Source organism: Cyprinodon tularosa, unplaced genomic scaffold (genome assembly GCF_016077235.1).
Source record: "Cyprinodon tularosa strain WSP-4 unplaced genomic scaffold, ASM1607723v1 ctg139, whole genome shotgun sequence".
Taxonomy (NCBI): Eukaryota; Metazoa; Chordata; class Actinopteri; order Cyprinodontiformes; family Cyprinodontidae; genus Cyprinodon; species Cyprinodon tularosa.
The window spans coordinates 220,550-364,728 of record NW_024038210.1 but is presented as its reverse complement, the minus strand read 5'-3'; the positions used below and the strand labels follow the sequence as shown (position 1 = coordinate 364,728).

Here is a 144,179-nt window from a genome sequence, read left to right as displayed (position 1 = left end):
AAAATCCAGGTTCTGATATGATCAAGGTACATTTATTAACTAAAATAATATAAAAATTGTAATATTAATAAATGGTTTTTCTATACATTTCTATAAAGATGAACTCACTAATATATAGAATCCCTTAAAAGACATTAGTTTTAAGAACAAAAGAAGACAAAGCAGCACACAAGGCATTTTAATGAGTGCCATATGAAACTGGATAAAGTTAGATATAAAACTCAAATTATATAACATTTTTATATGCTCAAAAAGATTTTTTTTTTGAAGGCAACAAGATATTGATGTGAATATTTTAATGTAATAAAGTATTGTGTTTATAATGTCTGAATGTGATCAGCATAATAAAATAACACAAAACCTGTTTTTTATAAGAATTATGCAATTTGTTATTATAATTTTTTTTTCTCTGTCTTTATCCAAACTTAACATAGACTTCTCCGGTTCTGGAAAGGGGCAGACCAACTATTTTTAGGGGCTTGGGAGCCACGATTTTAATTGTTCATCTGATGTTTTTGTTTTGTAGAAAAATTTAGCTCAGGTTTACATCCATTTGGTCGATGCAAGCATCAAAATCCATTATCAGTGCTGCTATATAGACTAGAGACTGACATTTTTTCGGGAATCCCCGATTCCTGTGGGATGGGAGTCAGTATTAGTAACGATCACGTCATTGGGACGGTACAGGATTAAACATTAACGGGAGCAGACGGGAGCGGGAGCAAACCAATAGTAACAAAAAAAAACAAGGATCGATGCCAAAAAATAAAATAAAAATAGAAAGAAAAAAATCCAGTACTGACGCCGCCATTTTGTTGTTTTTTTCCTTGAAGCTTACACTATAATGCGAATCAAAAAAACTACACGACCCAAAAACCAACAGTGCTTCCGCTCTGAGTTTTTCACCCGCGCTCAAAACCAACAATGGAGGGACCAACAGTTACTACAGTTAGAAACAGGAACTTAACTGACCCTTCATAGAAATTCAGATTCAATGTATTGGCAGAAATCTTATTGAAGACAACAAGAATGGGAGTGGTGCAGGAGGGGGAGTAATTCTGAATGGGAGCGGGATGGGAGTGGGAGTAATTTCACCAGGAGTGGGACGGGACAGGATTTAGATTTCTACTCTGGCCCGTGATCGGGACGGGACACAATTTGTTTCTGTGGGAGTGGGACGGGACAGGAGTGAAAATCCACTTCCGTGTCAGTCTCTAATATAGACCTGATTTTCTTTTAGTTTCTCTGAGCATTTCCCCAAGTTTCACACTACAAAATCTCACATAAGTGAAGCAATATTTTCTGTAGTTTTTCAATAGTCTCTCTTCCTTATTCTGTGACCATTTTATTTACATTTATGTAATAGATAAGGGTGGATAAATTGTTGGCGCTATCCTTGACAAAGGAAGTGTATTTTCATATTCTCATTGGTATGAGTTCCTATGCTGATCTTAGCGCCATCTACTGGTTTGACATGGTGATTTGCTCCTTAGGTCATTAGTAATTTTTATCGTCTGACAAAGGAAAGGAACACCATGGCTATACAGGACGTGTGGGAGAGATCTTTTTTCAAACTGAGAAATGCTTTATTTTCTATCACGGATAGAAATATCGATTTATCATCTAAAATGATGTACCATATTCTCAATGAGATACTAAGCAGAACAGCTTAACAGTATTGCTTTTTACGCCAAAAGTACTAGAAATACTGTAAATCTCATCAGTGTTCTGATATGAAGTCATAACCAGACTGAGCTCTACATTACAGCCTTAGAAGATTCACAGTGGAGAAAACTGTACTTTTCATAAAGATGAAGTCAAACAGTATTTTAGACTGTTGACAATTCTGGGCGTTAACATCAATTAAAAGCTGATCTGTAGGTGCTAGCTTCTGGTTTTTAGTTTTTATTCATGTTTTTCCAATACGTTCCAACAGGTTGGAGTTTGCCATATTCATGTTGATTCCTATGCTTTCTATTGCCCGGTGTTTAGAGGTTATTTTTAATGTACATCTTTAATATTACCTTTTAGTCATGCCATTGTTTTTCTCATTTATTTAATTCTGCATTAAATTGATTTGTAACCATAACCAAACTAGGCTGAAACACATAGTTTCTTTCCTCTCTTTCTTCCCATACCGTTTACCTCACCATTGAAGTTCTCTTTTGATTTTTTGTCTGAAACTGGTTTCTTTGTTTCCTTCCTGTCTTCATGTCCAAGTCCCACATTCAATATTATTCTATTAAACCCTTCAATGTCCAATGCTGTTGGTTTAAAACAGGAGTTTTAACTTCACTTGTATCCTGCAACTTGTAGGTCTCTCCCCTGCCCTACACACCTGAATCTAATGGCTAACCTGGCCCTCTAGCAGTAGTCAGGCTCTGCTAATGAGCTCATATCGGGCGTGTTGAAGCAGAGACACATCTAAAAGTTGCAGGATGCCGGCCCTCAAGGATTTGAGTTTGAGACCACAGGTCTATAACATCAAGTTATAAAAGAAGCTACATCATTAATATGACAACCGCAGTAATACCAGATTTTAATGTTGGCTATGAAAAAAGCCTTCTGTGAGCTTTGCTTTAAAGTCTGATGAGAATCAATGTAATAATCATTTGGTCATAACACGATCGATTAAATGGATCAAACTTGCTACTGATGTATCATTCCTTTGCATTTCTTTCAAGTCAAGCAGAAATCCTCAAATGCATTTTTTGGGGCTACTCAGAGAAGCCCATCTGCCCGGCAGCTAGCCAGACCTCTGACAGGTGGACTTATGTTAGGAGCGATTCATATAGCCCATGGCCGTCTTTAGCGACCATCAGGGGAATCCACTGCGTCATTTCTCCATTCCTCCCAGTTCATGCATCACCACCTGGCGCTCTGACAGCGGCTGCTGCCCATCGTGGCTTTCTTGTCAAACTCTGTTGCCACAGCCCTTGACACCTTCCTCCCATTTCTGTGCTCAAAGTGCCAAAAATCTTAGCGGTTGAATGTTTGATTTATATTTATGCCTGTGCTCCCTCCCTCCGGCTCTTGAATGGCTTTCAAAATATACTGTATATCTAAAGCACATAGCAGACTGGCTGTGTACCGGAGCTGTCAGGAGGCTGTCATGTTAGTCCGCTGTGCCTGGCATAGATGCTGTCTTATGAATTCATGAGCTTGAAGTTGAAAAAGCTCAGTTAAAGTGTGTGTGTAACTGTCTGAATGTACATGTTTGCCTTTGATTATGACTTTACATGTGGGTGGAGCAACTTCAACGACCGTTTAATGACATGTTGCTCTAAGAGATGAATATGGATGAAGCTAGAAAAGGATTTCAGGACATTGTTAGTTTTTTTTTTTTGTTAATGTTCAGACATGATATATTAGTCATAACAAAATGTGTATGACATGAATCATCTGTTAAAAAGGAAGTTGGGGTTATTCCAGGTAAATAGATTCCCTGATGTCTGCGACAGAATATTTTTCAGCTCCTCAAGTTTTTCATGTAAAAAAATCTGGTCTAATCAGGTCTCAGTCTGGACTGATTTACCACTGGAGCCGATCTCTCCCTTTCCCTTAATCAAGCCCTCATCGTGTTTCCTGCGCTCCATGAATGATTCACTGTCAGCCAGAGGGGAACACGTGAACAGCCTCTCAAGGACATGTTTCCGTCTAGAACTTCTTTTGCTTTTTTCCCAGCCCTTTAAGATGAGACAAAATTATTCAGTTAGCTTGAAGGGGGATAATTTTAATGTCACAGAAAACTTATTTCTGATAAACTCTTAGAGCAGAAATGTCCTGTAGCTCAGAGATGTGAGGTTAACTGCTCTGCAAGTTCAAGTATACATTTCAGTTCTACTGCCTCGGAAGACTGGTTGGAATTTGTTAAAGATAGTTAAAGAGAGACTTTGTTCAGAGAGTTTATTCTAGACAGGGAGGGTTTTATCTTAAGACTTGCTTTGCAGTAACTATAGATCACCTGATGGTTATATTGTGAATATGGTTAACTATTGGTAAGCAGTCACTGCAGTTGCTTAAGGGCCCCCAACCTCTTAGGGGCACCGTCACTTACTCCTGGTAGGCCTCCTACGCAATTGTGGACTAGGACGTCTCTTTGCAGATGTAATGGTGTGAAAAATTCCTCCTAAACCCACATGATACTAGGTCAAATGACCACACCTTATTTATACCCCAACACATGGCAGATTTAAACCTGATGGTGAGCCGTTTAAACACACCAATAGCAAAGCAGACAGTGGTAGTTTTAATTTCTATGTTAATAACTCTGTATAGTTCATTAGACGGTTGGTAAAAAAAATACAGTCATATAATATGTTTCAAACCGAAAAAAAGATCTTAAAAGAACAATGCATTTGAGTATTTTATTTTTTACAATACGACTTGGAATTATGGGTAATCCAGAGCGTAGATTAAAAGCATTACCGTTACGTACAATGTGTTAGCGACCAAAAAGAGCTAGTTAAGCGTATTCCAGAAAAGGAAAAGCAAAGAAGAGCTGCTGGAAGAACAGAATAAACTTCCTAAAATAAACACGTTCTTTCAAAGAACGGGAGGGGTGTTGTACTTTCAATGGGACCACCCAGATGATGTTGCTTACGGGCCTATTGTTGGGTCGTTATTCCACTGATTGTGAATGTAGGAAAGTCTTATTCGAGTGTGAAGCAGGTGTGGTCCTACTGTGTCTCACTTGTTGGCAGCTAGGCATTACCCTGCAGCTTTCTTCAGAGTCCATCCACTATTATATCAAAACGATTATCCAGGTTTGCTAATTCTCTCTCTTCCACTTGAGCTGGATGACTTCTTTCTCATAATAATTAAAATGCCAAAGAAGCGTTATCAAAGATCCTTCCTCCTACTATCTATGTAGACTTTATAACCATTCCCATTTGTGAACCTTTTCTCAGTTTTCCTCTTTGGATGGTCTTTTGTTGTTTTCCTCAGGTATTGTCAAAAATGTACATTTTCTGAGTTTTGTGTGAACCTGTTTTGCTTCCGTAGTGACCATATCATTTGGAACTAATTATCTAATCATTAAGTGCAACAGATATTAAGGTAACAAAGAAGCAACATGCGCTGAGCTCCTGTTGTAATTCAGAGATGAACACTATAATGAAGCCGATCCAAAGACCAACGATCCAAAGAGCTTTATCTATGAGGATTGTATTCTCGATTCAGCCTAGTGGAAAACCGGTCGTGTACAGGATGCAATTCAAAAGTGCTATAATGACAGAGGAAGACCAGACAGCTTGTGAACATTTTACAGAATACAGCACTGGTCTTAAATCCATATTTCAAACAGCTTTTGCAGCTTGAACAACTAGCAGCTTCACTTGCTCGCATTGACTGATCTGTTCGTATAATATAGAGATGTGCAGACAGGTTTTGACTTGGTTGAATCCTGAGGAGCTATGGAGCGGACTGTCACTTGGAAATCCAGGAGGGCTTGAACGGAACTTGTGGAGGTTTATCCCCTGCTCAGTGTGAGACTCAAAACAATCCTTCCAGGGGAAGAAGGCGAAAAAATCCAGCTGCAGGATGGCTTCCTGCCGAAAGGCAAAGACAAAAACAAAGTAAGGCTCAGTGAAACAAAGACTCGATTAGACTCAGCTAATCTCAGCTTGGCTAGAGTACCCAAAACTGGCAAACACTGAAAGTAGACCTCAGTGATGAGCCAACCAGCCGCAGGTGTGCGAGAGGACCAACGAGAACAGGGCGCCACCTGGTGGTGGAGGAAGAGGAAGACACAAAAAACACAACCCACACAAACTGGATTCCTTACAGAGATGAGAAGGCAGAGATGAGTTTAGCTGATTTAATTAACATCCAAACAGGGACAAAAATCCAACATACTGAATACCAAAAACAATAAAAGGAAAACTTCAAGGAAAACACAAGTGGGAAGCAAGGAGACGACAGAGCAACTAAACAACATCCAGAAACCAGCACTGAATGACGGCTCTGCTGCGCTTTAAAGCCCAGCACTCTGATGAGACTGATGAGTTCCACCTGTGAAGACTACCCAGGTTCTCCACAAAGATCCTCTGTGTAAGAGATGCATAACTCGTTCTCAAACACACACACAGAACCCTGACAAGAATGTAACCTACTGTGGGCATGATGGTATCATAGCTTCAAGATGAAAAAAGCCAACACACTCATCCCTCATTGAAATTCTGTAGTGAAGGCATTAGCTGTCACTTGTTACCAGGCGGTCCCCAGAACCCAGTCATGGTATTGACCAGGATAGAGGACGACAGGACGTCACCATGGAGGTTTCCTGCATGTTCTGAGCAGTTGAATTTCTCTCACACTTTATACTGGGTAACAGGGATCACACAGCACTAATGGTCCTGAAGACCATGTTAGATGTTAACAAGTATGAACCATGTTCAGAACAAAGGCAAAGAAATAAAAGATACACATCTAAACAAAAAATATCTTTATATTTATTTGAATCTTTTTAGAAGGATACAGTTATACATTTTTGCCTGATTCTTTTTCAAATTTCAGCTTTTGTATCCAACAACAAAATGGAATTAAAGTCTTTCTAATAACAAAAGAAGTTCTGTTTTTTTTTGGTCCCATTTGATTTCCTGAAATTGTCTTTCGTCCTTCCTCTCACCTCCTTTTTCTGATCTCCAAATTCAACATTTGCTCAGCTAATAAGCAAAGCGTCTCAACTGAAAACATCTTTTTCTTAGATTTACGGCGCCGTGGCGGCTTTCCAAATTAGAATGTTTATTTATGGCCATCAATATTTAATTGAGTTTTCTCTAATCTTGCATTAGCGGGTTCAGAAGTCTCTGCATGGCTGTTTAAATATTAAAATTAATTGGAGCGGAGATACTGTAAAGAGGCTTGACTTAATTGTTCTGGGAGAACAGGTAGTTTCTAAAGCCTGTCCATGCTGGAGACACCACACAGACACGCATTCAGACACATTGTGTGCCTTTGGTGGGTAATTGTCTTTGGGGATCCTGTTGAATGCACAAACAATTTTCCTAGTTCACAGTTCAGCTGTGTTAAAGGTTTTTAGAGAACCTGCCTTTGCTGTAGCACAAGCTAAAGGAGGTAACGAGGAAAAAACTTTAATTATCAAAGATTATTCCAATTAACGCATAATTTTAAAAACACGATCACATAGTTAATTTATTTGACATTTCAAATTAAGTTTTCTAAATACATTGGAGTTGTTTTAGATCCATATTTAAACTGTTTATTAAAAACAAAAAAATTAGAATGATAGTTCCTCTGCATAGGATCAGCTTATTATTAGTTTCAGTTCTTTATCGTTACTTTTTTCAAAGCCCATATAATGAAGTTTAAAAATGGCATTCTACAAAAAATTCCTGAAATATTAAAGAATGTAAATCACGTAAAAATCCACATTTTTAGCTAAACACAGTGTTATAATGCAATTCCTTCATTGAAATTATGCAGAAAGATGAATTTTGCTTGATTTGTGCATCTCTGAGTAATTTTCAATAGTTCTGCTGTTTGAGCAACAGCCCCTCACCTACCTGTGAAAATGAGCAGTTGGAGAATAACTATGTGAGATTTCTCCCTGCAGGAAGTACCTGCCTTAATCGCACAGTAACCGCACTGTAAATAAATACTCTCTTTCTCCAATCCAGGTGATGTGAGGCAGAGCACGAAGAGGCTGCAATTTTTGCATTGGGTAGCAACTTTTCTTTTTTAGCTAATGTCTAAGTTTAAAAAAAAATGTTTTGGCTGTGAGAGGTCTCACACTTGTTCTTTAGCCTTTAGAAGAAGGAGACATCACATCATGGGTGGCACCCAGACAGGAGAGCTGCTTCGCTTTGAAGGAAAGCATTTTTCTTTGGTGTATGAAGAAAACCTGTGGCCGACTTTTAAAGGCTTGATATAGGACCTTTAAATAGACAAGTGTAGTGATAGAATGTTGTACAAAAAAAAAAAAAGGCTCAACCTGTTCTGAACCTACTCAAGAATCAGTGGAGGGAGCTAAAGTTGCAGGTGATGGCATGGAGGCCTTACGTTGGAAAAAAGCTGATAATAAGCTGATCACAAATATGAGCAAAGATATGAATGTGTTAATGATAATAACAAATTTTCCAAAAGAAAAGTTATTTTTAGCATAATGAAAATAAATTATATAGAGTGATACCTTCCGTTTTTTTATGCTCTGAAGTGTTCATCCCTTTACATTTTTATTTTAGGAAATACCAGCATCACTTTCTAAATAAACTTCTTGCTTGAAATGAATTTTGCTTAAAGCTAAGCTACAGGAGGTTTAAAATGAGCTATAGTAGTCTTTTTAAAACAATAAAAGGAGCCAAAACTGGTGCCATTTCTGTTGCTGGTCGGGAAAATGCTTACAATTTAAAAGTAGATTATATCTTAAATAATCTAAAAAAAACTTTTTCTGAGGCTTTCTGGTGCAAACAACTGCTAACTACCTCATAGCACCGGTACTTCACCAAATATATCCTTTAAACCCATTTAAAAATGTTCCAAAAGAAAAACCTGCCTAACTGAGTAACAGGATATAAATGATGCTTTTAGTGGATTTTCTTTTTTTCTTTCTAGTTTTGGTTTTAAGAGCACAGGTGCACAGGTGTGAGGAGAATTATTTCTGATTCTATTCAATATGTTGATGAGATTCAGTGTGGGGAAGTTTCCCAGTGTGTATCAATTCAAACTTATTTTATATACGATTAGACTGTTTGTCTGGCTGAGGTAAAGAAACAGATCTTAAAAGCGGCAGAGTGCCTGTGTTAGGCCTCGGGTTATGCTGCCGAGGTGATTTAAATTACACTGTCTCTCATTTCATTAATAAACCCACCCCCCTTCCACTGAGCCTAGGGGCGTACAGCTACAGGAGCAACTGAATGAAATTTGGTTTTTCAAAATGAGCTGCACACTCGAAAGCGATGGTAATCTCAGATGTAGAAATTGGAAAAGTCAGCCCTGCAAATGCATCTGCTGCTTTCCTCCAGACAAACATGCAATATTGATTCTCTTTCGGAACAGGTCATATTTTATGTATTTATTTTTAAGGTTTGAATGGGAACCCTAGTGTTTGCCTGGGTTTCAGCTTTTAAATGAACAGCTATAATGATGAAGAAAATAGTCTGTCTTCTGACCTCAGAAACCTTAATTAGCAAATTTTAATTTCTTTAGAAGTCGGAGGACTTCTAATGGTAATGTTCTTAGACACGATTGTAATAATGTTTTCTTCCACCAGCATTAAGATCTTCTAATTAAGATCCTATTATGCATGACTGATAAATGCAATAACTATGATACTCATTCAAGTATGGAGCATCTGACAGGTTTTAAAGACTTATGCAATCTGGCCAGGGTTGATATATAAGGACTAAATTATCAAATATTTGGATGCCTTGAAGCAAGAAGGTTGTGGATTGAAATCCCCAAATGGTATAGCTTCATTTGCATGCTATCGGGTCTCCATGGGTACTCATACTTCTTTCAACAGTCCGAAAACATGAAAAATAATTTTATGGAAAACTTTAGATTTGCCTTTAGGTTGTTTGTTTGGGATGGACTCATAATGTACAGAACAGACCCTGCAAAGATTAAGCAGGTATAAAGAAAGAGTGGATGGATGGTCCATATAGGGAGACAGCAGACTGACAGTTCAGCTGCTCTTTGAGGTGATTGTGGAGGATGGGATTCTAGCAGAAGTAAATAAAATAAAGGCAAATGGGAAAGTGGCATAAAAAAGGAAGAATTGTAATGTTTACTGGAAAGCAGTATGACTAACAGTCAATCTTTCACCAAGTGCGGCTGACAATGAGCTGTCAAAGAGTGAGGACATTAAAATGACAGACACTTCAATAAAATAACCTACACTGCCAGATAAACGGCAGGGTGGAAATTAACAGGTAGTTTGAAAATGAACGAGTAAAAACAAAACAGAAAGATGGATGGATGGATGGATGGATGCATGGATGGATGCATGGATGGATGGATGGAAGACCGGACAGACAGATGGACAGACGGACAGGTGGATGGATGGATGGATGGATGGATGGATGGATGGATGGATGGATGGATGGATGGACGGCTGGACGGATGGATGGATGGACGGCTGGATGGATGGATGGATGGACGGACGGACGGCTGGACGGATGGATGGATGGATGGATGGATGGATGGATGGATGGATGGATGGACGGACGGCTGGACGGATGGACGGATGGATGGATGGATGGATGGATGGACGGACGGCTGGATGGATGGATGGATGGATGGATGGACGGACGGCTGGACGGATGGATGGACGGACGGCTGGACGGATGGATGGACGGATGGATGGATGGATGGATGGACGGACGGCTGGACGGATGGATGGATGGATGGATGGACGGACGGCTGGACGGATGGATGGATGGACGGATGGATGGATGGATGGATGGATGGACGGATGGATGGATGGATGGATGGATGGATGGATGGATGGATGGACGGACGGCTGGACGGACGGATGGATGGACGGATGGATGGATGGATGGATGGATGGATGGATGGATGGACGGATGGACGGATGGATGGATGGATGGATGGATGGATGGACGGACGGCTGGACGGATGGATGGCTGGACGGATGGATGGATGGATGGATGGATGGATGGATGGACGGATGGACGGATGGATGGATGGATGGATGGATGGATGGACGGATGGACGGATGGATGGATGGATGGATGGATGGATGGACGGACGGCTGGACGGATGGATGGCTGGACGGATGGATGGACGGACGGACGGACGGACGGATGGATGGATGGATGGATGGATGGATGGATGGAGGGGTTTGTTTTTGTTCATTTGCTCTAAGAATCGTTGTAGATCATCAGCTACATTTAATAACTGAAAACTTGTGTGAAAGAAAATTAAAGAGCCAAAGAGATTTGGCTGTTTGCTTTATCAGATGTTGAATGCTTTCTCTTCTGGTGATGAAGCTCAGATGCTGAAAAATGTGATTAAAAACAAGAATAATTATAAAAAATATTGTTTCTAGGTTGGAAACAAAGTCCAATGGATTTGTTTTCTTTTTTTTTTTGGAATGACTATGACCTGAATGACTGAGAATCATCACCAGCATACTGAAAAATGTGATTTCTTTTGGTACTTACGTTTTCATTTGAATTCCACTTGCAATCAGCACACAGCTTCTCTGCATTTCCTCCTGAACAGCAATGAAATGAGAGACAAATTAAAAAAAATATGGGGTTATAAGTTTCTTCTTTTATTTTTCTTTTGCTTTTCAACGTTTCCTGGTATAACCTGTTATTCATGCTGAACTGTTAGATCAAAATGTTCTTTTGCACAAGATTTTATTAAGGGTGCAAAAGCTTCAAGCTGCTGGAGGATTAAAGCAAAACTTCAACATTTGTTTGTGTTGGTCTTTGCGCTGCTCCAAAAGGTGGAGCTGCAGTTTTGCTGAAGGAGATAATCTTCAGAAACTCCAAATGATTATAAATGTGGCTACAAAACACATTTCAATGCAGGCTTTAGCAACAAATGATGAGAAAACAGGGATTATCTGAGAGGGAGTGAAATAGGGATGAGAGGAAGGTAAGTTAAGATTTAGAAGAAAGGATGTGAGGCGTGTGTGTTTAGAGGTCCGACTGCTTTTAAATGAGATTGCACACTGCTGCAAAGGCTGGAGAATTTTATTAAGAGTCTTTATGTCTTCTGCCTTAAGATGCAGCGATCAGCATAATCCTTGTTTAAACAAGAGATAATGAATCTCCTTCCGATGGAGGAAAGCATGATGCCAGTGCAGAAATTATTGAATTTGGATTAGGAGAGGCCCATTTTAAAGGTTTTAAAGTAATGCCACAGCATTAATGAAAAGTTGCCCCAGGTCTGCAAGACTGTACAGGGTTGCATGGGTTTCAGTTGCAAATTAAGGACATTTTCTGGTATATTTATTTACCAACCCTCTGAAGACCGCTGTATGGGACATATAAACTTTTTAGGGTTAGGCTTAATATGAATTAAGGTTTGGATAGGGTCATAAAAAAAACACCCTAATAGGGGTGGACATTTAAACTTGGGTGTATGTGGGGGGGAGGGGTCCCTGAGCCTCTTTTTAGCCAATGAAATCACCCGTACTCAAGTCCGGATGTTATTGCCTATTGTTCTTATCATGCTGTTCGGTTCATGTTGTCTTACATTTGTCGGATGGGCCGACCCCACCTTCAGACAAACGTTCTGTATTGTTTAAACCTGCTTATCTAAATAAGTGGTTTAATATAGATTTCCTTCCCTAGTTTGTTTTTCAGCTAAATATCATCATGTGCTGTTCTTTCAAAGCAAATGCAGTTTTTTAAATACATAATTTACTTCCATGCAGTTGGTGGCTTTCGCTTCTTAAATGCTTCTGTTCCTGCATTCTTGTCATTGCTTTGCAGCTTTCCTGCAATGTCAGATAATACTAGACAGTATTCCTGAGGGCTTCTGTTTATTTATTTATTCATATATAAAGAAGGAGAGGCTGAAATTATGGAGAAATATTAAAACACACCTTGTTTTTTTTGTATGTAGCCTATAGTGGGTATTTTTGCACCAAATGTAGGAGTATGTAGTAGGAGCTTTCAGAGGCAGGAGCACTTAACACAGATTAGGCATAACATTATGACCACTGACAGGTGACGTGAATCAAACAGATGATGTGAGAGATGAAGTTTTGGGCAGCAGGTGAACATTTCTACTTCAAAATGGATGAATTAGAAGGAGGAAAGATGGACCTGAGTGAGTTTGACACAAGTCAAATTATGAAGCGACTTTCGGGTACTTGAAATGACTAATGTCCATAACTCAGCCGGTGTTGCTGGTTATCATAATCCAATAAACTTCATCACTCTTCCTTTAAGTTAACTTTTACTAAATTATTAATTACAGTATACCTTCCCACAGGCTTTAGAAATCTGATCCATAAACAAAAATAGTACAGTTTTTTTTTTAATGTTTACTATTATTGTCTATTAAAAAAGTTTAACTAAAACATGTATTTAATGTTTTTGCACTCTTACAGTTTACAAATGTTGTAGGTTAAAAGAAACAACAAAAAAAGAAATTGTACCGCTACTTGGGATTAGTGGCTTATAGTAAATACAACAAAGTGCTTGTGATCTGAAAAGGGCTGGATGAAGCTGGTTTGATTCCCTCAGTCACTCTAGCTCCCTGAGCAAGACCTCTGACCCCTAGATTGTTACTTGCCCACTCCCATTAATTCATTATCCTTCCTCAAAGATAATTTTTCATTGTATGATTATGATTACCGGTACTTGAAAATATTTCTAGTTTATCAAAATAAATGGGAAATTAAATAGGAAAATGAATCCAAATAAATTCATACTGATTGATTGATTGAGTTTATTGATCTCACAGACGAGAAATGTACAACAGCCCATATAGTCAAAGAAGAAGAATGTGCCAAAGGAAGAAACAGGTGCATGGATATATATACAGTATATACAGTGCATCCAGGTATGACAGCAGTTTTTTTGTTTCTTGTTTTTTATTTTGCTTTTTTTTTAAATAGTAGAATCATTATACACGGTTATTGCACAGGGTGTTTACATGGGTATTTATAGAGATTGATATTTATATTTATTTACATAGTTATTTCACAGGGTATCAAATGGTAAATAGCATATTATACATTGCACAAGTTATTGCTGTTGTATTGTAGCGTTGTAGAGTCTGGTGGCAGCAGGGATGAATAGCGCTCCTTTTTACAAACAGGGTGTAAAAGTCTTTCACTAAAGGAGCTGCTCAGCTCCTATACAGTCTGGTGCAGAGGGTGCAAGGTGTTGCCATGATGGATGTAAGCTTGGACAGCACCCTCCACTCAGCCACTTCCTCCATTGAGTCCAGAGTGCAGCCTGAGACAGAAGTAGCCCTACTCACTAGTTCAGTGTCCTCTGAGGACAGGATGGGTGCATACTGCAGGATCAGATCCTTAAAGTGACTTTGTGGATTTGCAGCCTCCTTCTTAAACTTAGAGACACATTTACAGTCTGTTGGTCCTCGGAGGTCACTTTCAAACAGAAATTAACTCAATTCTTAAAGCTAAAGTTGCTGATGTTAAACATGAATCGTTTACTTGAATAGAATATAATTAACCCATTCATAATAGACAAAGTAGCAAGGCTGCTGTAAGTTTGCAAATCTAACATTTTTCAGGGTCACAGCTCAGATGAGACTCTTTCCTCTCGACTGTCGCTGCATGGCTGCTCAGTTTGAAGGACTGCAAAGTCAGCAACTCAGTTCAATCAGCTGGGTTTTCTTAGATGGATTTCACCAGTCGGTCTGTATGATTTGACTGAACTGACTATAGGGTGCCCTCAGATTAGAAGTTTTCTTGAATTGGAGTCATATAAATAAACTGAATAGAGTTAAACTGGTCATGTAGAAACCACTTTGCACTATGTATTTTATGTATCTTATGCAACCAGGTTGTAAGTTTTATAAGGGAAACTCACCTGCAGCTAACTGTTGTTGCTGGTTGGGAGATGCTCACACAGTTTTGTAAATAAATGATAAAAACATCACAATCTCCTTTCAGTTACTTTAGGATACACACAGTACACAGGAGAGACAGTATCAGCTGAGCGGACCTTCCACCAGCAATCATCCAGGTTAATCTTAACCTCCATGGGCCAGGTTCAGGTGATCTAGCTGGGTTGGGTTTATGGCTTGAAGTAAAAAAAAAAGAGAGAATTTCTAAAGTTCAGAGCAAAAAAAAAAATCAGGAAACACCGTTCCACTGGTTAAATGGACCCATGTGGGGCCTCTTAGTCAGAAGATATCAAGGTCACATGACACTATTGTATCATCATACAGCAATAAGAAAAGCGGAGTCTAAAGTTGTCCAATCAGCAAAAGTAATTCCTGTGTGACATCAGAGAATTTCAAAGCGTGCAACTTTATTAAAAATATTTCCTCTAAAACACACAAATAACAGCTTCTTTTCTCAGTAAAAGTATGATTAAATTTGTGTTGGTTTGGGAGGCACCAAAAATACAGCTTTGGTTTAATATAATATAATAATATAGAACCACATGCATAATGTATACGTGCTGAACTAGAAGTACAGCCAGCTTCTGTAGCTCGGCTTCAAAAAGTGACACCAAAACCAAAAAGAGAAGATGCCCAGCTATTTATACACTTTGCTATTTGAGGGCATTAAGGTATCATTATTCCTTATTAAGAGTTAAATCATATGAATGAAGAAAAATTGATTAACCCTATATATCATTAGTCCAACTGCTCGAGAGAGTTTTCATCAGTAATGTACAACAATTGTCGAAGAAAGACATGCATGTTTGAAACAAGCTGTTTTCAAAATGGAGAAATGGGTCTTTTTGGCAAAGAGTTCATTTTATCGTACAAATAAAATTTAGCAGGATGAGAGCAGGAGAGCTAAGGCATTCACTGCAGTCGGCATATTTCCAGAACTAAAGTTTGTTGGTTGCTTCGTGTCTGCAGAGGTCAGTATATAAAACATTCCCTGGAAATTAACAACATCCATGGTTCCATGATTGACGAATATAATGAGGACTGGTCGCTTTTTCCCATACAATAGATGAGTAACAATATTTCATATTGCTGAAGAAGTTGATTTCTACTAGAAAAGTGACAGAAATGACGTCATCATAATTTAATGCTGGTCTTAGAGTGGAGCCCCGCCCCTAATGACAACCAATTAAACTCTGTTTGTTGCTATCTTAGCGTAGCCGTGTGTAGCCTAACCTTACTAAAGCATGGAGAATAAGTTAGTTTAAGGCAGAGGATTTTGAATTTTGAAGGATAATTTGAATGATATTTTTTAACACTAATTTCTAACAAGAAACATCACAGAGGAAAACCGAAGCGTTTGTATGAGCGAGTTGCTTTTAGACCCGATCGCAGGGCTCCGGGGATGAAAACCTGTATCTGTGATGCAGGCAGGTATCAGCATGTTCCATTTAAACCAACAATAGTCAGGTGCAAATACCATCTTGGCACCAATGAGGCAGTTTTAAGACAAATGTAGAGAAACTAAGTAATCTTACCTAAAATGTTTAAAAATGCACCACAATATTAATAAGAAAACACCCCATAGAATAAGTTTTATACAGTTTAAATGCTATAAAAGATGGATTTGGGATGAGTTCTATTTTAGAGAGCAGAGCGTGCTCACTGAAACAAAAAATAAGAGGTTTGGTGCAACCTGGAAACATCTGCATTTAAATACAAAAATAAAATCATTGAATTCTTTATTAGAATTACTTCTGTGTTAATCCTTCCTTGCCTTTTTTTCCAGTAGACAACTAGAAGGACCATTTAAGTTGACAAGCAGACTTTGATGGGCTTGTTATACTTTGACAGCTCACATTCATTCTGCCAACAATAGTTGCTACATTGTGGAAGTGCAAATATCTTTTATTGTGCCTGTTTTTGGGTCCTCCTTGTGACGTCCATCCATCTATAAAACAGGTTCTGAAAAGCAACAGAACATCTTGAAGTTGTTACTAAATTATGTTCTCACTTAAAGCAAATAAACACATTAGAGGACCAAACTGAAAATGAACCAGCTATCATAAAAAATATATTTATATTTACGAACGTAATTGTTGGTTACAGCCACATAATGAATGTTTGATCAGAACACGGTGTATCTGACAGCTGAGTGATTATGAATGAACTAAACATGCAGTAATTAGCAATCAGTGACAAATCTGTCCTGTTGTGAGACAATAAGATGGATGGACCAACTGGTGGAAAGAACAAATGGAAAAAAGAAAATGAACAGCTGTAGAAAATAAACTGCTATAGGATACAAGCACAGAGGAGCGATCAATTAAATTCTAAATTTCAATACTGAAAGATGATATTAACCTCTCAATTGGACCAGACAAAAGTAATAAAAAGCAGCCGGTGATTTCATGAATTAAAGGGAAATATCTAATGAAACCCACCTGAAGCTGTGTAAAAGCAATTAACCCCTTTGTCAAAGAATAAACTTCATGTGAAAACCACATTTCTCTGGTTAAATTTCCTTGCTACGTCTAAGTCCAGATGTTTTGAATCAAGACATCTATTCTGATTAGATGAACTAGGTTTGAAATTTGTATATGGTAACACATTTCCAAAACGAGAGAAACTGAGATCAGCTGAAAAACAGTCTTGATATCTCAAGGTTTGGAAAGTGAAAAAGTTTCAAAGCTTTGGGAATCCTGCAGATCACAGAGAGCCATTACTTGTATGGTGAAAACGCAGAACTTTCACAGGAACGGCCAACCTACCAACATATTTTTTAGAGCAAAAAGATGACGCCATCCAGGAGGTAACAAAAGAAAAGTCATAATTTAAGCTCCAAAGTCAAACGGTTTCTCTCTACTCCCTCACTGGTTCAATAAGTAAAGATGAGTTCACTACTCCATGACATGTTGAGTTCAGAGGTGTGCACAGCACCCTGAAAGTTCTACTCAACTAAGAGTAGACTCTCTGCTTTAACATCTTTAACAAAGCAGTAAAATGGCTACTATATTAATGTATAAATGTGGGCTCATATCATCTGGTTTAATGTGCAACATTATGTGTCAAAAGTATAAAACAAAATTAAAAATACAAATAAATGACACTATTACAAAAATAACTAAATCAGACAAAACAAAGTTCTCTAAATAAACCATTACAGCATAAACTTATACATATATTTCAGACAGACTACAGAACTCCCAGCGACATTATCTACTGTTGACTGTATATTAACCTGATCACACAGGGATCCAGTTATTGTAATGAGTAGAGAAAAATGTTACTTAACTGTATAGTGGAGGATTTTCGAGAATTTTTAAAAGATCCGCCCTTTCCAATTTAAAAAGAAAAAATGCACATGTACCTACTCCCAAACGGGAACGCCTATTAAACGCATGCAAGAGCGTGCAAAGGTCCATTTCTACTCTGCACGCTCTGTTTAAAAGTTGCTGTTTGCTTCGCTCACACAAGCTTACTTTTCAAAAGAAGATTTGCAATTTTTCCACTATGTCAGACTTGATAAGTAAAAATGGGGATGAACACCTGAAACGGCCTTACTTAAACATACCACCAGAATGACTGACAATTAGGAGGACCACTTATTTAGATGATCCACCTGGGAAAATAACATCCTCCACTGTACCTTTAAGTAGTAGTATAGAATAAGGGACGGTAAAGTAGAACTTACCCTAAAAGGAAACTTTGTCCAAAAAGTTACACAAGTAAATGTAACTAAAAAAAATTAACTAGTTTCTATACTACAGACTTCTAGTTGAGCAGCACAATAATTGACAGATTAAACTGGAACATATACATAACAAGCTTCAGCAATAAAGCCCAAAATTATTGGTACCGATATCAGATTCCGTTTTAACATCCTTTTTATTCAATTAAGAAATTTGTTTCTGATTGTTCATGGGGCCTGCATCTCTGAGATAGTAAGATATAGTTAGAAAAATACATCAAAATTAAAGTATGCCTTTTTCTACATTTAAAATTAAAAGGTTGTATATCAGCAACTAAGTATACTCTATTAAATAGTCATTATACATATTTGTTGTCTATACAGCCATCCACTGCTCTGAAGATCAGAGGACCTCCAAGCCATCACCCTAATTGTTAAGTCAGAACTCGCCGGCTGTTGCAAAACATGAATATCAGTAGATATATTCTGGTAATAGTAAAAAGATCACATAAAAACTAAATCTACCAGGGGTAAGAATAAAATAGAATAAAAGTTATATGCCTGTAGGTGAAGGGTTAAGTGTGTGGAGCTATAAGCACTCCTTATAATACAGCTGTGTTTTGTTTTTTTGTTTTTTTCAAATTAAATGAAGAGGAAATTTTCATCTGAGCTTTGAAAAAAAAAATTCAGCAGTGCTGCAGAGACAGAACCAATATTTTGAGTTTAGGAATCCAAACCTTTACACGTACCAGCCTTCAATCCTTAACCTCAGTTACTATCAGCCAAGTAGTTCCCTCTAAACGTTCAATCATTCACAGCTTTTTTCCTGACCTCCCCACTCCAGCCTTCGCCCTCTGGCCACTCAGCCCCTGTCCACCACTGACCTTCATCTCGAGCCCCAAATATTTCCTTGCTTTAACCCTTCTGAACCTTTTCCAGATGGGCCGCTCACCTCTGATCAAAGAGGGCTGTGTCTAATTGAAGCTGACAGCCACATTAATTTCCCAGACTGCTGTGATAAAACATCATACTGCTGTACTCACACACAGCTCTGAAGAGATAGACCCACAGTGAGATCAGAGAAAGCTAGGATCCAGTTGAATGAGGAGGCCTCAGTGCAGGAAGGAAACATCAACGGTTCTTTGAGGAACAAATCACAGACAAGGCATAGAGAGAAAAACAGGGTTTAATTGAAATAAACAGGGAAAGAAATAAAGGTTTTGTCGCAAGAAAAATTAGGAAATGGAGGTCAGAAGCATTATAGGAAACCAGTGGGGTCTATTTAGGTGCAGCCGGAGGATTGTCAGTTCAAAACCCTTTTACAGTTTCCAGTTTCGTTTTGTCCTCGGGGGAATGTTGTGTAAAGTGTTTGGTCAAGTCTCCTGACTCTAAAAAGCGGCATACAGTATAAGTACAGGCCATTTATCATTGTGAGATCACTTTTCCTAATTTCACTTCTGAAATAGTCCTCAAACTGTTTTCTCAACTCAACCCCCTATGTGACGTCTTATCTCTTTTTAAATTATCTATTGTTCCAAAGGGACCCTGAGGAGTAACTCAGAAATAAATTGTCACAAAATGAGTATGAGAAGCTCAAACTGATCTGAAGAGATGAGATTGAACAAAAGATGAGCAACAACACAGGAAGAGAATGGAGCAACAGGACTGAAGGAAAGGAGACTAATTAACAAAAAGAGGGATAAACTACATTAAAATGATGTACTCCAAAGGTGAACAGCCTAAAGTTAACATGAAGTATAAATCAAAATGCATAGAGTAGCAAGAAAGAAATGAACGACATATAGAATGCCTTTCTATAATAATATTAAACAACCTAAAATAGTAGAGTTACCCGTGTCCAGGCATCTGGGATTTGCAGATGTGTTTGAATAGGACCTAAAACACAGCCGAGGTCACAGTGTTTCTGCTCTGTTTACGTAAATTGCAGTTCAGACCGGTTCTTTAGCCTTTCCTCCGCCTGTGCTGTCAGTATTCAGAGATAAAAAAAAAGTATAAATCCTCTCCGTCTTCTGTCTCCGACTTTCTTTTTGTCAGTCTCTGATGATGCTGAATGTCACCTTAGAATGATTTTTCTTGACAGTAAATTCACAAACAGACACGTTTAGATCTGTAGGCTCCTCAGGGGAGTTTATTTTATTTTCTTCTCGACAAGAGCAGTTGGTAAAGGAAACTATATCTCTTCCAAAGTAGAAATCACATATTTAAGGATATCAAAAAGGTTTTTTGTCATATCATGCATTTGGTGCAAGATATCAACCAAAACATAAGTTGCTCTTAAAGCTGGTGCTGCTGATTTTTTCGGTATAAAGCTGCCTTGGGAAGCGGCATATGATTAAAACATATATACATCATCTGACATAATTTACATAAATCCTGTTTTTTTTGGTCGGTTTTGTAGAACAAAAACATCTTCTTTAGATCAACTCAAAGTTTTTTTAAGCATGACTAGTATATGGAAACTATTCAATGCAAATGATAACGTAACAATAATAATAACAAAAAAGATTGTTTTGTATACACCCTGTGTAAACAAAATAACAATAAAACTTGTCTAAAGTCTATGATCTTTTTTTTATTGTAACTGCCTTTGTGCAACATCAAGGGAGCATTTTGGGGTTAAGGGTTTTGTTCAAGGACACCAAGTGACTGAAAAATGCTGCTTCTTTGATATCCATCCATCCATCTATCCATCCATCCATCCATCCATCCATCCATCCATCCATCCATCCATCCATCCATCCATCCATCCATCCATCCATCCATCCATCCATCCATCCATCCATCCATCCATCCATCCATCCATCCATCCATCTTCTTCTGCTTATCAGGGTAGCAGCTTCAGTAGGGAGGCCCAGATGCCCCTCTCCCCAGCCACTTGGGTCAGCTCCTCTGGAGGAATCCCAAGGCCAGCCGAGTAACATAGTCCCTCCAGCGTGTCCTGGGTCCCCCCCTGGAGATAGGGTGAGGAGCTCAGTCATCCAGGGAGGTCTCAGAATAGAGCCGCTGCTCCTCCACATCGAGAGGAGCCAGTTGAGGTCGCTCAGGCATCTGATTAGGATGCCTCCTGGAAGTCTCCCTGGTGAGGTGCTCCAGGCACGTCCCACCGGGAGGAGGCCCAGGGGGAGACCCAGGGCATGCAGGAGGGCTTCTTTGATATAATTTTCCAAATAAAACATATTGTTAATGAAGAGGAAATCATGGCATGAAACAGGTTATATCTAAGTCTCAAAAAAATGGTGGCCAAAACATTTTAACGACCTCCGTGTTATTGTTCTCCCCTCTTGGACTTTGAGTTCTCAGTTATCTAAGTCATTCTGTTGTGCTGATCTTCGGTTTATTTTCCAATTTTTGTTATATGCTCTATATCAGCTGATTATCCCAGTCTTTGTTCTGTCTCCCATATATACTCTCCCTGTGCAGTTATTCAGTGCTGTTCCTTGTTGTTACATTGCTCTCCTTTTGTATTTTCTCCTGGATTTTGTTTCTGTTGTTTTTTTGATTTAATTAAACCAACCAGAACTAATCTCTGCCTCCCTCATCTATGCATTTTGGTCCTCAACCAACCTCCACCCCCCTTGACAATCCCGTCCTCCCACCAGACATTTGAACAACATCCAAAAAAAAAACATGTGTTTCTAATCTTCTAAATTAATGGACGGGTCTAAAGTTTACCAAATTAATCAAAACAATCCCCAATATAAAAATGATAGATTTTGGTTTCAAACTAACTTAAATATATTTTGTCTACAAAATAAAACTAAACAGAAATCTAAAAGGAACTTGAAACATCCCCTAATTCCTGTAAAACAAGAATTATATTTACTATCAGCATAAGTGGCCACCGCATTATCAATGTTAACATTAGCAGACTTTCAAATCTCCCTTTCTTAAATGCTTTATTTCAAAATCAACTTGTGCTGTAAAGTATATTAAAAAGACTGCTGTTGATTATGTTCTATGTAAATTGCTAAAAGCTCAGTTAAGAGATTAAATATTTGCTTATGTTTGATGCTTACAGTATAAAAACTATTTAATGTTAGATTTTCATAATTTAAGCAGCTTCTCTGATTTTAACGCTCATAAAGAAGTGCAAAGCTCTTAATTGTCTGAGTATTTAAAAACAGTCTAGATGCATTTTTAATAATACGAAAACCATTTAGACATACTGTGCTGCTCAACCATTTTTTTGTTCATACCTAAGTATTTTTTTCCTTAGAAAGATCATCCAAAGTGTGCACATTTAATATCTAAACAAGTTGAACTAGTTGAAATTCAATGAAAAGCAGAGTTAGAATGAAGCTTAGTCATAGTGAAGATTTCACCTGACATGTAAAGACCCAATTCTAATATAATATTAAAACATTAAAAAGAAAAATATCACCAGGAAGCTGAGAATAACAAAGAATATAGTTTTCTTTCAGATATTATGGTGAAAGCAGCTCTCTTTAAAGTCATATCCAGCTTTATTCAAAAGGAAGCAGGTTCCTTCATATACGTATGATGCAATATTTATACACAGAGGATGCAAGACCACCCAATGATGTTACAGAGGTTGAAGCTGTAGCTGAAGATTTCTGTTTTCCTAAATTTTTGTCAGTTTATTTTATCAACATAGAAAAAGATCTCTGTGGGATGTTTTTGTTTTCTTCTTTTTGATTTTTGGATTAACTAGGGAAAAAAACTAAACATCTAAGTATTCAAGAACCAGGTGTAATTAAAGAAGAGATGGAAATAAAACCAAGTGTTCTAATAGTACGGCTCATCTCTGATTTACTTCAATATTCTTACGTTATTATGACTCACAAATGTTGTTAAGACACCATGCAGACTAAGAAACGGTAAGTACATAGGGGAAACTCTCGTCTTTATTTTGTGAGTTAACCGCCTGCGTTCATGAACACCTGCTGGGCCACAGTGTTGAAATTTAGTGCTGATCCAGAACTAACGAGACAAATTAATCCCAGAGTAAGAAAAAAAAGGCCTTACTAATGTCTGCAGCTCCTGCAGGCCTGCATTAAATACACAAGCATGAAGGAAATTTAAATCTAGGGACAGAGCTGTAAATTCATCTAAATGAAAACACAGAAAAGAAGCAAACAGGTGCAAAACAACAATAAAACAGCCATAATGTGACCTCCCTTTGTAACTTCAGCGTCTTATTGCCATAGTTGATGTAAATGGCCAAGAAGAATCTGCATAATGTCTGACTTCTGCAGGGTGTAAGCTGCTTTTGATTCTTTTTAGGGGTCTCAGTGTGAAATCCAGTGTGCATATGCCTACAGCTCCATTGACAAAATCCAGTGTAAAACAATTTCAGCTGAAAGTCAGTTAGCTGTTCCCTGTTGCCTCAGAGGACAACGTTGGGGAAGAAGCAGCATCATAAAGACAGAGGAACACAGCTGACAGGCCAAAGGAATGTTGTTGGGAAGCGTAAAGCAGGGTTATAATATAAACAATATCTGCAGTTCAGAACGTCTAACAGAGCTCTGTTCAATCCATCACCTGAAAGTGGGAAAAAGTCTGGCATCAATGCAATCCTACTGAGACATGAAAGTCCAGCTAAACTGGGCAGAGCCCCACTCTAACACTGAAGGCACTGAAGAGATTAAATATACAGTCATATATATATATATAGTTATATATATAGTTGTGCACTCCACAACTTTGACCTTAATGCAGGAGAAACAAGAGGAAGGCCACAGATTAAAAACACATAAAGATTTGCAAACCATATGGTGCTCAAGATTCAAACGTCCAAGTAATTGTAAGGTTGCATTACCCAAAGTTCAGACTTCTAATTTACAAACTGTGGCAACACTTGAAAATGAATGTTTTTGTTAGATTATGATAGAATAATCCAATAAGGACATAAATTATACATATGTTTGTTTAGTTATTACTGTGCAGTTGAAGATGCCATCATGCACCTGCTTCAACAAATCCACTGTCCTTCAGACCAGGCAGAGAGCAATGTGAGGATTATGTTCTCTGATTTCTCCAGTGTATTTAATACAGTTCAGCCTGACTTACTTTGTTAGAAACCTCAGAAGACTCAGGTGGAGGCATCAACAAGCCTGGATCCAATACTATCTGACAAGACCACAGTTTATTAGACTGAAGAGTCAACTGTCTACTTAGGTAGTCAGGAGGACAGGATCAGCACAGGCGACAGTACTCACTCCATTCATTTTCACTCTTTAAACCTCTGACTTCCAGTTCCACCTGTCATCTAGAGAAAAACTCAGATGACTTTGCAGTCATTGGGTGCACCAAAGATGTACAAGAAGTTAAATCCAGAGAGCTGGTTTACAGAGCGTTCTGACCAGCTGTCTCACTGTGTGATGTGGAGGATGTAGCATCTCAGAGTGGAAGAATGTGAGAACAGGGGTGAGAACAGCAGAGAGGATCATCAGGGCTCCTCTTCCCTCCATGAACATTTCATCCCAGCGCTTTATGTCCCCAGCCTGCAACATCATCAATAACCCCTCACACCCCCACCATGGACTGTTCTCCCAGCTGCCCTGTGGGAAGAGGCTTCGCAGCAATTGATGCAGGTCCAGCAGATTCCCATTCCCAGATGCCATCAGACAAAAAAACTGTTGAGAAAACTCTAAAACATTTCACAAACTCTGCTATCACACCATAACACCAAACCAAAACACTATATAATTGCACCATTAATATTTAATGCTCTAAACTTCGATATCAATGTGTTTTTTTTGCTCCATGTTTTTTCTCCCAAACTGTTTACATTCAATCACTGCTGCACTTTAAGGAATCGAAATGTCATGAAAGCTCTACAAAAACAAAATCTACTTTTGTATACACTCTGTGTGTACAAAATGACAATAAAAGTTGTCTAAGTCTGGTGAACAGCTTTGTGGCATGATGTGGAAACAATCACCTGATCCTGAATGTCAAGAAAACAAGGGAGGTGATTCTAAATTTTAGAAGACATTAAGGTAGTGGAGATTTATAAATACCTAGGTGTTCAACTGGAGAACAAATTGGACTCGATACAACTGTGAAGCCGTCTACAAGAAGGGACCAGACATGGGCAATGTTGAGTCAACAAGTCATCTCCATGTCATGTATTTGTTCTACCCAGCCACTGAGCAGGTGAGTCCAATCTTCACCGTGAATTAACCTGTGCAGATTGGACTCACCTGGTTAATTGGCTGGGTAGATTAAATACATGATATGGAGATGACTTGTTGACTCCACATTGCCCATATCTGGAAGGGACAGAGCAGATTGTGCTTGCTAAGGAAGCTTAACGCCTTCAGTGTTTGCAACAAGATGCTACATATCTTCTATAAATCTCTTTTGGAGAGTGTGATCTCTTCTGCCATCTTCTACCGGGGTAACAGTATCAGGTGTTCTAGGTGTTAGGAATCCAGTCTGTGTGGGTTGTGTTTTTGTTTGTTTTTCCTGCAACACCAGGTGGCGCCTGGTTCTCGTTGGTCCTCTCACACACCTGCGAATGGTTGCCTCATTAGCTGAGGACTCTTAAGCTGCTGACTGCCACTACCTCGACACCAGAGCTGAGTTTGCTGAGTCAAACTAAGTTTTTGTCAACCTGAGTCTTCTGAGTCTGAATCCTGTCGTTTTTTCTCTTTGCCTCTCGGCAGGAAGTCATCCTGCAAACTGGAAGTTTTGGACCTTCTCCCCCTGGAAGGATTGTTTGAGCTTCACACTGAGCAGGGGATTCATCTTCACAAGATCTGTTTAAGTACCGAAGGAAATCTAAGTGGCAGTCAGCCCCTCTGTTCCTCAAGGAAACAACTTAACCTGGGTAATCCCTGTCCACCCTCCAACAAGCAAACCAATTTCTGGAACAACCTACACCGACTGGATTCAGAGAAATACACCTTTTCTGGAAACGGGAGTCCTGTTGCCTTTACTCCCTCTTGCAAATCGAAGCTTAAATTTCCCACTGAGACTGAATTAACCACATGAACTTCCCCTTCTTTTTTCAGTCCCGGTTCGCCGGTGTTCAGAGCAGCACTGGACCCATCCTACCAGTTCTCAATAAACCTGTTAAACCTTCCCCTGGTCTCTCTGATTGGTTTTCTGCATGTGGGTCAGATCTTTGAATAGAATCATGACACTAGGAACACTTCTAGAACATTTGGAGATGATTTCACATAGAAGGATTCTTCATAAAGTGGAACAAATTATGGAAAAAATTCAGCATCCTTTTCATCAGACTGTCAAACAACAACCATGCGTCTTCATTCAGAGGCTTCTGCAGATCCGGTGCAAGAAAGACCTCTACAAAAGATTGTTTTGTTTTTTAAAAGTATGAGTTACTCCAACATGTAATTTTACTTTGGGATTAATAAAGTATTTCTGAACTGAATTCAATTCAATTGCTTGGTTGTGCAGTGATAAGAAGTATAAAAAGCCAAAGGGGGGTATACATTTATGAAGCTCTGCAGAGTGAAAGGAGAGACTATTGCAGGAGGTTCATTACACCTCAGAGGAAGGCCAATCAGCAGTGATCCTCTCACCGGGATCTCAGCGGCTTGCTGGGAGCTCAACCTGAGCCGGAAAATACTCAGCATGGATCCATGAGCATTTACACACAAACAAACATCACAAAAATATCTGAAACAAACAATCCCACAAAATTTCTCTCCTTCATCTACCTGCTTTATTAAAGCTTTAACACAATTACTAAAGATCATCACGGCTTCAGCCTTCAGATGATTACATTCTCACAGCTTCTTTTACAAAATAATCAGGAGTGAAAATCTGATTCAGAGGCATGCAGCTTGACTCTGCATCAGCTCACACCTGTAATTATGCAGAGGAGAAGTAAAGAAACCTCTGCAGGAGTCAGGTTGAAGTTTTACTGTGTTTTTCCAGGTAGGGAATAAACGATTGTGTGTTTGAGTCACCATAGTTTAGCTGAGTCAGAGCAGCAGGATAATGTGGTTTCTGAGAGCTCTGCTCCACTGCAGCTGGGTTAAGGTGTGTGTGTTAGATTGAGTGCTAGGCCAGAGTGCAGCGAGACACAGGTGTATTAAATTGGGTCAGCATTTTCATTTCCCAGGGTGAACACACAACACACACACAGAGACACATTATCACCATTGTGGGGCTTCACTGTGAACCCTGACGTAAACCCACATCCACACCTACACACACTTATACAATCCATATGCACACGCGAGCTCAGTCGGATTTGGAGTTATTTTTGCATCCAGACACAGATTCTTCCTGAATCACAGAGGAGAAGAGGAAGGGAGGCTGCTCCTTAGCCCCATTTGTGTTTCTGTTTGTGTTTATGCTGGAGCGTGTGTGAGGAAGCAGTGTTTACACGGCTGCTGGGTCCAAAGTTCAAAACACCAGAGAGCCAAAGTCAGAGAAAGGTCTCCTCCCATCAAAGAGGCTCCGGCATCCGTTAAAAGCCAGCAACGTTTTTTAGCCCTGTGCACATTTTTATGGTGACCGCCCTTCCTGATGTTTACCCTCGCTTGACTGAACTCCAACATGAAAGCCGCCCCATGGAGGCAGCAGCAACAATGGAGGAAAGCAGCAGGGATGTACAGTACTGCAAAGCTGAACAAATAGCAAAGAAGCAGAAAAATATAATAGGTGAGAGAGACGCAAAGCAGCGCAAAGTTGGCTGCATGTTACCAGACAACTGAAAACCTGGTCTGTGCACGCGATGCTCCATCAGCCGACAGTTTGATCCTGCATGAGAAAAATAGCTTTGGAGTCTGTTTTCGAATAAGAGAACGTAGCAATGAAAAGCAGGATCTAAGAGGATATAGAGCTGCAGCTGCCGACATGAACACTATACAGGCATAATTAGACTATTACAGACCTATAAACTGGGGCTAATTAGCTGAATTCATAATCATAATCTGTTTTTTTGTGGAAGGTGGTTGCACAAGTTTGATTTATGTTTATTCATGTGAAGCATCTCTCATGCAAATGAAAAGATTAAAATTCAAATGACACATTTGTCAGTGAATTAAGAAAATGATGACATTTAAATTTTCATTGCTGTTATTTAGCTGCACTGAGTCACAGGTGTTCGGAATATATATTGTAAGAATGCAAGAAATCTAACATTTCAGGAAATCAAATGTCCAAATGATCTCATCAGCGACTGGATTGCAAACGGATCCAAACTGAAGATCGTACCCTGCGTGAAAATGGGCATTATTCACTGTAAGCAGACGGACGTGTTTATTTCAAATTTTTTTTTCTTATTTCAATTTTTAACGGAAAGTTAGAAATAAGAACATGATGTAAGAGTAGAAGAGGAACTGAAATTGGTGGGAACACAGAGAGGAAGGAAGTCTGAGCAGAGAGTGTACAGAGGTGGCAGTGATCACACAGCAAATACCGCAGCATTTTCAGCACGGTGCTATGAGAGATGAAGCTCTGAGACAAGAGGAACCCAAATCATAGACTAACAACAGGTCCTTGTATAAACCCTTTATCTCAGAGTAAGTTAAATGTGGGGACAGAGAGTTTAGGATGCCCAAAAAGTGGTTTAGATGTTCAGTTGGCTTTGAAGTCTCAATCATGCAGCTTAGGAGTGTCCAAAGAACGGCCCCTGAGGCCCTGCAGTGATTTAATGGGACCCTCAACCACATATCAAGAAGCATAGGCCACAGGACTGTTTTTAAATTCATTTTGGGTCCAGATTTCAACTAATAAATAAAGATCTTTTTCAAATGAATGCGAATATTTGATACAACCTGAAGCATTCGTCTTTTATGAACCACCCTTTACGCTTTCATTTTCATTTACTTGTTAAGAAATAAACCAAACAAAAAAAACTGTCATCTGACTTTAAAACTGCCAGGTGGAAATATGTGTATTTTTTAACTCAGCTAAATACAGCAGAAATGTCTAAATAAATCTGACTCATATCCTGTCAATGTTCCTACGAAGAACCAACATTCTTTAAACCAAGAATTAGGAAACAGTTGGACCAAAACCTTAGGGACATTATTATTGTCCCTTAATAAGCTAAATGTGAAAGGAACCTTTTAATGATTTTGATTCTGATTTGCCTCGTACTTTAGTTCATCAAATACCATATATTGTCAGGGCTCCTGTCTGTGTGTTTTGTTTTTGTTTGTCTCCCTTCCACCAACGGGAGGCGCCTGGTTCCGGTTCGCCACCTCACACACCTGCTGACGGTTACCTCGTTAACGGAGTGTTCTTAAGCTGCTGATTGCCACTACCTCGAGGCCAGAGTGTTTGCCAGTTTTTGGTACTCTAGTCAAGCTGAGTTTTCTCTGAGTAAGACTGAGTTCTTGTCTCCCTGAGTTTAACCTTTTTGTCTTTGCCTCTCGGCAGGAGGTCATCCTGCAAACTGGACCTTTTCAGTTGGGTGGAAGTGGACTTATGTACACAGTGCATAAAAAAAACGAAAGACAGTAAATGAGCAGCAGCTTAGCAGAGAAATTAACATTTCCATTTCATTAAGGGCAGCAGTGTGGTAGAACAAACATGGTCCAAAATGTATTGATATGGAAGTTCAGAGCATTGCAAAACAAATATATATGGTCTTTTTGTTCTTTTTTTTTGTTTTTGTTAAGTTGAGTACTTTTTGGTCTCTTGTTATCAGTGTGATGCATAGTCTGTGACTTGATTTAGAGTTTTCTTTCAACACTACAGCAGAAGCACAAGTCCACAAACAAAATACTGAAATAAAAAAAATCCATAAGACATCAATGAAAACTTGCATGAGGAACTAAGAAATAACAAGTAACCAGCAAAGAGTAACTGAAGAGGAGGTGTGTGTATATATATATATATATATATATATATATATATATATATATATATATATATTAGTGCTGTCAATCGATTACATTTTTTTAATCGCGATTAATCGCATCAATGCCTGAGTTAACTCGCGATTAATCGCATTTTAATCGCAAATTTTTTTTCTGATTGAAAATCATTTAAATACTCTCGATGTCATACAAAAAATACATACAGGCTAGGTTTGTGCCAATGTTCTTTTTTTTAAATGAAAACAGGTCACAGACACTGATTTATGCCATAGAAACATATGGCAAGAAGATGGGGAGGCATGTAGCAAAAAATAACAAATATGTAGCCAAAAAAAAGGCCCTGAAAACAGGCTGATGTAAAAGACAGTCTTTACAGTTAATACAGTCTTTTGAACAAAGACAAGCATTTTACCCTACTGCTATAAAATGTAGTACAGTTAACATTAGATGTTAATTAACCAAGATAATAATGAACAATTTTCAATCAATACATCAAAATCAATAGACCGACATCACTAGATGGAGGTAGTCTATGCTCTAGAAAGTTACTTTTCAGCCTCTTAACAAAAATGAGAACACACACACACCCACACACACACACGATACTGACCTGTGGCGTACACAGACAGCAAGAGTGCCGTAGCAGATTCCATTTTACCTCAGTAATCTGTTTTCTCAGCGTATTTCAGGTTGCTACTACTTACCAGACACTCAACTTGTTTGTTGGTGGTGGGGCTTAAAGAAAAGGCACTAGCGTCACCCAGTGTATGAGCTTCTTTCTTCCTTGAGGCGCTCCGCTCTCGAAGCCTATGAGAAATGCATAGACTGGGGGAAAATAGCCCCGCCTTCCCGCAGGCTGCAGCGGGATGTACTTGGAAAATTGTACCATAAAACCACATAGCGTTAATCTCACGTTAAAAAAATTATCGCCGTTAAAATGGCCTCGCGTTAACGCGATAATAACGCGATAATTTTGACAGCACTAATATATATATATATATATATATATATATATATATATATATATATTATATATATATATATATATATATATATATATATATATATATATATATATATATATATATATATATATATATACGAGACAGAAACAATGGGAGGACTAATTAGCAGATGAGGAGCACGTGTGAACAGAAGAATCTAGAAGGGAGCTAGGAGAAGGAGGCTGACACAATAGGAGTAACAGAGGGCAAACAAGAATTACATAAAAACTCAAATACAAAGAAAGACAACTAGAATAACACAGACTAAAAAAAACAAAAAAAACTATGCAAACTCAAAAAGAAACCTTAAACAATGACACACAATCCCACTTTTATCCACAACTGCATCAAGATGGCCGGGATGAGTCGGATCAAGGAGATATTCCTGGAAAAAGAGCTTTTGCTTAAAAATGATTAAACCCAAAGAAAGCAGCTAATATGAATTGACTTAACTCTAAAACTGCATAGAAAAGTGATCAAATATCCACCCAGAAGTCATTTAAGGTGTTTGATTTTTCTACAATTTGTCAGAGTATCTATTCAATGTACAATAATATGTACATGTTCAAGTAATATGTATTATGTTAAAGGCAGCTAGTGTTTTTTTACCCTGTAAGACAGAAAAATTATAAACCTAGAACTTCTTTTTTTTTTTTCTTTAAATAACCTATTTTCACATACAGCATTAAAAAAGTAAACAAACTGTTATGACCATAGTTTAACCAATAAAGATACATTTGTGGGAAGTTTAATGATAGTATTTGAAAAAAAATAATGTCTGAAGATTTTATGGCCCGGATTATAAAGAGTTAAGCCATCATAGAAAATAAGGAAAGGATTTAAGCAAGGATATAACTAGCATAGGACCAGACATGTGAGTGGTAAGGCAGGAGAAAAAGCAGCTGAAACAGTGAGAGAAGCTCTACAATGAGGACGTCAGGATGTTTCTGTCCAAAAACCCAGAAATTTTTTAACATAGATACTCTGTAGAGTATCTTCGTTAAACGTCTCTTTGGCATAAATTTTATCTAATAAACATTAACAGGACGGCAAAATTATAAAAGTAAGTTAAAAAGGTGTTTATACAGCATCTGCATGCCTCTCTTGCTGATTCCAAGGACATATACAGTCTGTGACAGACAGCTTCATGTCATTGATCAGCCTGCTGGTTTAAAATAACACTTTGGTAGAAAAAGGTGTGATTTTGTTGCCACTTTGCCTCTTCTTTCTCTGAGTCTGTTCTCACCTCTTCTGATCGTATCTCTTCCCTGAGGAGAAAACAGATCTGGAATTATGTAGAAGATTACAAGATATTTAAAAACCTGTCAAAGATGTGATGTTTCATCAGATTTATTTCTATTTGTGCAGCAAATGATACATTTCTTTGCTCATTTTGAGCAAAAAAGGAGATACAAAGCTTTTTACTGTTTGATTATAAGAATGATCTATGATACAAAGGGTCACTTTGGGAAAGGATGCGGTCAGTTCATCTGAAAATATGAATTTACAGTTGCTAATACCTTCCAGTTGCTGAATGGTTTATACATCATCAAAGTAGCTCCAGCTGATCAACTGAAGCCAGCTGACAGCTGGACCTGGGACATGACCTGGGACATGACCTGGGACATGACATAACATGATAAGGGCCCCATGACATTCATATATCGAACTCTACTTCTTTTACCCCTAAATGTCATAATTCTATTTACATCAGAAATGTATATTTTTTGGGGAGTGGCGGCCTAGTGGTTAGGGCATTGCACTTGGAGTGGACCGAGTGGTATTTCACTTGATTCATGCAATTTTGAGTAATCCTAAAGAGTTCGACTGTCCAAGCGAGAGCCCCTTTCCTGATTGGTGAAAATAAGCGGCCTACGTAAGGCTGATCTCTCCAGGAAGCACCTACCTTAACCAAGCAGACCCTGATGATTAAGCAACTAATCTGCGACTAATCTGCATGTGGCAGAAAAACATGACATTGCTGCAATCACGCAGCAAGAAATCCACTATATTTCAAAACAAATACTTACTCGAGTAGTGCTAAAGGTAATTATTCCATGGTATACCAAACCTTGAGGCATGTTCTTCACTTGACAGTCAAGGTAGGGTTTTTATATCTAAGGCTACGTTCACAGTGCAGCCGGAAGTGACCCAAATATCTTTTTTTTATTTTTTTTGGCCAGATGCGACCTGTTTCTGATCTTTTCATGACAGTCTGAACAACACGAATACGATTTTTTCAAAGGTGACACCGGCCACCTGGCTATGTGGTCCTGAATCCAATACGTATCTGATCTTTTCAAATGCGATCTGTGTCTAAACAGCCAGATCACATTCATTAATACTAAAAAAAGCTCCCTATTTGTTCATCTTGCAACTCAGAAGCATGAAGAAAAAATAAAAAGGCAGAAGATGCTGTGAAGAGCAGTCCTTTTTTTTTCTCTATTTGAAAAGGTTGCATTGTTAAGGCTCTGGCTCCTGCTGGCTCCACCAACACTACCTTCCACTTCTACTTCAATAAACACAGAGCGCACTTGTGACATCATTGAGTCCTCTACTGCAGGACAGTTAAGCTGTATGAATGCAGCTCACACGGGAGATAACAAAGGTCTATATATTTGGAAATGTGAACGACCATGCCAAAAATCGGACTTGAGCATTAAAACTAAAATTTTCAGCAACATCTAATGGTCATACTGCAGTGACATGAACCCTAGAGTACAGAGCTTTCTGTACTCGTGTAGAGAAATTTAAAACCTGAACACAGTAGATTCAGCTGACAAACTATTCCGTGGCAAAATGGGATTGGGGGATGCTACCCTTCTACTACAAGCAGAGGCGCACCTTGTCAACAGGCAAACCAAGCCACTGCTTGGAGCCCCGAGCCGCTGGGGGGCCCCCGAGAGCCAGCTACTGTACACCCGGTAGATAAACAGCAACAGGCGAGCATGAAGTGACAACGCTATAGTGACTGAGGAGATGCACAACTGCATATAAAAGTTCCAATTGGATGGAATGTTGATTAAAATTGGCTTTGCCCAGTCAAAATCCAGCCCAGCCCAGCCCAGCCCAGGTGGATAACTTCCCTTAATGAAAATGAATGTAGCCTAGTGAATGGGTGATGTTGTAGGCATATCGTTCAGTAAATTGGAAAGCAATTAAGTAACTAAGCTGAAGGAAAATGAAGAGGAGCTATCCATCTGGTAGCGAGAAGAAGAAGAAGAAAAAAGATGAAGAAGCAAAAGAAAGAAAGACAGTGGTAAGTGGAGCAGATAATGATTTAAGCATAACCTTAACAGTAAATGACTGCTGTCATTGAAATGATGCTACTTTGTCTTCTAACGGGGAGACAGCAGCTATAGCGTTAAGTGAATGCTATGATAGCAGATAGTTTCTGCCTCTCCAAGAGAGATGCTTGATTACATTTACAAGTATCTTTATGGAAATCTCAGCATTGCCCTCCGTCTGCTGTTAACTCTCCCGGGCACTGTTGCCTCTGGAGAGAGAAGTTTCTCCTCTTTAAAGCTGATAAAAACCTGAGGTCAACCATTTCTCAAGAGAGACTTTCAGGACTGGCGCTTATTTCCATAGAGTATAGTGTGCGAAGGTCTTTGGATCTGGAGGACTTATGTCTGCATTTGCACAAGCCAAGGCCCGTAAGCAGCAATTCTGAAAGCAGTATAGGACCCCAATAATTTAATTACTCTTACTATACTTTATATTTTGTACAAAGTTTATATTGGGTTTTTAAAGTAATTTACTATTTTTTTTATTTTTATACTGATTACTGTTTTTTTTTATTTTAGTATACATTTACTTTAATTTATTAATTTATTCTTTACTTTTATATTTTCCAAAATAACATGGTTGTTCATGTTTAGAACATTTGGAATAAAAAAAGGTTTTATTTAATAAATTTTGCGTTGGTGATGAACACTGGTTTCGTTGGTGATGAACACTGGTCGGTAGGGCCCCCTAGGATTTTTTGCTTAGGGCCCCCACAGACTCTAGAATCGCCTCTGACTACGAGGGGCAAGTTGGGAATGAAAAACATGTTCTCGGCCGTAAAAAAGGTTGGTTAGGCTGATTCTAGGCGCCCCCAATGGGCCCAGGAAAACTGACCCCAAATGTCCCCCCCGTCTGCAGGCCATGATCCATATAAAATTACCTTTTGCCTCCTTGCAGACAATTAATTGTTCTGGAAGAGGAAAGGCAGGACCAAAAAGTGTTTTGATATTTAACGTAACGACTTTTGTGTACATTTTCTTCAGTTTGTTATATTAGACAAATTTCTACATTAGCAGACAGTAAAGACGTGTTATTTCACTCTTAAAATAAACTATAAATAAATGACAATAACAAAGCTAATTACATGGCGAAAGAGTCCCGGCGTGGATGTAAGACCAAAACCTTTTTATTGGAAAGTCAACTCTTCCACTAAAAATACAGCAAAAATCTGAAACTCTTACTGAAAATCCGGTTTGTCCTCCATTTGTTCCTCTAAAACGTCACACTTAGGTTGCTCATCCATTTCTAGCTTCAGCAGGGTCGCCTCATCCTGATTGCTTTTCTGATTTGGCATCAAATCTTCTAATTAGAGCAAATTTAACTCGGCGTGGAAGCAAAATGCTGTGCTTGTTGAGGAGGAGGATGAAGTCAGCAGCAACAGAAGGGCAGGCCTGACACACACACACCTGTTAGACATTGTCTGTCAGCATTCGGTGACACAGCAGGCATGCAGTATTCACACCTGTCTGGATCACTCAACACAGAAACAGAGTAGAAGCAGCAGCAGCGAGGAAGATTCATCATTTTGACCAAACAGAAGTGGCGTGACGAACAGTTCAGCAGTTTGGCCTCAGTCTGTCTATATGGGAACTGTCAGCTGAGCTGTCTGGGTTTATTTCTCCTTCACATGAAGACACTTGAGCCCAGAGATTTTATGACACACTTGCCTCCAACTCACATGTTTTCTGAGAGCTTTTCCTGGAACTACGGATTCTCTTCAAAGTAAACAGTCACCTGTGCTCTTTGGTTTTTGGTGATGCATTTTTAAAAGTGTCAGAAATGACTCCCACTCATTCCACAAGCAGACTCACATCTGACTCTTAATAAGGAAAAAAATGCTGCTTTTTTTTTTTTTTTTTTTTTGCAGTTTTCTCGCTGCATCTTCTAAAGACACAAAATCCAACATCCTTACTGTCAGTTTCCACAGGTGTCCGAAAATATAAAGAGATCCGTTCATCGATGTGAGCCTGAAACCTGCAACAACTGTGTCCTCTGAAAGACTTGAACTCACACACAGAGAGAAACAGCTGCATGCTTATGAATGCCCTGTATTCTTTCCACAGGAAGCAGGTTCATCTGTCACTACTGATGCAACCCTTCCAGTCTCGCCATTCAAAACACAAACAGGCGCTAACTCTGTTTCTCTTTCTGCCATTATACTCCCAGCTGGTCTCTGCAACAAATGCTCCTTTGATGCATCTTCCCGGGGGCCAAAGTCAGCATCAGCACCCTCCTCCTCCTCCACTGCTGCTCCTCCATTTCTCTGCTTTTTTCACCACTGACTTCCTGCATGACATTAAAGTCACTTCCAGCATCCCCTTCCGCCCCTTCATAAACTGTTGTTCCCCACTGACCTATTCAGAGGCAGCTCCATCCTCCAGCAATAAGAGGGGAAGATATCCGTCTTTCCTGCAGAGGAGCCAGTGTGAGCCAGAATGAGACATCTATTTCCAGCTCTTTTGTATTGATGTCTCCACTAAATGCAGATAAAGTGCAAAAGCAAATATCTGCATCTTAAAGGAGATGATTTCAGCGGTGGTGGTTTGATGTGCATTTCATGGTTTTCTACCAGGGTGATAACGCTATGGGGCGCTGCAAGGGAGAACAAAAAATATATTTATATTTTTAAAGAAAGTTATACTCCTGCACCCATTTGCTTAGTTGCAATAAGTATTGATTTATAAAGCAAGGTCATGTGAAAAATAGCACACTCTTTCATAGCCTGTGTATTTCTTTAACATATTAGAATGCATGATGATAAATATAAATGTTTTGATTGCTTTTTTAATCTACTGTTCTTCTACTGTTTTCTACCTTAAAAAACAGTAGAAAACGAAATATATTTTGTAAAAAATAATACAAAGTTTCTTATTGATACTGAGTAAATTAGGAGAGTCATGCATTCTCGTCAAAAAAGGTTACAATCCAAAAGGAGCAGTTCATATCAGGTGCTACTGCCTGTGGAGGATATACAGCATGGTAAGATCTAAAGAGCTGTCTGACGCCTTCAGGAAGAAGATTTTAATAGCTACAAAGTCTGGAGCTTGTTTTAAATGTGCCCAAAAATATAAAATCAGTTATTTGAATATTTTACAAGAGGAAAATATTCAAAACAACCTCCATTGTGCCTAGGTCTGGCTAATCAAGTAATTCCCCCTGATAGGATCTGAGAAATAGTAAGAAAAAGTAAGGCTTATTTTAGAAAGATGATAGAGTTTAACTTTCATCTGTCCAATAAGGAAATTTTATTTTCTAAAGAAATATAACGGTTGGATTAAAGTTTGGTGTAAGGGTGGAATAGCCATAACCTGGACTTCTGGGAGAAGAAAGGAAATGAACAGTGAGGCACGGAGGTGAAAGCATGATGGTTTGGGTAAGCTTCACTGCAGCATGACCAGCTCATCCTTGCAGAACTCAATTGCATATCAGAAGAAGCTTTAAAAAAAATGTGAGACAATCTGAAACAAAAATCAAAACTAAAGTAGAAGTACTCTCTGACATGACCATGATCCAAAATATTCCTGTGAACCCACCAACCAGAGATGGCAAGTCCAGGGCTCAGTTAGAGTTCAGACCTGAAACTCACTGAAATGATGTTAATTGACTTAAAACAGGCTGAATTATCAAGAACCTCTTTAACATCTCAACAGCTGAGGATGGGAAACGTTTGTCAGACTGATGCCAGGGTCAGGTAGATGGTGTGTCTGGGGGAAGGAGGGTCCTAAATTTAATACAAACGTCCAAAAAATGTTTGCACGCATGATCCTTATTTTTGTGTCGTAATTAATAAAATTGTATCTTTTTTAAATGCTTTTTTTTTTTTATTTCAGAAACATAATATAATTTATGATTGACACATTAATGATTAGTTGCTAAGGTTATTTCTTATGACCCAACACAAAATTCTGTATTTAAAATTCACACAAAAAACGTGCAGGAGACCAGTCTGCTTGTGCATTTACTATGTTTGACGGCACCACTGAATGTTTTATACATTACAAATCAGAGATAGGGGAACTGGAGACAACAATTCATCTCCAGTCCAATCTGCAGCGTGGATTAACCTGCATAGGTTTGACTCACCTTAGTTAAATCGCTGCGTAGAATCTGAAAAACTCACACGAGCAAAAAAGACAATTAGGAGAAATTCATTGATACAATTACTTTGTCTTTGGCGCTCAGACCTCGGCAGGAAACATAGCACTTAATTTTGATAGATATGCATTAACAGGAACAAAGAGTAGGGCTCTATCCCACCAGGCCTGAAACTGGTGGTGGAGTGGAGATAGATGAAGTTGGTCAGTCTGTAGACTGCTGGTTAGCGATATGCTATGCTGAGCTTTATGGGGAGATCCAGCGGACTGCATGATCTGACGCCAGAGCTTCACTCAGGGACCTGGAAGATGGAAGTCCAGTTTGGATAACACAGGTTGAGAGAACCTGTCCATGGTGAGCAAGCATGAGGCGAGAGTGGAGAGGAAAAACTTCCCGTTGGGAGGAAACCTCTGGCAGAACCAGGCTCAACATCGCGGTCTTCTACCGGACCGGTTTAGATGAGATGAGGAATGAAACTCTGTTGAAGCTTTAGCTGCGATGGTGGAGATGGGTTGAATTGGTGTCATCTGAATGAAGTCACACAGTGCAACCACCGCCTGCGCACTAGTAGCAGGCAGTGCGGATCGGAGGCCTTATAAGATGAACTTTTGATGCCAATTGGCTTTCGTAGAGCTGTGGTTCAAAGCTGATTGGTTGTGTCGCAGGTGGATGTAGGCGAGCAATCTGTTTCTTCAGTTGAACTTCCGCCTAGGCTCCACGACACAGAGATGACTTGTTGAATCCAGATCCCACCTTTTCTGTTACTAATTTTTCAAGCCAGGAATATGTTTGTCAACATAAAGAAATGGACCAGCTGCAGAATGATAAATAACTGGGTGATTTAAAGTTCATTTGAATGTGTTAAGCTAATCTAAAGGCAGCAGATATTTTCACATCTTAATACAAATCCAGCTAGAAACTCCAAGAAAGGGTTTCAAATGTTTTCTTCACAGCCAGTTTTTAATTTAGCTGTAGCTCAGATAAAAGTTCCTTTGCTCTGTGTTCCTTCGGATGAGGCTGGTGATGCTTAAACCCCCATTTAATTTCTTTCAGGGGAAATATAATTGCTTAGCTGCAACATCAATTTCAGGTTTTACTGCTATGTTATGCTGCTTCTTCTAGGTTTTCAGCACACACTCACCAGGCTCTGCTCTCTGTTTGGCTCCATGGATCCCCTGAATTGTGCACCCTGTGGTCCTGATCGGATAATGAAGGAGGCAGCTTTACCGTCCTGGGCTCTCAGTCTGTTTCTGCAACAGCTGCACAGTCATGTGCCCAAATATATCATTTTAGGCTTACTTGTCTTTATGTTGGGTGATGTTGGAACAGGTGTGTTTTTAAATTTGTTTTTTTCATTGTTTTGTTTTCAAAAATCCTGTACTGTAGATCCATAGTTCAGTATGGAGTCTTAAGACCACCCCCTCTGAGCGCCGTTGCATCTGGGCCTCATTTGACCATCTAGTTCAGGGTCTTGAACATTTGGAATAAATTTCACTGATAAAAGTTTTAAAAAAGAAACCAGGGGCTTATAAAAATCTTAACACAGACATTGGAAACATGCAAGAAGGAACACTTTGCGTTCATGACATTGGATCTTGCACAGGGTACCATTTCTACAAAAACCATCACTGGAGTCCAACGTCTCATAATTTACAGAGGGTTTCATTTTCAAAGGTAGATAGAAGTAATAGCGTGCAACCAAAGTGAGGTTTAAAATTACCACCAAAAAGACTTAGATGCACTAAACCCCTTTAACCTACAGTGCAGATTATCTGTGTTTATGAGGGTAAATAAGGTGTGTTTTTTTTTTTTTTCCTGACTCTTAACAGAAAAAAGCTTTTATATCCAGCTGGCAGATCCGTTGCTGGAAAACCCAGAGCCCAGATTAGAGTGTACATACATACCTTTACTCATATCCCGATGATAGGATTAAGCTTCTGTTTTCAGGCTTTAGTCCTCCCAGGTGCTTTGGACGGGCGCAGCATCGCACAGTTTAACGTTTTCACATCCGTTCTTACCTTTGCCAAAGATTAGAGGCCGTCTCCTGCATCTGGCAGGATGTTATTTAGGTAACAAACCATGAAATTTGCTCACAATTATGGATGTCAAATGTGCTTTTGTTCACAGGCTGGAGACAGAATCATATTGATATATTTTCATATGCCTGTTTGCTGTTGACCTTTCCAACCTACCATGTGTAATCGTCTAGAGTGAGTGTTTGATAGATAGGACACGCAGATATGAGCTTAAAGTATCTTTATTATAAACAAAGAGGCACTTTATTATAGGGACAAACCATGGAGAATGAATAAGATAAATCATTGAACAACTTGGGGAATTTTATCTAATGTTTAAAATTTGATCCAAGCTTCTAAGAATGTAATTTTTATACTAATAAAAAGATATAGTCTGTGTTAATACTCTGAAATTCTCTTTTTCTGGTCGTCTTGCTGAAGTATTTTTAGCCCTTAACTTCTATCTCTTTCCAAACACACACTTTAAAGGCTTTTAATGAAATTTCAACAAAAAGTAAAGCAATGCTAGAGAAAGGAGTCCTGCGTTAACCATCACTCGACCCAATCAGAAGGATTACCTGAAAAAGAAATGGTTTTACTATTTGACATAATAAATTGACCTTGACAATTATAGTTTTTGTTGCATGGTTGTTTTATTATGCCACTTTTACTCAGATCACTCAATTCTTTTCTCAATTGTTTATCTTATTTGCTCTAAATTTAATGTTTATATGGTTGTGATAATTATTATTGATGTTTCTTTTAAACCCTAAACCCTTTTATGTGTCAAAACTAATGTTTTCTCAAGTAGTTCATCTAATTAGGACCGTTCTTCTGTCAGGATATACAGTTATCATGTTCATTATTTACATAATAGAGATTTGGGAATGAACTGCAGGAAACCGCAGAGCGGATCTTTCTTAACACCAAGTTCAGTTTTTTATGAGGGACATTCTGCAATGTTTTGATATGAAGCAAAGGATGTCTTCTCATTTGCCAACTTGTATGTTGTAATAATGAAATGATGTGGCAGACTGGAGTTGTTTAAAATGCTTCTTTAATTGTGATTCGAGGCCGACTTTAAGGAGAAGCGAGGCGGTTGATAAGCGCTGCTTTCTGTAACGCTAAGCAACTTCTCTAGTCTGAGTGAGATTACAATTTCTGTCAAAATCTGCTGTCATGTCTCATGGTTATTATATATAAGCTATTTACATGATGAAGTGTTATTTAAAGAGTTTGTACCAAGTGATCTCTTCTCAGGAAAAGAACCGGGGGGATAAATCTTAAGGTTTAAGTACCTGACCAAAATAATTAGCATAAAAACATTCAAAACCTGCAGGCCAGTGTGCCTTGAAGTGGGGGCTGAAAAACGGAGTAAACCAACTGGAATTTGTTTTATTTCCTCTTCAGGTGACAGATGCACTGAGCTTAGTTTGATGTTAAAAGCTATCACCTAACCTGATTGAAACCTCCCTATAAGCACTTTCTTGACTTATCTGCTGTTTTCTGGGCTCTGATGCGTTTAGTTAAATAATGCTCTTTAGCAAACCTCTGAGGCCTTCTGGGAACAGCTGCAGTTACACTCAGACTATTTTACTCATTAGATGACTCCTGGTGATTATTGGTAGGACTTTATTTTATTTTTAGGGACATCAGAGGAAACTGGGGTCTATAAAGAAAACATTTATTTTCTAAACTATTTCAATCTGCTTCCACTTCACCATTATGGACTACTTTCTACTGGTCAAAAATCCCAGAAAATACACTAAGGTTTCTGGTTGTAACGTTACAAAATATGAAAAGGTTTAACGGATATGATAAGAAGGTGCTGCATAAACAGCATTCAGCTCATTCAGTCTGATGTGCAGCTGTTAGAGAGTGGCTGACCTCTGCAGTGACTTTGCTGCATTCAGCAAAGATGAGAAGACATCTTTGTCTCTTCAGCCTCATTTAAGCTGATCTTGCAGAGTGGTAACACAGGTCTGTTAACTTTAAACCTGATATATGACTGCTAAAGGTGCAAAACCAAAAGACTAGGAAAAAGCAAAGTGAGCATCAGTCGATTAAAGGGAGGAAAAATAAAAAACTTAATTAAAGGGAAAGAGGCTCAATTTAATGTTGACTCTAGGTCGGTTTTTCAGTCTCTCCTTTGTGTTGAAAAAGGATTTTAATATGCTGCTAAAGTGAATCACCTACCTGAAAGCCCAGAGCAAAATAAAAGACGATATTCGTAGAAGTAATCATCAGTCCTGGTAGAGCAGTCAGAGGGAAGCTTGAAAATATGGTTCTTTATTGCACACTTCAGGTTTTTTTTTTTTTTTTTTTTGGGGGGGAGGGCAACAAAACGTGGGATTACATGTTTAACAACCTTTTAATTTGTAACCTTCAATTACAACAAAAGAACACACACGCAAAAAGAAAAGCTACTTCACATAAACACGTAGAAGTCCACACTCAAAAGTCCCAGTTATTAGTGCACCACTATATCAAACTAGCAGTTTAATGCCACGCTAGTATAGGTTTTAATACTTTGATCTGCATATTCATCAGTAATAAAAACAAGGACAAAAAATTAGAGGGGCTTTCCATTTTGAAAATTGTTACCTTTTCCTGTTTAACCACCTTAATAAGGTTAACCTGTTGTCTGATTTAACAGAGGAATGTTTGTTAAACAGAAAAATCTACGACTGACTTTGTTCATCTACCAACAAATGCCCTGTGAGGCACTGAGAACGGTGCCAAAGATGGCGGCAGGGTGCAAACAGCTGTTTCCTGCACACTGTGGTCCAGTCAAAAAAAAAAGAAGAAAAAAATTCATTCTCAGTGGTGCAAACAGAAAACAGGAACCATTAAGCCAACGTCTAGTGGAGGAAAATCTTCCAGTTTAAAATATATTTACACATTACCCTGAAACACTTTTTTGAGATGAAGGGAAAGACAACATTAGCTCACGAATAATAAAGGTAGAAAAATACAGAATTTCTGAATCTCAGAGGAAAAAAGGCACTTCTGCTTTTTAACCGAAACAATTTAGGCAGTGAAGCTGATATACGACAGCTGAGGAAATGAAACTGCGATCAGAGGGGGATGCATTTTAGTAACTGTTCAAAAACGTACACTACATGCATTACATAGATTAGACACATTTTGATATATTTAACCAATTTCATTTATTCATTTTGATGATCAAAGCTTGGAGAACAAAGTGCATAGCTAATAACTTAATTTAGGAAAACTTAAGAAAGTTTACTGGAAGGAAAAAGTGCAGTGACCATATTTTACAGGCAATTACCGAAGAAGCTTGTGTCCTAGCAGATTGATGGTGTTTAGAGGAAGGGAAACTTTTATAAAAAGGCGCATTTGCAAATGTGATACTGGGAGCATTATAGTCATTTGAGAGTTTGAAGAAGATTTTCTAGGACTGAGAGGACTAAATGTTTTATTCTGACTAAAGGACTCATAATAAACCAAAAAACACTGCAAAAAATGTTTATCTATGTCTCTTTTTTTCTTAAAGATTTAATTTGAGCAGATAAGGGACACACTTTACAATTTACATTTAAAATAATTTCAGCCTTTTATTTCAAGTGCATAGTATCTAATTGTGTTATTTTAAGGGCAAAATACTAATTTTGTTGGCAGACCATCTTAATTCTTCAAATCTGGGGTGAATAGACTTATTTTAGGAATGTTTTACTCTTCTTAAGATTGTTGCATTGCGTAATGGACGGTGCAGGGGCTGAGGATCCAGGCTTCACTCAAGTCATGGAGGAAGTTTTTATACTCTGATCATTTGGTTACTTAGCTCATCTGCTGCTATTGATTCTCTGCACTTTAGAAAGTCCAAACAGCAGTAAACCAGTATCCTCTTCCTACCGAAAAGTTCTAAGGACTTGGTACCTGTATCTAATGCCAAAAGTTATACCTGCTTTAATCAACAAAGTTCTGCCCTCCCATCCTGATTTTCTGACGCCCTCAAAGAATTTATAAAATATTGTCAAGAAGATGAGACACCAGAACCAATGATGTAGAGAAGCTTAAAGCTGCTGCTGAAGATACGTTGGGTTCATGAACACATCAGCAGTGAACACCACAAACGCAACCGTCTGATGGCCTCCATGCATTGGTGAACCTATACATGCCATGGAGGCATGAATCAACATTTCAATAGAAAATGCTTTAAATGGTGTAATATTCAGATTTTCGGGAAAAAAGCTAATGGGTTTTTATTTGCTTTGAGCCTTGATCATCAAAATCAACACAATTAAATGGTTGAAATCTATCATCCTGTGTCTAATCTAAATAACACAACTTTTTATTTGATTTTCCATATTCCCCTGTACAGATATGCATCTGAATGTGCTTCAAAGATCAGAAATCCATTTTAATCCATATAAAACAAGAGTGCATAGATAAACTGCCTGCAAATGGACGGACTGAAGCTGAAGACGCTTGTTGCAGGAAAAAAAACAAAAACGTAATTGAATAATTAAAATCTCCATATTAACAAAGTTAAAAACATAACATTGCTGCCTGTAATCACATATCAGCCTCTGTTCAAGTTCTACAGAAGCAGAAAAAAAAACAATACATCCATCTTCACATCAAAGCCACAAACCGAATGTTAATTTCAGAGAGATGTCAGCTCCTATGTTTTAATCGTTTTGTTTTTGCCGAGAAGTAAAAGAAATCACAGCTTTTAATGGAAAAGTTAGAATTTTTCGGAAATAAAAGGGTGTAAAATAACTCCAGAGGTGCCACTTGTGTTAAAGAATTAGGATTAATGAAGTTAATCTTTTGGTTGAGTCAGTGTCAATACCCCAAATTAGTAGAAAGAGGAGGAAAGCTGAGTGAACCCAGAGAGGAGAACTAAACAAGCAGCACTGGCGGCACTTCAAATAATGAAAAAATAAATAAAAATAATAAACTCCCTGAAAAAGCAGCAAGTAGTGGCCAACTGAAAGCCAAACAAGCATTTTATCCAGAAAGACTGAAACACTGAGGTTGTTTTGATCCCAGAGTACCTCATATTGGCAGGGTGCACTGGTGTGTCTCTAAGCAGTATAGATGCTCCCAAATGGCCCAGCGTTGGTTGTTCCATCAATAAGCTGAACGGGGAGAAGTGCTCGTCGAACAGACAACAGCTGGAGATAACTGTAATGCTGCCGCCCCCACGGGAAAAAACAAAAATAGCTGGCTTTAGACGGTCTTCTATAAATCTGGCCAGTGTCAGCTGTAAATAACCCCCCCTTTTATAATATGCACTGATGAGATTTTCTGCTCTACACATTCACAGTAACATTAATCCCTTTGAGATGACTAATGTGAAGTATTCTGCGCACAGATTGAGATGAGTGCTGCAGTAACTAATGGCAGGAGAAAGCATCTTCAGGGATTATAGTGACTCTCGAAAGTGGACACATAACGGTTAGAAAGCCTGTTTTTATGGAGTGGAAACAAAACAAGAGAGAAAAAACATCTTTTAACGTTTTCCACCATTAAAGATAAATATCCTGAACAATTTAACTGAAGGAAAAACCCTTAAAAGTACTAATGTTAAAGTAGATTTCAAAAAGAATTCAGTCTGCTTTGATAAACGGCTCAAACTCCCTTAGTAGTGTTCATCAGGAGGACGTGTCTCCTCATCTGCCCTCTTCAGGTGACACCAAAGGTTAAGCTCTGCATTCTGGCTGTCTCAAAAACTTAGATTTTTTTCTCTTGAAGTTAATTCCTGTTTGACTGGATGCATTCTTGAAATCAATCCTGAGGAAAATTTAATTTGGGTCAAAAATGACTGCTATGTGGAACTGATCTAATTCACTAAAAAAAAAAAAAAAAACACCTTAGGGAACATTACCGGTACTCCCCATCATGATGCAACCACCACTGTACTTAAAAATGGGGTATTGTTTTCCCTTTGCAATGCTGCTAAAATATTAAATATTTGATCCAAAGCTTTAGATTTATCATAAAGGATGAAACAAAAATCTGTTTATAGAAGATTTGTGTCCAGATCTGCACGGTTACTTTGTAAAAAAAAAAAAAAAAAAAAGTTCACCATGGTGTGTAGAACCCATTTCTTCTGTCTCTTCATGTCTCCTTTTGCCAGATTAGCTTTATTTTTCAGTTACACTATTCAGGTTATCAACGTTAAAGGTGGAATATACTTGGGAATCACTAATATTTCAAATTTATAATGGACTTAATGACATTTTTGAGATCTACAATGGATAGATCTAGATTTAACTGGTCATGTGTAGCTGGTTAAGAAAGCGCTGCTGACCCGGAAGTATAAGCGGTGCCCTGAAGTAGCTTACACCCCCCAAGACGACTAACAGAGCGGTCTAATAAGAGACGACCGGCAGGGCAGCAGTTGGGATTGAGCAGAGACTGTGAGAGCAGCGGTGAGGGAGCCCCTTTCCAGGGTGCACTTTCCAGCTAGTCTGTGTGTGTATGTGTGCGTGTCGTCTGTGAGTAAAAGTCGTGGCCATTTGCTGGTTTTAATTGTGTTAGTCCGTGAACCAGACCAGGGTAATAACATTCATGAGAACAGGTTAAAAACACAAGACAAAAATATCAGCAAGTTAGTAAAATTCTTACTAAGAATGTTTTATTAAAATAAATGCCAAGAGGTTAATAAGAAAAATAACAGCATACACCATGAAAACTAAATGCAAGCATGTAAAAATACTTATGACAAGGAAACTAATAAAGTAGCTAATGAGTTAAACAAGCTGGGAGTTGGCAAGAAAACAAAAATCTAACAGAGAGAAGGCAACACTCCCCACAGGAGACAGGTCAAGATGGAGAAGAGGTGGTGGTGGGAGGAGGGGAGGGGGGGAGGAAGGGTGCTGTGGGTTTCATAAGAAAAAAAAAAAAAAACACTCAAACATGTTTAACATACATATAAAATGAGATTAGAAAAATACATTATAAACCTGTAACAATGGCTGTTAATTACATTATCATACATGTAGTAGGCAGGCCAGAGAGAATACGGTAGGTATAGAGTCAACCTTTCACCTGATGGACTTATCCAGCCTTTCACAATGACACAGCATGTTGGAACATTGCAGAGGGAAACTTCTTAATACTGTCAAATGCTGATTTGCCATCTTTTTCTCCACTTTAATATTGCATTTCAATTTAAAAATCATAACACTGAAGGAAAAATAAAATCATTGACCTTTGGGTGTAACAGCACGGTGCGAGAGAGAGAGAGAGACAAAAAGACTGCCGACGGCTCTGTTAGATCCGAGTTTGTCAATTTCATTTCACCTTTCAGCAAGAAGCTGTCAGTCGTTTCAATAACTGGAAACTATCTGACTGTGAAGCAGGTGCTGGTTTCATTACCCAGTGCTTCCTTAGTCCATTAGAAATCTCATTACTGTACTGATGGTTTGTTGTCAAATTGAGACAGAGATATGTGGACCAGATGCAGCTGTTAAAACAAACACTTTCCTACTTGTTTCGCTGAACGGTTTGTATTGTTCTCAGCTCATCATAACGACTTCTGGCAGACTACTTGGTTGCTAATGGCAGTTTGATTTGTTCAAAGAAGTTAGACAATCAAAGAGAAAACAAAAAAACAATTCATTTCATCAATAAAATCGAGAGAGAAAAAAAGGATCTGCTCGTACAGCAGGAGTAAAGGGCCATCAAGTTAAGGAAAAAAGAAAAACTTAAAATCATTTCAGGAAGACAAAAACCATGGCACATATTTTAGCTGGTCAAAACGACTGCTATTCTTTTTGCATAGAGTAACTTGGGCCGCGCTGCCCTACGGTGGGAGCTGCCCAGCTCGTCTTTTCAGAGCGTGTAACGCTTCCCGTTCCTCTCTGCGCCATCTTGGTGGGTGCTGGATATCTTTTTTTTTTTTTTTCTAAAAACACAACTGGAATACTAAAAAACAGAAACCACTGTTGATAAGGCACTTTGATTTGACCCATTTAGGCGTCTCTCGCTCGGATCTCGCCGGTTCTGGTCTTCATTTTCCGATTACTTTCCAGGAAACAGCACTTTTCCCCACTTACGTTCTGTTTTCCTTCTAAACATTTTTTTTGTATCTTTTTCATTATTATTTTATAACTGCAAGTAAAGTATCAAAAGCTAAAATTGCCAAAAATAGATTTTAAACTATTTTTTCTCATCTCCAGCACCCTGTAAAATTCTCTATTTTTGTTCTCTTCTGTAATTTTATATGCATTGACAGGTATCTACATTTTTATATATTTATAGATATTTATAGATATATATAAGACGTATGTATAAAGCAATTTGAACAGGCAGGCATGGCTTTCACATCCTATTTTTTCTTGAGATTTGAACAAAGGATTGTGGGCTCAGAGCTGGACTACCATCAGAGGGAGGTGTGACACATTGTGGATGCACTTTGAATGGTTTGGCATATGTTAGGTTTCATTAGTAAAATAACTCAAAGGATAATATGCAGAAAGGTCAGGATTATGTCGACCTCATGCCCCAACTTATACACACAGACAGAGAACAAAACAATATAACTAAATAGAAAACTAAAAGGAACAGAACATCCACTGTAGGAGGAATAAATCTGCTAAAATAGGCCAAAATTCTACAGTAGAAAAAAAAAAAAAACCTCTTGTTTGTCATGAGTGTCTTTTCGCCTAGCACTAAACGAGCATTACTGTAATGGTAGCATGTAATTTTAGTGTTAATCGCCTGTTTACACCTCAGGAAGATAAGAAGACATAAAACTGAGGGGTAAAGGGTCAGAAATCTGTCTGCTCCAGCTGAAGGCAGAAAACCAAAACTTTAAAAATCACAAAGAGAGCCCTCTGCGAGACAGATGCATAACTGCAGATATATCATTCACTGAAAACCCTTTGGCTAAATATGCACACAATACTTTTTTTTTTCTTTTCTTAATCTTTGTGATCACAGCTCAGCTAACTCATCGAGATATTCTTCTAAAATACATCAGGCACTGGATAGTGGATGTAGTGTGAAAGGGGCCCATGGCCCCAAAGCCTCAGCACACTCCACTTTCATTGTAGTATTAATCAAAACACACACACACGCACACACACACACAGACCCATCAACCCAAACACTAACCCTCCCGTCACGCCTTTCATTTTCAGCCTCAAACACTAAACTCTGTCCTGACTTTCAGAGATAACCACCTGCTTTGTTTCAGCTACTGAAGCTAATTAGTCCAATCTGAACCAAAAAATAAAAAACAATAAAGTGAAAAGCATTAAATCAAGACAGAAAAAAACACAAATCATAAAAAAAGCTCACTTAGCAATCATTTAAGCCATGCTTTAAAAAAACAAAACAAACAAAAAAAAAACCAGACAGAAAGCCTTTTAGAGGGGCACACCCAGAATGTGTCAGCTCATAATTACAAGCTCAACAACTGAAATACATGTTGGGAAGGAGGGGAGGGGCAAAAAAATGACAGAAATTAAACACGTTAATGCAAGTGACTGTTCCCGTTCCTTCTGTTTCTCTGTCCGCTGCTGCAGGCGGGGGTCTGAACTGGGTGAGGGTGGGCGGGGTGTTCTAACACGAAAGGTTTTGGGGCAATTTGGGGGTGATCATGTCGTCACTCTGAAACCAGAAACGGTTTGTCTCAGACTGCAGATGGAGAACGAGTGAGGTCACCTAATCAGAACATTTACAGGCAGGTCGGCGGGTGTTTGGGGCGGGTGGGGTGGGGTCTTTATTGCTTTATAATTCAGTGCAGATTCATGAGTAATATGACAAACAGATCCACCCGGTGCATGATTCATGAAGAAAAAGAAAGAGAAAGAATGGGAACTGAACTAATGAACAGAGGAGAAAAATGAATAATCCACAGCTGTGTTGGTTGTTTTTTTTGTTTTGTTTTTGTTGCGTTTCAGTGAAGATTCTGCGTTGGTTTCTATCTTTTGTCAGAACGTGTTAGGGTAACTGTACGGGCAGGCGCCTCTCTCTCTGCCACTTGCGTCCAAGAGGCTAGCAAAAGGCAATTACCAGTTAACTGATCAGCAGGCAGGCTTGGGGCGGCTCGTCATTGGGTGAAGAGTTCAGAGGTCAGAAGGTCATGTGTTAGTTGCCGGTGGCGGCTAGGTGGTTAGAAACAAAAACAAAACAAACAGAAACAAAAAAAGATAGAAAGGATATTAGTGTCAGCAAGGAGAGACTGGAATGACATCATTTTAACAATAAAATGAATGCAATCTCACATGTGGCCATCCCCCCCCTCCCCCAGCTGCTATGAGGTGAACCCAGCTAATCTGAAAATCATGACGCCATCATGATCCCCCCCAAAATGCTAAGCCACACTCCCTGAATCAGGTAGCTAGGCGGTTGGGTTTATTTAAGCGCAAACTGCCCCGAAAAAAACACAAAACAGAAGCAAAGTAAAGCCGAAAATAAAACTAAATTAAAAAAAGACAAAGATGAACAAAAATCTAGTGGTTTAGTGTCTTTCACAAACAGTGTGATTAGTGGTAAGCTGATAAAAAAAAAACTAAAGCTACGGAGTGAAATAACGGCTCAATGTGCAATAAATAGATGAATCAATGCTTTCTGATTCTTTATTTTGCAGTATATTTTTATATAATATAAATATACACAAAACCATAAATACATTTGATATAAAATGTTCCAAATATAAAATGACAGTACCTCGTGTACAACTGAAATATATATATTTATTAAAAAAAAAAGGATTTTAGCTTTATTTTAATAGATTTGCAATACACTGCAAAGAATGCAAGCTACCTCCACTAAAGTCTGTGCGCCTCTATTTTTCTAGAAAAATAATCCCAAAGAAATGATAATCCCATGGTGAAAATGGCGGCTGGTAGCAGCGCAGCTACTCTCAGATACAGTATAGAAAAACTCCTCCTTTGCTCCTTATGAGCAGAGGAGGTAAATCATGGATGGGAGCAAACCTGCTCCTTTTTTTGTCTCTAATTTCACATCAGAGGAATGTCATTCTACACCTTAAAACACTGCCTGATAACTATTCATCGCTTTTAGCTTCACAGCTGCATGAGCCAAATCTCTTAAGATCGCTTTTGCCTGAGCTTTGATTTAAACACAGTCTGTTGTTTTTAAGTACTACATGTAAACAAAATGTGCATAACAACACTCAACCATTTAGCAGGTGTGTTGATTTACAGGCAAACCTCAGTAACTTGGAATAGAACTGAGAAGTTCAATGATTCAGTCCAGAATAAACCATAGAGTCAATACAAACAGAGTGATAAAAGTCTTTTTTTCTGTTCAATTTGATGATGAGGCTTACAGCAAACAAAAACGCAATGAGTCACAAATGTTTCCTGCTAAAGAAAATGTATGTTTCCAAGCATTTTATTGGAACATTGAATGGAGAGAATACGTTTGGTAGATTTTAAACTGCAGTTTCTCTTACGGGAAAAAACAAAACAACAAAAGCTATTTTTTTATATAAGTTCAAAATCACATAATTCATACAATTATGCTTAAGCTAACTTTACATTGCCTAGCTGACAGTAATATCTCAGCTGTTTAACCCTGATGAATAGCAACAGAACAAGGGAAACATTTTGTATTTCATTTAAAAAAACAAACTTTCCTGCTTAAAAGGCTATTTCATCATGTCCTTTACTGGCCAGCTAACTGTGCTGACCTCATTGAGAGCCGATGGTGTCAGAGGCGGGATAACAAATCAGAGCCAACAAGAAACCAGCTGAGAGCCAATAATTGAAACAACCTAGGTTTCCTGAACACATCAGTAGAACCACAAGCAGATCTCCCTCATATCAAATCACATTTATGCAGTAAATCTTGTAGAAATCCAGATCAAGTATAAAATCTGCAAACTTTACAGATCATGGAGACTCTTTTCACTGGTTCCATAATTCGGTTTTAAAATCTTATAGTCATTTTCACTCTGGTGTTTTTATTAGCTGTAAGCCACAATCAAATGCATTACTTTGCCAGTAATGGATCTATAAGACATAAAGATGTAACTTTCTGAACTGGTTTACTAAAATAAATGAACTTCCTTTTCAATCCTATTCCAAATGAGAGATTCTCCTGTGCAAAAAACAATGAAAACACAATACAGGTAATGTACACATTTCTGACTAAGGCAGTGAGGCATAATAGGCATAATAATCATATAAATGCATCAATCAATAGCAAAGAGTAGCTAGGAGACTAAACTGACCTCTGTCAGCGGTCACAATCCTTTGGTAAGGATGGACCCGCGTGTCATGCCGTCTCACTTTAGTAGCCATTGCACCTAGATCGTAACAGGTCCACAAGGTTAGAAACCGTTTGCTTTGAGGAAGGAAAAAACAGTCATCTTTTACAGTAATAACATTCACATTTTAACCATCAGGACTAATAATGTTTGGATTACACTATTCACTGAACATAATACAGAATATGGTACATATACACAATACATATCTTTTTCTTTACATGTAGAAAAACTTGGTAGAAAAAAAATAATACATCTTTTTGGAGATTTGCTTTAAAAATGTTATAACTTAAGAAGTAGAATTCCACAGTGCTCAGAGATACATGGAGGTGGTAAAGGGTTGGGGGTGCTGGGCTGTCTACAGGAATAATGTGAATCTCCCTGCGGGATCCAGAAGGGAACCAAGAGAAATTTGTCTCTTTATTTTGAAAGGTGGGGAAATCCAATCCAGCTCTGATGGTACCGGTAATTGAATCGTGGCAGACACCACCTGCCTCTCCTCCTCTACTTCATTTTCTCCTTCCAGCTTTCACCATTTCTCTCCTGGTCAATCTGCTCACTCATGGCAGAGCCCGTCATTTTCCCACCTATATCTGTCACAACTGATTTTCCCCCTGCTGCAGAGGTTGACACGGCTTCATATGCATGACACAAACAAACTGTTTGCGCGATGTGGGATATGCAAGCCTTATTATAAAAAGTGATGTGTGTAGGGATTAAAAAAACAAAAACAAATCTCCTAGAGGAAACGGGCGTAATTATCTGACGTCGAAACTCGACAGGATGTTGTTCTCAGTGTTATCAGCAGGTTTTGGATTGAAGTTAATGCAACTATTTACAGTGAATTAAAAATGTCCACACATCTCTAGCAAAAGGATGAATTTTTTTTTTCACATGAAATGTAGCCTAAAGGTAAAATAATCATTTTTTTTAAGCCTGCCTTCTCTAGGTTAGCCCTCTTTGTTTAAGCTAAAGTCTGGTTTATACTCAGAAACCAGGTTGTCTGCGTGTGTCGCAGTTAAAGCAGATATGCCCCCGCCCCTACCGTCCAAAATTGTACGTGACCGCAGACAGGAGGCCTCTCATTGGTCAAATCTACATCCGCTCTACACTAAGCTTATTTCCTGTTTGGTACCTTACCAGCTTGTTTTGTATGACCGCCAATGCAGAAAACGACTTGTGAAGATGGACCAGCTGGAAGAGCGAGGTGCGGGAGAACACTGAGACCCTTTTTCCACCTGCAACCCCGCTCTTTTTCGCCCTCATATCCCCCCTCCTTTATCGCACAAACTTGCCCCTTTCATTTATCCTCTTCCTCACTGCCTCGGCCGTATCTAGATCCACAGCTAGTTTGTGATTGTCCCTCTTGTGTTGTGGCATGGAATAACATAGCGCAGACCACGCTTCAAAATTGGGCATAAATCAAAAATATCTGCGTCATACCTGCAAAAAGCTCACTGCGACACACTGCTGCGGGAGTATAACCAGCCCTCGAGTATTTTTTCTGGGGCAAAGACATTAACCAAGCTGCTCATCTCATCAAAAAATAAAAAAAGATGAAGAAAAAACTGCTCAGGCAGGAGGCCAAAGGCCCAAAGCAACATCTAGTAAGTATCTTATACATACTAGCGGTGTGCATGAGATGAGAAATATTTCGAGATCAGCCAGTCAAAATCAATGTTGAACTTTTTATCCTTAATTAAAAAATGTATGTTTAATTATAAAACTATAGTTCACATCATAAAAGGACCGCAATGCTTACAATGAAGCAAGGTCAGGGTAGCATCATGCTTTGCAACAATTCTACTTTAGTCAAGGCTGAGATAAGAATGAACGGCTCCATAAACCGGGAATGTTGGCACAAACTTAACATCTAGAAAGCTAAAGCTTCACACCCACCCAAACTAAACATCTAAAATCAACAACAAAAAAGCTTCAGAGGAGGATTAACCTTTTGGACCGGAGCAGCCAAAGCCCCGCCACCTAATGAACATTTCATTTTTCAGGGCTAAAAGGTTTCAGCTGTGTTTTTCTTTGGAGATAAACAGGTTTTAGGTCGCATTAAAGATGAAACTTCTGGAATGATTCATCCTGCTCTCCTTTTACCAGGGGTGTGTAGACTTTATATTCACTGAGCAGACTCTGCAGGACCAAATGACCTGGCAGTGCCTGCATACAGGAATGCACGCAGCAGAGTAGAGTCAGTGTGAGAGGTGTGTTGCTGAAGGCACCAATCAATAGTGTGAGTAAATAAAATGGACTAAGCTGGTGTAACCCTGCAAGTTGAAGAGAGAAAAGCCAGTCAGCTGTCCCCTTCTGTTCTACATGGATCCCAGCTGCACCCATGATGCCCAGATCAACTGTAAAAAAAAAAGCTGCTGGCACACGCTCTTAGAGGAATTAGAGGAGTTTATGTCAAACAAAGATCGACAAACTGACTGGGCCTCTTTCGTCTCAACATTGGAACCGGGTTTACTTTACTTAGTACAACATATGCTGCACATGTCAGAACAATCAGCAGATGTCTCTTTGGTAGCAGATGTGTTAAGCTTTAAGCACCATTGAGAATAAGAATAATATGTGGAGCTAAATATTTAACTGTCCCTCCTGACAGAAACTAAGGGGATGTCAGGTAGAGGCATAGAAAGCTCAAGTTTAACAAGGGAGAAGCTAAGACAATGTGAGGAAGGGAGGGAGAAGAAAAAAGGACAGAGTGGAGGAATTTAATGAACACCCCCAGTGGGAGTGAGGGAGGGACTATCTCAAGGCATCAAGGCCTGCCTGCGGAGAACAGCGCACGGAAATGATTTCAAAAGCTGCAGAAATCCGAGGGGATCTGCCGCCAGACTGAATATGCCTCCAGGCCAGTGCATGAAAAGGTTAGAGAGCAGGCTGCATGTATGAAAGTGTGTTTCTGTCAGTGTGCCTCACTTCATACTGAGGCAGATTCTGCTATAAAACCCTGCAGAGAAGAGGCGATGTAAACCTGAGAGCGGATTTGTTTGGCCAGAGTGGAACTGAAACGCTGAAATAACCTCACTTAAGAGTAAAAAGAGTAAAATGAACAGCCCAGCGTTCTCACTGTAACGTTTGTCCCCCATCAGTTTACTGAAGTGTCCAAATGAGCCACACTGCTGGTCATCCCATCACCAAGAGCTCCACCAGCACATCCACCCTGTCAGTTTATCTGTTTTGATCTTCAGGTGGACACAATATATTTACCTTTCAACAAGTCCTGATTGTGGCTCATGGAAGCTGCGTCCAGTAACCCGATGCCGGGGTAAAAAAAGCTGCCCTCCTGTCCGGGCTGGCTAAAGTTGGCCGCTGTACCCAAGCTTCCCCAGGCTCTCTTACCTAGAACCCCACTGTGCTCGATGGGGTACTCCAGCAACGAGGTGGGTGCCAAGGCGTAGGGGTAGTCGTAAGGGGTGGTGTAGATTAGTCCGCCGTCCGGTGTGGGAGGCACCAAGGTGGGGGTGCCATTGGACAGCATGGCAGCCATCTGAGTGGGCCTTATGAGGTTCATGATGGGTGCCCCGCCCGGCGTCGGGGGCCGGAGTGTCGGTGGCTGCAACACCTGACCTGCGGGGGCTGCTATGAGGCGAGGGCCCTGAGCGGCCGCTGCCGCTGCTGCAAGAGAGAACGCAAGGGGGGCTGCCATAAGCAAGAGAGCAAAGGACAGGTACAGAGAGAAGGAAGGAAGACAAAGTGTGGCGTGGTTGGTCATTATCACAGATGGACAGAAAAGGGTGGAAACGCAGAGGAGGAAAAGAAAGATGAGTGGGAGGAGGGGGGAGGACAAAAAGAGGAGAGGAGCAAAAAGGAAAAATTAGTCCATGCAATGATCATGGTGGTGAACCACAAAAGCGACAGTCTGTTGCAAAATAAAAAGTAATCAATACAACAAAATTAACACAGCCCAAAAAAAAAAAGAAAAAGACCCTCACACCACAACAGAAAGAGCACAAAATACAGCTTCCATCCCACCCATCACCACAGCAGCAACAGTCTGTAATGGGAACAGCACAGTGAGGTAGACACACATACCAACAGGAGTGACTGCAGGTATCAGCAGAGGACATTTGGACGGTTAGCCACAGCGGAAACATTTAAGGTATTAAGGTCATCACTGGAACATATTGCTAATCAATTAAACCTTAATGGATTGTCGTCGCTGTCAGCAGTCAACTTCTGTTGGATGTGAAAAACATTTCTGAGCAGGCTATAGATAGGGGAGCCTATTCATAGGACCCTCCTATCTTGGCAGTGTTGCAGACTTTTCAGAAAACAAAAAAAACAACAAACAAGTTTCCCTAAAACGGTGGTTAGTGGCTAAGGAAGTGCAACAAATCAACAAAAAGGAAAGAAGTCACTTAAATTGATTGTTAAAATGCAATTTCACACACTAAAAAAAACAAAGCTTAATAATGAACTTTAAAATGATCTTAAATGTAAGCAGGAAGAAATAATCCAAACATGCATAAGTCGTGCTATAGGAGGTTAATGTGAGCTGCTGGCAAACATGCAGAATCACGCAAATGGAAACAAGCGATGAAGATGATCCTCAGGTGCTTCTCAAAAACTCAGAATATCAAGAAAAATAGTTTTTATTTCAGTAATTCCATTCTAAAAAAGTCAAATTCATTTTATTTATAATCCACTTGAAAGAACGACATTCAGAAAACAAATTTCTAATTAATTTAATTAATCAATGAAAAGTTGTTTAATTACAATGAAGATTTGGATTAATAAAAAAACTAATCCACATCAATTATACTGTAAGGGGACAAAAAGGCCACATCATTTACCGAAATATCTGGCTTCGCTCAGATGTCTTGCTAAATGATGTGGCCATGGCAGTCATACTAATTTAAACCATGTAAGTGCGAATCAGTCTGGGGAAAAAAAAAAAAAAAGGCAGCGCTATAGGTAACTGCCTGGGACCTGGGAAGCCATAAGAATGCAATTAGAATGTAAATTGTAGTTGAAAATAAAGAAGCTTGATTAATAGATTGCTTATTGGAAAGGAGCAGTTGGGGCCTAATTTCAAAGTTGGGACCAGATCAGAGGAAACCGATTTCAACCAATCAGATAAGGATTTGAAGCATAATGGAATGACTATACAACAGGCCATTGTTGATACCTTATTTGTTACTAATCTGGTTACATTCAAAAACCAAATCAGCAGAAAAGATTGAATCAAATATCCACAGGATCAAGATGGCATATTTTATACATTTTATAATGCATATGAAAACATACAAAAAGATTAAAGTAGACGTGCCTAGGAGGAAACCGGATAATCATGTTTGGTTCCTGAAATGTTAACAAGTATCTTGGTTACTTGGTGTGTGGATTTCTTTTAGTGTTTTCCACTTGTGCAATTTTTTCTACCACAGTTTCTCCTTCCAATTAACTTTCTACCAATATAATTTGGCTACAGCACTGTCAAAGCTTTTTCTACTATATTCTTCTAATTAATTACTGAAATAAGTTTCACTTTTTATGATATCAAAGTTACTGAGAAGCTCCTTTGTATGGATAGAAAAGGACAGGATGAATGGATACTTGTTGAGAGGGTAAAAAACATCAGGTGTAGCTTCGACATAATGTTGGTTTGACGTCTGCTTTGGTCTCAGTTAATATGACAGCATGGAAACATAAAATCTTGTTACAAGTAAATCTGCTGTTAGTTTTCAAATAAGAGACTTGTTTGGTCTGGGTAAAACATGGTGCATGTTATGAGAATATTAGCCAGGGACGCTTTCAAGCAGATCCTTCACATGACTTACGTGTTTTGACGTTGTTGTCTCTGTACGTCCCGTTGAGTATAGCCAGCTCCATCAGCTGCATCTTCTTCAAATTGTCTTCCCCCTCAGCCTGAGGATAAAATAATACATATTTCAGCTACAGAAACCAGAAGCTAATCCCAACAAGAGAAGGAACCTTCATGTCAGCCGGTTTCCTCTCTCCACTAGAGCTGCTGAATCATTCTAACACGACATGATAATGTTCTCTACAAGTGCTGCCCGGACTGGGCTTAGTCAGACATGGATGGGGATAAGCTAAAGTGCCGTTGTCATTCCAGAGTGGCTTGTTGTTGCTAAAATGCTGACAGAGACATTAAGTGTGAGAATTCATATTCATAATCCATATCAGAATGATAATTACTGTAATTTTCTTTGCTCCCTTGTGCGCAATGAAACTTGCAAAAACCGCCCTAGCTAATGTCAGTCCTGTCAATTAATGTTTGGATAAATAAATACAAAAGCAGCAGCCACTGTCATTATTGCCAAATTAGGAGACTGAAATTATTCACGGAAAGCAATTAAGATAGCACCCCCACCCTCCTCCTAACACCCGTCTACTCCTCCCTCCCTCCCTCCGCCAACACCTTGAAACTCCATTTCCCCCCCGAGCAACCACACACTCAATAACCATGACAACAGAAAAGGCCCTGTGATTTTACAGGTAGTGCATCATATTTGGCCGGGCTGTTATCTGAATCATTTTTCAAAGTGAAGAGAACAAAAGCGATAACGGTAAGCTTTACTGACATCAGTCCAACCTTAAGCAACTATTGATTTAATACCTTTTATATACTACCCCCCCATAAAAAAGAATATGGGACTGGTTGCTCCATTGTGCACATTGCATCTTCATGTGATGGGCAACGGGAAGAAATAAAAGGCAGCAGACACTCCTCCATTCAATCCATCAACACAGAGCCGCGTCGACAAATTCGTAATTCAACAACAGCATGTTGCATTCAGAGGATGATAAGGCAAGAATGGATGCGGAGAGAGGAGGGAGAAAAAAAAAGAAAGAAAAGAGGGCTCAGAGTTAAGTCCTCCCCTGAGACCCCTCGTCAACACAGCCACAGTGAGAGAAAGAGACTGACAGAGGCTGGTCTCCCCAGACTAAATACAAGACAGAGTCTGCAGAGCAGTGGCTTTATTCAGCTGCAACGCTTAGTTTATTGCAGAACTTCCACCCAAAACATTTTCCTCAGCTGAGATGTAACCGCTTTCTTCTAAAAACACCTGGGGGATAATTTCACTCTTCCATTAGAAACACAAAGATTTTGGATCAAGGTAGATGATTAACCAACAATAAAACAAATGCTTGTGTAGTTAATAATCTTTAACTATAAGGCATCAACCTCAACAGCAAGCAAAGTGGTCTCAATCTGTGCTACAACTACAGCTGGCAAAAAGGGACATTATTAGCAATGTAATAATTGTTAACTAGGATAACAGGTCACCAGGCACACATGGCTAAATTGATGAATTACTCAACAACTATGATTAATTTATCAGAAACTTCTAAAACTCAAACTTTGTTCAGCTTCCCCTTGGAGGAGTCAAAAATGCCAAAAAGTTTGAATTGAAGTTAATATTAGGCATTTCCCTTTGAATTCCTAAATTCAGTGCATATTAGAGTACATTTTTCCAACTTAAACTCAAAGGCTCATAGGATAGACTTGATTTGGGTTCATTGTAAACAAGGATAACAAGAGCTTATCATAATATTTTACAGCCAGACAAAAAATGTAAAATTATAAGCATATCAGGGCTGAAACAACTGATTGAACTTATTATACATAATCGTCAGCTAATTTAGCAATGAACTAATCATTAACAAACTAATATATTGTACTGGCTGAAAGAGAAAACCAGTCAGACCAGTTATTATGTCAAGGTTGTTAAAATATATCAACATTTTGCCCCTAATTCACTGACAGTAGGCCAGGCATTCTAGAACATAAAGTCATACTTCAACTGTATATTTTTCTTAGCCCAAGTTTCATCTCTGTCATTGTGTTGTATCAAAGCCTGGACATTTAAGACTATGCAGACAATACGTCCCCCAAAAAACAAACCTAATGCCCAATGGAAACTTTAAAGAGGAAGAAAAAGAAGTGAACACGAAATTGGATAAATGTTATGTTGTCTTTGTAAAGCTGGTGCATTTGCAGGGTAAGGGCAGAGAACGACATATTTTTGCTGCAAAAATCAAAACATTTTCTTTCCTCCTATTCGAAGGGTTGCAGGAGGTGAGAATCTGTCTGAGGAACATTCTGCTCAGTAAGAGATCAGGACATCCAGACAGGATATATTTTCTATAAAGAGCAGCTTATGTGCATCTATGTGCTCTTTATTGTGAAAGATGTCCAGGTCTGTGAGGGTTAAACAGGCACACGGCACAAAGGGACCGCAATCCATCCCGCTCAGTTTAGGTGGCAAGCTGCCTGTTGCGACAGGAAGGAGGCAAAATAGAGGACAAAACGACGAGAGGAGCTCAGCTCCTGCAGTTAGTATGAGGAGCCTGCTGCTCTGTGGAAGAGATGATACAGCCCTATTTTCACTAACAGTTTGTCAATGAAGCCAGCCAACACTGATGGATTACCGATTGTTTAGATCGAAAACAAGCTGATATTCTCTAAGAAATAATTAAAACCAGCTTTACACTCATTTTCAGGCCAAAATTAATAATCAGATTTCCAGAGAAGAACTGAACTTTAGTTAGAAGTTTAGTTGAAAAACTTGCTATCAAACTACTGCTTCAAAAAAACAAATGTATGGATGGACGGCCATTTTCCCCCCCACTCTTTGTTTGCTACTTTTTCCAGAACAAACAAGTATCCTTTTAAACCCTCTACATTTCCTGCAGTCTACCATCTAGATCAGGAAAAGTCTTCCAGAAATAAAGGATGTGAGAAGGAGATTCAGCGACAGATGATGAAGTCAAAGTGAACGCATACAGGATCATAAAGCAAACGATGCTGCTGCTGACTCTGCTGTTCATAAAGCTGGACCAACTTTCATCACGTCTCCTCAGGTGTTCACGGGCAGCCCACTTTAATGAATGATGAACAACACTGGGAAGAGCAGTTCTCTGTTTAATGTTAACGTGCTCAGGGTGTTTGCACAATTAACACACTCCTCAGTCAGCATGAAGGACCCGTAATGCGCATATCACTCAGAGGATGCTGTTTCTGTGACTGCAAGACGAGACAAGAGTTTGTAATCCTCCGACTGCAGAATACCTCAGAGAGAAAGAGATGCTGGGGAAGAGAATGAGGGGAACGAGGGGAGGAAGTTTTTCCTTTACCCTCCCATTCACACATGCGTGCGACAAACTTACACACCCTGGTGTTGCTGTCCATCAGTGGAAAAGCCACTCAATAAAGCAGCTCTATCCACAAGAATCTGATTCAATCAATGAGGCCTATTTGTGAAATCAGCAGAGCGGTAAAAGCTATCAGAGAGAAGCAAGACAGACGGACGAGGGGAAGGAGGGAAAAATAGGACGGGAAAGAGGGAGAGATGGGAGTGTGATGAGCTAAAGTAGGTGAGCCATGTCCTACCTGACAAGCCTGCGATGAGGTCAGCTGACATAAACTACATCATTGTCACAACTCTTTCTCTACAGCGGAGGCATCCAAATGTCGTCCCACTGACTGGATCTGGACCAAAATGATCTGGACCATCTTGATTAGGATTTGAAAATAAAAATCTTATACAGGAAAATGTCTTTAATGTGTGCAGGCCCTCTGGAACATCCTGCCTCTTTGCGACCACTCAGCCAGCAGACTAAAGACAACTATGACTCTAGACCAGAAGAGAGAAGAAAGAAACTAAATATTTTCTGCCTATGCACCTTTAAACCTACTGGTTTAATGTGTGCAGAAACATTCATATTCAAATAATCACTCAGAGTAAGGTAGAACTAAATATCCTGATAGAACCAAATGTGATAGATCTAATAGTTTACTGGCACAGTAATTAGTTGCCCATCAGCATATAGGATTTTAAATCAACCACCACAGCACGACTAGTATCAGTAAGACTATTGAAGTACAAAAATAAAGAAAAAAGTTTGTTTATATTATAGGAAGTTGTAATAGAATTTTATAAAAATGTAATAGTGAGTTATAGAGTGGGGAAGAGTCTCAGTCTTCCCGGTCATAGTCATTCCAAAAACATTAAACAATCCACTGGACTTGGTTTCCAAGTTTAGAGACGTTTCGCTTCCCATCCAGGAAGCTTTTTCAATTCAAATTCGATGCTTTATAGAGTTAACCAAAACCACTCTATGGTCCACTCTATAAAGCCTCAAACTCAACACGAATTTTGACATTTTGAATTGAAAAAGCTTCTTGGATGGGAACCAAACCTCTCTAAACTTGGAAACAAAGTCCAGTGGGTTGTTTAACCTTTTTGTAGTGAGTAATATACAACCAACAGCATCAACACTGATGATTGAGTAGAGATACACCGATCCAATAACATCTGTATCAGTTTCGAAATTGTTGAAAACTGTAGATTAGGTACTGGTGAAAATGTATTCAGTCTATTTCTGTAAAAAAAAAAAAAAAAATGTAAGTTGGGTTAAAGATCTTCTGAACAGCAGAAAATTGTACTACTTTATGGGTTTTTGATTAAATATAGTCAATTCAGACAGTTTCGGTTTAACATTTGTTTTGAGAATCCTCTTTTTTTAAATTCCCGTTTACGTGATTTAATCATTCTTTGTTTTAATTTTTCTGACCGTAAAAAGAAGAGCTGCCTTTTAAGATATTTAGGTATACATTCATACATATAGAGGAGTTTATGACAGCCTCTTAACATGTCAACAGTAATCAGGATAAAATTAAGGCAAACAGAGCTCTGATTTTGAAACAACATCAGGATCTGCAGATATCAAAATTTAAGTGTCGGTATCAAAAGTGATAAAATGTGGATCCGTGCATTCCTTACATAAAAAATGACTAGTCAAAAATAGTGCATGGTCGTTTTTGTAACGGTCAAGCAAAACAGATGTTTTCTGGTAAATCTCCATGAAATGCTATTGTGATCTTTTCTCTTTGTTCTGTATGAACGTTCCAGCTACAATAAGAAACAGATGACTGAGAGGCTGTCTGCACCCATACTCCCCGTTGGACGCCCAACCCTTTGAGGTTCTCCCGCTGCCAAACCAACTGATGTAAACAGGCGGTTGGGTTGGGTCGGCTGGATTCGCTCATGTTTATGGCAGCGACTGAGGGGGAGATTTTTGCTCATATCTGGCAAGAGTCACGTTGAATGCAGCTCAACTAACAGCTGAACTCAGACTAGATTAGCAAAAAGAAAAGAAAACAAAAGAGGGGAATAAATAGGAGAAAAAGCCCTGAAGAGGACACACAAGAGGAAGAATGAAAGATCATGTTTGAGTTAGTGAGAAGATGGAGACATGAAGGGCGAAGAAAGGGACGGCTGCAGAATAGGAGACAAGAAAAGACTGAAAGAACAGTGAGAGCCAATTTGTCAGCTCCCCAGTGGCCTGACACCGGCTAAGGCCTGCTTTCCTTCCATGGCCTCTCCCTCATCACAAACAGGTGTATGCACATGCGAGCGTGCCAACCGCTCTCTCTCGCACACACATCTGAGGCCTGAGCAGGGCCAGGGTCAGACTCTCTCCAAACTACTCCAATTACCTGAGCAGTAAACACAGCCTGCCCCTGCTGCCACCTGGGAAACGGAGGCAGAGAGTGCAGAGTCCAGAAAGAGACGGGGAAGGGAACGCTTTAGCGGAGGGGTGTGGAGGAGTTGATACTGGGAGCCTTTGGGAGGGTGGAGCAGCTAAGTTCATGTACAGGGGTGGAACTGGTACCGGCACAATACCCCCTCCCCCTTCAACACTCCCTTTTGGTTTCATCCCAAACGCTTACATCTGGAGGGATACGATTACTCCGACCAAGCTGCCAAAACGACTTATCAACAATTCCACACCCTCGACAAGCAGAGGGTGAGAGAAGGGGAAGGAATGAGTACTTGTAGCAGACTTCAAAACATTTCCACAGAACATAAATTACTGACATGAAGTTTATCCGATCCAAGTCAGCTAAAACAAACTTGGACCAGGAATCGCAAAACAGAAATAAAAACTTTATTCTGGGGTTTTCATAAGCAACACGATAAATCCAACAAATGCTCAGACAAATGTCATGATTTAAAGCCAGGACATACTGATACACAAGTCTTTTCTTCTACAGGAAACAAAACAAACCACTCGCCAAAACGTATACTTTTTCTAACATTCATATGAAAAAGAACTAGAAATGTGTAAACAGGTCTTCTGTTCCGTTTAATGAACTGAACATTAAATGAATGTGAATGAGCAAATACATTATGTTCGCTTCCCAAAACCTCTGTTGAACTTTCATAGGCAATTCTCTTTCATCTGCTCCTTAGCTTTTGTGATCATATCTGCCAGGAGAATTAGGCCTTTGCTGGATTTTTCTTTTCTGCCAATGACTAACACTGTAGTCCTCTGAAACTCTCCTCTCTGGTTTTCTTATACCTTCAATGCAAAGCCTCTTTCTCCTCTCCTTCCTCTGTTAGCAGTGCCTTCCATTAACCATGCTAAACCAACAACACGCCTGCTCATTAGCATAGAAGAGAACCTGACTGCAGTCGGATTATTACAAACGTATCCTGACTGCACTGCCCCATTACTGTCAATCCTGCAGCTTACCGAGGTAAAGAACAGAGTGGCAGATTACAAAGTAAGGAGTGAACTGTTCTAATAAAACTTTTAGTTCTGCATCATAACCAACCTAACAAGCGCAGATGCCTCAAACTAAAAAAAAGACAAACTTTTTCCTGCCAGCACAGAGGTGTTTTCTTCTCACAGCCTCAATGCTGCAAATTTCCCTGCACCTAGGGTGCACACTTTGTAAAATATTGTGCATATTTTATAGTCCGTTGTGCTTTTTTGCTACAGTTTTGTACTTTTCTCAGTTTATAGCCAGACCCAAATACTTTATAGGCAAACAAAAACAACATTTATTTGGCAAAATGTACCATTTTTAGCAAGCGATGGTATAAAAATAGATCTAAACTCTATTGTTTAATTTTATTTACTAAATTAGTCTCACACAATTGTAAATATCTTGTCAGAATAAAGCCTTATGTATTTAAACCAACATTTGAGGGCTTCTTTAATTTGTGAACTAGCAAATGTTACCTATATTAATGATCTAGCAAATACAGATCAAGCAACTGAACTGCTTCAGCCAATTCCAAATGGATCTCAGAGTCCTGACTCCTGAGCTTTACAATGAGAACGGGTCACATCACCCTAGTCCCTGATTAAAAATAATAAAACGTTTATTAATTTGGTTGGTCTATAAGGGACAAAATGGTCTTGAGCTTGATTAAACTGAGCTGTTTGCTGCTTATCAACCCCCTAGAATGCTTGGGTGATCCATTCACTTTGAACCACAACCTAAAAGAAATTGAGCAACATTTCCACGTGTCTAAGCTCTGGAAAAACACCCTAAGATTTGTTTTGTCAAATGTCTTCATTTTAATTGGATCCTTATACATGCATTTCATCCTTGCTTTGTTATTTCTAAACATCTTGTGTATAGATGTGCTGTAAGAATAAACTTGAATTGGCTGGGTAACATCAGTGGCTGCTTAGTATGTAGGGCAGTAAGTTGGAGAAAAACAGTCATTTCATTGGTAAAGCATAGTTCACTCCTGCAGTTACTCAGGGGTCAGGAAAAACGGGCAATGTATGGGTGGCAAGCACAGCCTGTGCCCCAGACCTGGCAATAGTTCCCAGATCTATGGGGCTTATTACAGCCTTTTATTGGACTGCAGGAGAGTGAAGTGAGCTGCCCTGGTGCTGTGTGCTAACACCATCAATATCTGCTGACAGACTTATACATAAACTCAGAACCACAAACACTAGAAAAGAGAGAGAAAAAAAGGGTGAGAGTAAAGAGAATTTGTTCTCCAACAGTTACCTGCACATTTAAAGACTCATTAAAAAAAAAAGTCGATTTTCTCCCCTATCAAAAACTTTGTGGTTGTCAAAAACTTTGATTTTGTTGACCCGTATAAAAACGGTCTGCAATTTAATGAGGAAATCATTACGAGCACAGCAGAGTTCAATAATACCCTAGAAAATCAAACACAGATTTTACTTCATCATTTAGATAAACTACTAAAAGCGTATCCATCTGCATTGGCTTCGATGAACATTTGTTGCCAAGTGTGTCTCATCCCCATGTTGTAGAGCCCAACAAACAGCTGTTAGTTTATCCTCGCCACTTTTTTAATCATCAACATTGCACTGCATGAAAATAAAAATCTCCATCATCCCACCATGCATCCCCAGCAATCTATCTGCTGCTGTACCCTTTAGTGTAACCATCCGCTTTTGTTCTTGTTTTTTATTCCTCTCACTCCCAAACCCTGCATTTATACCTCATTCTGCCACACTGGCAGACGGTGTATTGTTCTGTCGCTACGATCCTTTAATGCCGTCCAATCGAGCAGGGAATATCTTGAAGGGATTTGGCCAGGGATGATTTGGGAGGTTTAAATGCTGCGGGGGGATTTGCATCAGATTCAGAGATCCTGACACAGAGCAGATCGCTGAAGCCTTCTCTTAAAACAGAGATTTTAGAATCTGGTGTGTGATGTTAATGTAAACCTTTTTATGTGTGAAGTTAGCAAGCTGCTTTTTTTGTTGTCTTGAGCTCCAAACGCTCGACACATTCCATTTTCTTGCCTCCAACAGTGGGACACGTGGTTGTTGGAGAAAGAGACATGAAAGTGTCCAAAGTGGGGTGTGCATAGTAACCTTTAAATTTTGAACCTTGGCTACCATGCAGTCCTGCAAGTTTAGAGATGACGGTCTGTGGATTTGCACTTGTAAGGCAAATAGGCAAAGTGTTGGAGAGGCGATGGGGTTCGGTCAGCAGTTACCTTTAGAGTTCTGACTCTCTTGAAAACAACTCACAGGAGTATGAACACTTCTGCATTTCCCTGCCTCTCTGTAAGGGGATTAGGGGAACCTTCAAAGAGAGGCAAAGATTGGCCGGGGGCCTGCTAGGTCCCTCTTCTCGCCACATGAGGACAAGGACAGATTAAAACTGTCCGGGCCTCTTAGCTAGCCTTGTTAGTGGGCCTCTTTTGCTGTGTAGTGCATTAGGGCTCTTCAATCCCCCCCTGAAGGACCTGAGCACAACCAGGTAGATTAAGTAGGTGGTTATTTCACAATGATGTGAGGGATCTGGGTGGTTGGGGACCGAAATGCATGAGCATGAGTGCAAACTAAAATTAACAGGACAGCACAAGTAGTGAAAGCAATTTAAGACATGCTACGAGGGGCTTGCTTACACAGAAAGCACTTTCACTGGGGACTGAGGCCAATTTAAAAAGCTAAATATATGAGGCCGAATAACCAACAGGACCAACTGACCTCAGATGAAAAGACTGCGTAAGATGATTGGGAACAGGATGAACTCAAGAGAACGTGTTAAACACAAGCTCTATAAATAAACAGGCTGAACCCATTTAGGTTAGCCTGCGAGTCAGAGAAGAGCAAGACAAAAAGTGGTTTTATCCCTACCACACCAGTGGGGAAGGAGATCAGACATGCTGTTAGGTTCTAACGTTATTGTAGTCAGACCCCCACTGCCCTGGATTTTCACCATTTCCTGTGGCTAGATCCGTGAGAAGAGTGACGATGAGGAAGAAAATAGGGACAGTGGAATGCAGAGACATCACACCTCTATGTTTCCTGTTCTTGTTTTCCAAAGCAACTGAAAGCTGCTTTCTATATGTATACCTCTGGGTAAATCTAAGCATCTAAAACCTTTCATTTTCTTCTGTGATTTATGTTTTTTTTTTTTAGCTTTGACCAGCTGACTGCAAAGATTTTTCTAAGGATTACAGCATAAAAAAAGAAGAAATGTGTTGCAGGTTTTTATAATAGAGCTAATGGTTTGTTTGCTTATTTTTATTTTATTTTATTTTTTTTACAGATAATCAACAAAACAGAAATATTATTTCCATGAATTTGCTTGGGATATAACGGAATGTACTCATCCTTTGGGGCTACATTATTTTAATTTCAGGTCACCCTTCATTGACAATCTGGTATCCCAGCATATTCTACAAAGACACTAACCTTACCTGACTGTTAAAAGCTTGGTGTCTCGCTATCAACTTTGCAGATTTTATTAAGGTGGCAAAAAATCTGAAACTGTTTCAGATCATGTTCTGTTTTATTCCACAAAGCAAAGCACGAAGCAATTTAAAATAATCCACCTTTAACCGTCATTTAATTTTCTAAAGAAATATGTCGTCTTGTACTTTTTAAGCCAGTAATTTAGAAGGAGGGAGATGAGTACACAGAAGGTGGTGAAGATTGGGCAGGGTGTTCCCTACGGGACGACAGGTTTTTTAAGGTCAGGAACACCTGTCTGCCCCTCAGGAGAGCCACAAAGCTTAAGATGAGAAGGGATGGCCAGATGGAGGGGTAGAGAGGGGAAATATCAGGGGAGGAGCCCTTTGGAGCAAGTGCAGAATAGGCTAGGTCTCCTGCCACACAAAAAAGAAGCTCACTAATAACTGAATATAATAAAAGAATAACAAAAAAAATAAAGAGGATTTTAGGTTAGTGTCTAGTATGCAAGTCACTTAGGTGCAGTTTTTGAGTCCTTCCTTTGTGTGTGACTGGTGCAGCAGAAGAAGACATCTCAAGGCTCTTGAGTGGTTTGTAAGATGTGTGTTATTAACGGGATGAGGTCGCCTTAAGGCCACCGCATATGGAGTAATACAACAGAGTAGTGAATGTCTTGTCCCTGCAGTCACCCGCAGAGAAAAAGAACAGCTAACCGCAGGAGAGCAAGAAAAAAAGAAACCAAGAAAAGTGACAACAAAGATTTACAGAGGAAAAAAAAAACATGGAAGAAGAAGGATGGTGAGGGAAACCAAAAACTAAGGAAATACTGAGCCTTTAAAAACTGTGTCAGGAAAGTCCTTTGGTTTAAAATAGAAAAAATGGCTATTACTAAGAAAGACTAAAACATAAACTAGCTGTATGTTTTTGTTGATACGTGTAAACTGATTATGACATATTTATACTTTAACAGAATAAATAGCTCCGAGTAGATGCCACTACCTCATAGCTCCTGTTGGGGTGGGGGGTTGCTGAACCCAGTAAGTAGGTTAATTTGGACAAAAGAGGAAGTTGACCCCAGATAATCTTCTTGTTTAATATATAACTAAAAGTCCAAGTTAAACAGGATGAGGACAGACCTTTAAGGCATGCTTAATGTACAGAAAACAGTAGCAAGAATCATTTTCCACTTTTTTTCCTCCTGTCTAACTCAGAAAAGCAAAGCAGAAATATAATGTGAACATGTGAGGTTTATTAATCCACTTTTTCACCTGACAAGATGCTTCTAGTTTACTTTTAACAAGGCAACACCATCAATCTCATGCAACAGTATTTGTTATGGCCCAAACACCAAAAGCTACATGTTCTTGTTTATCTTTAACATTAATCAGAGAGTTTGGATATTTTAGGCTGCAGATATCAGGATGAGGAAATGAAGTAACTTCCTCAAAACACAGGACCCTTAAAGGTTTCACATATTTATACAACATCACAAAAGCTGTTAGATGATATAATGTTCTTTACATTCCTCATTTTCAATTGTTTATTTATGCACCAATATTTAGATTATTGGACTTTGACAAGGCCAGTCTGTCATGAACATGATTTGATCTAAACCATTAAATATCATCTTTGGTTTAAGCTTGATCTATGCTTGCCGCATTGCTGAGGGCTGTGAGGCTAAATTACGTTATTTTTTAGCTTTCATGCCCCTCTGTCAGTCTTCTGCAGAGAATATACACATGAAGCATCGAGGAAAATGTGCAATTACAAAGTCAGAACTATGTAGAAAAACATGGCGAGAGCGACCCCTCTTATATGCACCGTACACGAATACAAACATCCAGAGACACCTTGTGATTTAGCTCATAAATACAATCACTATTAAAAGATTGCTGCAAAGAAATAACTGTTGCTCTTGGATGGCATCAAGAGGCTTAGAAAAGGTTTTAAACTAATGTGTTTTCTACTCTCTCGCGTTGTGTTGTAAGTTGCAACTTGTGCTGAACACGCCCCCACCAGAGCCAGCCAGAATGAGGGAAAAGCTGCATGGGTTCTGACGGGCCGCTAGTTTTCTGTGCAGTTCATACGTGCGTCGAGCCTAACCCAACCCGTGAAGGCATGAAAAAGCTAAACAAGTATGCATGAAAAAAAAATAAATAAAAAAAATAAACCCTTCTAAACATTCATTTCTGTCCACATAATCATTACATTACTTTTCTGCAGGTATTTTACATAAAATTTAATTCCCAAAAAGTAAATTTCGTTTTTTAGCCGAAATGTGATAATGTGGAAATTTTCAAGCGATATAAAAAACATAAATCATACTGTTGTATTGGTTTACAAATTAAATTTGCTGCAAAAGATGATTACAGAGATCAATGAATATCGAGTGCGTTAAGGCTAAAAAACGTAGTTATATAAATAGACTAAACACACAGCAAAGAACGGGAATAGAATAAGAGCAAAGCAGGAGGAGCCCGCTGACGCAGCCTGGCTGTTTCAAGCAGAGGTCAAGGAGTCGAGGAAGTCAATTAAAAAGATGATTAACATCCATGTGGGAGGTGTGGTGTGTTCGTGCAGGTGGGATAGGTTGAACATTCTCTCTTTACACACACGCTCATACATATATTTAGATTCATAATGGGAGCAGTGAATAGTGCAGTCCAGACTGTTGTAACTGGTGTCCAGGGAGGTGGAGATCAGAAGGTTAATATGATCCAGCCCAGCTCCTTCATTAGCCTGATGAAGGTAATAGCAGCCTACAGGGAGGGGAAGCCTGTAAGGTTGACTAAAACCAACAACCTACAACCAGACTGCAAGGTTGTACTTAGTTAAACAACAGCTGTTCTTAATATTCCATTATCTACTCATTGCACCAAAAGAAGTAGTCATGCAGATACGTTGAGTCCATATTTACAGGTGCTGGTCATAAAATTAGAATATCATGAAAAAGTAGATTGATTTCAGTAATTCCATTTAAAAAGTGAAACTTGTATATTATATTCATACATTACATACAAACTCATATATTTCAGATGTTTATTTTGTTTAATTTTGATGATTACAAATGACAACAAATGAAAATCTCAAATTCATCATATCAGAAAATTAGAATATTGTGAAAAGGTTCAAAATTGATGGCCCCTGGTGCCACACTCTAATCAGCTAATTAACTCAAACCACCTGCAAAAGCCTTTAAATGGTCTTTCAGTCTAGTTCTATAGGCTACACAATCATGGGGAAGACTGCTGACTTGACAGTTGTCCAAAAGACGACCATCGACACCTTGCACAAGGAGGGCAAGACACAAAAGGTCATCGCTAAAGAGGCTGGCTGTTCACAGAGCTCAGTGTCCAAGCACATTAATAGAGAGGCGAAGGGAAGGAAAAGATGTGGTCGAAAAAAGTGTACAAGCAAGAGAGATAACCGCACCCTGGAGAGGATTGTGAAACAAAACCCATTCAAAAATGTGGGGGAGATTCACAAAGAGTGGACTGCAGCTGGAGTGAGTGCTTCAAGAACCACCACACACAGACGTATGAAAGACATGGGTTTCTGCTGTCGCATTCCTTGTGTCAAGCCACTCTTGAACCACAGACAGCGTCAGAAGCGTCTTGCCTGGGCTAAAGAGAAACAGGACTGGACTGCTGGTGAGTGGTCCAAAGTCATGTTCTCTGATGAAAGTAAATTTTGCATTTCCTTTGGAAATCAAGGTCCCAGAGTCTGGAGGAAAAGAAGAGAGGCATTTCATCCACGTTGCTTGAAGTCCAGTGTAAAGTTTCCACAGTCAGTGATGGTTTGGGGTGCCATGTCATCTGCTGGTGTTGGTCCATTGTGTTTTCTGAGGTCCAGGGTCAACGCAGCCACATACCAGGAAGTTTTAGAGCACTTCATGCTTCCTGCAGCTGACCAACTTTTTGGAGATGCAGATTTCATTTTCCAACAGGACTTGGCACCTGCACACAGTGCCAAAGCTACCAGTACCTGGTTGAAGGACCATGGTATCCCTGTTCTTAATTGGCCAGCAAACTCTCCTGACCTTAACCCCATAGAAAATCTATGGGGTATTGTGAAGAAGAAGATGCAATACACCAGACCCAACAATTCAGAAGAGCTAAAAGCCACTATTAGAGCAACCTGGGCTATCATAACACCTGAGCAGTGCCACAGACTGATCGACTCCATGCCACGCCGCATTGCTGCAGTAATACAGGCCAAAGGAGGCCCAACTAAATACTGAGTGCTGTACATGCTCATACTTTTCATGTTCATACTTTTCAGTTGGCCAACATTTCTATAAATCCTTTGTTTTTATTGGTCTTCAGTAATATTCTAATTTTCTGATATGATGAATTTGAGATTTTCATTTGTTGTCATTTGTAATCATCAAAATTAAACAAAATAAACATCTGAAATATATGAGTTTGTATGTAATGTATGAATATAATATACAAGTTTCACTTTTTAAATGGAATTACTGAAATCAATCTACTTTTTCATGATATTCTAATTTTATGACCAGCACCTGTACATGATAGATATCCTGCAAAATGAGTCATCCTGGATAAAGATTGGAAGTATAAACAGTTGAAAGACACAAACACATGAGTAACTGAGCCAATCAGCAAGACTCAAATGATAAATGTGAGCCTCTGATCCTGAATACAGGTTGACCTCATGCTTGACTGAAAACACATGGAGGGGATGTAGACTAGGAGGAAATAAGACGAGAATGGTAGTGATAGGTATGCCTAATATACAATAAACATCATTAATTGGTGAAGCACACATGGATGGGTGCAGCCAGATGGTGTTTTGTACTCATTTGTCATACACTGCTGACAGAGAGGGATGGAAGGCGAGTGCAGGAGCTCCGAAAAGAACAAAAAGAAACGTTTACCATCATAAAGTCAGAACACAGCGGCCTTCAACAGACTTCCACCGTTTAAATCAAGTTCTGCATCATCCTCCCTGCCTGCCTCCCCAGACGGAGCGGTTCTGATGGCGCTGCCATGGCGCACTCTGCCAAGCCGGATGCATACTGGTGAGTACAGACACAACACCCCACAGATAGCAGAGCTTGGCATTCATTAAGGTCCATCTGTCTGCTTTAGACCAAAAACATTATCTACTCTATCATTCCTCTCAAAAGTGGACGATGGCAGTGAGAAGAAAGACGAAGGAGGGTGTTTGAGAGCAATGGACAAGAAGCAGGGAAGCTTAAGGAAATACAGCTCAGCTAATATATTCTTTATAATCACATTAAAATGATGGAATAAATTTATCATCTTACTGTAAAATACCTGCACCCAAACCCCTTTAGAAAAGGTTAAAAATATATCTTAAGAAAGTTGTGACAGGAAAATGGATTGAAATGCGTGCAGAGTTGGGGGGTGGGCACAAATGAGAGCAGTGTGCTGGGCTCAGGAGGCTGGACTGGGTTTCCACAAATGGAGATTAGTGCTCCAGGCCACTGTCTGGCCGGGCTGCTAGCATGCTCACTTTGTTCTCGGCAATGACAGTTTAAATCGGGGGGGCAGTGCACATGGTCCTCCACGTTCCCAGTGCCTATGTGCTTTCTACGAGCTGATTTTCTTCTAGATCCCTATAATGCCCTGTTCTTCTGTACTGATTTGTGCTGAAACACTGAAATGGTCATTTTCCGTTTTAAAAAATGGACTAGGGGTCACATCTACAAGACAAGAAAAGAACAAACTGACACTTAACTTCAGTATAAACTGTTTAAGCAGCTGCCTTCTCTTTCTATTACAACTAGGTCTCTGGGAAAACAGTATGCTGTAGTGAGGGCTTGTTAAGCATCTGTGATAAACTCTCATATAGCCATGGTTACTGCTGTTAGGGGTACCGCAGTTTTACCATGCTATTCCTATGGATGGAGGTTATTTAAAAGAAATGCCAGAGAAACTTTTGTGACCATACTTTCACTGTGTGGATCATAGACTTGCATTTGTGCACTGCTGGTCAGCTGGCCTAAAAAACTAACAGCAAAATAAGACTCAAAAGACAAATTCAGCTGATTTGAAATCGTAATGACCATGAATAATACAGTTTAATGAGTAGAAACTTAAGGAAACTAAACAGAATTCCTCTAAAAATGTTTTAGGCTACCTAAGCAGATAGCCTGACTAATAAACTGTAAGCGACTCAACAAAAACTACACTAAATCTTTTCCCTCTGGATTCAGGGCAGGAGGTGGGAAACAAAAGGATCTTAAAGAAATGAACATCTCTGTTGGATAATTTCTCCTATCCCATGAATGAAGCTGTGGTAAAACTGCAGAGCTCCTTCAGTGATGCTGCACCCTAAATGCACCATGGAGCGTTATCACAGATCCTTCCTCCCAGCAGCTGTAAGACTATAACCACCCCTGTTCCCAACAACCTCAATAAGCTGCTATATTCATGCTGATTTTGCACATTTTGAACATGCTGTTGTCATTTTGTGCATCTCTGATGTTGCTGCCATTTTTAAATATCTATTACTGTAAAAATGTCCATCGCTGGATATTGATTATTTATTCTCCAGGTGCACAGTATTTATATTGCTAAAACGCTTGCAATATAACAGTACAACATTCTTATTTGTTTATTTTTATTACTCTTCACTATTATGTTATTCTTATTCACTTTTCTAAGGTCTAAATTTGTGTGACCATTTTGTATGGTCTAACCATTTTGCATTCTGCTGTAAACACCGGAATTTCCCTATTGTGGGGCAATAAAGGCATTTTTTATTCCATTTCTATTCTACTGTAAGGTTTTACCTCATTAAAATTAGCCCCCTTCACAACATGTGTTTTTTTTTTCTCCATCTAGGAAATAGAAAGGAAAAATAATTGCCGCTTTGTGAGCTGTCCCTACAGTGTTTCCGTCCATACTGAGGGCAGCCAGGCCCTCCGATGAGGGTCATAGTTGAGGTCCTGAAGCCAAATGCTAGCTTTAAATTTTATAAGTCATCAGTGTTTGTGGCAATCCCCACTGTTGACAAGCAAATATTTATCATTCAGCAGAAGAAGTTCAGTGTTTGCCATCTGGGTATTGTTTGGCATGGGTAACAACTTAGCAGAAGATCACTTCCAGCATATGGAGGTAATTCAGTTAGAGTTGGACTTAAGCAGCTGCATGTTTACCCCGGAGCTTTTCATAGAATAGTTCACCCTCTTTAATACTTGGCAAATGTTATTCTGTCGATCATGGGCCACAGACTATCAGACTACAGGCCAAAAAAAAATAAATTACTCTCCAGCACTTCAAGTGGCAGGCAAGCAAAGTGGAACGGGCTGCTCGGGATTTATGCATACACTGCTGCTTTCTGAGTGGAGGTTAGCTAAAGTGCAGCGAGGCTCCGCTGCTGGCTCGGTTTGAGGGCCTTAACGAGAGACTCAAGCGTTGAGTCGGAGCGTTTAGGTAGTGTGTATAGACACACTAGTAAATCCTTTTCTCTTTTTTTGGGGAGGAGAATGTGTATTTGTATCTGTGTGTGTGCGCACTGGGCTGGGATCAGTTGAATAAATCCACACTTGAAAGAGGAGCTCAATCAAGCTCTTGCACCCATCTCACTTTCTCTGCTTCTCTCACCTCAATGATGCTTCAATGCTCACAGTTCATTTAGAGTTCAACAGTTCAGGGAACCAAAGGGCAAAGGAGCAAAACTAGGGGCAAAACTGAGCAGGTCTGTGTATTCAGAGCTTCACTTCAATCATTTTATTGGGTTTTTCTGTCAACATAAAGGAGGATATAAGAAACAAACCCTCATAAAAAAGCTTTATATATTTTTTTTTAATTGACAAAAGATAATTAGGTAAAATTTTCCTGTTAATGTAATTTTCTGATTGAAGTCTAATGGAACATCAATATCTAGATCTGGTTTCTGATTAGGACTTTGGTTGCTTTTTACATTTGCCTGAACTATATGTGGTGTGAGAAAAACAAAGCTTATCTTCATTCTATTAGCAGACATTCAAATCCTGTGAGTGACAGGAACTTCTTTTTTACTAAGAAATTAGGCCCCACAGCATGATACTGCCAACAACAAGCCTCACTGAGAAGCCATGAAATGTATTTTTCCCCGCAATAATAATAAACTTTTAGATTCACTGAACACAAAACTGTATCAAACTGTATGACTGCACTATTTTAGGAGTTTTATACTCGAAGCTGAATTGTTGAATCCACTTATACTTAAAAAGGTGTTAATATTTTTAACTATTCCCTTTGACTAGAATCCAAACCATTAGTAGGCAAACTGATGAGCATGCTTTAAAAAAACCCCAAGAACAATGGTTCTAAAAGTAGAAAATTAGAAAAAGGATTTCATTAGTGTCTGGTTTCTTGCAAAAGGCCTTGAAGCGAAACTCCTAACATCGAAGAAATAAAAAAAAAAGCTTCTTTTTAACCCACCCAGTGGTTCAGGTAATGACTCACAACCATCTTTGATGTACTCGTTAGGACACAAAATGCATTCACAGTAGATTCCTCAGAGTGAAGATGCCATTTTCTATGGTGCCTTTTTAAGGAGTTTTATATTCTGAGGACTGACAGCGATGTAAAAGCTGCACCGTAAAAGCATTAAAAAATGTGCATGGATGGTACACTTAAGATATAGTTCTGTCCCCCAAATTATTCGGCTCAAAAATTTATGTTCACATTAAACATTAGGTCTAAAAGTCTAAATAGCATTAAATAAAGGCACTATGCACAGAGTGATGCAAGACAATTATAACTTAAGAGTAAATAAAAACAAATTAAGTTTCTTTAAATGCTGTTATACAACAGGATTTACAAAAAGAAAGTCCTGAAATGTTATATTTCTATTATGGCCGACACAATCATGGAGAAGAATGTTTGGTCACTGAAACCTCCAGGAGGGAAGTTTCCAGGGATATTAATGGGAAGTTGAGTGGAAGAAAAAAATACAGAAACAACTGCAGTAACGCGGCAAAAAAAACAAACAACAGCCAACAGAGTTTCAAAGCAGAGTCCATTACATTTGGGTAAATCTATGAACTCTGTGTTGGAATAGCTGAAGTCTGTGAGTTAATTTTATTACAATTTAACAGTTTGTTTTTAAGCCGGGTGTATTCCAGCTCTTTGAGTGTTGTATTTTTCCTTTTTACACTTCTGTCTGCACAGCATATCACCGCTTGGGGATAATAAATTCTACTTAAACTTGAACTTGCATCATCTCAATGAACAAAGAAAGACAATACTTTTTGAATTGATTTACTGAAATGAATAAACTTTGGAAGGACAATTGAACTAAGATTAACAGATGATCTGAACAAGGAGCAGTTTAAGGGCCTCTTTTAAAAGGCTAAACTACATGAATGGGCACTGATATAGTATTTCAGTGCCAAATCTAAGAAAAACTGGGAAGCCTGAGCAAATGAGATCATCTACAGGTCAAAAAAAAAACACGAGCATAATTTGTTTCTGTTTCATCAAGCTAAAATATTCCAAATGTGGATGAAATTAAGTAATTTATTTTGCTTGAATATGAAAATATTATTAAAGGCAGTGATGTTAAAATGTTCCCAGTGAAGTGGAGCAGCATATCTCTTTTAACCTTGCATGCCTGGCCAAGTCCCACCGAGCTCTGTTCGCCACCTGGTGGCAAACTGGAGCCCTCAGCTGCTCAGTCCACCTGTTCCCAACAGCTAAAGCACAAACAAAAACTGCATGCCTGCAAAACTACTAGAAGCCATCACCAGGAGCACAGCGTTGAGGAAGTCTGGCCGGAGGGGAGGCGGAGATGAAATCTGGCCGGCACCGGAGGTGTGTACAGCTACCCATGTTTTTCCACTCAACTGGAGGTACTGCCAACCTGTTCCCCTCCTCTATATATGGCAGTAAACAGGATACTAACAGTGGGGCGGATTATACTGCCATATGCAGTGGCATTATTCTGTTATGAAAATATGGGAAACTTTCCCTGCACATATTAAAGTCCTTCATCTTCCTGTGACACCCAGATGATGGAGGACAGCAGAGCAAAGGCAGTGGGGACTGCACCAACAGAGTAAAGCATGTAGGACTTTCTGCATAAAAAGTACTCACAGCAGGTACAAGGAGCTTCTTGACTTCCTCTACCGCTCTTCTCATCTTGATCTCAGCTCTGTTCTGTGAGTCTTCAACTGTGATTAGGACGTGAAGGTCTTCATTTAGGTGTTCCCAGTTTGGCTTCCCTCTGTTCTGCTCCTCCTGGACAGAAACACAGCGAGAGAGAGACGATGAGTGAATGTGACAGTGCGGGGGTGCAGGAGCACCAGTGCAGTAACGCTGCATTATCAGACAGGGGAGAAAAGAGAAAGGGGTACACGTGGAGGATGAAGGGAGCGGCCTGTTAGTCAGCTATTTAACTGTAACTTTGAAAGGACACCCTTCTCTAATAGATCCCATGCTTCACAGAGACAAAGATGACAGCAGGCCCTGCAGCAATTAATATCAGCTAGAGATGAATGGATGCAGGGATCAGAGAGATGTATCTGGATTCTAACCTACATTAATGTTACTTGTGGGAAAGGATTGATGACACCTGCGGTTTAAAGTTCTGTGAGGCTTATTATCCAAATATTAAAGTTACCTAAAGTCCAAAGTACTTTGGCATGTTATAACAAAAATATAGGAGAACAAAACCCTGGAAAATGGTAGGGAAAGCCATTAGTCATTTTATCAGCAGCTCAACTTTCCTGAGTCAGATGGTAGCAGTCACTGTTGCAGTCTGCGGTTTACCATCAGACCACACGTGCAGCTACACACCTCTGCTAATTTTAACCTGCATTTCCTTCATGCAGCTACGGACTGTCTGATCATTTTTTTTTGCTTTTAGAGGTTAAAATCATATTGCGTTTCTACAGGTTTTTCTGTTTTGTTGGTCTGTTCCATGTCTTTCGCTCTTGTGCAACTAAAGGAGCTGCTGGAGTCTGACTCCCTGTTCTAACATTCCCCAGACCCTCGCTGTTAACCCACCTCAACATCAAAAAACATCAATAACAAAACCTCTGCAATATCGGAAACATTCGGATCGAATTTCAACGGTTTCTCCTGGGGTTAATAAAGGCCCCATCTCTTCTCATGTAACCTGTTGGAATTGCAGCAGCCAATCTATGAATCAGCTTAAATTACAGCTGAATAAGCACAAACTTTTATTAAAAGGAAAAGTGAATATGTAGGGATGAAGGACTCCCCAGTTATGTGTATCAAGATAAACCAGGACTTATAAAGAAAAGTACAACAAAAAAACGTAAAATCTGTTTTAGAGGGAAACCAGAGAAAGGGACCAAGTATTTTTCTTTTTCAGCTGTATGAAACAAATACAGTACAGACCCCTCCCCCAACTGTTGCTGCACACAGACCACTAACTGGCATAAAAAAGGCTACTGGGTTACTTTGCTTATATCTGGTGATGGGAAATATTCTTGTCATAAACAAACGACAGAGGTGTAGAATGGAGCGACATAATTTATCTCGCATACAATTTATCCTCAAGGCAACATCAGTTCGTGTGATAGACACTTTAAAAGAACATTGAGAGTGCACTTTGTGTGCCAATGTAATATTAACCATGTTGAATGGCCTCTCACTGCTGTGGATACCCCAACATGACAAGGATGACAGACTCCAAAGGGAGAGATGGAAGCACAGATGGGACAGAGAAAGGATAAAAATGTTCATTTATTACATCACATACCATATTTCAGAATAAGAACAATGTCAAGTGACGTTTCCTTTGAAGTACTGAGAGAAGGGAGAGCTCACTCAAAGGTAATCATGGTTTAAAAGTACAGCTGATGATGTATGTGCAGACAAAGTTGAAAGGATAAGCTAAGGAATTAACTGGCTACTAAAATCATCTTTTTATACCTCTTTTTTTTTTTTTACAGATATCAAAAGAACAATGTTTAATATCCTGTGCAATAAGCAATTATTTCAATATAAATATTGGAAATTATACCTTCAGCATCATTAACAGTTTTCAACATTTATTTTCATTTATACATTTTACAAATGATTATAGTGTCGGGATCCCATACTGAGCAATGCCCATTGGGGATAAATGTTTCATATTTGTAAAGTTTAATATAAAACAACACCTAATATCAAATCACAGCTACTTCCTCAGAGTAGAAAATCCAGAGAGCGGATGATGACAGAGGTATACGGTGTGACATTGCTGAATATCATCATGTTTAAAAGCCCATCAAAAATCCAAAGAGGGGAGGAGCTGAGCTGTAGATTAACTTCAAACCAAGTTCAAATGTTAATTATTGATCCGACAAGAACAAAAGTTTAGTCAAATATTCATTTTCCAGATAAACAGTCAACTGATTTTCTGTCCCAAAGGGAATCCACATCTCATGACGACAGTTGCCCACCGCCTAGAGCCCCCCCAATCGACCAATTTGTAAAGGCTAGCGATGATAGCCAGGTTGTTTACTTCAGCCCATATAAACCCGCCTCAACTGCGGATCAGACCTTATTTCAAAGTGCCGAGCTACTGTGAGGGTGGCTAATTACTAACAATATGTGGCGCTGCTCTGCAGGGGGTCCTCCGACAACATTTCTATACGCTCAACAAGAACCGCTAAGTAAAAAGAGAGCAGGCACGCGCGCACACAGCCTAAGTCTGAGCCGAGTGCCACCCACCTGCTTTATACTCCAGAGAGCCGTTTCCATGGCACTGCTCTTTACAACACACACACAAACACACACAAGATCAATGTTCTGCTCTCGTTATCCCCTTTTCTGCATGTGTGTGGGGGAAGCGGCAGCGGGAGCGACGGGGACTAGTTTAGGTGGCAGATCAGCTATTTTATCATAGTTCCTGGCTTATGGCCGTTAGGGGGAGAAGGCGACTGGAAGGTGAATCAACATTTTTAGACAGGCGGGTCAGGCTGCTTCTGTGCACAGAAAAATAATGACAATAAGGAAGATACATGTGTGCATTCAGCTACAGATTGTTGAGCTCAGAGTTTTCCATTTGAGCTCAGTCAGGCTGTAGTTTAGTTTGGACTGTAGGCAATTAGAGTTGCAGAGGGTGTAGCGATATGCACGCAAACCTTCACGCAACGCAAATGCACACAACTCACACAATGACAAGGTCACTGCGCACCCTCTGAGAGAAAGTGACAGCATGACAAACAGGATGAAGGCCAGAGAGGGGGGGGCAGGTTAGGGAGGTGAGAACAGAGACGAGAGGAAAGACGAGAGCCGGCAGGAAAACTCTGAAGTGTCCAGACTGGGCAAAAACAAATGCCCTGGAAAGAGCAGCATAAAGAAAAACAGAATTTGGTTGAACATATAGCATGACTACATAGCATGGATAGAGGTAAAAAAAAAAAGAACATTTCTACAAAGAAGATCAGCTAGTGTATGCTTGTCGGATATAGCGCCCAGGGCTCTACAGGTCCACCTCAAATAGTAAAATTGTTAAAAGGTTAATTCATTCCAGGGACTCAATTTAACATTTACACACGGGGAATTATTTTCAAGCAGGCATTTTATTTTACAGCGAAGGGAAACATTTTCCTGTTTCTTGGAATATAACAATATCACATCAAACCAAATATGTGAGAGTATGATAAACAGGCTGAAGGCCAGAGGGGGGGTACAGATTTAAAAAAATGAAATGCCTGCCCTCTGAAAGGTGCGTCCATGTATTGTACAATAAAGCACTGAATACTTTAGGTCAGGGCCATTTTTGCATGAATTAGTTTATCATTGCTAAGATGCTCTGAAAACCAAGGTTGCTTTAATAGCAGTCTTCAGCCTGTTTGCCTCGTTTGCTCTGGTGTCTCACATCTTCCTCTAATGGTGCTCTATAGATTATCTGTGAAGTTTGGATCAGCCCAGTTTGCTGGTCAATCATCTATAGTGATCCTATGGTCATTAAACAAGGTTTTTGTACTTGCTGCAGTCTATGCAAAAAGAAGAAATTAGCATCTAGATAAAGCTCATCAGCACAGGAAAGCATTGAGTGCTGTAAAATGTCCTGGTAGACATTAGACGTTGTGATACAATGGTCTAAACCCAGCAGATGGCCTAGCTTCTAACATGGTCACTGGATAAAACCTGGATTTCCAAATGACATCAAAGTAACTTAGGTTCTCTCTAGAGCTGTACGATATGCGTCACAAGATATACGTCAGTCGATATTGATAATTATCGATTAGGTTTTTTGCTAACCCATATGAAACAAGGCCTTGAAGGAAAAATTAATTTTAACCAAAGTTATTTAAACATGACTTTTAAAATAAGGTCAGCTCTACCGCCTACCTTGCTTAGGTTCAGCCATGCGAGGTTGGGAGGCTAAATCATTTCATCTGCCTACATCCCCCAGAATTCTATGCGTTTCTGGATCCAAATTTAGGAGAATTAAGGACTTAATTCATATTGATTATCCAATTATATGTCTATTGGTATATATATCAGTTATTACCCATCCTACTTAACTTTCCAATGATATGACTGTACACAGTGAGCTTCTTTAGCAATATGATTTTGTTGTTCAGGAGAAACCATTTTTGGTTTTGATTAAACTTTAGTACAGAAAACATGTTGTATAAACAAGGATTGGTATTTCAGTAACTAAATAAATAAGTCAGGTCTGTTAATGAGCTCATTGCAAACGTCAAATGAAATAAATACTGGATATTTAATCTACAGGGGCTGGTCATAAAATTAGAATATCATGAAAAAGTAGATTGATTTCAGTAATTCCATTTAAAAAGTGAAACTTGTATATTATATTCATACATTACATACAAACTCATATATTTCAGATGTTTATTTTGTTTAATTTTGATGATTACAAATGACAACAAATGAAAATCTCAAATTCATCATATCAGAAAATTAGAATATTGTGAAAAGGTTCAAAATTGATGGCCCCTGGTGCCACACTCTAATCAGCTAATTAACTCAAACCACCTGCAAAAGCCTTTAAATGGTCTTTCAGTCTAGTTCTATAGGCTACACAATCATGGGGAAGACTGCTGACTTGACAGTTGTCCAAAAGACGACCATCGACACCTTGCACAAGGAGGGCAAGACACAAAAGGTCATCGCTAAAGAGGCTGGCTGTTCACAGAGCTCAGTGTCCAAGCACATTAATAGAGAGGCGAAGGGAAGGAAAAGATGTGGTCGAAAAAAGTGTACAAGCAAGAGAGATAACCGCACCCTGGAGAGGATTGTGAAACAAAACCCATTCAAAAATGTGGGGGAGATTCACAAAGAGTGGACTGCAGCTGGAGTGAGTGCTTCAAGAACCACCACACACAGACGTATGAAAGACATGGGTTTCTGCTGTCGCATTCCTTGTGTCAAGCCACTCTTGAACCACAGACAGCGTCAGAAGCGTCTTGCCTGGGCTAAAGAGAAACAGGACTGGACTGCTGGTGAGTGGTCCAAAGTCATGTTCTCTGATGAAAGTAAATTTTGCATTTCCTTTGGAAATCAAGGTCCCAGAGTCTGGAGGAAAAGAAGAGAGGCACTTCATCCACGTTGCTTGAAGTCCAGTGTAAAGTTTCCACAGTCAGTGATGGTTTGGGGTGCCATGTCATCTGCTGGTGTTGGTCCATTGTGTTTTCTGAGGTCCAGGGTCAACGCAGCCACATACCAGGAAGTTTTAGAGCACTTCATGCTTCCTGCAGCTGACCAACTTTTTGGAGATGCAGATTTCATTTTCCAACAGGACTTGGCACCTGCACACAGTGCCAAAGCTACCAGTACCTGGTTGAAGGACCATGGTATCCCTGTTCTTAATTGGCCAGCAAACTCTCCTGACCTTAACCCCATAGAAAATCTATGGGGTATTGTGAAGAAGAAGATGCAATACACCAGACCCAACAATTCAGAAGAGCTAAAAGCCACTATTAGAGCAACCTGGGCTATCATAACACCTGAGCAGTGCCACAGACTGATCGACTCCATGCCACGCCGCATTGCTGCAGTAATACAGGCCAAAGGAGGCCCAACTAAATACTGAGTGCTGTACATGCTCATACTTTTCATGTTCATACTTTTCAGTTGGCCAACATTTCTATAAATCCTTTGTTTTTATTGGTCTTCAGTAATATTCTAATTTTCTGATATGATGAATTTGAGATTTTCATTTGTTGTCATTTGTAATCATCAAAATTAAACAAAATAAACATCTGAAATATATGAGTTTGTATGTAATGTATGAATATAATATACAAGTTTCACTTTTTAAATGGAATTACTGAAATCAATCTACTTTTTCATGATATTCTAATTTTATGACCAGCACCTGTATATTAGGATTGAGTTTCAAATTTCCAAATGAATCATTAAAAAAAGAAAATTGCAATAATTGAGCTCCACCTGTGCGAAGTAACCAGCTTCCAACTGGAGCCAACAACCTTTAGCTGGAGCCCGGTAAACCTTAAGAAGCGACTTTTCACATCATGGCCGAAGCACCATGAAAAGAAGAGGTAATAAAACACAGCAGGGCCGCTCCCTTCCCTTCCAACTGCTTTCTCTTTTCCATCCACTTTTTTAGAAAGCCTAATAATGTCGCTCTCTTCTAGTGTGTTGCTTCTTTTTCCAACTTTTGCTCAGTTAAAAAGTGCCCATATGAAGAAAAGAATTCCATAAATCATTTGAAACAAACAGATTTTACAGTTTAAGTCTTCATCTTTTGCATGCATCCTCCAGAATATGCTGGTCTGTATGCAAAGGCACAACCTAATCTTGATACTAAACTCTGAAAGCCAAAGATTAAACTACATATAAATTATTTTAACCTGTATGCACTGCTGCTTTATCTTTGAGCAAAACAACAACCAATTTAAGTCAATGCAGTCTAAGACAAACAAGACAACACAGATGATTAACAAACAAAAGCAAAAAAAATATATAAATATCTATATATCTATCTATCTATCTCTATATGTATATTTAGAAATATATAGATATATCTAGACATCTGTATAGCTGGGTTTTATTTTAACAATATAAGAATAGAATTATACAATATAAATTGCTAAAATACAAAAGGTCAAAGAGGAAAAGAAGCTGCAGTGAACAGTTCAATTAAATGCCATGACTTTTAGCTCTGCCTGGAGAGATGATACAGCAGCACATCTCAGCAGAGAGTATTACATTAAAAAAAATTCCAATAAGGCATAGCTAGACCTTCTGCCATATGTCACCGATGTGTCCTGAATCATCGCATTAGCTTTTTGTCATTTGCAGACAGTAAGTGGAAACGTAATACAGCGATACCTGCGAAAGAAGTACTCCGAAGCAAGCTCACAGTGAAATCAGCCCAAGATGAGAACTAAAAAAACACATATAAATAAACGGATTTACTTTAGTGCCAAGAGGCTAATAACATGTTACATACGAGCTGCAAATGTTATGGTGGAAATGAAGTGTACAGGCTGCTCTATAACAACATCTATTGGCTGGCAACAGTTGAAGACCAATTCTGCGCCGTCAGAGATCGTGCTGATACGACAGTTTCAGTTGTCATGTGTTAGCACAATCAGCAAAATAAAAGGGAAAAAAGAAGCAGAGAAATAAAATTTCATTTGATGGAGAGCGTTTCTTAAACTGCAAGCCTGAAAGGATTTTCAGAGTGGCTCTAAATAAAACAGATGTCTGCACCACTAACTGTAATCACACTGTGAAGGAGACAGAATAGAATTAGGGAATTGCTTTTTTGCAAAGGCGGAGCGGAATCCCCACTCTGCATGTGCAGTGGTCGATGGATCAAATCTGTAATTTAATTGATGTTGTTCTTGCTGTTGTTCTGCATTATTTGTGAGTACAACAAATAAGAGACCAACGCTATAACAACATATGGCACTTTGATAGGAATATGGCTTCTGAGAGTCCTTCTGGTTGTTAGTAGTAATGATTATGAAAATGAAAAATGGGTTAAAGAGAAAGACTTCCTACTATTAGTCTTTTATCCAGAGAATAGCTGACAGTAAAATATGTGAAACGAGCATGCTACATGATAATGAAATTCCAATATTATTGTTCAATAGAAAATTTTTCCACATCATAACATTATTTTCCTTATAAAAATAAGGGACAGCACCTATTTTATCGTTAGCAGTCACTAAAAATATCGGTATAATAATTGCTCATTCTGTCATAATAAATAAACCTTAATTTTGAGCCACTGTTAAACTAGGACCGGTGCTAGAGCCAGTTCCTCACATGTTCGATTAAATAACATATTGTCACTTTCCTCCCTCCAAGAAACTGTCCTGCTATCCGTGTTCAATTCTGAGGTTTTGTAAAGGATTGTCGAACCTTGTTCTACCTGAAAATGTTATTCATACATTTTAAAAGGTTTAATATACATTTCCTTTCCTGAATCTGCGTCCCCTTTTCACTATTGTGTTTTATGTAACACCGCTCCCTCATTTCCCTCTGCCTGCTTGCCTCTCTCCCACAGCGGAGCTCCAGTGAGCCGGCTCCCTGTCAGGCAGTGCGGCCCAAGGGGGAGTAACCAGCTGAATTATTGAGAGCATAAAAATGCTGCCGCTAATGGATCCTGAATAAACACACTGGCTTAGCTGCTGCCGTGGCATCCTCTGCTGCCACAGGGCATCAGGCTGAATATAGTGAGGTTGAGGATGCAGAGACTGGAAGCTACTTCTGCGGCTTTGTTTGTGGCTGAGCCACAGCTATGACGCAGACGTGCTCTATCCAGAGGCTGCTGGGGCCCCGCAAGCAAATCTTTTGAGCCATTATTCTGACTTATGGATGTAAATGTTGGGAAACAACAGGATCTTCTCCACATAAATTTTTATCAGCTCAATACCACTTTAACACTATAAAGCTCTCCTTTATGGGATATTATGAGGCGTGATAGTAAATCTTTGTCTCCTTCTCATGGATGAAAACCAGACGTGAGATCAGTCAGTTCAGAATCCAACACTGATTGGATCTGAAAGGCTTTGTTTTATTCAAATACTTCAAAATAAAAAAAAGTACCAGTATTTCCAGCCTTTAGCTCTGTTCTTTGATGCAACTTCAAAAAAGGGGCTAGAGGCATATTTAATGATGCATAAATGTAGATAATCTTGTAATTCTTCTATATATCCTCCAGAAAATACTTCCTCTGCTTTAAAAGAACCAACATTTTATCCTGTTGTGTTACAGACCTTAGGAAAAAGTGAATGTGAATCAGAAGCAAGATTGACAGCCAGATTGATAACATGTATTATATATATATATATCAGTGTGGGATATATATCAGCCATATACTTTTGGCTGATATTAACGTTTTTGTTTGTTGTTTTTGCCTGTGTCTGTATCAGCCGATATGTGAATGTGTCGGCCGTTTTATTAGTGCATCCAGCAGCTGTGCATCGAGGTCAGCCGCTAACTGCTTTCCACTGTTATTGTTTTGATTTATTTGTTAATGAATTTTTCTTTTTCATTTAATCTCACACTTGGTAACAATTGTTATTGTTGCATTTTTTTAAACGTATGAATGGAGGAAGAAGAAGAAAACAGTTTAAGACAGCCTCTAACGTTTAACATCAGGTTTTGTTTTGTGCAATATTAATGTGGGAAGGGAGGGACATTTAGCAGACAATTTGAGCTGACTGGGTGAAGCGACACCTGGAGCCCTCCTACAAACGAAACAGCAGCAGAGACCATACCAGACTACCCTACAGCCCTTTCAACTCTTTAAAGATGAAATTGTGGATTTAAAAAAAATGGATGTGACAGCGGCAGTTACGCGTACGTCCTCCCGTGCTTCCATGTTTATTTTGAGCTCTTTTTTTTTTTTTTTTTGTTGCCATCACAGCTATACAACCTGCCTTAAACCATAATACTGCAACATGATTGGCCAGCCCTTTTTGGGTTGATTTGGAACAGAAAAGCAGGAGCACAACAAGATTAAATATTGTATTTTTATAAACACAAATATCATGAAGATTCAGCTTTCAAGCAGCATTAAAATCAGAAGACCAGACCTTGGGAAAACTACTATCAGGTTGGAAAAGACCAATAAGTGCATCAGTAGTGGAAAGGAACCCGTTTCCAATAAAACCTCATAAGTTGCTAATATAGAAAGGAATATCCTGAAGAAGGTAATATACTTTAGATTTTAGCTCATCCTGTCACTTGATCTAATCTCTAAAGAAAAACTATGCCTTTTGTGTGCATCTGTCAACTCTTTTTGAGTATAATGTGCTTTCTGTCAGCCAGACCGAAGCTGTAGACACACAAGAAATACTTAAACTGCCACGCATCATTAAGCTTCAGAAGAGATGGAGATTAGGTACAAAATCATAGATTTCTGTAATGAAGTAAGACTAATATCTAAAGAATGTGTCTGAAGACGTGTCTGCTTAATGATTCTCTCTCATTTAACCATTTCAGAGTTCAATTCAAAGTAAAAATAAACCTTGAGGGGCGTCTTCAACACACTCTGCTATAAAACATATTCCAGGGAAAGAAATGGGGGGATGGATAAAAATGACAGAGGCAGGAGAGAGAAGAATAGGGATGAAATTTGTGCCCCTGCAGCAAAGTGGCATTTCTAAGATTATGACTCAACTGAAATTCTGTGTCGCTTTGTGTTTTCATCCACTTGGGGACGGTCAGGATTTCCCGATGGGGTGGGGGTGTATGCAGAGAAGGTGCCCGCCAGTCCATAGAAAGCTCTGACTTAGTTGAATGCACTGTAATATAGCTCCCCTGTCTGGCAGAGCAGAGCAAACAGGGGGCATAAAATGCTCTGCTTAAGGTGCATCTTATTGAATTACTGTCCTTTTTTCAATATTTGATCTAAACATTTTAATCGCTAGATCGAACCATAAATTAATTACATATAGTACATGTGTTTATTTCTATTCATTTTTATGTTACATGCTTTTCAAAGGGACAGCGTACAGAGATGCTATGATGCATCTTGCGGCTCGTCTTTTAGCGCGAACCAGAAAATATCAACACATTACGCCAATTGTTGCGTCTCTGCACTGGCTCCCTGTTCATTTTAGAATTGATTTTAAGATATTATCGTTGTATTTAGAGCTTTGAATGGGATGGCTCCTGAATACATTACCAATCTCCTCCAGGTTTACTTTCCGGCACATGCTATGAGGGCCATCTTCACATCTGCACCTAATAGTACTTAAGACGAGGCTTAAAACCAGAGGGACGGAGCCCTTTCTGTAGTTGGCCCCAAACTCTATTTTAAGGCTATTAGAAAGAATTCTAATGCAATCAACAAGTACCCATGACTAATATATCTATCCATCCATCTATCCATCTATCCTGAATTCCACGTCCTGAATTCCTCGTTTTCTAGTCACTTTTGTTGAAATTAGCATTTTTCCCCATTCTCTAGTTTTTTTTGTCCGCCGCGAGCTTCTTTTCCGTACATTCGGCTTTACAATCAACCGGAAGCCGTTCCGCGCAAATACCGTATTTTCACGACCATAAGGCGCACCGTACTAAAAGGCGCAGTCTCAGTTATGTGTCCCATTTCTGTATTTAACACACACATAAGGCGCACCGGACTATAGGGCGCGTTTTTTATATACAGGTACAAGTCCTCTACTACCTTTAAATACCTCTACTGCGTATTTAAAAATACAGCGGGGGCAAAACTGAGTATGACTGTGCTTTATTCATGTATTTATTAAAAAGTATTAATCAAACCTGGCAGCTGGCCGTGAGACAGACACATCGCAGATGACACAGCGCTGTGATCACTCCTAAATTAACTTAAAATCCTGAAACCTGCCGACGGAATATGTTCGCTTTTATTGGTGCCTGCAGTTTAAATTATTTAGATGAAAAACACCTGCCATCCACCGCGTGAACCTGGAGGCTGCCCAGCCTAGAGGCTGCTGATGAAAGGATTTCTGCTGTCGGCGCACCGCTGGTATGTGGGGGTCTGAGCGCCTCCGACAGAAATAGATAATCTGGATGAACTGACTGCAATTATTAAGTTTTCAGGTGGACTTTCTCACTTAAAAACATATTAAAACTACTTTATTCCCACTGATCACAGCAAATATAGCTGCAAGATTTAGATTATTTAGATGAAAAAACACCTGCCAGCCACCGCGGTGAAATGGAGGAGACCCGGCCCAGAGGCTGCTGTTGAATTAAGTTTTCAGGTAGAAAAATAGAGCGGGAGCAAAACTGAGTATGTTTGTGCTTTATTCATGTATTTATTACAAAGTATTAATCAAACCCATCAAAGTCATCATCCTCTGTTTCTGAATTAAACAGCTGCGCTAAATCAGACATGCCAATTTCCCCTTCTTCGCTGTCAGAGTCACTTTCCGTGCAGCGCAGCTCCTCAGAAATAATGCCGGCTTTTGCAAAAGCTTGAACAACAGAGCCAGCAGACACTTTAGTCCAAGCATCTGCAATCCATCTGCAAACTGTGGCGTAACTTGCCCGGCGCTGCCTTCCACTTATCCTGAAACTGTGGTCTCTGTCGGCCATCCATCGCTCCCACGCCGCTCGCAGCCTTACTTTGAACGGCCGCTTCACACTGATGTCGAGCGGTTGAAGCTCCTTTGTCAGACCCCCGGGATAACGGCGAGAACAGTAGCCTATCCATTTGATTCACCATGTTTTTCTCATCGGCTGTGAGATGGGCACGCAGCGATGGTGATGCGTGGAAAAAACCACCTGGTCTCCTCACATACACCTGCCTCAGCCACGCTTTCATCATCTCCTCATCCATCCAGCCTTTTCCATTTGCTTTAATATCATATGTCATCAGAGCGCTGTGTCTGTCTCGCTGTCAGCTCCCAGATCAGCTTCTCTGATTGGTTGATGCGGCGCGTCCAGCAGCAAAACTTCAATTTTTCCATCTCGAGCAGCAGCAGCGCGTTGGCAGATGCTTAAACGCTCCTGCTGCTCAAAACGCGCTGCAGGACCTTTTGCTGCACCTATACGCGCGTCAACCATTTACTTTGCATGTAAACTCGCTGCTTCTGCTGCACCTGCTGGGTCCGGTTCACACCGATGTCGCACGGTTGAACAGCGAGCACAGGGTTAATTTGTTTCCCCATGTTTTTCACATCAGCTGTGAGATGGGCACGCATGGAGTTACATATTAACAGCGATGGTGATGAGTGGAAAAAAAAAACACCTGGTCTCCTTACATTCAGCCACTCTTTCATCATCTCCTCAATGAGGTGGTCTCAAAAGTCGCAGTTACAACACACATAGGGCGCACCGCACATTTTGAGGGGAAAAAAAGACGTTTAAGTGCGCCTTATAGTCGTGAAAATACGGTATATTGCGATATAATATATCTGATGAAATTGTTTTTATAAACTTTTTTTACATAAACCATTTAAAATGCTTTATTTAAAATTAAATTTTACTGACTTAACGATTTTTAATGACCCGTGGAAACCCTGATTATAGATGAGGAACCACTGATAGAGATGTACGTGTCTGTTCAGGTATGTACTGCAAACTGCTTAAGCACTAAAACAAAGGTATCCAAAGGTTGAATATTACATTAGTTTCCATGATTGTAGTATGATACAGTGCATAAAATTAAATGATCTGATTTCAGCTTTATTTTTTAATGGTGTGAATCTTATGAAGGCTTCAGAAGGAAAAAATACTTAAAAACCTTTTTTTAAGACTGCATCAGGTTATTTTGATGCTTCCAATCTTAGCACAGAAGCTCCAGATACAGATGCTGCCCCTGGCATCAGCCACTACGACTGCCTCCTGCATTTCTACTTCGTTTTACAAACAGCACTATCAGACGTCAGACAGCCTCATCTACAGAGAGCTACCCGGCTCATGGTACCTGAAGGCTTACTGTAGGGTTCTGGTGTGACCAGCATACCCCCAAATTTCCCAATGTGGAGTAACATTCCCAATGAGATACTAAATCATAGTTAGGGGAACATGAGCCTATTTAGAGTTTGTTGCAAAGCAAAATGCTGGATTAGTAATGAAGAATCTGGGAATCCCTTTCTGTCCACCCCAGGCTGATGAGCTTACCTTCTTCTTGTCTCTCATGGAGCTCTTTCCCCGCACCATGATTTTGCATCCCGTCTCTGCTTCCAGCTGTTTGGCAGTGAGTCCCCGGGGACCAAGGATTCTTCCCACAAAGTTATACTGCGAACAGACAAGGAGATAAACTGGTGAGTCTCCTACAAATAAAGAAGGGCTGAACAACAGGGCGGACCTGGTTTCTATAAGTGACATTATAATGATCTTAAGACATTTTTATGAATCAGAAGAGCAGCTCTTGTATTACTATCTAATGGAGAAGATTGTAAAAGATTTTATGCATTTTTTTATTCATGTCTTAATTTAAACTCTGTTTTTATTGCCATTAACTTGAAATCGTGCAACAGTAGAAATGTGTTTTTGTTTGCAAACAGTAAAACCCAGTCACTGATGAATATCAGGGTTTTATATTGCTTTTATTCAAACACATTAAAATTACCGAACCTTAGGGGAGATATTAATTTGATGAATTAAATGCAGCATGAAATATTAACATCTGTGGGGGGCGGAGAGAGCAACGCTCATCAAAACCATTTTTAGGGATTTTAAACCAGAAATGTAAGAATGGAAATGCTGTTCTGAAACCTGAGTTACAAATTAAAGCAAGGCCCCACGGGAAATGTGAATTCTAAACTGATTTGAGTTTGATACAAACGAACATCTGAAGCAGAGTTAACGATCCTCTGTGGAGTCAATCTTATTTTAAGAAATTAAAATAAATAAATGAATAAGTAAATAATTAAACCTTACTAAGATAGAGGTTGTTTTAATTCATTTTCAGAGTGAATAGAGGAGTTATGTCTTTAGAAGAAACAGTCCGTAATCCCAACTACTTCCTTCATTTGTTGTTTTTACAGCAAAAACATTAAAAGAAAACAAAGAGCTGCATCAATATCAGTGGAATTTGATTACTGTTAAACCTTTCCAGAAGGTTAAGAGTGAAAACACCTCAGTTACGAAGTGTAATCATTAGCCATATTTCACTGGTAGAAATCACACCTATTAATAGCTGTCAGTCATGCCTCTCGTAGCCGCAGAAACATGTCCGTCAGTTCTGCTTAACCGTTAGACCCTTAGTGTTACTATAATGTTATCTAACTCAGCGTTTTCTACTCTGGTCCTCAAAAGTCCCAATCCTGCAGGTTGTAAATGTTTCCCAGATTTTGTGCATCTGGTTTCCATTGCTGGCTGATTAACCGTTTTAGCAGAGAAACATCTAAAAGCATGCAAAACGGAAATAGCATCCCAGCTTATGTATTTCTTGGGCGTCTCCACATGTTGACAAATATTGATAGGTTTGGGACCACACAGTAAGAACCATCAAGGTTATTGAAGAACTGGAGTTTTCCTAATTTTCAAACCCAGTTTGAATCCATACTAATGACGAGTATCCAAAACTCCAGGCTGTTCTCCTGTCCTTCAAAAGGGAACAGTCTCCATGAAGAAGAAGCCGTCCAATGGCTAGAACGATGCGGGTCACCCTACAGATAATCAGAGCATGTGGCCACGCAGGCTGGAAGCATGTTTCTTTGTCACAAGGCAACTGTCCGTTTGATTAACTCTAATCAGAGAAGTAGTGGCGAGGGTACATTCTGCAGCGTGCGCCAAAAGAGGGATGTGAGGACATCTGTCCTCGGAGGTCAGTACATGGGTCTGCTTCTAGCTCGTAGGTAAACACAGGCCCATCCTCAGAAAGCTCAGAACTCGGCTGTCTCTCTGCATCACAGAACCCAGGTAAACAAGGCTGAGCCCTTTGCTCAGAGCTTTAGAAAGGTACTCCAACACAACAAAGAGTGAGACTCAAGCTACAGTGACAATGTCACGGGTGTTGTTCAACTTCCTGCACTGCAGGCAGGTTTTCTTATTTGCTTACAGTTACCTGTTATAGCAAACATTTTTTTTTTCTTTATCATCAATTTAAATCCCATTACACATACAAACCTGAATATACTAAATAAATAACGTGAATCACAAATTAAGCTCTACACATCCAAAGGACAGGAGAAGGAAAGCAATCATTTCCAATTTAGCGTCTGAGGCTCCGACTGGCAGTAAATATCCTAAAAGGCTGCAGAGCACACTTCTATGTCCTGCTCTGTGCACAGCTCATAATCACTAATATCTCTGTACAAGTGTTGGCAGAAAGTGTTCGCAGGGACAGAAATGTTGATGATTATCGTACATGACAGACAGCAGCGGCCTGATGGAGGCAAGAAGAGAGACATGAAGAGCAGCGAGGCTGGGTGAGTTGACCCTCTTCGGCTGAGGACAGAAGCTAAATATTTCAGCACCAACACATCCAGCACATGTAGCACAGCTCTTTTTCATCTATGTAGATCAGAGGGAGCAGGTGCTGTGTCTGGGAAAGCTTTCAATCAGAAGTATATTCAACCACAATGTTTCAGCTTCAAAACTCACCACAACATGCTGATATATTAACCAGCATCAACTCAAACGTTCATACAGACACTGACAGGTGAATAACACTCACTATCTCTCCTTCACTGCGCCCGTTCGTAAGGGGGATGCATTTTCTTCCTTCAAAGTTGGTTAGATAGAATCAAGAAAACTGGGCAAATGGGCTAAACTACTGGTTCAGATCATCTCCAGAGAACGTAGCTCTAGTGGGGGGTTTGTAGTCATCTATTTAAAACATGTTTGAGCAGAGAGCCGTGGTCAACCAACGACAGGGTCGTGGTGGAGACGGCACACCGATCTGTGTGTGAAGTGAAAGCTTGGCATGTGAGGTCTGATCCAACAGGTGAGCTACACTCTTATATCCTTAAGCAGTAACTAGTGTTGCGCCAATGCCATTTTATGGCCCAGATACCGATACCTGGCCGTGCAGTATCACCCGATACCAATACCGTCATATGTTTGAAATTGATGTGTGTGTATGTATATATATATATATATATATATATATATATATATATATATATATATATATATATATATATATATATATATATATATATATATATATATATATATATATATATATAAAGAACTTCATGCTACTTGGATGTAAAATATTTGCCATCATTGCTTTGTCAAGCTGCTGCCTACCTTTGTGAAGCAGGAAAAAGACTAATACAAAGTGAATCCAGTAGAACTTTTTATTGCCTACCTGGTAGGCAATATCAAAATGGTACCAGTGCTCTATTTGTCGGTAGTCACCAATATAGCTACCAGCATTTTTGTAGCCTAGTAAACCAGCCCCACCCACCAGCGGCAAAAATCATTTCTGCCTGCGGGTAGTCTAGCCTCGATCAATGCCCGAGGCCCTAGAACTGGTGGGCCACTCATAACCCAAATCTCACATTTAGTCTGGTTTATCAGGCAACCATTTTAGTGCGGTATCGGTGCCAGATACTAGTATCAGCATCCGTGCAACACTAGTAGTAACTGATAACTGCTTTCTTTCAGCAGGAAATAATATATAAATAATTGCAACCTGCTACAAGGTGAAAATAAATTACAAAATATTTGATGAGCAAATCAGATTTGGGGGAATTAATTATGGCCTCCGAGTGCCAAAACTCTGATCCAATCAACAATACTTCAGATGTCCTGGACAAAAGTCCAAACTTTAATCCTTCAAAGAGTAAAAGGATCATCTGCAAACATCTCAGAGCCCGATACCATAGCTTCTGGCGTCTGGAAGCAGCGAGTGCTTCATGCTGCTACAAATTCTATTGTTAAGCCTGATTAATGTTGAAAAGAAAGATGCATCAAAGGAACAGAAAGAAAAAAAACTAACATTTCAAATGTGTTAACAATGGATGGTTTTCCACCTGGTTTTTAAATGACTTCTCCGCTTTGATTACATTTAATTTTGTGTCCTTGTTCAAAGTATTGACTTATTAATAACAATAAACTACCCAGAGGTTAAAGAAATAAACATGTTATTCTAAAGCCATACTTACAAAGAATTTACTGAGAACTTTTCTGGATAAACTGCACTTAAATATTTTATACATCTTCTAAAGGTATGTGGATATAAATCATCAGATTACACACCCTCACATGCATTTATACATTCAAAGCTCCCTGTAAAGAAAAGCCTGAGTCTGACATTAAAGGCCTTTGTTTGGCTGTAGTTATCACCACTCTACAGGCAGGTTATGTTTTTGAGCATCTGCACCATCCGTACCCTCGACATCCAGAACTGATGGTCGCAGGCGTTTCTGTGTAAAGATTTCACGTTTGGCATTTTTCTACTGCGAATGTGAGTGAATATTAGAGGGACAACAGCAGCTCCATGAACAATGGTTGCATGAGCAGAACAATTGTTTCTTTGACGGCGTTTGTTTGTGGTGGTGGGGAGACAGGAAATGAGATCATGCTGAGGGCTCTTGCTGTGTACGCAGAAGGCTTATCGAAGAGCGGGCCGAGGCTGGCAACAGAATACCAATCAAGTATTAGCCAGTCAGGCTTATGGAAATAAGACCGAGTTCATTCAGTGTGGATCATCAAAGTGAGGTGGATCCTGGTTACACCGGGTACCATCATTCTGATCAATCTCTACATTTCTCCACAACTTCTCACTTAAACTGAACTTAAACTAGCAATCATTTAAAGTTGCACATTTCTCTGGTTCCTCAGGCTTTAATTAGGTTTTGCTTCAGGTACATCTTAAGAGTTTAAATTAACAGAGGTATAAAAACGATCTGATATAACTTGCGTAACCTGCACACATATATTTTCTACATCCATTCATAGCCTCTGGCAACCGCGCAGGCTTCCCTTTCCTCTTTCACTTAGAGAACAGGATCCTGCCTTTCCTGATGTACTTATCTACCATTCTCATGTAGCACAATTCTCTCCAAATACTCAGATCAATCTTCGGTTCACACATAACCCCTTTGGCCATCAGTCCCTTTCAATCACTCATTCATTGTTTACAGCTTCCAACATCCACAATCCTTTTTTAGTAGAAATCTAGAAAAGTCAGCTAGGGACCAAAATTATGTTATTTTAAACTTGATCCAAATAGATCATGATTTTAGTGGAAAATTAAACATGCATAACCCTTTTTCCAAACTTACTGAAGCAAAGTACTTAAGAGCTCTTGCAAAGTGACTCTCTGCTGTGATAAAAGTTGTTAGAATGGGGGGAAAAAACTCAAGTTAGCAATTTTCAGCATCAAAGTCAGAAAAGGCACAAAAATCCATTTATAAAAGGAAATTTACTGTTGGCTGTTTATTCAAGCTCCTGCAGAGAAGCAGAAAAATACCAAACATATTTAGGTATGGGGATATTAGATCTACAGACAAGCATATTGTTGGAAACACAAATGTCCATTGTGCTAATTTTTGGCAAAAATACTACCAGCAATATGTTTAAGACCCTTTGGTAACGTGTTGACCTGCTCAAACTCCCATACTGTGATGCCACCTAAGCCCAACAAAAATAAATAAAGATTAAAAAAAAAGAGGGAATTCAAAAGAATTGATTATTTGGAGTTAATTAACTTTAATATCTGATGATCGATGTACTGTTGTGTTTCTTTCACAACTTTTCAATAATGTTTGCAGATCTGCTCTCTGTTGGACAGCTTCATTCTGAGCACTGAAAGACCTCACTATATTGAAAGATGCAGAGTGTGAATCTGTTTTTTATTGTTAATGCTTTTAACTCAATTTAAAAAGCTAAAAAATGTAGGTTAGTTATTGTTATCTTTAAGCAAATAATGTGTACTTTCTATCAGGTCAAAACAAATTGAAAAATAAACAGTTAAAAAGAAGCCCACAACATGTAACCATTTTATGTTAAATGGCTCAGAATGAACTACAGTGTTAAGGAAGTAAAAATTAAAGATTTAAGCAGCCAATTCAATTCCCCTCTGAGTCCTTCTGGTGTTAAATCGCTTCATTTGTCATACCTGGTATGCTACACCTAATCTATTTGTGAATGCAACCAGAGTTTTTTTTTTAGGGCTACCAACAAAATAGATTCAGAGTAAAGAGAGTAAAATTTATTTGAGTCGTTTTTTGAGAAAGATAAAACATTTTTTATGCATCTATATAAATATATAAAAAAAAAACAAAAAACACAATTAAATCTCTGTAACTGATGCTCTTTGTGTCTATTAAATGGGGGCATAGGGGAAGGGGATTTATATGCTAAACATTATCATCAACCAAAGGGAATAAATCCTTGCCAATCATTTTCTTTCTTTAATTATTCAGCAGTGCCCCCGTTGTACTGGTCTCAGAAATCCTCTATCAGTGGGATCAGCCCTGTGAACGCTGTATCCGACATTGCAGATAAAAGCTGACACCGTGTCCCCAGTGACACTCCTGATCCATGTGTGGTCAACCTGTTTCCTTCGTCCTTCCTCCTCGTTTTTCCCACATCTCTGCCTCTTAGCTTAATGATGCACAGAAAGACAGGGTGAGACTGTTCACCTACAGCTTCAAAGCTCCACTATGCAAGCTGTTGTTAGCTGTGAACCAATTACTCCTCTAAAAGCTTACACTGTTTTTCATTATCATGTTAAACGACTAATTTTTTTTCACCCTTGTTTAAGTTATTATTTAATTGCTTATCGAATAGGTAACTAGAAAGCCATCAGTTCATTAAATATTGTCCCCGTCCATAATTGCTGCATAGCTGCAGTTATTAAAACCCTCCAGCCTACCACTCTGAAGTAAGTTGAGGAGTGTGTTTCGGCACGTTGCCAGCACTGGTAATGAGTTAAGGGGGTCAGGAGGATATCAGAGGCTGGCATGATAAGTGATGACACCCTCATGGGAACAACTTTAATGACTTTCCCTGACCAGAGAAAATGGACAAGGAAAGTCTGGACAGTTTTAGCACAGAGAAGGAGTCTAGGTTGTGCCAGCTATTAGACTTTCCTTTTGGTTCATTTTAAATTCTCAAACATTTATCTTGCAGTGAAAATCCAAAGCACAATAACTCAAATGTCTCCACTTCGACTTGGTCCACCCTGAAATACTTCACATTGGATCCATCTACAACAGTAAGAAGCACACCACCAATGTGCTCAGTGATCACACTCGACAAACACTCTTTGGTTTGGATGTGAGTGAAGATGGCAGCTGGAGGTTAGTTCTGTTCAGAATGAAGGAGAAAGAAGCAATTGAGACAAGTTATTTCTAAGGAAACCTTTTTTTCCTCAACAATGTCAGAAAGAAAAGAGAAAGAAATGGGTTTGTTCCTGTAATGATAAAAGCTGGATTAGAACATAGAAGAAGCATCTTGGAAATATCAAAGTAAAGGGTATGCTACATTAAAAACCCGGCAGCTGTTTGCAGCTGCTAATGCTAACCATACTGATCACTTAGACTAGATTATTAAGATTGTTTTAATCCATTTCTAAAATCCGTTTGTCTTAGACATTAATGCTCTCACTCGTTTTGCATGATGATTTCTCACAGCAGGAAAGCTGCAAAAATAATATCCAATCATGTTCTTGTATCTTCTTACATTATAGTACAAAAGAAAAAACCTGTTATTGCTTTAAGCAGAAAAATATGGACTGGTAATGATCTTGTTTAAAGAACCCTCCCAATATGAAAAAAGAGAAAAGTAAAGGAACAAGAGCAGGTTAGAATAGCAAACATGCTGTAAATAGATGGAAATATGAAAAAATATAAGTTTCCTGTTTTAGCCAGCTCAAGGAAAATACAGAGCTGGAATAATTTACTCACTGTTTGGGTTTTTACCATTTTCCTTACCTTTTATATTCTATTTGTGTTCTAGAATCAAAAATAATTACACGCCCACTACATAAATCTGGTGAGACACCAATATTGTAAGTTCTGTCATTATTATCGTTGTTGCTTAGGGCTATGGAATATGCACTAATCTCAATAAAGGTGATGATTAAAAAGAAAAGGCATTATTCTTTTACAGCTTTTCTTAAATAATTGTATGGCTATGACTGCTTATCACAGCAACCATAGCCCCATAAATCATTCTATTAAATACACATTTAAATTTCGCTTCTTCTTAAGGACATCAGTTGCATAAAGAAGAATGATTTATTTCACTAAATATCTTGTATTAACCACATTTAATCCAGTTTCTCAAAAATTTTCCAAACCTCAACATAAAAAATATCAAAGTAAAGAAGGAAAATGGATAAAAACTCAGACAATTCTCCAATTATCTGGACTTTTTAATTGTAATTATTGGACAAAAAAACAAGTTTAACAGGAAAGTTAATCGATTTTGAGTTAATTTAAATGCAATTAGAGGGAGAGGGGGAATAAAAAATAAGTTTTACTTTTTCATATCCCATTTCAGACAATTTCCATAAACCGACAGGTTTATTTGGTGGAGGGTTTTGTTTCTATTTATGTCAGGTGACTTTAGTTAGTTTTCAAATTGGTGGAGGGTTTGGTTGTTAATCTCTTTTGTGTGAATTTTGTTGATTCATTTATTGTTGTTTGTCAAAAAAATAGTCTGAAATAAATTCTTATTCATTCATTTTTAGTCATTCATAATCATCATTGATTCTATAAAATAAATTAAAACAGTTATCATGATTGGAAACTTATCATGATAATAAAATAAATACCCTACCCTAGTTTTAGTGTTATTTTTGTTAGAATCCGATTAGTCTAGTTTCATCTGTGATCCTGGGGTTGATGCAGAGGGAAGGGATAATGTCAGTATTAGGAGGAGGAAGGAACATATGATCAGGCTCAGAAGAATGAGGAGAAGTTAATGGAAAAACAGACGGCGAAGGAAAGAGGAGCAGGAACCACATGTCCAGGTGCAATCAATGATTGGGTTTGTAGTACGTTTCCACATGGAATATATTATTCTCTCAGATCAGGAGATTGTTTTCCAAATCTAAACTTTTCTATATCTGAAAACAGGCTTAAATTCAACCAATTTAGGGCTAGCTTGTATTCAGGATAAAACTTTGGTTTGCTCCACCATATTTGAAGCCCACTCACCGAAACAAAATCCAGTGGAAAACTCTGCACCCCTGAAAGATAATTCCCTTATTTACTGTCGGCCAAATTTATAAATGTAACACAGACCTAGAGATGGATAAAATCTTTCATGAAGCTTTAAGTTTTTTTAATTAACAATAAAAGACACAAATCTTTTGTCTAAAATAAAGTACGTCGTCTCAGAAATGACAGATACAGTGTCTGCTCTTTAATGAACAAAAGTGATTTCTAATCCAAAACTGAATATTGTCCCTGGGTAACATGATCCAATTAAGAAAATATGCAGATCTCCTCGAGGCTATTTAGTAAAAGATGACTGTTGGGACACAAAGCGGGGAAACTGGAGCTTAAAGGGGTTCCATTAATAAGGTAAAGTGACAGAACTCCAGGAAAAATTATAAAAACAGAAAACGTCTGACATAGACCTTCCTCTGCGGGTGTTTTTACAGTCCCGTCTTTGAGAATCAATCACTTCTTTGCAAGGTCTTCAAAGCTTGTGAGCGCGGATCTGTTGACCGCTTCTCAACAGCTGAGAGTCCCGTTTCACCGAGTCAGCACAGCAGAGGTGACTTCTGCAATCACACGCGTGTTTGCAGCCAGCAGCTAACCAGTCCCCTACAAACCGCAACGTTCTGCTTCAACAAATACAAATACTATACAGGGGATGGAGCAGAAACAGACGGGCATTCAAAAAGACCTGCGACGCTTCCGATCAGATCCCTGAAGGTCAGCGGAAATGACATGCAGAGCTGTCAGTCAGCTGCCTACCACTGTGCATGTGCTCGCTCGTAGAGAAGCAGAGCCATAGATACCATTTAATTGAAGGTTGAAGTTATCAGATAGCATGCGACTCAGCTGTCAGTCAAGGTGCAGTCACCGCGGTGACGCTTGACAGATTCCTGCACCACTGACGACATCAGGAAATGGCTGACTTTCAAGAATGGTGAGGGGGCGGTTAGACAGACACACGGGCAGACAGAATGATGGTGATAAAGTCATACTCTCAAACACATTAGGAGACTGGTGAGGGGAGGGCACAGATCAGAGGAGGGCACACACTTAAGAGAATTAGAGCAGAGGTGGGCTGGCAAGGAGAGTTATTCTGGTAGTCAACATCCTGCACTAGAACCAGGCATCAGGACAATCTAATTATCTACAGAGAAACCTGGACCTGGCACCTGGAGCTGGTTTGACAGGAGCGCCAGTGAGGGAGTGGAACCATAGCCTAAAAAGACGGCAAGGCAGTGTATGAGTTGTGTTTTTAAATCTGAGGAAAATGAGACTGCCAGTTTTCCTCAAAGATAAGGGAGAGGGAAAAAAAAAAAAAAAGCATCAATGCTGCCAAACTTCTATAGAAGATGACTCGATGCCAAATCACATAACATCATTACCTGCTTTCACAGAAAAATCTGGAGAGTAGTCAGCAAGACATGCACCTCTGGATATTTTTAAGAAATCTGCGATTTGGGAAATCAGCTTGAAAGTCTGAGTCCTCAGCAGGGTTTCCTCTCCTTCAGCAGCCAACACAAAGTGACACATTTCCCTTCCCTCATTATTCATTTATTGTCTCTCTCTCATTTTGCTTCATCCACTCCCATACCTTGCATCTAATTAGCTGCGCTTTTTAACGTTCCTAAAAATATTAACTGGATATGAACACATCCTGACTCCCTTTGTTCGGACTTCTTAAATCAAAGAGCATGTTGAGCTCAGCTCCTGAGGGAGAAAGTCAGCAGAGCACTGCAAGATATCCTCTGGTCGTCTACAGCACAGAAACCCAAACCCTATTTCTTTCCTCTAGCAACACATTTTCTTTTCTTTAGGTTGCAATGGTTGCATTTAAGGCTGCACCTTATAAGGGAAACATGCAAATACAATCGTGTTTCTAGAGGATCACAAAGATGATATTCGTTGCAGTTAACAGTTTTTTCTCTCAAATTCATATCAATGGAGGATAATGAGTTCAGCCTTCATCTAACTTACCAGATATATATGATTTTAGGACTGATCATTTGTTAAAATCTTCAAGAATCAATGATCCAATTTTGAAGATATAGTTGAGGATTTTTGTAAATTTTTGAAAAGACCTCACCTCTCCACTTAAAAAAAAATAAAAAAAAAAATAATATATTATATATATATATATTAGGGCTGCAACTAACGATTATTTTAAAAATCGATGAATCGGACGATTAATTTTTCGATTAATCGATGAATCAGACAAAAAATATTTTTTATATTAACCTCTTTATTCCAAAATAAACATTATAGACAGAACAAACAAGCACACAAGTACAGGTTGCTCATTAACTGTACTGGTGCAATAGGAAAAATAAATGTTTGTGTTAAAACTACGCAAACTTACATGAGAAATGTAGCTGTACATCCACAAAATATAGGGTACTTTGTTTCATAAAGCGCAAAAAAAGACATTTTTGTTTTTAAAAGCCTCTAAGGGGTTCAAACAATAGGCCCCCCCATTTCAACAAATGAGTTTTTTTTAGACTAGAAGAGTTCTGCCTTTTAAGACAGGAAAGTATAGCAGTTAAAGTTGCTACTTGAGAAAATACTGAACCATAGAGATAAAAATAGCCCTGTGATTCAAATTATAAATTGTATTTGGAATAAAAATGAGAGAACTAGGGGTGCTAAAAAACACATCCTCTAAAGACAGATACTTACATGGGAATGTGGCATATAATTAATTGACATATTACTGATCTTGCTGGATTTTATTCTGCTTTACTTCTATAAATTGCAGGATCCTCTTTACTTTATCTTTGCCAGAAGATTTAAACTTTAAAAGTCTTGCCCTCATAATTTGCAAGTTAATTTATTTATAAAGTAAATGTAAACGCTGCTTAAGCTAATTCAAATGAAATTAAAAGTAAAATAAGTAGCCAACCTTATCACTGTCTGTAACCTACTAACAAGGTAAGGAAAGCATCAGATGAGCTACCTGAGAAACTAACGTTACGTTTCCCCACTTTAAAACCAAATAAACATGGTGGTTCCGTGCCATGTTAATTTCTTTTGAAAAAAGTTGCATGTTATCACTTTTTTCGCTTTACAAAGCGCAGGCTATTTTAATTATTGTGATCAATTTGCGCCGTCAATCCCGGTGCATGCGCGCTTCATTTGCAGTCTGGACGCTGAGGCTCTGACTGAGAGGGACTCCTGCGGGAAAACGCGGTTGGGGGTGGGGGAGGCGCCCCACGGCAGAGTAGGAATGATACATGCTTTCACGTAAGAGTCTCCAAAAGCCGCCAGTGACACCGAAAAAAGTCGCCAGATTTGTCGCTAGTCGCTTTTTTGAAAAATAGTCGCTGGAGGGGTCTGAAAAGTCGCGGAGTTGGCAACACTGCACCTGCGGCGCTGACACGCTCTGCCGTATTTTTTTTTCTTCCTCTTTCAGTCAAGAGGCAGTGATGACGGCGCAGCGGATGACGCAATAATCGCGCGACACAACTAATCGATGATGAAATTTGTTGCCAACGCTTTTAAAAGTCGATTTTTATCGATTTTATCGATTCGTTGTTGCAGCCCTAATATATATATATATATATATATATATATATATATATATATATATAGTTACTGTTTGTATTGCTCATACAAGCTTACTTTCCAAAAGAAGATTTGCAGTAAGTATATAAGGGGGACGAGCGCGTAGGTCGGCTTTACGTAAACATATCACCAGAATGATTGACCATTAGGAGGACCACTTATTTTTAGGATCCACCCGGAAAAATAAGAACCTGCACTATAGCTTTAACTGGACTGCTTGTTTTAGAAACTTTTTTGGATGTTACCTGAATTAAACAACTGTATTTATTAAATATTTTAATGCTATTAATATATAGTAACACTCAATAGCAAATCAATAAATAATATTGCTCACATACTTTTTTTTTTTTTTTTATCAGTCGTTGAGTATATAAATAGATCAATAGACGTGTATAAAAATGAATACAGGATTGGAAAATATAAAAGTTTTTGTCAGTGCAGGGATGCAGACATGGACAATTCTTGGTTATCTTCGACTTCATCTTTGACCTACTTTTGGGGACAGCAGAAGGTGGCACTATGAACGTGTTCTAATGAGAGCGGTGAATCAGAGTCACACAGGTCTAAATATAAATGAGCTGTGAAAGAACATAGCAAATGAGAAACAGATCGCTAAGAAGGCTTTTGTTTTAGTCACAGATAAAGTGATCTTAGACTCATTGCAAAAAGGGTTAGCTTCTCTTTAGTCTGGAATGAGCAGGGATCCAAAATGCTTCTCTCTACAGGATTTCTCCTATTTCATGTAGGCACAGTTTTATAGTTTTCTGTGTTTTCTCCTCAGCATGCAACTGTCTCTCTATGGGAGGTTAGGTGTGAGAATGAGACGACGTCAACAATCAACCCATTATCGCATTGTAGCTTTCTAAATCGTACGGGATTAAATAAAGAATGGAAAAAATAAATATATCACTGATATCAAGACTATATACCCCATCTATCCGTCTCTACCACACATACATAGTTTTGCACAAAGTAGGATTTATTTCCTTGGGTTTGCCTCCTGGCAGCTCCTTCCTGGATTTACTGTGGTCCTTCCTTCTCTACTTAATGATCTCATGTGGTGGACTGGTTTATATATAGATACATCGGCACTAAAACAGGAGTAAGAAATCTGTGCCGTGTCATTTTTAGGCTCCTACAGGTATGTCTGAATCTTCTGTAGTCATCATGGCCACCATGGGGAACCCCAATTAATTTAGTAGCTTCCTTGACAGCACATAAACACAACGGAGTTACCGACCCAATTCGGCACCAAGCACAGCCCGCAGAGTTAGCAGAGGGGTCATACAAGGATGCTGCACATCACACCATATATGTGGGAGTGATTTAGTTAACATGCAGGCAGAATCTAACCAGTTATTTCTTGGCTCTCGTCTACAGTGACTTCAGTACAGGTTCAAACGGTGCTCGGCACACTACTTCCATGTTTAAAGGTGTGGCTGGTGGCCTTTCTAAGTAAAACTAAAAGAATCAAATTAGAAACATGTATATAAACTTATTGTGGACATTTAACAGGAACATATAATGACCTGATGGAGAGGAGCGACGTTGGTTCTAAGGTTAGCTGAATCTTATCAGACCCGTCAGGTGGAAAACACATTCAACCCATCCTGGTCTACAACCTGCTCCATATACTATCCTCAACAAGCAATATAAATATATCCCGAACTTAGAAACTTTTACCAGAAAATGGCTGCACAAGACAACACCAGGGTTTATACAGGAATGAGTAACCCTAATTTAATGCTTTTTAATGCTCTTTTAAAGCTCTTAGAAATAATTTTAATGCCATCAACAAGTACCATGTATATATATACATATATATATATATCGTTTTCCAGCCACTTTTGTTCAAATTTGCAATTTCGTATTCACGCGATCAACAGGAAGCAGTTCAGTGCAAATAAATTGCAATATAATATATCTGATGAAATTGTTTTTATAAACATTCAAAATAAAGTGTTTTAAATGCCACGATAATCACATTTAATACATTTTAATGCCAATTAAGGGTTTAATTAAAAAAATTATAATTTAATGACTGAATGATTTTTAATGACCCGCGGAAACCTGGAAAACATTTCTGTTTATTTGCATATCAAGAAAGAAAACAAATATGGCTAATTAACTGTCAACATATAGTTTATATTAAGACCCTCTAATAAGGAAATTATGTGATTATGATAGTATTGCTGAAAATTGGGATGATGCAACAAATCATAAATATGTTTTTGAAACTCGTCCCTCCTTTTATCCTTGCACATCAGCTTTAGTTTCTCCATCACTTTATGTGCAAATCAGTAAGTGAATAACTTTGGAAATAAAATATATGACTAAACATTTTCTCAACGTCATTAATGATTGCAATATTGCTGCTGTTACTGTCACACACACACAAAAAAATGCAATTTCATTTACTGAGCGGCTCTAGCCAATATTATGCATTTTAGTTACAGGGGTGTAAACAGTTTTTGTTTTTTCAGTTGATGCAGAAACTAATGGAGTGACTACACATTTTTCTTTTTATAGATTTATAAAGAACTGCTCCAGCCATACATGCTGCTACACTAATTTGTAAGATAAATCAACTCATTTGTTCATGGGATGTTGGAAATAATCATCTGATCATAAAAAAACAATACAAAAAAATAACCTTGTTTGTAAACCAATGTCAGATTCCAATAACAGCATTTCAAAACCAACTGCAGCATACCTGCTCTACCTCAGCAAATGGACCTGCTATGAAACCCGCTTCTATACTCCTTTTTCTTAAAAAAAATAGAACTGTTCCACCACAAGCATGATTACTTACAAAATACAACTGCTTTAAGGGTGTGTTTTACTTAGATTTTTGCCCAAAAAAACTAGATGGTAAATAAATACAGCTGATGAAATTATAATAACTGTAATTCTGTTGTAAAAGCCAATGCATCATTTGTCTTAATGTTTCTACAGGGAGGTAAAAAGACCCCCCACAATGACAACCTGCGAAGATCCAGTGACATTGAGATTGTGGAGTGCAATCAGCTGGGTGTTCACCTAAACAATAAATTGGACTGTGTGCTGTGTTCAGGAAGAGTCAGAGCACACTCTACTGCTGAGACCTTTAGGAGCACTGGGTGCACTCCTGGATTATTTAATTTACATTTGGGATTAATATAAGAAGTTTCAAATTGAACTGAAGACTTTTTTTGATTCTGTGGTGGCATCAGCCATTGGAGCAGCAGCTCATCCACAGCTGAGAGAAAGCAGCTGGAAAAGCTAATCAGGAAAGCCAGCTCTGTCCACTGATGCTCCTTCGATCCAATACAGGTGGGGGAAGAAAAAAATAAAAACCCAGAAGAACTCTGGGAAAAATAACAAACACCATTTTTGAAAAGTCTCCAAACCCATGCAGGGAAGCTGCTGCAGAGCTGGAGAGCGCTTTTAGCAACCTTTAATTATCAAACTCTGTGGCATATTCCTTTGAACCTGTGTGTGCTGCTTTTAATAACAACCCAGTATTTCTAATTTTGTCCCTTCTGTACAGCCCCTTATAATCTCTATTTTACATTTCTACCCTTTTGCGAATTTGAATTATTCCATTCATCCGTCACTTCACTGCTGTGCCATCTCAACGTTTCCACTTAAGAGCAATAGAGTATATCTGTATTCTATTCAAACTGTGAGCAGGAATAACTAAGGTGTGGTGCTGATCCACTTACGTCTGGGTACTCTTTGACAGGCACAAACAGTTTCTCCTGCAGGTGAACGATGGGTCCGATGGGTTCAGGCAGCTCCAGCGGGTGTTTGTCCACAAGGCCGTTCACTGAGTCGCTGTACATATCTTTACGCACTCTGTTGATCTCTGGAACACAAATAAAGGAATGAAAGATTAACAAGATGGTTTTAGGATTTTAGTAAAAGGAAATGAAATGCTGTCAGTTCGATTCTGGCCTATAGGAAGAAGAAGTTAATGCAGTATATAGGAGGAACAGAAAACTAATGTTTTTTTTTTATTATTATTATTTTATTTTGAAGCGTCCAAGTGTTAAAGACTATATAAATGTTGCAGTGTTGTTGTAGATTTACATAATAGTGGGAGCGCTTAACTGACATTTTGCCTTATCTTCTTTTTTTATTATTAGAGCAAATAAGACTTTTCATGACTAATTACAATTTCCTGCTTTCCATGAGGTCAAATCAGCTGATTTAAAGAAAAAATATTTTGTGAGGACAACATAAACAATAAAGAGTGCTACAGATTCGATGCTGGGGATGGGAGTTTTGAATCCAAAAGAAAATGAAGGGATAACAAGATTATCTCTTAACCTTTAACTCGTTTTTATCAAAAAGATAGATGGAGCAAACTGGAACTATGCATAATTGGACCAAAACTGCTGGGAGGTTGTGGTTCTGAAGCACTTAAGGATTAGTAAATGATTTTTCATTATTTGACGAGTCCCCTGGATCTGTAAATTCAAGATCGCTAAAGAATATTTTCCTTTGTGAGGAGTGAAGGGCAGTGTGACATATCTGCAAACAGATAATAAACTTGAAACATAACAGCCTCCTATAGCATCCAAGCAGTCCTTTGTGATTGAAATATTACACATACAGATTTCTACTTGATATATTGTGCATCTGTATTACAGGTGTATAACAGAACTCCTTTTAGCAGCAAAATGATTGTTTCTTTCTTCCACCACAGCAGAGGCTGCTGTTGGCCACAGCCATCTGAGTGAGAGGCAGATAACAGGACCAGACAAACAATCAGCTTCTGTATATCCTGCCTTCACTTCTGATCCAACCGTTGAACCTTTTCGGACAGAACCACAGCCAGCAGAGACCTCTAGCTATTCCACACACACACACGCTCATTTCTAAACCCCATTATCAGCTTATTGTGAGACAAAACGCCTTCCCACAGGAGTAGAGGAAGAAAAGCAGATATTCACAAATGTCCATGAGTGTGAAAATGTCACAGAAGATTGACAGCAGCAGTAATGACATGCATTAGAAGACAAAAGACTCCAGTTACACCCTCGCTTGCCAAGTGGCCATTACTGTACAATTATACTGTCCAAACGCAAGAAGAACTGAGGAAAAAAATGGATCAATAGGCAGATCAACAGAGACAGCTTTGAGTGAGGAAAGGCTAGAAAAAAAATAACCTTCATGAGCTTCAGAAAAGGACGCATGGATGTTGGGTGGTAATGCCAATGGCATCGTCCTCTGTAGGAACTTCCAAATTAAACTGCAGCTAACTATAGATGAAGGTCCGTTACCATCAAAACACGAATGGAGGTAGGCCAGACTTGCATAAGGTTTTACTATCGTTCTGCAGCTTTTTTTGTTTTAAAGCTACAGCGTTCCACCATCGAATCTATTAGGAATAATTTTTCATACTTTCCAACACAGTATAAGAAGCGCTTTTAGAGTTTCTGAAAATTGCAATATAAGGAGCCATTTGATTATCCAATGGAATGAAGCAGCTGGAATTTACTGTAAGAAAAAGAAAGGATCCTGGAACTTATTTCATTATTTGTATTGTTCCAGAGTGACTCTTTCAGGTTTCATGGCCCGAGCTCTGCTGGATCCATAAATATTCTCAGTCTTTTTATAAGATGACTTCCTCCAGGCATCAAACCCAGAAGCGAGATTATATCACTTCTACTCTAGACACAAAGCCACATTATGCCCTAATTTGAGAGCTGTAATTGCTAATAATCTCTACAGTATTAGAGTATGATAAAATTACATGTGTTTTTCTTCAAGAGAACATTTATAGACAGACAAAAGCTGTGCACACATGCTGCATCACTGGAAAAGCACAGAAGAGCTAAGCTTAGCACATTAGCTGATGCCAAAAGCTCAATGAGAAGAAAACCATAGCTAGTAAAGACTTTTTGTCCCCTGGCTAAAAGGGCCAGAAAAAAAAATACCTTAATCATATTTGATAGAGCAACCCAACAACCACCAGTAGCAATTCTACCTCCTCTAAATTGTTATTTCCTCTTGCTGAAATGCCACATTAACATAAGGGGGCTGAACTGGGCCATCAGCAGAGACGTGCGGCATTTGACAACCTCTAATTTTAGCGCTGCAACTCTTTTCTGAAGTGCTGCATTCACCTAAAAATTACCCCCTGCCTTACACGGCCAACAAAAATCATTTATCCATACGTCCACCCCGGCAGAAAAGCTCATAAGTGAGGATATGTGGGTTTTTGAGTGCATTGGGATGTGTTAAAAATAAAAAGAAAACAAACAAAAACAAAGAAAATAAAATGCAGAAATAAGATGCAAATTTCTCTTGAACTTTGGCATTAAAATAAAAAAAATCTCCATATACATTTTTAGAACATGACATCTGAACTCCTTTTTAGAACAAACAGACGATAAAGAAAAGCTAACAGGAATTATTATTCATAAAAAGCAGTAAATGTGACTGCTGCACTAAGTGCTGCTTGGTGTGTTTGCAACAGACTGTGCAAAGCTGAGCTCTCGTTTCTACAGCATCATGGACGCCACTCTGGATGGGCAGCATTCAGAAACGGTATAAAAATAATTTTATTTTTTTTTTAATCCTGTGGAGCTTGTTTTCCCCCTCTGTAAGTTCTCTTATCAATAACGTAACAAGAAACACTTGGTTCTTAGGTGCATCCAGAGGAACAGGTGGAGGAACTTGAACTTTATAAAGGTGGACAGCACATTTATACCTTTAATGAGGGTTGTTAGAATCTGCAGAACAGGATACGAAATGAAAGAAATGCTGACTCATATTCAAAAGATTAACTGACCAAAATAACCTTTCGCTGTGGTGCCAGTAAATGTATACAAGGAAGGAAGTTATAACAACTTCAGACAAACCCATCCATTCTGGCTCCTTCCATTTTTTTATCTTTTTTTTTGCATTTAGTTAGTGGTCATGCAAAAGGCATCAAATATGTCCAAGATGAGTGCTTTAAAGTGAATAATAAATTTCATATAGAATACAAATCACTGAGATTAACAAGATTTCTGAATACCTGGTATGACCAGTTTTTTCCTTCACTTCTTATTTTGGGCTGGAAACTAATGATTATATTTTCAATTGATTAATCGTTAAATAATTATTTAGATTAATCATCAGATAGTAAAAGGTGCCTTAAAGAAGACTTTATGCAGAATATAAACCTGGAGATGCTAACACTAAGCTTGCTGAGGAGTTCTGGACAAAGCATATTCACGAACATATTCTTCTTAAATGCTAAACATTTATATATCTTTTACAATTTAGGCATAATAACTGCTCTGAGTGGGATGCGTGTGTCAAGCTTCTATATACTACAGGTAACAATTAACTGATTACCAAATGACTATTTTTTTTATTTATCAATTAATTACGATTAATCTGATTAATTGTTTCAGGGCAAGTTCACACAATCTACAGTATGACAGATATTTGTATGGTGATCTCTAAGTGAGCATTTCTTATGTCGAAGGGACACACAGAGCACATAATAAAGGGACCCTTAAGGCTAAAACTGGAGAAAAAAAAGAAACAATAGAAAGGACATTAACCATAACATTATAAGAGGGAATTGCAAGGTCAAAGAGCTCGCAAAAAGAAGTGGAATAGGAGTAAAACTAAAACTCCCAGAGCAGAGTGTACGTCTCTAGACTCTTACTTCTCATTTCTGCCTTAAAGTTAAAAAAGAAAAACCTCACTTTATCCATCTTACTTTTTGTTTCGCTCAGTTTCGGGGATTGTCAAAATCTAAAGTGAAAAGGAAAATGTTACAGACAGCACCTGCATATCTATCTGCCCTGTGTCAGGGAAAGAAATGATTTCTCCTCATCTTCTGCTATCTTGGCCATAAGGAGGGAGTGTACCCAGAGGGAGAGAATGATGACAGGTGGAGCAGACCAAGAGCTGGCTGAAGAAAGGAGGGGGGAAAAAACTTTTTTTAAAACATCGAAACACTCAGAGTTGTATTAAAAACAATGGGCAGGTCCAGGAGGAGCTGCTGTAATCAGGTTAAAGACAGGTGAGCATCACACAATGAGAAGTGCTCTATAGAAGAATGAGAACAGGTCCGCAAAGAGACCAAAAATAGACCTCCTCTGTAACTGCTTTGTCCTCAGCGTTTGGGCTCGGAGCCAACCATCCTCTGACCAGGCAGTGCACCTCTGTCCTCGTGCAGAGGAGGGAAAAGGAGAGCAAACAAGTGTAATGGCCAAATAATCAATGCTGTCGGCTTTGCAAGAGAAAAGCTGCTTTGGGTGCCTTGTGATGCCAGGTATTAGCCTGATAAAATCTGGCACCTGAAACAGATCGAGTCTAACACCAATTAATCTTTAAGCCAAAATGATCAAATGTTCAAACTCGGCATATTATTTAAATGGGTCTTCCTTGCGTGGAGTGATTTAAGATCAGAACCGTGTGGCGTTTAGAATCCGCCCATCTTTATCTGTGTGTACATGTTGATGTGCTTGATCCATGATATCAACTGGGAAAAGTGGAAGTTTTAAAAAGCTTAAGTTAAGACTGAAGACATGATCTTCCTTTCGGAAGATGCTGCAGCAATCATATATTCACCTAAATGTGCCAGAGCTAAGTAAAAACAAGACTCTAGGGAGAAACACGCCTTTCCACTTTAAAGCAGAGCACTTTAGCTATCACAAAGCCTGGTTTCCCTTTGCAAAGGGAAAGGATTTGCGTGTTTAATGCGTTCCTGGCCTTTATTCATGGCATAGACAACTTTATCCAAGATGACACTCCACCTCAGCCGTTTAGGGGTCTGACAGGCCAAGCATGTGGGAGAGAGGGTAGACTGTGCATATCAGGGAGAGACTAAAGCACACCTGCATTTCTAGGATTTATCAACAACTCACAGCTTGTCTTTCCTCTTCCCCCCTCTCCATCTCTCTCTACTTGCAAGGTAAAAAAAAACATTTCTTTTCAGTTCAATATTGTCTTGGTTCTCCAATCTTTCATGCAGAGGCAGACTCCAGCTGCATAAATCCTTTATATTCATACATTAACTTCCTGTTCCTTCAATGATTTCGCTGTTCTTGCAACAGGGTTAAGCAGGGTTTTTCCTTACATAAAACCATAAACATATGCAACTAGACATTCACGCTTTATATCTTTTTCTAACTTATTCTGGCCCAGATATATATATATATATATTTTTTTTTTTTTAATTATTTATATACATATTTATTTTTATTTTAATATCATGGGTCAGGTAAAGGACTGCTAACTCTACCTTTAAGGATCTCTGAAATGTCAACTCTAATCACTCTTCAGATTTGAGATGAGTAACATCACAGCTCTCTCCTCTAAAAACTACAGAACAATCATGGAAGAAAGCGCTTTTTATACATCATGCACATTTGTAAATGCAAATAAGGAAATTAGTCATTTCTCCCCAAAACAGTTAAAATATACATCTTTAAGTAAAGTCATTGAGCCCCTAAGTGTCTTCTAAGGGATTACAGGTGGGTTGCTATTGCTTGGTTAGAATTGTATTAGAAAATATCTCTGACCAAAAGTTGTTCGAAAGTGACGCCACCATCAGTAATGTTGATTATAAGAAAATACGGAACTATTTTACTTTAAAAAAGGTCGAGAATTAATTTTAAAAACACAGAAAAAGATTTGTGAAAGACATGAAAAAACTAGATGTAATTAGAACCCAACCTGTGGTTTTTGGATTTTAATGTCCAACTATTCAAAACAGATCTGAGAAGATTCTCAGTCATCCAGGTCATAGTCAATCTTAAAAAATTTCAGCCTAGGCAAATAGGCGTGAAGTTTTCTAGAAGACCTTTCTTCCTGGATGAGAGGTAAAATTATCTTCTAAAAAAATCTGTACGTGCAGTTGCCTAGACTGAACTTTTTCAAGCTTATTTAGAGCAAAGTATAAACAAAGGATTCTGTCTGTTTTAGTATCAGATGTTGCTACTTTAATAAACCACAACAAAACAACTGTAAAACACCATTTCCCAGCCTAATTAAAGAAATAATATTGCAAAAGAGATTGCTAAATCAAACACCAAAGCTAATTTGAAAAACAATCTAAATAGGTAATGCCTTTTAAAAACAGACTGATACCAAGGCCTGAGCTTAAAAGGAACAGTTGTGATTAAGCAAAATAAACCAATTTCACTCCCAAAGTGTCCATCTTCTGTCTGTTCCTCATATATTCTTCCTGTGTTACAAAACACTCACTGGGACAAAGCAAGAAGACCAAAGGATGCAATACAGCCAGGCTGAACTTTGGGCACAGGGAAGGAACGGGGATTTCCTCACAATTTCTTCCAGAGATTCAGAAACTGCTGTTTCAAGTGTTTTCCGTTCCCAAAGCAACAGAAGAAATCTTCCACAAAAGACAAAAAAAAATGTTTTCAAAACTTGCAACTACACAATGGAGAGCAAAGTTACGCAAAGCTGCAACATATGCGGACACATATTTAGAATTAAAAACAGATGGCAACCAAAGTGGAATATGAGAAGCTTATATGTCAGACTTTTACTCCAAAAAAGAACTGTTTTCATTTATTTTCCCTTTCCTTGAGCAACAATACAGGGTGGGGTTTATTTACACAGGGAATGCTTGCTGCAACTAGGCTTTTAAAGAGAACATTTCCTTATTCAACAACAATGTGTTTAAATTGTGTTTCACATCCTAAACTTGTACTTATTTGTACTTGACTGTATCTGCACAGTCTTCAGATATCTAATAATCGAGTAACTGGTGTATTTTTGGAAAGCAAGATATCTGCTTTCAGTGCTTTCTACATCCTCTGTGACCTTTATCACGTTAGGCACCAATCTGCATCACGTTTGACTTTCTTTTTTGCTGTAAGACTGTTTTTTCCAATAGTTAGAATCTTAAACACTTACAACAATTGGAAAATATGACCATGTTGCTTTCCAAATAAAGACCATTATATAAATATTGCACATGAATGTTAAAATGGCAATATTTTGAATGAGGCACAAGTCAGATATCAATTTTGAAAGGGACCAGGGTTTGAAAATTATAATTTCTTTAGATGATAATCAAAATTATCAACTTGACTAGAAACTTATAACAATAAATATCTGATAAAAGCCAAACCCTAATCCCAAAGAAAGAAAAAAAGAGATTTTGATGATTTATTTTCATTAATTTTATTTGCCAGGCTTAATTATATCTTTTTTACTGACGTGAGCCAGTTTGCAAACATTGTGCAAGCCTAGTTTAAAGTATGTGCGCACCAAGACAGAAAGTTGAAAATGAACTATATTTTCAACTTGATCCACACCGTTCTTCACATTTCCATAAGAGAACCTATTCAAAATGTTATTAGAAAAATTTATTTAAACAGGTATTAAAAATAGGTAATACCAAACAATATTCAGATATACACTGAGAGCAAAAAAAAACAGCGAAGACTTCAATTGCTTTAGCAGTAAAAAAAAAAAAAAAAAAAGGTGAGCTGTAGCCCGAGGGGAAGCCTTTGTCTCAAAGACGGTGAGGTAGAGGCTTCAGGTTCATGCTTTTAAGTAGATCGGCCAGAAACTGACATGAAGGTTTCTGGACTCTCTCCCCGAGTCAGGTAAAAGAAGAAACACACAGCAGCAGCAAGTAAACAGCAAGCCAACAGAGCAGTTCTTCTATCACCCAAATTGAGGATGAGCAGAGCTTTTTATAACAGGGAGAAAACTGCTTAAACACAGTAAGAGAAAGCCAACTTTCCCGAAGCAAACAGTGTGGCTCAAAATCCGAGGCTTTCAGTGTGCACATGAACATATATGCCTCGGCCAACTGCATCCTTGAAAGCAGCACGTTCTGCTCTCTGATCCTCAATAATGAGCTGCAGCTGCCGTAAATAACACAGACTATATAACAACTATAGCCAACTAACTACGTTCTGGACAGAGTCTCCACAAAAAAGCATACACACAAGACATAAAAACAAACTCCTAACTAAACATTAGAACACCCACACACACAAGCTAATGAACCCGTGTGCGTTTGTAGGCAAGGCTCCCCTGAGAGAATGAACCCACAGAAATAACGCTCCACATGGAAGGAGGAGGAAAACTGCCTCCGAGAAAAATCTGCTAAACAAATACTGCAGGAAGCTCCACTAACTTAACAATACTAGCCGCTGGTTTATGTTCAGTCTACAGATGGAGAGATTAAAATCAGAAAACTACAGACGCTCTGTGACAAGAGGGCGGACAGGGAGAGTAATAGAGCTCCAATAATCCGGATAATGAAAAACCAGGATTTAATGACTGAGACAGGAAATAACTTGTTAAACTGAAAGTACTTCCCAGTATGGAAAAAGAATACTAAGATTGCAACTGATACAATCAAGAATATGTTGTTTTTCAGGGTTCTTAGATGTTCATTTATTTAAAAGTAATAATAAATAATAAATTTCTAGACTTTTTAGTACTAACACATTTATTTTTACCAGCTTGTAGATACAAACCACCACATAACCATGATAAGAGATGAATGTTACTATAACCTCATCATTCACATTCTAATGGGCTGGTTATCCTCCCTCAGCGGTGTGTCGCAGTGAGCTTGTCGAAGACATTTTTGATTTATACTCAATATTAAAGCGTGGTCTGCACTCTTACTCCACACCACAACACAAGATAGGGATGGGTATTGCCAAAGAAGTCACGATTCGATTTGAATCACGATTCATATGCCACGATACGATTCTATCACGATGCATCACGATTCTTGAATTATTGCGATGCATTGCGATATTTTCACTGAACACTGTTAGAAAAAAATACAGCCATTACCAGTGGCTGACTGGCTGGGTATGATCTGGGTAGTGTCTTCCAATTGATAAATAACTGAAAGCAACTGCATTCATACATAGCTGTATTTATTGAAACGACTTTTGGAGGTATTGCCATGAAAACAAATACCACTGTAAAAATATATCAACTTTATTTTTACCTTTTTTTTTAAAACCAAAATGCTTCCAAACATCGGATTTGAAATGTGATGGAGCCGGACAAAGTTTCTCAATCTCCTCCGTGTTTTGTTTATGAATGACTCGTCGCAGTATCCCGCAGCCGGAAATGCTTGTGACACAAGGCAGCGACATCTACTGGACTGGAAGTTGTATTACACTTGTTTTTGGCTGATGTTCACCAACCATTCATGCAATTTTATTTATTAATTTTTTTCTAATTAATAATCGATACTTGGCGTCAAGAATCGATGCAGTAGATCACGAAAATTAGAATCACGATGCATCATCATGACGATTATTTTGCACACCCCTAACACAAGAGGGACGAACTAGCTGCGGGTCTAGATACGGCTGAGGCGGTGAAGGAGTCGGGGGGTGTTTGTCCAACAACGGAGGGACATGAGGGTGAAAAAGAGCAGGGATCCAGGTGGAAAAAGGGTCCCAGCGTTCTAACGCACCTCGCTCTTTTAGCTGGTGCAACTTCAAGAGTGGAAATCTTAACTAAAATGGACTGGAGTATCGTGCAGCTTTTGAAAAGTTGTTCAGGTCATTTCTACCCATTGGTTACATATGTTATAATTATTTTTATTGACGATGTGTGAGTCCGTAATACCACCTGCCTGTTGCGTGTCAGATCTAATGTTTTCCCAAGTAGTTTATCTAAATAGGACACTTTCTCTATCAGGATAATATCATCTTCATTAAGCACATGCCACAGATTAGGGAACTGAATGAGAGCAGTGTCCTTGATCTAAGAACATAGTGGATTATTTTGATAAGGCTGGAACCATTAATGTCTCCTCATTTACAAACGTATATGATGTAATGATGTGGCATACTGTCGTTGTATAAAATGCTTCTTTCACTGTGATTTGGGTCCGACTTCAATGAGAAGTGCCTTTTGTCTTTGAGCCTTTTGTTACACAAAGCAACTTCTCTGGTCTGAGTGAGATTACAATTTCTGACAAAATCTGTTGTCATGTCTCATGGTTATTTAATAAATATACGTTATGAGGTGTTATTTAAAGAGTTTGTTCCAAGTGATTGTTTTTCAGGAAAAGAGCAAGGGGAGAGAAAGCTTAATGTGTTAACAGAGAGCTTTCCTTAACACCTTTTAAAAAGCAGTTTAATGTTTTTCTTTTTGCACTTCACTCAGGCCCCGTTCTAGCACTATAGAGAAAGTTCAAACTAAATCTTTTTGTTTTACGAAGAGGATATTAGTAGTCAAACAGACTTGTTGTGATGGTGAAGAAACATGCATTGATGGATAAGGGATCAACGTGGGGTGGGAAGAAAATCTCAATTAAATATGAAACAAATAAGAACTACATTGAATAAGTATTAGTAAAAAAGTTTTCTTAAATACATGAAAGAAGGAGTCTGATAAACCAAACTTTTCAACACTAATTTTATTATTTTTTTTCTCTGCTATGAAAGAGGGGGAGGCAAAATCTTATTGACCAGAGATAGGAATCGGCGCTTATATACCAAGTTATTTCCCTTAGCTGTTCCCGCGATTTTATTTGAGTAATCACATTAACCAAGTTTGTTATTTATCGGGTTGTTTTTTTAATGTTGAATAAAAGTTTGATGTTAAAATAAGAATTTGTAACTCCATGTAATTCCTCACCTGTAGGTACCTGCAGTACCCGACAGGTCAAAATCAGAACCAGAAGGAAAGGTAACAGAAAAGCAGACATAAGCAAAAGAGAAAATGCCTTATTGATGCATTTCTAACCGTTATTTTTCTAGGTTTGTCAAAAACAATAAGGAGCGTGGAGCCTCCTCTGTCTGAAACTCTGAGAATATGTATTCTAAAATTGGAACATGTAGGTGTGGTGATGGCCAAGAACAGCAATCAGCAAAGCCATTTATCATAATCGGTGGCAAATGCAATGTTTTCTGGGGCTGTCAGCGTGACTGGATGCAGGAGGAGAAAAAGGTGCCAGACTGAATGGGGCTTTCTGTGACTGCTGGCAGTAATGGGGACAGCGTGGCATAAAAAAGTGTCAGAGCATGTTAGTTTGGTGATTAAACAAAGCAAACAGATGATGCAGACAAGGAGAGATGGAAAGACAGAGCTAAACGCCGAGCGAGAGGCAGGAACGGAGAGGAGAGAAACAAACATTGGGTTTGCAAACTATCAAACCTCTGGAGATGTTAGATTCTTATCCATGTAATATGATCATGCAGATGTCTGATTAAAATGAAATTAATTCTGCACGATGACCGCATTCTTAATGATGAGACTTTAAGCCAAACAGTCCTCCATCCTTAAAGAACACCTAATATGAAGATCATCACAGATTTACCAGTCAGTCTTTCAGCAATTAAAATCAACCCTTTTTCCTTCAATCACCTCTGACCTGTAAACAGAGCGGCAAATAGAAAAACAATGATTTTCTTTTTCTATTCATCCAAGTTTGAACCTTTCCTGAGTTTCTCAAAAAGCAGATCAAAGTCAGAAACTGATGCTTTGATGCTTAAATGAGAATAATTTAGTTTTTCCTTAAACCTACAGCTCAATTTTATCCTCATATTCAACTATGAGGGGGGAAAAAAGAAAAAGTTTTAAAAATATTGAGCAGATCAAACCTCGAACTGAACCAGACGAGCCTGAGAGGTGCATTTTAAATACAGATGTCCAGAATTAGCCAGTCAACAGATATCATGGTTGCATTTTATCTTGCATCCACTAATGCTAATGCATTCTTCAGATCATATGAAGTGCAAGCAATAGTTATCCTGTCGGTAAATATTTCCTTTTTTTTGCTTAAATTTAGACTGATCCAACATGTGTCTTTACTGTGCCATTTCCATCGAGTAAATGAAAAAAGAAAAATTAATCAATGAATACATCGGCTGCAGGCCTAAACAACATAGCTTATTTCAAAATAAACGCCACCGGCCTCGGAGAACGTGTATTAGTTGATCTCTAATTAAGCACATAACTTAGAACTACCTATATTTTTACTCCAGAAACACATCAACCACAGCGCACGTTGAGTGAGTAAAAATCTATTCTGCTTTGATGAATAAATCAGGGTCATCTTGGCCTCGAAGATCAAACCAAGAAAAAGGGGAAGAAGAAAAAAGCCATAAAAAAGACTGGTGCATTTTAAGGTGAGTTAATTATCAGAGCCAGATGTAGCAATCATAAGAGCTAGAAAGAGGCATGTAGATGGAGAAGTTCAAGGTGGTGTCATGGACATTTGATAAAAAAAAAACATAACAGCTAAAAGTCCCACTGAGGTTTAAAATAATAAAAAAAAAAATCTGGATGATAGTTATCCTGAAACAAGATTGAGGTGTAAAGTAATTTAATATCTAGAAATGACTGCAAATTTATCAAACAGCAAAAATATCAGACACAAAAATTTCAAAATAAGAAAATAAATGATATCCAGGCGCTCCACAAAGGCAGTCAGAGCTGTTAGAGGAGTCCCTCCCGCTTCCATTCGGGCCCACACAGCAGAACCCCCCTTTTAAAGTAAAAGAGCTGCTGTTCGTATCTAGAGAGCTATTAGGACCCCAGTCTAAAATTAGAAAACGGGATCATCTCCATCTTTGATGATGTGGAACTGCTTTATGGGGCTATCTGTTAGTGGGGGGCGAGCTGGCAGCTCAATGAGCCAAGGCAGCAGCACTTCTGTGCACTTGTTGGGGTCTGCCACAGAGCGTGGTGGTACTGCTAGGGAGGGTTAACTTGATACAGAAACATAATGGTTGGTTTTAATGGCTGCTGCAAGCGGCTAAGCTTTATTACTCTCAGCAGGGGTGGTGGAGGGGGGGTAGGTCTTCTGCATGTACAGTCATACGTACATTTGAGGGAGCTACCCCAAGGTGAGAGAGAGATCGACAACCATTTCTTTCATGCTTGTGGTTTTCTTTCAAGAAGCACAAAGAAGTGAGGTGGGAACAAAAAGCCAGGAGCCATTTCTCAGAAGTTTAATATTATTAGTCATTTTAAGAAGTTCTCTGCAGCTGCTGCTCCCTTTCTTCTTGCTTCACTTTGTAAAGCAACCCCAATTTGCTACCTCAGCTGAATCATCCAACCTAATGCACACAATTGCAGACTCAGACTCCTTCAAAAATATCAAGCAACTACTTTAGCACAGTTTCCTCCATCTGAAGGGGAGCCGTATGTAGCGTTAAATTGGAAGCCAAAGCAATTGTCATTTAACAGCCTGGTATTCGCAAAGAAGCCTCATGAGCTTAAAATGGTTTCACAAATTTCAGAGAGTACATACTGTCAAAGAGGAAGAAAAGAAACCCGACTGTCTCAATTAGGCATCGGGGAGCATAAGTTTCAAGAAATAAAACTTGGATATGATGAGAGAGGACCAGCTAGAATGAGGTGCTTAAGCAGCACAGGCGTGGATAGAAAAGCAGCCGGTTGATTGAATCCAGCAGATGATTTTCCTTTGTGTGTTTTATCCGGGTATCTGCAGCTTTCACAGTCACTTTCTCCTCATTATACACAACCTAAATATTGGGGTTTTATTTAATCCTTACAGTGAAATAAACAGAGGCATTGTATATATTCTGAAAAAAAAACTAAGCATCAGGTTTTCTTAATTTGATAACCTGAAAACACCTTTGCGTACCTTTGAACAGTTTGTTTTTAAAGTCGTAGGGATGCGGCTGTTCCAACCGTTGCATTTCCAAATTCTCGAGTGGTACCCGACTTTAAATGAGTGAATAAAGTGAAAGTGATTATCGATTATCAACGGGGCGGGATTGTTGTGGCGGAAGGTACACAAGCAAGTTTGATTGTGTCTTGGAAGCATCTTGCTAACCAGTTAGCAACTTTGTGCTAGTAGGTTCCCAATGGGAAATCACAAGGACCAAGTAGCACTAAACTGGTGACTTAGAAACGACACTGTCAAGGAACGCTATGGACAGCGGAAACACGCAAGAGGGGAGTTTTGTGTCTGAGGTCGGGGATGAGTCTCCTCCATCATACATTTTTTTATTTAGAGGAGGAAAGCGGGGATGAAGATGTTGTGGAAGAGTATGACAGGGCGGCAGACTCTTTGTTTGGTGTCGTAGGCTTACAGCCGTACATGTTTGAGCCCTTGCCTCCCAACGCTGCCAGTTCTGTTAGCTCTACACCTATGATGCTATGACCGAAAACATTTGATTGACAGATGACCGTTGATGTATGATTGGCTGAATTCAGGTGTACAAGCTGACGTACAACCAACTGCCTTGCATAAAGTAATGAAAAAAAAAGAAAAAACAGATTTTATGACAGAATTTTTTTTTTTCCAATAGAAATTTTCTAAATTTTGGGACAATATCGTCTGATAAAGAGTACATTTATATACATGTTTAAGCCAGAATGATTTGACATTCAAATATGACTTTGCTACGGAACACAGCAGATAAAAAAAAAACAAATAAAGTCAGTAATGGATTTGAAAAAGAAGATTTTGGGGCATTTTTTGGGTTCAATAACAGCAAAAAAATAATTATTAAAAAAAGAATCAGCAGGAGAGTTAATGTGTCTACCTGAACTAACAGCGTTACGCACAAGCATTCACACTTTCATACACACCACAGGAATGTGGTGGGAGTGAAATAAAGAACAGGATGTGTGCAACAAGATGTGAGAATAGAAGATAAGGAATGTTAAGAATAACAGGATGCAAAGTCAGGAAACATGCCCAAGGAGTGTTATGTCTGAGTACGAGCTGTGGATCCGAGTGATCCTTGGTCCCGTTTCGTTCTGGAGTTGTGCAGGAATTCCACTGCTGACAGCCGGTCTATGGTTACTGTTTTGAAACTTCTCTTAGAATAAGATCTTACTGATTACGAAAAAAAGTCAAATCAGTTACACTGGATAATTATGAGGTTAATTAAAGTGGTTCTGCCCAAGTTTTTGAAGAAACAGCTGCATCTCTGGTCAAAACAATGACAGGAAAGGCCCTGCTGTCCAAAGAGGAAACAGGAGAGGAAAAGGATGGGAAGAAAGACTCAGAGTGTCAGTGTGAGCGGGAATGATAAGACAAAATGTGCTTCCTGTTCTCAGCCCAGTCAGCAACATGACCACCGTCCACAGAACCTCCAGCAGCAACAGACAATAGGAACATTTGTCACGCTGGACTTTGACGTCTGTAAGCATAACTTCAAGGGATCCTGTCTTATTTTCATATTCCTAGTTTTTTGTTTTTTTTATATATATATATAAAGTAAAGCACAGAAAAAATTACTAAATTTAAAAGGAGTTTTAATCAAACAAAAAATGCAAGAATTGCAAGATCCCACCTGTTTATGCATCAAAGCCTATGTCCTTAACACTGATTTGATTCAACTCAACTCAAACTTTATTTATAAAGCACATTAAAAAACAACCGTGGTTGACCAAAGTGCTGTACAGGAATGACAGTTAAGGAACATAAGATAAAAACTGAAGGCTAAAATACAAAAAAACATTACAAAAAGAAAAATTTTATAATAAATACAACAGGATAAATGTTTAAAATAAAATACTATTTTTTTAAATAAAATGTAAAAAACTTTTTTGCAAAATGTCCACTTAGACTTGATTAAAAGCCAGGGAGAAGAAGTTTGCTTTTAGAGAGGATTTAAAAACCTCAAAGGAGCCTGCTGATCGAATATGCCAAGGCAAGTTATTCCAGAGTCTTGGTGCCACTGCCATAAAGGCACGATCACCTTTGGTCTTAAGTCTGGTTTTAGGCATGACCAGTAGCAACTGATAGAGGATCTCACTGTTATGGTCGGGGCATAGATTTTGAGAAGCTCAGTCAAATACAGGGGGGCTAGACCATTAAGAGCTTTAAAAACAAGCAATACATTTTTAAAATCTATCCTAAAAACAACCGGGAGCCAGTGCAACGAGGCTAGAACAGGTGATATGTAGTCACGTTTACGTGTGCCAGTAAGGAGACGGGCAGCTGCATTTTGTACCAACTGCAGACAGCGTAAAAGTGAGTGGTCAAAGCCAGCATATAAAGAATCACAGTAATACAATCTTATATTAATAACAGCATAGATTACATACTCCAGATCTTTGTTTGGCAGGTACCCTTTCACTTCTGAAAAAATTCTTAACTGGTAAAAGCTGTTTTTTACGACTGAACTAACCTGGTGATCAAATTTCATTCGTTCTAAATTTCAAAGAGCCGGCAGTTATCTAATGTGTTTATAGTTCTGATGCATTTCATGAATAATTTGGGGGGATATCAGTATTCCACCAGCAATAATGCACATGATGGTGAGCAGTAATAAAACACACACATTAATAGCTGATAGGTGTACATTTAAGGGATTATTTTAATATGTCAAACAACAAAATCAGGAACATATTCTTACTGTAAAGGTTGCAAGACTTATTTTGGGGAGGGAACAGATGGCATCAGCAGCAGCCTGCCTGCAGCGCAGCGCCGACAGCGTCACACACATTTTAAAAATATATATTTATAACTACATTCAGGGGATGTTTGGCAGGCGTGAGAATGACAGAATGATTCAAAATCACATATTTTTCTCCTCTCTAATTATCAGGGAATCCGGTCAGATTACAAGAGGGCACCAGTGGCTCAGAAAGATTAATGTCCGGGTCGGTTTTTAAACATCCACTCTCCTGACCTGTCTGCAGTGCTGAATCATAGCTCAATACCAAACCGCAAGAAAAAGAACAAAACCAGTTTTCACACAGTCTGACATCCTTTCAAATGATGGCTACACTCTAATGTCAGTATAAATCCAGCTGTCGGAGAACAAACAGCATCATGAAGACCAAGGAACACAGCAGACACGTTAGGGAGAAGGCTGCGGATGGGGTTAAAGCAGGGTGAGCTTCAAAATGTTGACTTATTTGAACCTTATTTTACCAGGAAATAAATCAGTTTAGACTGTTAACCTCTTTGACGAAATATGTTCTGAAAAAAGGTGCAAACAACCCATTAAATTTCCAAACAAACACCAACTATATTCCTAGGGCATTCACTAAAAGACCAGAAATTAGAAAAGGAGAGACTCAAATGTTTATGTTTATGCCACTATATAATAAATCAAAGCAAGGAATAAAAAAAGAAAAAAAAAAGAAAACAGAAAATAAAAACAAATGTGTGTCACATCAGCCAGTTACTAGCTCTGATACTATGTTTTGTAGAGAAATACATTAGGAGCAAAGATATGATGGCATTTTTCCTAAGATGGCTTTTTATATGTAAATATAAAAATGCTTTAATCCATTTAACAAGCTAATTAAATTAATAATTAAAACTAATTAAAACCAGAGACGTTATATAAAGTACAGCAGTAAGTTGTAAACAGTGAGCCTGTATACGTTAATGCTGGTGGTAAATACGGTTACAGTTTAGCTAAGCTAGGTAGAGAGGCAAATACGTAAATGAGTAGCCGTAATCCAGCTGGGATTAAAAGAATACCTGGTTAAAAAGCGATGAAAAAAATGTGTTAATCTGTACCAAAAAAAACAAACAACTTAGAGTAAATACCAATATATCTGTATGTGTCACTATCCTATGTTTTGATTGGAGGAATGGTTGCTGTCACATTACAGGAAAACAACACAACATTGGATCCTATAAACCCTCCAAAACACGGAAGCCATAGCAGAGCTAATGTTCTGTCACAGTCAGCTAACGTACCCACAGGGCAAAGCAGCCAAGAGGCCTGTAATCATATAATATGGGATATGATGAGATCATATTGATTTGTTTGAATAGCGATGCAATGTTTGACGATATTAAATGAGATTAAATGACAAGTCTGCGACTGTTTTTAAGTGACATATGACATCAAATAAATTGTTAACATCTGCATCGACTCAACATGAACTCTTGCTGGCATTTAAATAATTAATAATCTTCTTAATCAGAAACAATATGAATAGATCACCTGTTCAAACTGACAGGGCAGATGGATGATGTGGATCAATACATTTAGATTTCGGCATCTATGTGATGATATTGTTATAAATTCATATATTAATATGGCTGGACATATTGCTAAACAGAACAAATAGCCATGCACTCCATAATTACAGCTTCTGTGGAAGGATGTCGAAAAAAAGAGTCTTGATTGCAGTTTGCTGGAAGCAATGAAGGAGATAAAGCAAACAGGTAGAAGAATGTGCTCCAGTCAGATAAGCCCAAAGCTGAACCTTCTGACCGACAAGCAAAACCAGAGCCAAGGGTGTGGAGGAAAAGCAACCATATCAGTAGGATCAGATTTTAGGAAAGGTGTTTGTTTTTTTTTTTGCAGCAGAGAAGCTGGTGGGAGTTGAACATTAAAAGGGAAAATGGATTAAGCTACACATAAGGAAATCCTAAAAAAAAATAAAATACTTTTCATATCAACTATATGTCTCTCCACAATTGAGATGATGTTAGTCGGCATCAAAGTTATAGACTTCATTAAGGAGTTGGGAAAGAAGACAAACAGGTTACACAACAGAGTACTTGTCTGAGTTCATCCTAAGAAACAAGCCAGGCAGGTTGGGACCTGTAAACACAATCTGGAGTTCCCATCAAACCGACAGTCGCCATCCCAGGCGTTAGGGTAACTAACACTGAAATCACAGCTGGTGTTGTGTCTTAATGCCTGTTTTTACAGCCTGCTTGGTCCTTTCTTCAGAAGTCTAAACATTAGAGCCTCTTGTGGGAAAAAATTAACAATTGAGAAAAACATTAAAAAGACTGTTCACGTGGCTGGCTGTCAAATAAGCATGCTAGAGATTAGAGACGGAGAGAAACTAAGGAAAAGGTCAGGCTCGGCCATCTAACATCAGTTTGCAGATAAAAACAAGAACCAGTTCATTGAAGATCTGTTTTTATCTCTTGAAAATTACCTTCATCAGCTGTTCCGTCTGCCAAGAAATGATGAATGCTGTTTTTAGATTAAAAAAAAAAAAAGGACGGAAGTGTCATACCTCCTGGGTCAGAATGCTAAAGAACAAGAGGAATCAAAGAAGCCTTCTCGCTGACTCAACTGTCATTAAACATGCTTTTACCAGGCTTAAGCTTTTAAACATTGATCTGCCTCAAAGCACTTGGGTGTGAGGGCTTAACAAATCTGCAAGCGCATATATGCATGTACACAATTACAGCCAGTGGGAGCAGGCGCCTCGTCGCTACTAACTGATGTTTGAGACTGGCGATGAGTGAGAGCAGAGCCGAGCAGATGCTAAAATCCCTGAGCATAGTTACTGAGAGCTGGGCTGATGCAAAGCGACAGACCACGTTGCAGGTCTTTAATGTCACCACTGGTCCTCACATGAAAGGGGGAATGTTGCCCCAAGGCTGGATTTTTGCCGCACAGTCGAACATGTACAGAAGGAAGCTGCAAAGGGGAAAAACAATTCAAGGCAATGGAAAAAAAAAATCCAAAGAAGCAGAAGATGAGAGAAGAAAATGGCATGACGGAAAGGACAAGAGGGTGATGGGAGTGGTGGAGACACCAAGCTTAAATAAATAGTGAAGATTAAGACAAAGCCAGGGAAAATGAGTCAATCCGGCAAGAGGATCCATCCTGATCTTCTCCTTTCTGGTCCCCACAAAAATTAAACAGCTCTTGTATTGACTGCTGCATTATAAACAAGAAAAGAAAAACACATTGAAGGGGGAAAAAATATAAAGAAGAAAGGAAACTAAACGTGTGTCAGAGGTAATCAGCCCAAGCTTTTACAAGGTGAGGAGGGAGGAGTAGTATCAATAAAACCAGGGCCTGGTTCATCAACAGTTTTGGTTACTCAATAAAAACAAATTTGCAGGAAGAACATCCAACAACAACAGGCTAAACTTGTACCACAGGAGGAGAAGGAGGGGAAGCAAGGCTAGAATGGAAGGTTGAGAAGGAAGATTAAAGGGGACAGAATGAGACAAGTCTCTCTCCTAGCAGACTATTCTTCACCTTAAGGTGTCAACAGCAGCTGGCAGTTTCATCATGCCCACACCTGTCCCACCTGCTGCTGTCCATCCACAGCAGCAGTTAAATTTCTCTACTTTAGAAGAACATTTTATAAAATAAGTTGAAACACAGAAGAACTAAAAACAACAACAAGCTACCGTAATAGGCCCATCTGAATCTGCAGCATCTGGAATTAACTACAAAAAGGACTTTCTACACCGAGCAAGGGTATTCTACATGACAGAGCAACACGGCATAGCGTGAAACATTACAGACAACTCAGACAGTTCAAAACGTTAAAGAGTGTTGATAAAGAAATATTGGATGGGTTGTAAAGCAACTTGCATAGCTGATAAAATAATTAGACTGGAAACCTGTTGCACTTTAAACAGACGCATCTTATAGATTGCTATGTGATTATCAACCGTCACGCATCGAAAAGCAGTAGAGTTAATTGCACATTAAGTTACAACAGAGTTCATTCACAACACTAAACAGGCAAACAGATCACACTAGCGTGCCGACCCAATACTAATTCAATATGTTGATTTGGCAGAAAAATAAAAGCATTAATGGGGTCAGCTGGAGCTAACGGTGCGTTGCACAGTGAAAACACCAGAGACACGGATGTACACATTGATTCAGACATTTCTGATAGCCAGTTGTTAGAGTCGGGCATGAGGTCTGGAGAGTAATGTTGCAATCAGGGATGCAAAGATCAGGCTTTTCTGCTTTTCTTTAGCTGCGAATTCTGATCAAGGCATTTAATGAACAGAAACAATAAATCTTTAAGAGCCAGTGAAGATTCTCAGTTATACAGGTCAAAATACAGGTTATACAGGTCAAAATCATTCCAAAAGAAAATTTAATTTTTTTTAACTGAAATAGCTTCCTGGACAGGAAGCGAAATGTCGTAAAACTTGGAAACAAAGTCCAGTGGATTGTTTTTCCATTTTCTTTTTTTGCAACTTTAACTATAATTTCCCCATTGTGGGACACTAAAGGGATTTTCTATTCTATTTGACATATAAACAGCAGCAGAACTCTAAGCAAAATCTGATGAATGAAATCATTTGTGCAATGTGTATTTTATTAAGCAAGAAAAAACAACTAAATGTACAAATGTTCCTTCAAACTTCAGAGTGAAGCACAAAGAGATACAATACAGATAAACAAACATCCCCTCAATCAATCTTTGCTTTATAAGAGAGTATAAAGAAATAATAGGTCATTCCAATTATTTTATTTTATTGTGTTAGTTACTGATTGATGCATTGAAGTTGCACGGTTGTCAATCTTGTCAGGTGGATTCCAGTAACTGACAATCTAAAAGCAAAATCACCAACTACTGTTTCGCTTGCAATATCTTCAAAACGACTCACTGAATGCATTCCAAGGTGTGTGCAGAAACCAGTCAGGCTTGATATATGAGCCCGATTTATCATATTTATTCAGCGTAAAACTTGTCTCCAAATACCCATCTTCGTATTGGGTTTAAGAGATACAGCGCTTCAGGCTGGTAAAGCCAAACAATCTGTCCTTTAAAACCAACGGGTTAGGGTTATGTTGCAGCCAAGAAAATACTCCAAAGACAAAATGTATAAGTAATAAATGGAGCCTAGACAGAAGTTCAACTGAAGAAACTCATTGCTCTCCTACATCCACCTGTGACACAGCCAATCATCTTTGAACGACATCTTCAAGCCAATCGGCATAAAAGTTAATCTTAAAAGGCCTCCAATCTGCCCTTGTCTGCTCCAAGTGCGCAGGTGGTGGATTTGCTGTCTGACTTCATTCAGATGACCCCGTTTCAACCCACCTCAATCATTGCAGCTAAAGCTTCATCAGAGTTTCATTCCTCATCACATTTCAACCAGTTCAGCAGAAGACCGCCATTTTGAGCCTGGTTCTGCCAGAGGTTTCTTCCCAATGGGGAGTTTTTCCTCTCCACTGTCACTTCATGCTTGCTCAGCTCATCATGGACAGGTTCTCTCAACCTGTGTTATCCAAGCTGGACTTCCATCTTCCAGGTCCCTGAGCGAAGCTCTAGCATCAGCTCATGCAGTCCATTGGATCTCCCCATAAAGCTCAGCATACCGTCTCGCTAACCAGCAGTCTACAGACTGACCAACTTCATCTATCTCCACTCCACCACCAGTTTCAGGCCTGCTATGTTTCCTGCCGAGGTCTGAATGGAAAAGACAAAGTAATGTATCAATAAATTTTTTTTCTCTTTGTGTGGGTTTTTCAGATTGAAATGCAATGACTTGTTGACAACTCTAAGAGGAGAATGCTTGTGTGCATACTTCTGTGAACTTGCTGGAATGCTACAGTGCGCGTGTCTGGCCCATTAAAGCACAAAAAGCCATTGTGTAACATTTGCAGAGGACACAGAGGCCTGGCCTGTGGAGCTGAGGAGGGGGTCAGTGGCCCTGTTCATATCTAACCAGATGACCTCATTCACAGAACAGAAATCCAACTGCTGTGCATCACACAAGCTGTCCTCCCCTAAGCAACCTTGGTTGCCATTTTTTTCCCCGCAGTCGACACAATCGATTGGCAGAGCGGTGGTGAGGGTCACATACGCACTAACCTTTTAGTCGACACATTCTTTCCTCCTAGTTATCTGTGAAATGGTAACATCACTCCTTCCTGTTTCATTCATGGGCTAAAGAGGCTCTTTGTCGGACTAATCAAAGCCTAATCACACAACACCAACTATTGTCTCTAATCTCCAACCTCGAGCAGCGATCAGGACACACTGACAAATATTAAGTGTTACTACAAGCATGACAGCCTTTAGTAATAAAAGAACAGACACAGAACTGGTTTGCTGGCTGTTGCAAAATCCTGACTTCATTCATGTGCTTCTGTTGTTGCAACTGCTGCTGCTGCTGCTGGGTGTGTTGCATGTGGGCATAAATTATGCTAAGTGAACCATGTTTTACATTGGAACACAAGGAGTGTGAGGCAGAAAGCCAAAATAAAATTCTGTTTTGCAGATGTAGCAGGAGCTGGGTTAGAAAGCTGGGTCTCTTTGCAACTGGAACACATCACTTAAGTTTATTTTAGAAAAGTTTAAACATTCAAATACAAAGAAAAAAAAACAGCTGGGATAGAAATGTTGTTTGGAGAAAATGTCCATGAAGAGTGGAAACTGTTCAAAATGTCTCAGAGTTACATCGGGAGAGTTTGTTGCTTCTCACTTTCTGGGCACCACTGAAGGTTTGAAGAGAACAACCTGCAAAGCTGCAAAGAAACAACTCAAGCAGATTGCATTCATATTTTCTTCATCAGCCATCCATCTTATCATAATAAAAAAAGGGAGAAAAGAGAAGAAAAATCCTTCTAACCATAAACAAAACTGACTGGTTATTTCAAAGTGGATTAAAGAATGGATTAACTCTGTGGTCTAGAAATAAGAAGCTCAAGCCAGTGTTTTGTTTATCTAAACAGCAAGACAATATTTTACAGACTCATGGTGGGTAACCTGTGACTAAACGGCACAGAAGGCACTAAAACTAAAACCCACACAGCAGTGCCAGCAGCACAGCTCTGCTTTAGTCTCTTCACTGCAGTATCTCAACGTAACCTGGAATCCAAGTCAAAGCTGACATGAAGAACTAAGATCAGAGTTCAGACTGTAAAGAAAAACAGTAGCAGGAGTGTGAGTGCAAAATAAACTGGCCTAAAAGTTCATTAATGAGCTGATGCTGGCATGAACACATGGAGTGCTAGCTTTTACTACGCCTCACAACACTTCTAGCAGTTCTGCTTTTAAACACCAGATGTCACTGTCGAGAAAATCATGCAATGGAGAAGCTGCTGTAGAAGAAGAAGAAGAATAAAGAGGCGGGACATGCCTAGTCTACAGCACCTCCAACTGCATTATGGCGTTACTTTTAGCACATCTCGGGGGTCTGAGTGACATCTGCTAGAAACATTCCTTCCTTAGTGGCATGAAGCACACACACACACTATATATATATATATATATATATTTTTTTTTTTTTTTTTTTTTCCCAGGGGAGTTTACTGGAAAGAATTTGGTGATATGATACATGTGTCAAAATAAGACTTTTTCCCTATGTATCCCGATATCTGAACAAAAGACAGATATATTGGGATTTTTACAATAATATGGCCCTGGAAAACCTCATGAGATCTTGTTGATTTGTTTTGTTAGTAAAGATTTCTAATGACATATTGTGATTATTGAAAGAACACTTTTTTTTTTTTTTTAAAAAGGTCGGACCTGGGGTCTGGTAATCATTTTATATTTCAGCTTTACCAGGAGAGAAAGGATGCCATTTAATTTAATCTTCTAATACTACAAAGCTCTTCTTTAAACTGCATTTTCGGTCCATTTAATAGTCTTGTTTTTCAATGCAAGCATATTTAAGAATGCTTTAAAGCAAAAATAACTTTTAGCCACCAGGGGCGCAAAACTTGAACTTCTAAGTACAGTAAGTGACAGTGCTGCACTGTCGAAAAACTAAAATAAAATAAAAAAACACAAAATCAAACGGTCTCCCCCGGTTTGCAACCTGATAGACAACTTTAGACAGGTTTAGGAAAGTTTGTCTCCTTGAATGAGACAATGCCTAATCAACCCCTTTGTATTAAACCCTTCATTAGAGAAACAGAGATATTTCCCTGCTTGTGCCCCTTTCTCCAGCTCTACAATGTAGTTAGCAACATTTAAACACACTTAAAATCTTCTGTGTACTGAAAAATATAGAAAGTTGCATTAAAAAGCAGTCGCACTAATGCACTTTCAGTCTGGAGGACTTTCACGACTTGAAGACTGAGCCAAAAGACAGTTAAACTTCCAGCCCATTAAAGGCACATTGAGTTAGATCGAAATGAAAGCAGAAATTATCACTTTATTACCAAATCATTTATAATGGCTTTATGTTGGGGTTAATGCTCTGAAAAAAAATGTTCCATATTTCTGTGTGAATATCTTTACATAAATCCTTAGAAGGAAATCCCGGTCTAAAGACACATCCACCAACATTGACTAATCCTGAATTTGCCTCTGGAGACACCACCCTTTATAATATATAAATTAAAAGTTGAGTGTAATATGAAACCTTGACAGGACTTTTATTTTTACCTTCAAGTGGAATCATGATTCATTTTTTTGGAGCCATGATGGAAAAAATTATTCTCAGATGGTGAAACCAAAGAAGAAGTTGAAATACTTCACTGTGGCACTCATGCTAAACTGAGCTAAAATGCTCTCTGAGTGTTTGTGGGGTAAACACACATCAGGCTGGAGGTTAAGTGTTCTGACTGTGCTCCTGGTAAAATTCCTGAGCCGGCTGCCAACGCTCGCCTGACATTCCTCCTCTGAACGGAGAGAGAAAATGAATGCAGACTGGTGGGCGAGGAGGAGAGGAACAGAGGGAGCATTCAACATTTTTTTTTTTTAGCTCTTATGACAAACTGGGTAAATCCAGGAAATGCTGGTAAATACTGCAGATTTTATTCCAGAAAAAAAAAAACTATTGTCAGACAATATACCTGTTGTGACAGCGCAGAAACCTACAAACTACAGTGAGAGAAGGAGGGAATGGGGGCAAAAACTACACAAATATGAGTGGGAGAGCTATTTGAAGCACTCAAGGAATGTAGCCGGGTGGGGTGAGCACTACTCACAGAGAAACACTGTTTAACTTCTTTATTCACACAAATGTGTTAATGGAGGTACTTGATGAGAGATGATTCATGATTTAATCTAAATAACTCAAAGGAAATCTAAAACAGAGACATCTCAGTGGAACAGAATAACAGAAGAGGAGCTTTTGTTGTCACCTCAGTGAGAAAAGAGCTCCCTCTCCCTCTACGTCTGTGACACAGAAAAAAAAACAAACCGCTGACTTGTCTTCCCTAGTTTTTCCAGCCTGAAATGACCGTAACTTCCCGTAAATGCTGTTGTCATTGGCAAATAGGCTGTACAAAACGGCCAGAAAATGGGTTTGAGTGGAGCGCCACGTTAAAAAATAGAAACGAGTCTGAGTCAGGGGAATGTTGTAATAGAATGATTGCAACATCCTATTCAACATCTTCCTCTTTAACCTCGTTTGTCATTATGTAGTAAACACTCGGAGCTATGACTCCCACTTCAGCGCACAACAAAATACCGTCAGGAATAATCCCCCTGCACCCAGGTTACCTTATCCTCATCCTCTGTTAGTTTTAATGCAACCGCTCTGCTTTAAATGCTTCAGGGGGAAATTATGGGAGATAAACTTGCTCCTGCAATGTGCCGTTTAATGGGCAGCAGTGTATAGGGGACGATGCTAAGTGTTAGTGACAGTCAGATAGTAAGCAACGCAAGCGGTTGGGGCAGGGCAGAAGACAGACAGAAGGCCAGGCAGAGGCAGCAGTGATAAGGAGGCCCAGCACTCACGGGATTGAGGCCTGAGATAAGAGCCTGGAGCTGTCGTTGGATGACTTTATCATATAGTATCCCAGATAGGAGTGGCCTGGTCAGAGCAAAAGGAGTTAAGATGTTCTAAAGTTTGAGTCAAAACAGAGACTAGAGATTAGGCTGAAACTGTGGTGAGGCCAACACGCAAACAAACAAGAAACACTGCATGCGGCTGTAAAATGTCCCGATTAGAGTTCAGTGAATAGTTGAGTTATAGACATTAACCATGAAAGAAGATCACATCCGAGTTGTGCTCAAGAGTAAAGTAAGAACACATTGGGATTTTCCCCTTGTCCTGACGTTTAAAAAAGCAAATGACTATACGTCTCTTCCTTTTAAGATAGTAAAGGAGTAAAGGAACATGTTCACCAAGCCAATTAGGCCCCTACAGGTGCTGCAGTTTTAACAAGGAACAAACAGATGCTCACTTTAAAAGTCAATAACTGCAACTTCTACTGAACACACACAGATATACTGGAAACAAAACTCAGGGCTGCTTTACAATTTACAAAAACTGTTCCCACTTCAAGGGAACTTATTGTTTTTCTCCTGACAAGCGAAAAAAACAAAACTTTGGGAAACAAGGATAACGCACAATTAGTCTCTCTATCTGTTTAAAGTCTAAAGGAACACGTCATTACACAGAAATATGGCACCAAGTTCACATTTTGTTCAATGAGATACGGAAACAAAACTAGGACTGTTAGCAAAGGATGATCTTTTAGCCATTAAATTTCAGGGCTTTGCATGGAGTAGACAGAAAACGTATATTTATCCTGTTGGCTACAGTTTTACTGTCCTTTTTGTCAGCATTTGGTGTCCTCTGTGACATTAAAATTTCTAAAGCTACAGTAGAAAGCCGTGTTTTCTGGAATTAATAGGGAAAAGTGGATTTTTACATTAATACTCAATATTGGTAAAATGGTTATCACTGCATTCATTTCTTACACTAGGTTTAGTGTTTTTTTTTTTTTTTCCTTCTTTTAACTACTGGAGAGAATTTTAGCCAAAAGATAAAATGACTCACAAAACTGTTAGCATTACAAAAACAACTGTTTATCATCATGGCTTTTTATAGTCTGTTTCATTTGAACTTTTTACTTGAAGACAAAGGCCTTCAAAACATCAAGAAGAGAAATTACTCACTTCAACTGAACAGAAAATGTCTGTCCATCTCCAGTTTGACGCAACTATGCATTAATCGTATATATCTAATATACACCTTTAGCACAGGTCTCTAAAATGGAAGCAATATTTTTCTAAATTCGCATTTATTTTCTTAATTAACAGTTTTGCAATTACACATTTTCTAAACAATAAACTTGAGGTTGATTGTTAAGACGGAGAATCTTCAGCAGCAACTTGAGGTTATTAACACAATCCCAACAGTTTGATAAAAGAAAAAAAAGCTATTTATCTTTAAGTCACGCATAGGATTTTAAGTGATAAATACAAAGCAGGCCTTGCAATCACAATATTACACACATCAATATTGCAATTTAATATAATATACTTCTGCAGTGCAATGCATTGAGCACAGAAATCTCTGCATGAGAAACTTTTTATTGATTTGCTGACCGCCCCTTTAAGGATTTCTTTGGGGTTTGAATACAGTAAGATAAAATAGTTAATTCATCACAATATCTCTGAAAGCAATGCAGTCTGGGAGCCAGTTCTTGTTTCCTTCTCTCCATCCTGATGTCTACCAGGTAGTGAGATGTTCCTAAGCAGATATCTACAGAGTAACCCTCAACATGCTATGTGTTTATAGATGCAGCAGCCATATTGGATACTGAGCCGATGGCTGCTATTGTTGGCACTTCTGAAATATAAAAGAGGAGACTATCAATCCCAAACAGCATTACCAACCTAATTTATCCCCACAAAGGAGAAACTGTGAGGCACCGCATGAGAAGGTGGTGGCAGACAAAGGGACCACAACACAAAGCTCCCTCTCCTGCCTTCACACTGGTGGCTGCAGCTCAGTAAACCATCCCATAGAATGGCTCTTAGTTAATTCAATTCCCGTTTCTAAGTGGTGCCCTGGGAGAGAGCGTGTGAGGAGAAGAGAAAGAGTTGGGAGTTTAACAGGTTTCTTCCTGCAACAGAAGCCCTGGCCTAACACCCCCAGATCCCCAATCCTGTCCGTCTTTATCTGTGTTCCTTCAACTTTAAGCAGTGTCTCGCTCAGTGAGATGTGCTCAGTCCTGTTAGCTGCTAAATTGACTTGAAGTCAAAGGCTGGAGGAGCCTACCCCACCTTAATACAGCAAAGCACATTAGGTCATCCTAGCTAGATAGGAGAGCTGCTTGAAAAAAAGGAGGAATCCTCAGAGAGAAAAAAAAAAAATCACAACAAATCAGGTGAAGACTTTTAGGATTCTCTCAGCACAATCTGTTCCCTAAACAGATTTTCCCCAGAGGACCGTTTCTCTGCCGCCGCAGTGAGCAGGCAGACAGTTTGTTCTCCAAACGCTGACAGCTCTCCCAGGACTGTCCCGGTAAAATCCTGACGCAGATTTAAAACTGTCTGCCGCCGCAGACACAAAAACAGGGAACATTTTCCGCAGTGGCCAAGTCATGTTGTGGTTCCACGAGACTCGGACAGAGAATGTGTCATTCAGTCTGCTAAACCAAACTCAGACAGGCCTCTCTATGTGGCTGAGTGCGGCGGCCTGAAAATGGACGTCTGGCCACTCATTTAGCAATGTTATCTGAATTTAACCAAAACTATTCCTGTTTCCATACAACAAGATTAAATGAAAATCATAAAAATAAAATTTTTTGGATGTCTGAGTGATAGTGATCGGGAGTTCCCTTCAGACTTGATCAGCTACTTCTTACTCAAATTAAATATCCTCTAATTCTGCAGATAATTTTTTCCCCACTTGGAGCTCTCCTAAAGCTTCTACAGATGTCCAGATTAATGTGATTATATTCATTCTAGCCAACTGAGACGCTAACCTATTGTTTCTAAAAGAAGACAAAGCAAAGGACCCTTTCCAAATGAGCTACAATATCTTAAATTAGTAAATGCTTCTAATTTATTCCATATTCGGTCCAATCCGCCTCTTTCTTAAGTGCTCTGCTGTCTCAAAACAGGCTGCAGCACTAGATGGTTTATAGTCCGTCGAAAACTGCCAAGAAAAAATATCCCAGTTTGAAGCAGCTAGTTGGCAGGCAGCCCGTAAAGAAAAAGAAAATATAAAAAAGCCTTCACAGCAGGTGTCACCCCAAGGAGATGAACAACTGCAGCGCAAAGGGATTTCTTAGGAGGCCTGTCAATCGGTCAGAGTGACCTTCAGGGACCACATGCATATTGGGAAAGTATGGAGGGGCCACGCACACATGCCAGCGGAGCAGCCATCGCACACAAGGGTGGTGTCTGCTTTCTTCCACTATGGAAACAGCTGTGCAGACATGCAAGAAATGCTGGGTGGGTGAGGGAGATATGCAGCTGTCGTGAGATGGGACGGACCGGGGGGGAGGGAAGTCAGAGGTGCTGCTAGACTAGACTATTAAAGACCGTCTTTAATAGTCTACGGATTGATGGTCGCATCCAAACATGCAAACGATGCGTCAACCAATCTGAGCACTCACGGCATTTAGTGACCGCCAGCTTTGATTGTCACCAGAAGGGCTGGGATTATTTTTTGTGTTTGAATTACTTCAGTTTCCAGTAGCTGACCTAATTTCAACAGGTTTTTAAATAGCCGCAGCATTATTTGCCATTTTCACAAAGCGGTTGATTTTATTGAGATAAAGCAGTTTGAGAAGCACATATACCACAAACACAACAAAGGAAAATAATTGATAACTTTCAAGAAACTACTATTGCAAAAATCATCACAACAGCTATTTTCTCTTCTTTAATAGAGTAAACTGGACACAACAGACTGATACAGGGTGTAACCTGTTTACATGTACAGAGGACAGGCCGAGTGATCAGTCTGACCCCAAAAATTCCCACCTATAAGTAAAGGCTAAGAGTAAACAAACCTTCAAAAAAACACATACCAGTCAAACAAGCTGCACTGAGATGACCTTCATCTCACACATGTGATATTTGGCAGTAGGGTAAAGTTTGGGCCGCTGCCGTGGAAACAATTGCAAACCTCAGAGATGAGAGTTTAGGCGAGAGAAACTGGGGCTGAAAGTTGCCACCAGTTTAATTTTCATTTTCTGCATAAAACGATCAACTTCTACACCGTTCATAGCACAAAGGAAGCAGAATGTAGCCTGTTAGAATAGAGTTTGACATTTTTGGGGGTCATATTCTTTATACGGTTGTCGTGAGTTTTTCCATAAAGGAGGTTCTTTCAGAGAGAAGGCAGGGAAGTGAAAACATTTTCTACATTGCATAAATAAAATCTCCTGACCACTCTTGAGCAATGAAAACAGTTTCTCATTTCCAGGTTAGCAAGGAGTTGCACTTCTGGCATAAAAAAAAAACATTTCCAAAATGTTAAAGAAAAAAAAACTAAAACCATTAGAATAAGGTAGAAAATATAACACATCTTACACAGACATGAACAGGCTTAAAAATCACGTGATCCCCTGCAAAAAAAGAAACCTCTAAAAAGAACAAAGTTATTCAATCCAGCTTCTTCATCCCCAATCTAGATTATCCGAAAAGCTCCTACTTAACTATAAAAGTCTGAACACACACATGGCATAAACAGGTAGAACCATGTAAACCCTGCAAGCTAAAATATGAACCAGTGAAATTTTCCTCCAATATTAATCAGATCACTTTTAAAAACATTGATTCACTTTCAAATCAGCTCGATCTAGAAAAGCTGGTTTATAAACACATTTTTATTGACGTCTTTTGCGGCTAAGAGGAAGAGATGTTGTCCATTTCTGTTCTGTTTATTAGCCATCAAGACAAGCAGAAAAAAAATCCATACAGACCGGTTTAGCAACTACATACTACAGGGTGAACTCATCCAGACATGCAACCGAAACCACAAACTATGCGCTTCTCTTCCCCCTCTGGAGTAATCTCAGCTTATCCAAGCAGCTCCCAAATTCTATATCATTACACATTAGGCTTATTTACTGTGAAGTCCAGGTCAACGTGACAAACAATAGGGGGACAGTGGCGCTCTCTAGTGTCCCCTGATTCCTTATATAAACTACAGATCCAACATACCACTCAGAGCAGCTCCTGTTATTGATACCAACAACTGAAAAGCCACATTTCCAGAGCTGAATTGTGACTGTTTGGGGGGATATAATAGAGATCTATTGGGCATATACCTATAGTGATGTTTAGAGAATATAAAAATAAAATTATTGCATAATTGTAAGAAAAAGGAGACCTGGATTATATGCAGCACATGTTTTGCTGGTGAGACAAACGATAAAGCAGATGAGCGAACAGAGGAGAAACTAAGCAGCACCACGTTTAGTGAAAAAGTTTAGATAAAGCAAACCCCCCCAGCCCCCCAAATCACACCCCTCCCTCGCTGCCCATTGTTCGGGCAACAAGCTGCACATTCCACCGCGCTGCTAGTGGGGGACAACTACACCACGCCTGGGCTAAATTAATTCAACTGGAAACGGAAATTAAAAGATTAATCTAATCGGTGACAGGAAAACCACCCTGACTTAGTTTTTAAAGACGTACGTAGCTGAGTTAAGGACAGTGAAGTCAGTGTCCGATTTGAAGCGTGACTAAATGACCAAACTGCGTTAAGAATCTGGTCAAACCTGAACTGAGAGAAAAAAACGAAGATGAAAAGACCCATTTTGAGGCCTGCTGGCCTCTTCACCCTCATGGCTTCCAAGATGGACCCCAATCTACTTTATCCATGCTGGTGCAGATTCCAAATAAATAGAAAACTTTTATGAGCTTTCCTAAATACAACTGTATATATGCTTCAATGTAATAAATAGCTTGACATGTCTTATTTTAGTTGTTTTGTTGATACAACACAAAAATCCTTGTTGAAGCTATTTCTATTCAAGCTCGACATGGTTGAGGGTTTCCACACTAAGTTGATAAAGAAGTAAAAGAGGAGAGTAAATAAAAACATATAAGATTTTTTCTATTTAGACCTAACAAATTAAATACAGCTGAAATATGGTATAAGATATTCTATTAAGATGAGACATTTTGGGGTATGTTATTCTTTATTCTGCATTTTATTGTAAGCTTTCACTACAAAAATAACAAACAAAAATTGAGTTTCATAAATTATACATTTTATTTTGTAGAATTCACGCATGGTTTAAAATTAACTAATTCAATTATGATAAATCCACCTAGATTGAGGTTTATTTTGTTGCAGATTAAGTAAATTCAGATTAGTTTAATGCAGCAAACAGCCCATTAATCTGGCGAAGCATCGAACCGGACACCAACTTCAGCGTCGTGCTGAGAGTTCAGAGGAACGCAGGAGTCTTCGGCTAGCTTCAAATGTGGCTAACTCGAGCTAAACTGTTGAGAAACATGTTAAAATACGCTCCGTCGACAACAACCGAGGACTTCCTAAATACAGCTAAAGCTTTACACATTCGTTTTATCATACTTTTTTAAGCGGGGTCATGTAGTTCTGCTTTCTCCGAGTGAGTCTAGCAAAGTTTTCACCTCGGCAAAACTCCGTTTGCTCCAAAACTAAACTCGCTCGCCGTGGTCTAAAACAGGGCAGAACTAGATTTTTTTATATACTCGAGTGGGGCCATTTTCTTTAAGTTTTGTGTCCAGGCCGCGGCAGACAGGACGGGAGAGCCCCGTTCCTCATCGGGGACACCCGGAGAAGCGGTACCGACATCGGACTGCGCCGTGGTCACGCTCCCCCTTCCCCCGCTCACCTCCCCGCATGATACAAACACAGCTTACCTTCATCCAGAAGCCGCTCCAGGTGCGTGAAGATTCCGCAGAGATTGGCAAACTGGTCATAAGCTTCTTTTCGTTTAATAATTGCATCAAATAGTCTGGACTCGGCCTCGGTCGCTCCTTCACTTCGACCTCTCCGACCATCATCTTTGCGGCGAGAGCGAAGAGTGAACCACCGTGAAAACACAAAATCCTCTTTTTTAGAAAAAGAGAAAAAGGGAAAAAAGAAAAAAAGAACTTGCTGCTCCAATCCCTCGCTTCCCTCCCCCTTTAGAGCAGAAAAAGATTGTGTAAACCCCTCTGAAATTCAGGTTTTAGTTGGTTCTTGTTGTCTGAGTGGAGAGGGGGGCCGAAAAGAAAACCGTTATGTCCCTTCCACAGACTCTCCTTTACGCCGTGTGCGCTCGGGGACGTTCGATTCCACAACTGTAGAGAAGAACCCTCCCCCTCAACGGCCATTGGTCAGTCGTGTTTCAGTAGAATAATTTTAGAACCAATCAACGCGCGCGTAGATATCAAGAGGGCGGAGCGACATCGTATAGCCAAATGATGTACAGATGTTCCGACCAATGGTGTGCGAGTATGCAGCAACGCGCATAACCAGCGAAGTGTTGTCAACACAGAATGACAAAAATTATTTATTTGTCTTTCACGCCGATTAAAGCTAATGGCAGGTTTATAAACGTCCCTAATCGGCTGAAGTTGAAACAAAAAGAGACAGAGGGTGTCTCACTGTTAACTATAAGAATAATTTAAAGAAAAAAAATACAAAAGCTCGAGGAAAAAAGCATGGGGATCAATTATGGAATGTATTCACAATGAGGGAGGAAATCACAGGAAACTTCTGCAGGTTTTTATTTGAGGGAGAATATAACTGATGCACATTACACCTAAAACACCATTACATGGTAACACAATGTGATTGATCATCCTGAAGGTATGATCTTTAACATTATAGTATTAAACACTAGGCAGTTCTGGAATAAAACCTATTAGAAATTGCAGAAGATGTAAGATTTGCTCAGAGCTTCAATGTCCACAAGAAAAGCAGCCTAAAGCAATGGATTGCTACAGATTAAAGTATATAATGCATTAGAATCATTACAGATGGGAACATAATCAAAAAATTGCAGAAATACTTAGTTGCTTTTTGCTCTCTAAAGGTGCAACATTGGTAGAAACATCCCCCATAAAGACAGAAAGATGCTAAGTTTCTATACAGTTTGAGAGCCATGTGTTCTTTTCTAACACAATTATGTGCAACTTTGTCTTAGTCTATCATTAAAATAGAATATAAAGTTTCTGCGTGTCACATGATAAAATGTGTAATAGTAAAATATGTATTATTTCTTTCTTAAAATATTCTCAGAATATAGTTTAAATGTAATAAAGATATTAATAAGCAAGCAAAATGTGACATAGAATTCAAATATGATTTTGTTCCTTATTTGATTCAGCATTATAAAGGTCCCTGCTGCCATAGTTACAACAGTTCGTTTGTGTTGCACACTTTATCTCATAAAGTTCTAATCCATAAAAAATGAAATGTCGTTTATCTTGGTTTAAAAAGCTAAATTAAAACTTTCATGGTAATAATTCATTAAATCTTTTATTTTTATTAAATATTTTATATGACTTGCATAAATAATCCATGTAGTCAAACAGTTAAGCATATAGTATTCCATGTGATTTATTTTTTCTCTTTTTTCCCCAGAATATCCCAGGTTTTGTTTTTTTAAATTACTTGCACTAGTCTCCTAATCTTGTGTAGTGAGCTGGTATGAATAGTCATATGTGGGTTGAATGTGTGTTCAGTCCTTTGCTTCATACATAGGATTTGTGTGTGACAGACATACTGTAGCTCCTCACTTGCCAAGACCAGCCCACGGATAGGA

General features: G+C 39.0%; 1 protein-coding gene and 1 long non-coding RNA gene across 2 annotated transcripts; both read right to left on the bottom strand.

Annotated features, from left to right (window-relative positions):
• Positions 1-27,731: 27,731 nt before the first annotated feature.
• Positions 27,732-35,707, bottom strand: LOC119778774. Its single transcript, XR_005280127.1, has 3 exons — positions 35,498-35,707; positions 27,914-27,955; positions 27,732-27,820 (listed from the first exon to the last, which is right to left on the bottom strand). It is a non-coding gene; the product is annotated as an uncharacterized LOC119778774 (long non-coding RNA).
• A 12,565-nt stretch (positions 35,708-48,272) lies between these two features.
• Positions 48,273-142,702, bottom strand: qkia (QKI, KH domain containing, RNA binding a). The gene is given in 9 exon segments (XM_038278145.1): positions 48,273-50,514; positions 52,611-52,685; positions 55,869-56,300; positions 58,439-58,526; positions 78,692-78,835; positions 92,624-92,740; positions 108,843-108,985; positions 142,288-142,332; positions 142,335-142,702. Coding segments are annotated over 9 exon segments (1,158 nt in total). The 5' UTR covers positions 142,432-142,702; the 3' UTR covers positions 48,273-50,497.
• Between the last annotated feature and the right edge of the window lie 1,477 nt (positions 142,703-144,179).